The sequence below is a fragment of the Leptidea sinapis genome, chromosome 30 (genome assembly GCF_905404315.1).
Source record: "Leptidea sinapis chromosome 30, ilLepSina1.1, whole genome shotgun sequence".
Taxonomy (NCBI): domain Eukaryota; kingdom Metazoa; phylum Arthropoda; class Insecta; order Lepidoptera; family Pieridae; genus Leptidea; species Leptidea sinapis.
Genome location: NC_066294.1, coordinates 12,045,597 through 12,189,775, shown reverse-complemented (window position 1 = coordinate 12,189,775; position 144,179 = coordinate 12,045,597).

Sequence of the window (144,179 nt, the reverse complement as noted above, 5' to 3'; positions counted from 1 at the left end):
GAGAACCTCGGACACGATATCCATATTGCTGAAAACATAATTGTTTGCGACAGCCCTCTTGGATTTCAAAAATGATCACAGAATTGTTCTCTGCACCCTCGAGAACCTCGGACACGATATCAATATTGCTAAAATCATAATTTTGTGCGGCGGCCATCTTGGATTTGAAAAATGATCACCAAATCGTTCTCTGCACCCTCAAAAACCTCGAGTACGATATCTATATTGCTGAAATCATAATTTTGTGCGGCGTCCATCTTGGATTAAAAAAATGATCACAGAATTGTTCTCTGCACCCTCGAGAACCTCCGACATGATATCCATATTGCTAAAATCATAATCTTGCAGGTCGGCCATCTAGGACTTAAAATGATCCCAAAATTATTTTCTGCACCCTCGTGAACCTCAGACACGATATCCATATTGCTGACAATATTATTGTTTGCGGCAGCCCTCTTGAATTTCAAAAATGATCACAGAATCGTTCTCTGCTCCCTCGAGAACCTAAGATACGATAGCCATAATCTAGTTATCATACTTTTGAGCGGCGGCCATCTTGGATTTGAAAAATGATCACAGAATCGTTCTCTGCACCCTCGAGAACCACTGATACGATACCCATAATGTCGTTATCATAATTTTGAGCAGCGGCCATCTCAGATTTAAAAATGATCCCAAAATTGTTTTCTGCACCCTCGAGAACCTCGGATATGATACCCATATTTTTGTGATCATAATCTTGCGAGGCGGCCATCTCGGACTTAAAAATGATCCCAAAATTATTTTCTGCACCCTCGTGAACCTCAGACACGATATCCATATTGCTGACAACATTATTGTTTGCGGCAGCCCTCTTGGATTTCAAAAATGATCACAGAATCGTTCTCTGCACCCTCGAGAACCTCGGATACGATAGCCATAATCTAGTTATCATACTTTGGAGCGGCGGCCATCTTGGATTTGAAATATGATCACAGAATCGTTCTGTGCACTCTCGAGAACCTCAGATACGATACCTGTATTTTTATGATCATAATCTTGCACGGCGGCCATCTAGTATTTGAAAAATAATCACAAAATCGTTCTCATCACCCTCGAGAACCTCGGATAAGATACCCATAATGTAGTTATCATACTTTTGAGCGGCGGCCATCTAAGCTTTGAAAAATGATCACAAAATCCTTCTCTGCACCCTCGAGAACTACTGATACGATACCCATAATGTCGTTATCATAATTTTGAGCGGCGGCCATCTCATATATAAAAATGATCCCAAAATTGTTTTCTGCACCCTCGAGAACCTCGGACACGATATCCATATTGCTGAAAACATAATTGTTTGCGGCAGCCCTCTTGGATTAAAAAAATGATCACAGAATTGTTCTCTGCACCCTCGAGAACCTCGGACATGATATCCATATTGCTGAAAACATAATTGTTTGCGACAGCGCTCTTGGATTTCAAAAATGATCACAGAATTGTTCTCTGCACCCTCGAGAACCTCGGACACGATATCCATATTGCTAAAATCATAATTTTGTGCGGCGGCCATCTTGTATTTGAAAAATGATTACCAAATCGTTCTCTGCACCCTCAAAAACCTCGAGTACGATATCTATATTGCTGAAATCATAATTTTGTGCGGCGTCCATCTTGGATTAGAAAAATGATCACAAAATCGTTCTCAGCACCCTGGAGAACTTCGGATACGATACCCATAATGTACTTATCATACTTTTGAGCGGCGGCCATATCGGATTTAAAAATGATCCCAAAATTGTTTTCCGCACCTTCGAGAACCTCAGCCACGATATCCATATTGCTGAATATTTAATTGTTTGCGGCAGCGCTCATGGATTTCAAAAATGATCACAGAATTGTTCTCTGCACCCTCGAGAACCTCGGACACGATATCCATATAGCTAATATCATAATTTTGTGCGGCGATCATCTTGGATTAGAAAAATGATCACAAAATCGTTCTCAGCACCCTCGCGAACCTCGGATACGATACCCATAATGTAGTTATCATAATGTTGAGCGGCGGCCATCTTGGATTTCAAAAATGATCACAAAATCGTTCTCTGCACCCTCGAGAACCACTGATACGATACCCATAATGTCGTTATCATAATTTTGAGCGGCGGCCATCTCAGATTTAAAAATGATCCCAAAATTGTTTTCTGCACCCTCGAGAACCTCGGACGCGATATCCATATTGCTGATAACATAATTGTTTGCGGAAGCTCTCTTGGATTTGAAAAATGATCACCAAATCGTTCTCTGCACCCTCGAGAACCTCGGGTACGATATCCATATTGCTGAAATCATAATTTTGTGCGGCGGCCAGCTTGGATTTCAAAAATGATCACAAAATCGTTCTCTGCACCCTCGAGAACCTCGGGTACGATATCCATATTGCTGAAATCATAATTTTGTGCGGCGGCCAGCTTGGATTTCAAAAATGATCACAAAATCGTTCTCTGCACCCTCGAGAACCTCGGATACGATACCCATAATGTAGTTATCATTCTTTTGAGCGGCGGCCTTCTTGGATTTGAAAACTTATCACAAAATCGCTCTGTGCACCCTCGAGAACCTAGGATACGATACCGATAATCTAGTTATCATAATTTTGAGCGGCGGCCACCTTGGATTTCAAAAATCATCAAAAAATCGTTCTGTGCACTCTCGAGAACCTCAGATACGATACCTGTATTTTTATGTTCATAATGTTGCACGGCGGCCATCTTGTATTTGAAAAATGATCACAAAATCGTTCTCATCACCCTCGAGAACCTCGGATAAGATACCCATAATGTAGTTATCATACTTTTGAGCGGCGGACATCTAAGATTTGAAAAATGATCACAAAATCGTTCTCTGCACCCTCGAGAACTACTGATACGATACCCATAATGTCGTTATCATAATTTTGAGCGGCGGCCATCTCATATATAAAAATGATCCCAAAATTGTTTTCTGCACCCTCGAGAACCTCGGACACGATATCCATATTGCTGAAAACATAATTGTTTGCGACAGCCCTCTTGGATTTCAAAAATGATCACAGAATTGTTCTCTGCACCCTCGAGAACCTCGGACACGATATCAATATTGCTAAAATCATAATTTTGTGCGGCGGCCATCTTGGATTTGAAAAATGATCACCAAATCGTTCTCTGCACCCTCAAAAACCTCGAGTACGATATCTATATTGCTGAAATCATAATTTTGTGCGGCGTCCATCTTGGATTAAAAAAATGATCACAGAATTGTTCTCTGCACCCTCGAGAACCTCGGACATGATATCCATATTGCTAAAATCATAATCTTGCACGTCGGCCATCTAGGACTTAAAATGATCCCAAAATTATTTTCTGCACCCTCGTGAACCTCAGACACGATATCCATATTGCTGACAATATTATTGTTTGCGGCAGCCCTCTTGAATTTCAAAAATGATCACAGAATCGTTCTCTGCTCCCTCGAGAACCTAAGATACGATAGCCATAATCTAGTTATCATACTTTTGAGCGGCGGCCATCTTGGATTTGAAAAATGATCACAGAATCGTTCTCTGCACCCTCGAGAACCACTGATACGATACCCATAATGTCGTTATCATAATTTTGAGCAGCGGCCATCTCAGATTTAAAAATGATCCCAAAATTGTTTTCTGCACCCTCGAGAACCTCGGATATGATACCCATATTTTTGTGATCATAATCTTGCGAGGCGGCCATCTCGGACTTAAAAATGATCCCAAAATTATTTTCTGCACCCTCGTGAACCTCAGACACGATATCCATATTGCTGACAACATTATTGTTTGCGGCAGCCCTCTTGGATTTCAAAAATGATCACAGAATCGTTCTCTGCACCCTCGAGAACCTCGGATACGATAGCCATAATCTAGTTATCATACTTTGGAGCGGCGGCCATCTTGGATTTGAAATATGATCACAGAATCGTTCTGTGCACTCTCGAGAACCTCAGATACGATACCTGTATTTTTATGATCATAATCTTGCACGGCGGCCATCTAGTATTTGAAAAATGATCACAAAATCGTTCTCATCACCCTCGAGAACCTCGGATAAGATACCCATAATGTAGTTATCATACTTTTGAGCGGCGGCCATCTAAGCTTTGAAAAATGATCACAAAATCGTTCTCTGCACCCTCGAGAACTACTGATACGATACCCATAATGTCGTTATCATAATTTTGAGCGGCGGCCATCTCATATATAAAAATGATCCCAAAATTGTTTTCTGCACCCTCGAGAACCTCGGACACGATATCCATATTGCTGAAAACATAATTGTTTGCGGCAGCCCTCTTGGATTAAAAAAATGATCACAGAATTGTTCTCTGCACCCTCGAGAACCTCGGACACGATATCCATATTGCTGAAAACATAATTGTTTGCGACAGCGCTCTTGGATTTCAAAAATGATCACAGAATTGTTCTCTGCACCCTCGAGAACCTCGGACACGATATCCATATTGCTAAAATCATAATTTTGTGCGGCGGCCATCTTGTATTTGAAAAATGATTACCAAATCGTTCTCTGCACCCTCAAAAACCTCGAGTACGATATCTATATTGCTGAAATCATAATTTTGTGCGGCGTCCATCTTGGATTAGAAAAATGATCACAAAATCGTTCTCAGCACCCTGGAGAACTTCGGATACGATACCCATAATGTACTTATCATACTTTTGAGCGGCGGCCATATCGGATTTAAAAATGATCCCAAAATTGTTTTCCGCACCTTCGAGAACCTCAGACACGATATCCATATTGCTGAATATATAATTGTTTGCGGCAGCCCTCATGGATTTCAAAAATGATCACAGAATTGTTCTCTGCACCCTCGAGAACCTCGGACACGATATCCATATTGCTAATATCATAATTTTGTGCGGCGATCATCTTGGATTAGAAAAATGATCACAAAATCGTTCTCAGCACCCTCGCGAACCTCGGATACGGTACCCATAATGTAGTTATCATAATGTTGAGCGGCGGCCATCTTGGATTTCAAAAATGATCACAAAATCGTTCTCTGCACCCTCGAGAACCACTGATACGATACCCATAATGTCGTTATCATAATTTTGAGCGGCGGCCATCTCAGATTTAAAAATGATCCCAAAATTGTTTTCTGCACCCTCGAGAACCTCGGACGCGATATCCATATTGCTGATAACATAATTGTTTGCGGAAGCTCTCTTGGATTTGAAAAATGATCACCAAATCGTTCTCTGCACCCTCGAGAACCTCGGGTACGATATCCATATTGCTGAAATCATAATTTTGTGCGGCGGCCAGCTTGGATTTCAAAAATGATCACAAAATCGTTCTCTGCACCCTCGAGAACCTCGGGTACGATATCCATATTGCTGAAATCATAATTTTGTGCGGCGGCCAGCTTGGATTTCAAAAATGATCACAAAATCGTTCTCTGCACCCTCGAGAACCTCGGATACGATACCCATAATGTAGTTATCATTCTTTTGAGCGGCGGCCTTCTTGGATTTGAAAACTTATCACAAAATCGCTCTGTGCACCCTCGAGAACCTAGGATACGATACCGATAATCTAGTTATCATAATTTTGAGCGGCGGCCACCTTGGATTTCAAAAATCATCAAAAAATCGTTCTGTGCACTCTCGAGAACCTCAGATACGATACCTGTATTTTTATGATCATAATCTTGCACGGCGGCCATCTTGTATTTGAAAAATGATCACAAAATCGTTCTCTGCACCCTCGAGAACCTCGGACATGATATCCATATTGCTAAAATCATAATTTTGTGCGGCGGCCATCTTGGATTTAAAAAATGATCACAAAATCGTTCTGTGCACTCTCGAGAACATTGGATACGATACCCATATTTTTGTGATCATAATCTTACACGGCGGCCATCTTGGATTTGAAAAATGATCACAAAATCGTTCTCAGCACCCTCGAGAAACTAGGATACGATATCCATAATGTTATTATCATACTTTAGAGCGGTGGCCATCTTGGATTTGAAAACTGATCACAAAATCGTTCTCTGCACCTTCGAGAACCTCGGATACGATACCCATAATCTAGTTATCATTATTTTGAGCGGCGGCCATCAACATAATTTTGTGCGGCGATCATCTTGGATTAGAAAAATGATCACAAAATCGTACTCAGCACCCTCGAGAACCTCGGATACGATACCCATAATGTAGTTATCCTAATTTTGAGCGGCGGCCATCTTGGATTTCAAAAATGATCACAAAATCGTTCTCTGCACCCTCGAGAACTTTAGATACGATACCAATAATTTACTTATCATAATTTTGAGCGGCGGCCATCTTGGATTTCAAAAATATTCACAAAATCGTTCTGTGCACTCTCGAGAACCTCAGATATGATACCCATATTTTTATGATCATAATCTTGCACTGCGGCCATCTTGTATTTGAAAAATGATCACAAAATCGTTCTCAGCACCCTCGAGAACCTCGGATAAGATACCCATAATGTAGTTATCATACTTTTGAGCGGCGGCCATCTTGGATTTGAAAAATGATCACAAAATCGTTCTCTGCACCCTGGAGAATCACTGATACGATACCCATAATGTCGTTATCATAATTTTGAGCGGCGGCCATCTCAGATTTAAAAATGATCCCAAAATTGTTTTCTGCACCCTCGAGAACCTCGGACGCGATATCCATATTGCTGATAACATAATTGTTTGCGGCAGCTCTCTTGGATTTGAAAAATGATCACCAAATCGTTCTCTGCACCCTCGAGAACCTCGGGTACGATATCCATATTGCTGAAATCATAATTTTGTGCGGCGGCCTTCGATTTGAAAAATTGTCATAAAATCGTTCTCAACACCCTCGAGAACCTCGGATACGATACCCATAATGTAGTTATCATACTTTAAAGTGGCGGCTATCTTCGATTTGAAAAATGATCACAAAATCGTTCTCTGCACCCTCGAGAACCTCGGACACGATATCCATATTGCTAAAATCATAATTTTGTGCGGCGGCCATCTTGGATTTGAAAATGATCACAAAATCGTTCTCTGCACCCTCGAGAACTTCGGGTACGATATCCATATTGCTGAAATCATAATTTTGTGCGGCGGCCATCTTGGATTTCAAAAATGATCACAAAATCGTTCTCTGCACCCTCGAGAACCTCGGATACGATACCCATAATGTAGTTATCATTCTTTTGAGCGGCGGCCTTCTTGGATTTGAAAACTTATAACAAAATCGCTCTCTGCACCCTCGAGAACCTAGGATACGATACCGATAATCAAGTTATCATAATTTTGAGCGGCGGCCACCTTGGATTTCAAATATGATAAAAAAATCGTTCTGTGCACTCTCGAGAACCTCGGATATGATACCCATATTTTTGTGATCATAATCTTGCGAGGCGGCCATCTCGGGCTTAAAAATGATCCCAAAATTATTTTCTGCACCCTCGTGAACCTCAGACACGATATCCATATTGCTGACAACATTATTGTTTGCGGCAGCTCTCTTGGATTTCAAAAATGATCACAGAATCGTTCTCTGCACCCTCGAGAACCTAAGATACGATAGCCATAATCTAGTTATCATACTTTTGAGCGGCGTCCATCTTGGATTTGAAAAATGATCACAGAATCGTTCTCTGCACCCTCGAGAACCACTGATACGATACCCATAATGTCGTTATCATAATTTTGAGCGGCGGCCATCTCAGATTTAAAAATGATCCCAAAATTGTTTTCTGCACCCTCGAGAACCTCGGACATGATATCCATATTGCTGAAAACATAATTGATTGCGACAGCGCTCTTGGATTTCAAAAATGATCACAGAATTGTTCTCTGCACCCTCGAGAACCTCGGACACGATATCCATATTGCTAAAATCATAATTTTGTGCGGCGGCCATCTTGGATTTCAAAAATGATCACTAAATCGTTCTGTGCACTCTCGAGAACCTCGGATACGATACCCATATTTTTGTGATCATAATCTTGCACGGCGGCCATCTTGGATTTGAAAAATGATCACAGAATTGTTCTCTGCACCCTCGAGAACCTCGGACACGATATCCATATTGCTAAAATCATAATTTTGTGCGGCGGCCATCTTGGATTTGAAAAATGATTACCAAATCGTTCTCTGCACCCTCAAAAACCTCGAGTACGATATCTATATTGCTGAAATCATAATTTTGTGCGGCGTCCATCTTGGATTAGAAAAATGATCACAAAATCGTTCTCAGCACCCTGGAGAACTTCGGATACGATACCCATAATGTACTTATCATACTTTTGAGCGGCGGCGATATCGGATTTAAAAATGATCCCAAAATTGTTTTCCGCACCTTCGAGAACCTCAGACACGATATCCATATTGCTGAATATATAATTGTTTGCGGCAGCCCTCATGGATTTCAAAAATGATCACAGAATTGTTCTCTGCACCCTCGAGAACCTCGGACACGTTATCCATATTGCTAATATCATAATTTTGTGCGGCGATCATCTTGGATTAGAAAAATGATCACAAAATCGTTCTCAGCACCCTCGCGAACCTCGGATACGATACCCATAATGTCGTTATCATAATTTTGAGCGGCGGCCATCTCAGATTTAAAAATGATCCCAAAATTGTTTTCTGCACCCTCGAGAACCTCGGACGCGATATCCATATTGCTGATAACATAATTGTTTGCGGCAGCTCTCTTGGATTTGAAAAATGATCACCAAATCGTTCTCTGCACCCTCGAGAACCTCGGGTACGATATCCATATTGCTGAAATCATAATTTTGTGCGGCGGCCTTCGATTTGAAAAATTGTCATAAAATCGTTCTCAACACCCTCGAGAACCTCGGATACGATACCCATAATGTAGTTATCATACTTTAAAGTGGCGGCTATCTTCGATTTGAAAAATGATCACAAAATCGTTCTCTGCACCCTCGAGAACCTCGGACACGATATCCATATTGCTAAAATCATAATTTTGTGCGGCGGCCATCTTGGATTTGAAAATGATCACAAAATCGTTCTCTGCACCCTCGAGAACCTCGGGTACGATATCCATATTGCTGAAATCATAATTTTGTGCGGCGGCCATCTTGGATTTCAAAAATGATCACAAAATCGTTCTCTGCACCCTCGAGAACCTCGGATACGATACCCATAATGTAGTTATCATTCTTTTGAGCGGCGGCCTTCTTGGATTTGAAAACTTATAACAAAATCGCTCTCTGCACCCTCGAGAACCTAGGATACGATACCGATAATCAAGTTATCATAATTTTGAGCGGCGGCCACCTTGGATTTCAAATATGATAAAAAAATCGTTCTGTGCACTCTCGAGAACCTCGGATATGATACCCATATTTTTGTGATCATAATCTTGCGAGGCGGCCATCTCGGGCTTAAAAATGATCCCAAAATTATTTTCTGCACCCTCGTGAACCTCAGACACGATATCCATATTGCTGACAACATTATTGTTTGCGGCAGCTCTCTTGGATTTCAAAAATGATCACAGAATCGTTCTCTGCACCCTCGAGAACCTAAGATACGATAGCCATAATCTAGTTATCATACTTTTGAGCGGCGTCCATCTTGGATTTGAAAAATGATCACAGAATCGTTCTCTGCACCCTCGAGAACCACTGATACGATACCCATAATGTCGTTATCATAATTTTGAGCGGCGGCCATCTCAGATTTAAAAATGATCCCAAAATTGTTTTCTGCACCCTCGAGAACCTCGGACATGATATCCATATTGCTGAAAACATAATTGATTGCGACAGCGCTCTTGGATTTCAAAAATGATCACAGAATTGTTCTCTGCACCCTCGAGAACCTCGGACACGATATCCATATTGCTAAAATCATAATTTTGTGCGGCGGCCATCTTGGATTTCAAAAATGATCACTAAATCGTTCTGTGCACTCTCGAGAACATTGGATACGATACCCATATTTTTGTGATCATAATCTTACACGGCGGCCATCTTGGATTTGAAAAATGATCACAGAATTGTTCTCTGCACCCTCGAGAACCTCGGACACGATATCCATATTGCTAAAATCATTATTTTGTGCGGCGGCCATCTTGTATTTGAAAAATGATTACCAAATCGTTCTCTGCACCCTCAAAAACCTCGAGTACGATATCTATATTGCTGAAATCATAATTTTGTGCGGCGTCCATCTTGGATTAGAAAAATGATCACAAAATCGTTCTCAGCACCCTGGAGAACTTCGGATACGATACCCATAATGTACTTATCATACTTTTGAGCGGCGGCGATATCGGATTTAAAAATGATCCCAAAATTGTTTTCCGCACCTTCGAGAACCTCAGACACGATATCCATATTGCTGAATATATAATTGTTTGCGGCAGCCCTCATGGATTTCAAAAATGATCACAGAATTGTTCTCTGCACCCTCGAGAACCTCGGACACGTTATCCATATTGCTAATATCATAATTTTGTGCGGCGATCATCTTGGATTAGAAAAATGATCACAAAATCGTTCTCAGCACCCTCGCGAACCTCGGATACGATACCCATAATGTAGTTATCATAATGTTGAGCGGCGGCCATCTTGGATTTCAAAAATGATCACAAAATCGTTCTCTGCACCCTCGAGAACCACTGATACGATACCCATAATGTCGTTATCATAATTTTGAGCGGCGGCCATCTCAGATTTAAAAATGATCCCAAAATTGTTTTCTGCACCCTCGAGAACCTCGGACGCGATATCCATATTGCTGATAACATAATTGTTTGCGGAAGCTCTCTTGGATTTGAAAAATGATCACCAAATCGTTCTCTGCACCCTCGAGAACCTCGGGTACGATATCCATATTGCTGAAATCATAATTTTGTGCGGCGGCCAGCTTGGATTTCAAAAATGATCACAAAATCGTTCTCTGCACCCTCGAGAACCTCGGGTACGATATCCATATTGCTGAAATCATAATTTTGTGCGGCGGCCAGCTTGGATTTCAAAAATGATCACAAAATCGTTCTCTGCACCCTCGAGAACCTCGGATACGATACCCATAATGTAGTTATCATTCTTTTGAGCGGCGGCCTTCTTGGATTTGAAAACTTATCACAAAATCGCTCTGTGCACCCTCGAGAACCTAGGATACGATACCGATAATCTAGTTATCATAATTTTGAGCGGCGGCCACCTTGGATTTAAAAAATCATCAAAAAATCGTTCTGTGCACTCTCGAGAACCTCAGATACGATACCTGTATTTTTATGATCATAATCTTGCACGGCGGCCATCTTGTATTTGAAAAATTATCACAAAATCGTTCTCATCACCCTCGAGAACCTCGGATAAGATACCCATAATGTAGTTATCATACTTTTGAGCGGCGGACATCTAAGATTTGAAAAATGATCACAAAATCGTTCTCTGCACCCTCGAGAACTACTGATACGATACCCATAATGTCGTTATCATAATTTTGAGCGGCGGCCATCTCATATATAAAAATGATCCCAAAATTGTTTTCTGCACCCTCGAGAACCTCGGACACGATATCCATATTGCTGAAAACATAATTGTTTGCGGCAGCCCTCTTGGATTAAAATAATGATCACAGAATTGCTCTGCAACCTCGAGAACCTCGGACACGATATCCATATTGCTAAAATCATAATTTTGTGCGGCGGCCATCTTGGATTTGAAAATGATCACAGAATCGTTCTCTGCACCCTCGAGAACCTCGGATACGATAGCCATAATCTAGTTATCATACTTTTGAGCGTCGGCCATCTTGGATTTGAAAAATGATCACAAAATCGTTCTCTGCACCCTGGAGAACCACTGATACGATACCCATAATGTCGTTATCATAATTTTGAGCGGCGGCCATCTCAGATTTAAAAATGATCCCAAAATTGTTTTCTGCACCCTCGAGAACCTCGGACGCGATATCCATATTGCTGATAACATAATTGTTTGCGGCAGCTCTCTTGGATTTGAAAAATGATCACCAAATCGTTCTCTGCACCCTCGAGAACCTCGGGTACGATATCCATATTGCTGAAATCATAATTTTGTGCGGCGGCCTTCGATTTTAAAAATTGTCATAAAATCGTTCTCAACACCCTCGAGAACCTCGGATACGATACCCATAATGTCGTTATCATAATTTTGAGCGGCGGCCATCTCATATATAAAAATGATCCCAAAATTGTTTTCTGCACCCTCGAGAACCTCGGACACGATATCCATATTGCTGAAAACATAATTGTTTGCGGCAGCCCTCTTGGATTAAAAAAATGATCACAGAATTGTTCTCTGCACCCTCGAGAACCTCGGACACGATATCCATATTGCTAAAATCATAATTTTGTGCGGCGGCCATCTTGGATTTAAAAAATGATCACAAAATCGTTCTGTGCACTCTCGAGAACATTGGATACGATACCCATATTTTTGTGATCATAATCTTACACGGCGGCCATCTTGGATTTGAAAAATGATCACAAAATCGTTCTCTGCACCTTCGAGAACCTCGGATACGATACCCATAATCTAGTTATCATTATTTTGAGCGGCGGCCATCAACATAATTTTGTGCGGCGATCATCTTGGATTAGAAAAATGATCACAAAATCGTACTCAGCACCCTCGAGAACCTCGGATACGATACCCATAATGTAGTTATCCTAATTTTGAGCGGCGGCCATCTTGGATTTCAAAAATGATCACAAAATCGTTCTCTGCACCCTCGAGAACTTTAGATACGATACCCATAATTTACTTATCATAATTTTGAGCGGCGGCCATCTTGGATTTCAAAAATATTCACAAAATCGTTCTGTGCACTCTCGAGAACCTCAGATATGATACCCATATTTTTATGATCATAATCTTGCACTGCGGCCATCTTGTATTTGAAAAATGATCACAAAATCGTTCTCAGCACCCTCGAGAACCTCGGATAAGATACCCATAATGTAGTTATCATACTTTTGAGCGGCGGCCATCTTGGATTTGATAAATGATCACAAAATCGTTCTCTGCACCCTGGAGAATCACTGATACGATACCCATAATGTCGTTATCATAATTTTGAGCGGCGGCCATCTCAGATTTAAAAATGATCCCAAAATTGTTTTCTGCACCCTCGAGAACCTCGGACGCGATATCCATATTGCTGATAACATAATTGTTTGCGGCAGCTCTCTTGGATTTGAAAAATGATCACCAAATCGTTCTCTGCACCCTCGAGAACCTCGGGTACGATATCCATATTGCTGAAATCATAATTTTGTGCGGCGGCCTTCGATTTGAAAAATTGTCATAAAATCGTTCTCAACACCCTCGAGAACCTCGGATACGATACCCATAATGTAGTTATCATACTTTAAAGTGGCGGCTATCTTCGATTTGAAAAATGATCACAAAATCGTTCTCTGCACCCTCGAGAACCTCGGACACGATATCCATATTGCTAAAATCATAATTTTGTGCGGCGGCCATCTTGGATTTGAAAATGATCACAAAATCGTTCTCTGCACCCTCGAGAACCTCGGGTACGATATCCATATTGCTGAAATCATAATTTTGTGCGGCGGCCATCTTGGATTTCAAAAATGATCACAAAATCGTTCTCTGCACCCTCGAGATCCTCGGACACGATACCCATAATGTAGTTATCATTCTTTTCAGCGGCGGCCTTTTTGGATTTGAAAACTTATAACAAAATCGCTCTCTGCACCCTCGAGAACCTAGGATACGATACCGATAATCAAGTTATCATAATTTTGAGCGGCGGCCACCTTGGATTTCAAATATGATAAAAAAATCGTTCTGTGCACTCTCGAGAACCTCGGATATGATACCCATATTTTTGTGATCATAATCTTGCGAGGCGGCCATCTCGGGCTTAAAAATGATCCCAAAATTATTTTCTGCACCCTCGTGAACCTCAGACACGATATCCATATTGCTGACAACATTATTGTTTGCGGCAGCTCTCTTGGATTTCAAAAATGATCACAGAATCGTTCTCTGCACCCTCGAGAACCTAAGATACGATAGCCATAATCTAGTTATCATACTTTTGAGCGGCGTCCATCTTGGATTTGAAAAATGATCACAGAATCGTTCTCTGCACCCTCGAGAACCACTGATACGATACCCATAATGTCGTTATCATAATTTTGAGCGGCGGCCATCTCAGATTTAAAAATGATCCCAAAATTGTTTTCTGCACCCTCGAGAACCTCGGACATGATATCCATATTGCTGAAAACATAATTGATTGCGACAGCGCTCTTGGATTTCAAAAATGATCACAGAATTGTTCTCTGCACCCTCGAGAACCTCGGACACGATATCCATATTGCTAAAATCATAATTTTGTGCGGCGGCCATCTTGGATTTCAAAAATGATCACTAAATCGTTCTGTGCACTCTCGAGAACATTGGATACGATACCCATATTTTTGTGATCATAATCTTACACGGCGGCCATCTTGGATTTGAAAAATGATCACAAAATCGTTCTCAGCACCCTCGAGAAACTAGGATACGATATCCATAATGTTATTATCATACTTTAGAGCGGTGGCCATCTTGGATTTGAAAACTGATCACAAAATCGTTCTCTGCACCTTCGAGAACCTCGGATACGATTCCCATAATCTAGTTATCATTATTTTGAGCGGCGGCCATCAACATAATTTTGTGCGGCGATCATCTTGGATTAGAAAAATGATCACAAAATCGTACTCAGTACCCTCGAGAACCTCGGATACGATACCCATAATGTAGTTTTCCTAATTTTGAGCGGCGGCCATCTTGGATTTCAAAAATGATCACAAAATCGTTCTCTGCACCCTCGAGAACTTTAGATACGATACCCATAATTTACGTATCATAATTTTGAGCGGCGGCCATCTTGGATTTCAAAAATATTCACAAAATCGTTCTGTGCACTCTCGAGAACCTCAGATATGATACCCATATTTTTATGATCATAATCTTGCACTGTGGCCATCTTGTATTTGAAAAATGATCACAAAATCGTTCTCAGCACCCTCGAGAACCTCGGATAAGATACCCATAATGTAGTTATCATACTTTTGAGCGGCGGCCATCTTGGATTTGAAAAATGATCACAAAATCGTTCTCTGCACCCTGGAGAATCACTGATACGATACCCATAATGTCGTTATCATAATTTTGAGCGGCGGCCATCTCAGATTTAAAAATGATCCCAAAATTGTTTTCTGCACCCTCGAGAACCTCGGACGCGATATCCATATTGCTGATGACATAATTGTTTGCGGCAGCTCTCTTGGATTTGAAAAATGATCACCAAATCGTTCTCTGCACCCTCGAGAACCTCGGGTACGATATCCATATTGCTGAAATCATAATTTTGTGCGGCGGCCTTCGATTTGAAAAATTGTCATAAAATCGTTCTCAACACCCTCGAGAACCTCGGATACGATACCCATAATGTAGTTATCATACTTTAAAGTGGCGGCTATCTTCGATTTGAAAAATGATCACAAAATCGTTCTCTGCACCCTCGAGAACCTCGGAAACGATATCCATATTGCTAAAATCATAATTTTGTGCGGCGGCCATCTTGGATTTGAAAATGATCACAAAATCGTTCTCTGCACCCTCGAGAACCTCGGGTACGATATCCATATTGCTGAAATCATAATTTTGTGCGGCGGCCATCTTGGATTTCAAAAATGATCACAAAATCGTTCTCTGCACCCTCGAGAACCTCGGATACGATACCCATAATGTAGTTATCATTCTTTTGAGCGGCGGCCTTCTTGGATTTGAAAACTTATCACAAAATCGCTCTCTGCACCCTCGAGAACCTAGGATACGATACCGATAATCAAGTTATCATAATTTTGAGCGGCGGCCACCTTGGATTTCAAATATGATAAAAAAATCGTTCTGTGCACTCTCGAGAACCTCGGATATGATACCCATATTTTTGTGATCATAATCTTGCGAGGCGGCCATCTCGGACTTAAAAATGATCCCAAAATTATTTTCTGCACCCTCGTGAACCTCAGACACGATATCCATATTGCTGACAACATTATTGTTTGCGGCAGCCCTCTTGGATTTCAAAAATGATCACAGAATCGTTCTCTGCACCCTCGAGAACCTAAGATACGATAGCCATAATCTAGTTATCATACTTTTGAGCGGCGGCCATCTTGGATTTGAAAAATGATCACAGAATCGTTCTCTGCACCCTCGAGAACCACTGATATGATACCCATAATGTCGTTATCATAATTTTGAGCGGCGGCCATCTCAGATTAAAAAATGATCCCAAAATTGTTTTTTGCACCCTCGAGAACCTCGGACATGATATCCATATTGCTGAAAACATAATTGATTGCGACAGCGCTCTTGGATTTCAAAAATGATCACAGAATTGTTCTCTGCATCCTCGAGAACCTCGGACACGATATCCATATTGCTAAAATCATAATTTTGTGCGGCGGCCATCTTGGATTTAAAAAATGATCACAAAATCGTTCTGTGCACTCTCGAGAATATTGGATACGATACCCATATTTTTGTGATCATAATCTTACACGGCGGCCATCTTGGATTTGAAAAATGATCACAAAATCGTTCTCAGCACCCTCGAGAAACTAGGATACGATATCCATAATGTTATTATCATACTTTAGAGCGGTGGCCATCTTGGATTTGAAAACTTACCACAAAATCGTTCTCTGCACCTTCGAGAACCTCGGATACGATACCCATAATCTAGTTATCATTATTTTGAGCGGCGGCCATCAACATAATTTTGTGCGGCGATCATCTTGGATTAGAAAAATGATCACAAAATCGTTCTCAGCACCCTCGAGAACCTCGGATACGATACCCATAATGTAGTTATCCTAATTTTGAGCGGCGGCCATCTTGGATTTCAAAAATGATCACAAAATCGTTCTCTGCACCCTCGAGAACTTTAGATACGATACCCATAATTTACTTATCATAATTTTGAGCGGCGGCCATCTTGGATTTCAAAAATATTCACAAAATCGTTCTGTGCACTCTCGAGAACCTCAGATATGATACCCATATTTTTATGATCATAATCTTGCACGGCGGCCATCTTGTATTTGAAAAATGATCACAAAATCGTTCTCAGCACCCTCGAGAACCTCGGATAAGATACCCATAATGTAGTTATCATACTTTTGAGCGGCGGCCATCTTGGATTTGAAAAATGATCACAAAATCGTTCTCTGCACCCTGGAGAATCACTGATACGATACCCATAATGTCGTTATCATAATTTTGAGCGGCGGCCATCTCAGATTTAAAAATGATCCCAAAATTGTTTTCTGCACCCTCGAGAACCTCGGACGCGATATCCATATTGCTGATAACATAATTGTTTGCGGAAGCTCTCTTGGATTTGAAAAATGATCACCAAATCGTTCTCTGCACCCTCGAGAACCTCGGGTACGATATCCATATTGCTGAAATCATAATTTTGTGCGGCGGCCAGCTTGGATTTCAAAAATGATCACAAAATCGTTCTCTGCACCCTCGAGAACCTCGGGTACGATATCCATATTGCTGAAATCATAATTTTGTGCGGCGGCCAGCTTGGATTTCAAAAATGATCACAAAATCGTTCTCTGCACCCTCGAGAACCTCGGATACGATACCCATAATGTAGTTATCATTCTTTTGAGCGGCGGCCTTCTTGGATTTGAAAACTTATCACAAAATCGCTCTGTGCACCCTCGAGAATCTAGGATACGATACCGATAATCTAGTTATCATAATTTTGAGCGGCGGCCACCTTGGATTTCAAAAATCATCAAAAAATCGTTCTGTGCACTCTCGAGAACCTCGGATACGATACCCATATTTTTGTGATCATAATCTTGCACGGCGGCCATCTCGGACTTAAAAATGATCCCAAAATTATTTTCTGCACCCTCGTGAACCTCAGACACGATATCCATATTGCTGACAACATTATTGTTTGCGGCAGCACTCTTGGATTTCAAAAATGATCACAGAATCGTTCTCTGCTCCCTCGAGAACCTAAGATACGATAGCCATTATCTAGTTATCATACTTTTGAGCGGCGGCCATCTTGGATTTGAAAAATGATCACAGAATCGTTCTCTGCACCCTCGAGAACCACTGATACGATACCCATAATGTTGTTATCATAATTTTGAGCAGCGGCCATCTCAGATTTAAAAATGATCCCAAAATTGTTTTCTGCACCCTCGAGAACCTCGGACACGATATCCATATTGCTGAAAACATAATTGTTTGCGACAGCCCTCTTGGATTTCAAAAATGATCACAGAATTGTTCTCTGCACCCTCGAGAACCTCGGACACGATATCAATATTGCTAAAATCATAATTTTGTGCGGCGGCCATCTTGTATTTGAAAAATGATCACCAAATCGTTCTCTGCACCCTCAAAAACCTCGAGTACGATATCTATATTGCTGAAATCATAATTTTGTGCGGCGTCCATCTTGGATTAAAAAAATGATCACAGAATTGTTCTCTGCACCCTCGAGAACCTCGGACATGATATCCATATTGCTAAAATCATAATCTTGCACGTCGGCCATCTAGGACTTAAAATGATCCCAAAATTATTTTCTGCACCCTCGTGAACCTCAGACACGATATCCATATTGCTGACAATATTATTGTTTGCGGCAGCCCTCTTGAATTTCAAAAATGATCACAGAATCGTTCTCTGCTCCCTCGAGAACCTAAGATACGATAGCCATAATCTAGTTATCATACTTTTGAGCGGCGGCCATCTTGGATTTGAAAAATGATCACAGAATCGTTCTCTGCACCCTCGAGAACCACTGATACGATACCCATAATGTCGTTATCATAATTTTGAGCAGCGGCCATCTCAGATTTAAAAATGATCCCAAAATTGTTTTCTGCACCCTCGAGAACCTCGGATATGATACCCATATTTTTGTGATCATAATCTTGCGAGGCGGCCATCTCGGACTTAAAAATGATCCCAAAATTATTTTCTGCACCCTCGTGAACCTCAGACACGATATCCATATTGCTGACAACATTATTGTTTGCGGCAGCCCTCTTGGATTTCAAAAATGATCACAGAATCGTTCTCTGCACCCTCGAGAACCTCGGATACGATAGCCATAATCTAGTTATCATACTTTGGAGCGGCGGCCATCTTGGATTTGAAATATGATCACAGAATCGTTCTGTGCACTCTCGAGAACCTCAGATACGATACCTGTATTTTTATGATCATAATCTTGCACGGCGGCCATCTAGTATTTGAAAAATGATCACAAAATCGTTCTCATCACCCTCGAGAACCTCGGATAAGATACCCATAATGTAGTTATCATACTTTTGAGCGGCGGCCATCTAAGCTTTGAAAAATGATCACAAAATCGTTCTCTGCACCCTCGAGAACTACTGATACGATACCCATAATGTCGTGATCATAATTTTGAGCGGCGGCCATCTCATATATAAAAATGATCCCAAAATTGTTTTCTGCACCCTCGAGAACCTCGGACACGATATCCATATTGCTGAAAACATAATTGTTTGCGGCAGCCCTCTTGGATTAAAAAAATGATCACAGAATTGTTCTCTGCACCCTCGAGAACCTCGGACATGATATCCATATTGCTGAAAACATAATTGTTTGCGACAGCGCTCTTGGATTTCAAAAATGATCACAGAATTGTTCTCTGCACCCTCGAGAACCTCGGACACGATATCCATATTGCTAAAATCATAATTTTGTGCGGCGGCCATCTTGTATTTGAAAAATGATTACCAAATCGTTCTCTGCACCCTCAAAAACCTCGAGTACGATATCTATATTGCTGAAATCATAATTTTGTGCGGCGATCATCTTGGATTAGAAAAATGATCACAAAATCGTTCTCAGCACCCTCGCGAACCTCGGATACGATACCCGTAATGTAGTTATCATAATGTTGAGCGGCGGCCATCTTGGATTTCAAAAATGATCACAAAATCGTTCTCTGCACCCTCGAGAACCACTGATACGATACCCATAATGTCGTTATCATAATTTTGAGCGGCGGCCATCTCAGATTTAAAAATGATCCCAAAATTGTTTTCTGCACCCTCGAGAACCTCGGACGCGATATCCATATTGCTGATAACATAATTGTTTGCGGAAGCTCTCTTGGATTTGAAAAATGATCACCAAATCGTTCTCTGCACCCTCGAGAACCTCGGGTACGATATCCATATTGCTGAAATCATAATTTTGTGCGGCGGCCAGCTTGGATTTCAAAAATGATCACAAAATCGTTCTCTGCACCCTCGAGAACCTCGGGTACGATATCCATATTGCTGAAATCATAATTTTGTGCGGCGGCCAGCTTGGATTTCAAAAATGATCACAAAATCGTTCTCTGCACCCTCGAGAACCTCGGATACGATACCCATAATGTAGTTATCATTCTTTTGAGCGGCGGCCTTCTTGGATTTGAAAACTTATCACAAAATCGCTCTGTGCACCCTCGAGAACCTAGGATACGATACCGATAATCTAGTTATCATAATTTTGAGCGGCGGCCACCTTGGATTTCAAAAATCATCAAAAAATCGTTCTGTGCACTCTCGAGAACCTCAGATACGATACCTGTATTTTTATGATCATAATCTTGCACGGCGGCCATCTTGTATTTGAAAAATGATCACAAAATCGTTCTCATCACCCTCGAGAACCTCGGATAAGATACCCATAATGTAGTTATCATACTTTTGAGCGGCGGACATCTAAGATTTGAAAAATGATCACAAAATCGTTCTCTGCACCCTCGAGAACTACTGATACGATACCCATAATGTCGTTATCATAATTTTGAGCGGCGGCCATCTCATATATAAAAATGATCCCAAAATTGTTTTCTGCACCCTCGAGAACCTCGGACACGATATCCATATTGCTGAAAACATAATTGTTTGCGGCAGCCCTCTTGGATTAAAATAATGATCACAGAATTGCTCTGCAACCTCGAGAACCTCGGACATGATATCCATATTGCTAAAATCATAATTTTGTGCGGCGGCCATCTTGGATTTGAAAATGATCACAGAATCGTTCTCTGCACCCTCGAGAACCTCGGATACGATAGCCATAATCTAGTTATCATACTTTTGAGCGTCGGCCATCTTGGATTTGAAAAATGATCACAAAATCGTTCTCTGCACCCTGGAGAACCACTGATACGATACCCATAATGTCGTTATCATAATTTTGAGCGGCGGCCATCTCAGATTTAAAAATGATCCCAAAATTGTTTTCTGCACCCTCGAGAACCTCGGACACGATATCCATATTGCTGATAACATAATTGTTTGCGGCAGCTCTCTTGGATTTGAAAAATGATCACCAAATCGTTCTCTGCACCCTCGAGAACCTCGGGTACGATATCCATATTGCTGAAATCATAATTTTGTGCGGCGGCCTTCGATTTTAAAAATTGTCATAAAATCGTTCTCAACACCCTCGAGAACCTCGGATACGATACCCATAATGTCGTTATCATAATTTTGAGCGGCGGCCATCTCATATATAAAAATGATCCCAAAATTGTTTTCTGCACCCTCGAGAACCTCGGACACGATATCCATATTGCTGAAAACATAATTGTTTGCGGCAGCCCTCTTGGATTAAAAAAATGATCACAGAATTGTTCTCTGCACCCTCGAGAACCTCGGACATGATATCCATATTGCTAAAATCATAATTTTGTGCGGCGGCCATCTTGGATTTCAAAAATGATCACAAAATCGTTCTGTGCACTCTCGAGAACATTGGATACGATACCCATATTTTTGTGATCATAATCTTACACGGCGGCCATCTTGGATTTGAAAAATGATCACAAAATCGTTCTCAGCACCCTCGAGAAACTAGGATACGATATCCATAATGTTATTATCATACTTTAGAGCGGTGGCCATCTTGGATTTGAAAACTGATCACAAAATCGTTCTCTGCACCTTCGAGAACCTCGGATACGATACCCATAATCTAGTTATCATTATTTTGAGCGGCGGCCATCAACATAATTTTGTGCGGCGATCATCTTGGATTAGAAAAATGATCACAAAATCGTACTCAGCACCCTCGAGAACCTCGGATACGATACCCATAATGTAGTTATCCTAATTTTGAGCGGCGGCCATCTTGGATTTCAAAAATGATCACAAAATCGTTCTCTGCACCCTCGAGAACTTTAGATACGATACCCATAATTTACTTATCATAATTTTGAGCGGCGGCCATCTTGGATTTCAAAAATATTCACAAAATCGTTCTGTGCACTCTCGAGAACCTCAGATATGATACCCATATTTTTATGATCATAATCTTGCACTGCGGCCATCTTGTATTTGAAAAATGATCACAAAATCGTTCTCAGCACCCTCGAGAACCTCGGATAAGATACCCATAATGTAGTTATCATACTTTTGAGCGGCGGCCATCTTGGATTTGAAAAATGATCACAAAATCGTTCTCTGCACCCTGGAGAATCACTGATACGATACCCATAATGTCGTTATCATAATTTTGAGCGGCGGCCATCTCAGATTTAAAAATGATCCCAAAATTGTTTTCTGCACCCTCGAGAACCTCGGACGCGATATCCATATTGCTGATAACATAATTGTTTGCGGCAGCTCTCTTGGATTTGAAAAATGATCACCAAATCGTTCTCTGCACCCTCGAGAACCTCGGGTACGATATCCATATTGCTGAAATCATAATTTTGTGCGGCGGCCTTCGATTTGAAAAATTGTCATAAAATCGTTCTCAACACCCTCGAGAACCTCGGATACGATACCCATAATGTAGTTATCATACTTTAAAGTGGCGGCTATCTTCGATTTGAAAAATGATCACAAAATCGTTCTCTGCACCCTCGAGAACCTCGGACACGATATCCATATTGCTAAAATCATAATTTTGTGCGGCGGCCATCTTGGATTTGAAAATGATCACAAAATCGTTCTCTGCACCCTCGAGAACCTCGGGTACGATATCCATATTGCTGAAATCATAATTTTGTGCGGCGGCCATCTTGGATTTCAAAAATGATCACGAAATCGTTCTCTGCACCCTCGAGAACCTCGGATACGATACCCATAATGTAGTTATCATTCTTTTGAGCGGCGGCCATCTTGGATTTGAAAACTTATAACAAAATCGCTCTCTGCACCCTCGAGAACCTAGGATACGATACCGATAATCAAGTTATCATAATTTTGAGCGGCGGCCACCTTGGATTTCAAATATGATAAAAAAATCGTTCTGTGCACTCTCGAGAACCTCGGATATGATACCCATATTTTTGTGATCATAATCTTGCGAGGCGGCCATCTCGGGCTTAAAAATGATCCCAAAATTATTTTCTGCACCCTCGTGAACCTCAGACACGATATCCATATTGCTGACAACATTATTGTTTGCGGCAGCCCTCTTGGATTTCAAAAATGATCACAGAATCGTTCTCTGCACCCTCGAGAACCTAAGATACGATAGCCATAATCTAGTTATCATACTTTTGAGCGGCGGCCATCTTGGATTTGAAAAATGATCACAGAATCGTTCTCTGCACCCTCGAGAACCACTGATACGATACCCATAATGTCGTTATCATAATTTTGAGCGGCGGCCATCTCAGATTTAAAAATGATCCCAAAATTGTTTTCTGCACCCTCGAGAACCTCGGACATGATATCCATATTGCTGAAAACATAATTGATTGCGACAGCGCTCTTGGATTTCAAAAATGATCACAGAATTGTTCTCTGCACCCTCGAGAACCTCGGACACGATATCCATATTGCTAAAATCATAATTTTGTGCGGCGGCCATCTTGGATTTCAAAAATGATCACAAAATCGTTCTGTGCACTCTCGAGAACATTGGATACGATACCCATATTTTTGTGATCATAATCTTACACGGCGGCCATCTTGGATTTGAAAAATGATCACAAAATCGTTCTCAGCACCCTCGAGAAACTAGGATACGATATCCATAATGTTATTATCATACTTTAGAGCGGTGGCCATCTTGGATTTGAAAACTGATCACAAAATCGTTCTCTGCACCTTCGAGAACCTCGGATACGATACCCATAATCTAGTTATCATTATTTTGAGCGGCGGCCATCAACATAATTTTGTGCGGCGATCATCTTGGATTAGAAAAATGATCACAAAATCGTACTCAGCACCCTCGAGAACCTCGGATACGATACCCATAATGTAGTTATCCTAATTTTGAGCGGCGGCCATCTTGGATTTCAAAAATGATCACAAAATCGTTCTCTGCACCCTCGAGAACTTTAGATACGATACCCATAATTTACTTATCATAATTTTGAGCGGCGGCCATCTTGGATTTCAAAAATATTCACAAAATCGTTCTGTGCACTCTCGAGAACCTCAGATATGATACCCATATTTTTATGATCATAATCTTGCACTGCGGCCATCTTGTATTTGAAAAATGATCACAAAATCGTTCTCAGCACCCTCGAGAACCTCGGATAAGATACCCATAATGTAGTTATCATACTTTTGAGCGGCGGCCATCTTGGATTTGAAAAATGATCACAAAATCGTTCTCTGCACCCTGGAGAATCACTGATACGATACCCATAATGTCGTTATCATAATTTTGAGCGGCGGCCATCTCAGATTTAAAAATGATCCCAAAATTGTTTTCTGCACCCTCGAGAACCTCGGACGCGATATCCATATTGCTGATAACATAATTGTTTGCGGCAGCTCTCTTGGATTTGAAAAATGATCACCAAATCGTTCTCTGCACCCTCGAGAACCTCGGGTACGATATCCATATTGCTGAAATCATAATTTTGTGCGGCGGCCTTCGATTTGAAAAATTGTCATAAAATCGTTCTCAACACCCTCGAGAACCTCGGATACGATACCCATAATGTAGTTATCATACTTTAAAGTGGCGGCTATCTTCGATTTGAAAAATGATCACAAAATCGTTCTCTGCACCCTCGAGAACCTCGGACACGATATCCATATTGCTAAAATCATAATTTTGTGCGGCGGCCATCTTGGATTTGAAAATGATCACAAAATCGTTCTCTGCACCCTCGAGAACCTCGGGTACGATATCCATATTGCTGAAATCATAATTTTGTGCGGCGGCCATCTTGGATTTCAAAAATGATCACAAAATCGTTCTCTGCACCCTCGAGAACCTCGGATACGATACCCATAATGTAGTTATCATTCTTTTCAGCGGCGGCCTTTTTGGATTTGAAAACTTATAACAAAATCGCTCTCTGCACCCTCGAGAACCTAGGATACGATACCGATAATCAAGTTATCATAATTTTGAGCGGCGGCCACCTTGGATTTCAAATATGATAAAAAAATCGTTCTGTGCACTCTCGAGAACCTCGGATATGATACCCATATTTTTGTGATCATAATCTTGCGAGGCGGCCATCTCGGGCTTAAAAATGATCCCAAAATTATTTTCTGCACCCTCGTGAACCTCAGACACGATATCCATATTGCTGACAACATTATTGTTTGCGGCAGCTCTCTTGGATTTCAAAAATGATCACAGAATCGTTCTCTGCACCCTCGAGAACCTAAGATACGATAGCCATAATCTAGTTATCATACTTTTGAGCGGCGTCCATCTTGGATTTGAAAAATGATCACAGAATCGTTCTCTGCACCCTCGAGAACCACTGATACGATACCCATAATGTCGTTATCATAATTTTGAGCGGCGGCCATCTCAGATTTAAAAATGATCCCAAAATTGTTTTCTGCACCCTCGAGAACCTCGGACATGATATCCATATTGCTGAAAACATAATTGATTGCGACAGCGCTCTTGGATTTCAAAAATGATCACAGAATTGTTCTCTGCACCCTCGAGAACCTCGGACACGATATCCATATTGCTAAAATCATAATTTTGTGCGGCGGCCATCTTGGATTTCAAAAATGATCACTAAATCGTTCTGTGCACTCTCGAGAACATTGGATACGATACCCATATTTTTGTGATCATAATCTTACACGGCGGCCATCTTGGATTTGAAAAATGATCACAAAATCGTTCTCAGCACCCTCGAGAAACTAGGATACGATATCCATAATGTTATTATCATACTTTAGAGCGGTGGCCATCTTGGATTTGAAAACTGATCACAAAATCGTTCTCTGCACCTTCGAGAACCTCGGATACGATACCCATAATCTAGTTATCATTATTTTGAGCGGCGGCCATCAACATAATTTTGTGCGGCGATCATCTTGGATTAGAAAAATGATCACAAAATCGTACTCAGTACCCTCGAGAACCTCGGATACGATACCCATAATGTAGTTATCCTAATTTTGAGCGGCGGCCATCTTGGATTTCAAAAATGATCACAAAATCGTTCTCTGCACCCTCGAGAACTTTAGATACGATACCCATAATTTACTTATCATAATTTTGAGCGGCGGCCATCTTGGATTTCAAAAATATTCACAAAATCGTTCTGTGCACTCTCGAGAACCTCAGATATGATACCCATATTTTTATGATCATAATCTTGCACTGCGGCCATCTTGTATTTGAAAAATGATCACAAAATCGTTCTCAGCACCCTCGAGAACCTCGGATAAGATACCCATAATGTAGTTATCATACTTTTGAGCGGCGGCCATCTTGGATTTGAAAAATGATCACAAAATCGTTCTCTGCACCCTGGAGAATCACTGATACGATACCCATAATGTCGTTATCATAATTTTGAGCGGCGGCCATCTCAGATTTAAAAATGATCCCAAAATTGTTTTCTGCACCCTCGAGAACCTCGGACGCGATATCCATATTGCTGATAACATAATTGTTTGCGGCAGCTCTCTTGGATTTGAAAAATGATCACCAAATCGTTCTCTGCACCCTCGAGAACCTCGGGTACGATATCCATATTGCTGAAATCATAATTTTGTGCGGCGGCCTTCGATTTGAAAAATTGTCATAAAATCGTTCTCAACACCCTCGAGAACCTCGGATACGATACCCATAATGTAGTTATCATACTTTAAAGTGGCGGCTATCTTCGATTTGAAAAATGATCACAAAATCGTTCTCTGCACCCTCGAGAACCTCGGAAACGATATCCATATTGCTAAAATCATAATTTTGTGCGGCGGCCATCTTGGATTTGAAAATGATCACAAAATCGTTCTCTGCACCCTCGAGAACCTCGGGTACGATATCCATATTGCTGAAATCATAATTTTGTGCGGCGGCCATCTTGGATTTGAAAAATGATCACAAAATCGTTCTCTGCACCCTCGAGAACCTCGGATACGATACCCATTATGTAGTTATCATTCTTTTGAGCGGCGGCCTTCTTGGATTTGAAAACTTATCACAAAATCGCTCTCTGCACCCTCGAGAACCTAGGATACGATACCGATAATCAAGTTATCATAATTTTGAGCGGCGGCCACCTTGGATTTCAAATATGATAAAAAAATCGTTCTGTGCACTCTCGAGAACCTCGGATATGATACCCATATTTTTGTGATCATAATCTTGCGAGGCGGCCATCTCGGACTTAAAAATGATCCCAAAATTATTTTCTGCACCCTCGTGAACCTCAGACACGATATCCATATTGCTGACAACATTATTGTTTGCGGCAGCCCTCTTGGATTTCAAAAATGATCACAGAATCGTTCTCTGCACCCTCGAGAACCTAAGATACGATAGCCATAATCTAGTTATCATACTTTTGAGCGGCGGCCATCTTGGATTTGAAAAATGATCACAGAATCGTTCTCTGCACGCTCGAGAACCACTGATATGATACCCATAATGTCGTTATCATAATTTTGAGCGGCGGCCATCTCAGATTAAAAAATGATCCCAAAATTGTTTTTTGCACCCTCGAGAACCTCGGACATGATATCCATATTGCTGAAAACATAATTGATTGCGACAGCGCTCTTGGATTTCAAAAATGATCACAGAATTGTTCTCTGCATCCTCGAGAACCTCGGACACGATATCCATATTGCTAAAATCATAATTTTGTGCGGCGGCCATCTTGGATTTAAAAAATGATCACAAAATCGTTCTGTGCACTCTCGAGAATATTGGATACGATACCCATATTTTTGTGATCATTATCTTACACGGCGGCCATCTTGGATTTGAAAAATGATCACAAAATCGTTCTCAGCACCCTCGAGAAACTAGGATACGATATCCATAATGTTATTATCATACTTTAGAGCGGTGGCCATCTTGGATTTGAAAACTGACCACAAAATCGTTCTCTGCACCTTCGAGAACCTCGGATACGATACCCATAATCTAGTTATCATTATTTTGAGCGGCGGCCATCAACATAATTTTGTGCGGCGATCATCTTGGATTAGAAAAATGATCACAAAATCGTTCTCAGCACCCTCGAGAACCTCGGATACGATACCCATAATGTAGTTATCCTAATTTTGAGCGGCGGCCATCTTGGATTTCAAAAATGATCACAAAATCGTTCTCTGCACCCTCGAGAACTTTAGATACGATACCCATAATTTACTTATCATAATTTTGAGCGGCGGCCATCTTGGATTTCAAAAATATTCACAAAATCGTTCTGTGCACTCTCGAGAACCTCAGATATGATACCCATATTTTTATGATCATAATCTTGCACTGCGGCCATCTTGTATTTGAAAAATGATCACAAAATCGTTCTCAGCACCCTCGAGAACCTCGGATAAGATACCCATAATGTAGTTATCATACTTTTGAGCGGCGGCCATCTTGGATTTGAAAAATGATCACAAAATCGTTCTCTGCACCCTGGAGAATCACTGATACGATACCCATAATGTCGTTATCATAATTTTGAGCGGCGGCCATCTCAGATTTAAAAATGATCCCAAAATTGTTTTCTGCACCCTCGAGAACCTCGGACGCGATATCCATATTGCTGATAACATAATTGTTTGCGGAAGCTCTCTTGGATTTGAAAAATGATCACCAAATCGTTCTCTGCACCCTCGAGAACCTCGGGTACGATATCCATATTGCTGAAATCATAATTTTGTGCGGCGGCCATCTTGGATTTCAAAAATGATCACAAAATCGTTCTCTGCACCCTCGAGAACCTCGGGTACGATATCCATATTGCTGAAATCATAATTTTGTGCGACGGCCAGCTTGGATTTCAAAAATGATCACAAAATCGTTCTCTGCACCCTCGAGAACCTCGGATACGATACCCATAATGTAGTTATCATTCTTTTGAGCGGCGGCCTTCTTGGATTTGAAAACTTATCACAAAATCGCTCTGTGCACCCTCGAGAACCTAGGATACGATACCGATAATCTAGTTATCATAATTTTGAGCGGCGGCCACCTTGGATTTCAAAAATCATCAAAAAATCGTTCTGTGCACTCTCGAGAACCTCGGATACGATACCCATATTTTTGTGATCATAATCTTGCACGGCGGCCATCTCGGACTTAAAAATGATCCCAAAATTATTTTCTGCACCCTCGTGAACCTCAGACACGATATCCATATTGCTGACAACATTATTGTTTGCGGCAGCCCTCTTGGATTTCAAAAATGATCACAGAATCGTTCTCTGCTCCCTCGAGAACCTAAGATACGATAGCCATAATCTAGTTATCATACTTTTGAGCGGCGGCCATCTTGGATTTGAAAAATGATCACAGAATCGTTCTCTGCACCCTCGAGAACCACTGATACGATACCCATAATGTCGTTATCATAATTTTGAGCAGCGGCCATCTCAGATTTAAAAATGATCCCAAAATTGTTTTCTGCACCCTCGAGAACCTCGGATATGATACCCATATTTTTGTGATCATAATCTTGCGAGGCGGCCATCTCGGACTTAAAAATGATCCCAAAATTATTTTCTGCACCCTCGTGAACCTCAGACACGATATCCATATTGCTGACAACATTATTGTTTGCGGCAGCCCTCTTGGATTTCAAAAATGATCACAGAATCGTTCTCTGCACCCTCGAGAACCTCAGATACGATAGCCATAATCTAGTTATCATACTTTTGAGCGGCGGCCATCTTGGATTTGAAAAATGATCACAGAATCGTTCTGTGCACTCTCGAGAACCTCAGATACGATATCCATATTGCTGACAACATTATTGTTTGCGGCAGCCCTCTTGGATTTCAAAAATGATCACAGAATCGTTCTCTGCACCCTCGAGAACCTAAGATACGATAGCCATAATCTAGTTATCATACTTTTGAGCGGCGGCCATCTTGGATTTGAAAAATGATCACAGAATCGTTCTCTGCACGCTCGAGAACCACTGATATGATACCCATAATGTCGTTATCATAATTTTGAGCGGCGGCCATCTCATATATAAAAATGATCCCAAAATTGTTCTCTGCACCCTGGAGAATCACTGATACGATACCCATAATGTCGTTATCATAATTTTGAGCGGCGGCCATCTCAGATTTAAAAATGATCCCAAAATTGTTTTCTGCACCCTCGAGAACCTCGGACGCGATATCCATATTGCTGATAACATAATTGTTTGCGGAAGCTCTCTTGGATTTGAAAAATGATCACCAAATCGTTCTCTGCACCCTCGAGAACCTCGGGTACGATATCCATATTGCTGAAATCATAATTTTGTGCGGCGGCCAGCTTGGATTTCAAAAATGATCACAAAATCGTTCTCTGCACCCTCGAGAACCTCGGGTACGATATCCATATTGCTGAAAACATAATTTTGTGCGGCGGCCAGCTTGGATTTCAAAAATGATCACAAAATCGTTCTCTGCACCCTCGAGAACCTCGGACACGATACCCATAATGTAGTTATCATTCTTTTGAGCGGCGGCCTTCTTGGATTTGAAAACTTATCACAAAATCGCTCTGTGCACCCTCGAGAACCTAGGATACGATACCGATAATCTAGTTATCATAATTTTGAGCGGCGGCCACCTTGGATTTCAAAAATCATCAAAAAATCGTTCTGTGCACTCTCGAGAACCTCGGATACGATACCCATATTTTTGTGATCATAATCTTGCACGGCGGCCATCTCGGACTTAAAAATGATCCCAAAATTATTTTCTGCACCCTCGTGAACCTCAGACACGATATCCATATTGCTGACAACATTATTGTTTGCGGCAGCCCTCTTGGATTTCAAAAATGATCACAGAATCGTTCTCTGCTCCCTCGAGAACCTAAGATACGATAGCCATAATCTAGTTATCATACTTTTGAGCGGCGGCCATCTTGGATTTGAAAAATGATCACAGAATCTTTCTCTGCACCCTCGAGAACCACTGATACGATACCCATAATGTCGTTATCATAATTTTGAGCAGCGGCCATCTCAGATTTAAAAATGATCCCAAAATTGTTTTCTGCACCCTCGAGAACCTCGGATATGATACCCATATTTTTGTGATCATAATCTTGCGAGGCGGCCATCTCGGACTTAAAAATGATCCCAAAATTATTTTCTGCACCCTCGTGAACCTCAGACACGATATCCATATTGCTGACAACATTATTGTTTGCGGCAGCCCTCTTGGATTTCAAAAATGATCACAGAATCGTTCTCTGCACCCTCGAGAACCTCGGATACGATAGCCATAATCTAGTTATCATACTTTGGAGCGGCGGCCATCTTGGATTTGAAATATGATCACAGAATCGTTCTGTGCACTCTCGAGAACCTCAGATACGATACCTGTATTTTTATGATCATAATCTTGCACGGCGGCCATCTAGTATTTGAAAAATGATCACAAAATCGTTCTCATCACCCTCGAGAACCTCGGATAAGATACCCATAATGTAGTTATCATACTTTTGAGCGGCGGCCATCTAAGCTTTGAAAAATGATCACAAAATCGTTCTCTGCACCCTCGAGAACTACTGATACGATACCCATAATGTCGTTATCATAATTTTGAGCGGCGGCCATCTCATATATAAAAATGATCCCAAAATTGTTTTCTGCACCCTCGAGAACCTCGGACACGATATCCATATTGCTGAAAACATAATTGTTTGCGGCAGCCCTCTTGGATTAAAAAAATGATCACAGAATTGTTCTCTGCACCCTCGAGAACCTCGGACATGATATCCATATTGCTGAAAACATAATTGTTTGCGACAGCGCTCTTGGATTTCAAAAATGATCACAGAATTGTTCTCTGCACCCTCGAGAACCTCGGACACGATATCCATATTGCTAAAATCATAATTTTGTGCGGCGGCCATCTTGTATTTGAAAAATGATTACCAAATCGTTCTCTGCACCCTCAAAAACCTCGAGTACGATATCTATATTGCTGAAATCATAATTTTGTGCGGCGATCATCTTGGATTAGAAAAATGATCACAAAATCGTTCTCAGCACCCTCGCGAACCTCGGATACGATACCCGTAATGTAGTTATCATAATGTTGAGCGGCGGCCATCTTGGATTTCAAAAATGATCACAAAATCGTTCTCTGCACCCTCGAGAACCACTGATACGATACCCATAATGTCGTTATCATAATTTTGAGCGGCGGCCATCTCAGATTTAAAAATGATCCCAAAATTGTTTTCTGCACCCTCGAGAACTTCGGACGCGATATCCATATTGCTGATAACATAATTGTTTGCGGAAGCTCTCTTGGATTTGAAAAATGATCACCAAATCGTTCTCTGCACCCTCGAGAACCTCGGGTACGATATCCATATTGCTGAAATCATAATTTTGTGCGGCGGCCAGCTTGGATTTCAAAAATGATCACAAAATCGTTCTCTGCACCCTCGAGAACCTCGGGTACGATATCCATATTGCTGAAATCATAATTTTGTGCGGCGGCCAGCTTGGATTTCAAAAATGATCACAAAATCGTTCTCTGCACCCTCGAGAACCTCGGATACGATACCCATAATGTAGTTATCATTCTTTTGAGCGGCGGCCTTCTTGGATTTGAAAACTTATCACAAAATCGCTCTGTGCACCCTCGAGAACCTAGGATACGATACCGATAATCTAGTTATCATAATTTTGAGCGGCGGCCACCTTGGATTTCAAAAATCATCAAAAAATCGTTCTGTGCACTCTCGAGAACCTCAGATACGATACCTGTATTTTTATGATCATAATCTTGCACGGCGGCCATCTTGTATTTGAAAAATGATCACAAAATCGTTCTCATCACCCTCGAGAACCTCGGATAAGATACCCATAATGTAGTTATCATACTTTTGAGCGGCGGACATCTAAGATTTGAAAAATGATCACAAAATCGTTCTCTGCACCCTCGAGAACTACTGATACGATACCCATAATGTCGTTATCATAATTTTGAGCGGCGGCCATCTTGGATTTCAAAAATATTCACAAAATCGTTCTGTGTACTCTCGAGAACCTCAGATATGATACCCATATTTTTATGATCATAATCTTGCACTGCGGCCATCTTGTATTTGAAAAATGATCACAAAATCGTTCTCAGCACCCTCGAGAACCTCGGATAAGATACCCATAATGTAGTTATCATACTTTTGAGCGGCGGCCATCTTGGATTTGAAAAATGATCACAAAATCGTTCTCTGCACCCTGGAGAATCACTGATACGATACCCATAATGTCGTTATCATAATTTTGAGCGGCGGCCATCTCAGATTTAAAAATGATCCCAAAATTGTTTTCTGCACCCTCGAGAACCTCGGACGCGATATCCATATTGCTGATAACATAATTGTTTGCGGCAGCTCTCTTGGATTTGAAAAATGATCACCAAATCGTTCTCTGCACCCTCGAGAACCTCGGGTACGATATCCATATTGCTGAAATCATAATTTTGTGCGGCGGCCTTCGATTTGAAAAATTGTCATAAAATCGTTCTCAACACCCTCGAGAACCTCGGATACGATACCCATAATGTAGTTATCATACTTTAAAGTGGCGGCTATCTTCGATTTGAAAAATGATCACAAAATCGTTCTCTGCACCCTCGAGAACCTCGGACACGATATCCATATTGCTAAAATCATAATTTTGTGCGGCGGCCATCTTGGATTTGAAAATGATCACAAAATCGTTCTCTGCTCCCTCGAGAACCTCGGGTACGATATCCATATTGCTGAAATCATAATTTTGTGCGGCGGCCATCTTGGATTTCAAAAATGATCACAAAATCGTTCTCTGCACCCTCGAGAACCTCGGATACGATACCCATAATGTAGTTATCATTCTTTTGAGCGGCGGCCTTTTTGGATTTGAAAACTTATAACAAAATCGCTCTCTGCACCCTCGAGAACCTAGGATACGATACCGATAATCAAGTTATCATAATTTTGAGCGGCGGCCACCTTGGATTTCAAATATGATAAAAAAATCGTTCTGTGCACTCTCGAGAACCTCGGATATGATACCCATATTTTTGTGATCATAATCTTGCGAGGCGGCCATCTCGGGCTTAAAAATGATCCCAAAATTATTTTCTGCACCCTCGTGAACCTCAGACACGATATCCATATTGCTGACAACATTATTGTTTGCGGCAGCTCTCTTGGATTTCAAAAATGATCACAGAATCGTTCTCTGCACCCTCGAGAACCTAAGATACGATAGCCATAATCTAGTTATCATACTTTTGAGCGGCGGCCATCTTGGATTTGAAAAATGATCACAGAATCGTTCTCTGCACCCTCGAGAACCACTGATACGATACCCATAATGTCGTTATCATAATTTTGAGCGGCGGCCATCTCAGATTTAAAAATGATCCCAAAATTGTTTTCTGCACCCTCGAGAACCTCGGACATGATATCCATATTGCTGAAAACATAATTGATTGCGACAGCGCTCTTGGATTTCAAAAATGATCACAGAATTGTTCTCTGCATCCTCGAGAACCTCGGACACGATATCCATATTGCAAAAATCATAATTTTGTGCGGCGGCCATCTTGGATTTAAAAAATGATCACAAAATCGTTCTGTGCACCCTCGAGAACCTCGGACATGATATCCATATTGCTGAAAACATAATTGATTGCGACAGCGCTCTTGGATTTCAAAAATGATCACAGAATTGTTCTCTGCATCCTCGAGAACCTCGGACACGATATCTATATTGCAAAAATCATAATTTTGTGCGGCGGCCATCTTGGATTTAAAAAATGATCACAAAATCGTTCTGTGCACTCTCGAGAATATTGGATACGATACCCATATTTTTGTGATCATTATCTTACACGGCGGCCATCTTGGATTTGAAAAATGATCACAAAATCGTTCTCAGCACCCTCGAGAAACTAGGATACGATATCCATAATGTTATTATAATACTTTAGAGCGGTGGCCATCTTGGATTTGAAAACTGACCACAAAATCGTTCTCTGCACCTTCGAGAACCTCGGATACGATACCCATAATCTAGTTATCATTATTTTGAGCGGCGGCCATCAACATAATTTTGTGCGGCGATCATCTTGGATTAGAAAAATGATCACAAAATCGTTCTCAGCACCCTCGAGAACCTCGGATACGATACCCCATAATGTAGTTATCCTAATTTTGAGCGGCGGCCATCTTGGATTTCAAAAATGTTCACAAAATCGTTCTCTGCACCCTCGAGAACTTTAGATACGATACCCATAATTTACTTATCATAATTTTGAGCGGCGGCCATCTTGGATTTCAAAAATATTCACAAAATCGTTCTGTGCACTCTCGAGAACCTCAGATATGATACCCATATTTTTATGATCATAATCTTGCACTGCGGCCATCTTGTATTTGAAAAATGATCACAAAATCGTTCTCAGCACCCTCGAGAACCTCGGATAAGATACCCATAATGTAGTTATCATACTTTTGAGCGGCGGCCATCTTGGATTTGAAAAATGATCACAAAATCGTTCTCTGCACCCTGGAGAATCACTGATACGATACCCATAATGTCGTTATCATAATTTTGAGCGGCGGCCATCTCAGATTTAAAAATGATCCCAAAATTGTTTTCTGCACCCTCGAGAACCTCGGACGCGATATCCATATTGCTGATAACATAATTGTTTGCGGAAGCTCTCTTGGATTTGAAAAATGATCACCAAATCGTTCTCTGCACCCTCGAGAACCTCGGGTACGATATCCATATTGCTGAAATCATAATTTTGTGCGGCGGCCAGCTTGGATTTCAAAAATGATCACAAAATCGTTCTCTGTACCCTCGAGAACCTCGGGTACGATATCCATATTGCTGAAATCATAATTTTGTGCGGCGGCCATCTTGGATTTCAAAAATGATCACAAAATCGTTCTCTGCACCCTCGAGAACCTCGGATACGATACCCATAATGTAGTTATCATTCTTTTGAGCGGCGGCCTTCTTGGATTTGAAAACTTATCACAAAATCGCTCTGTGCACCCTCGAGAACCTAGGATACGATACCGATAATCTAGTTATCATAATTTTGAGCGGCGGCCACCTTGGATTTCAAAAATCATCAAAAAATCGTTCTGTGCACTCTCGAGAACCTCGGATACGATACCCATATTTTTGTGATCATAATCTTGCACGGCGGCCATCTCGGACTTAAAAATGATCCCAAAATTATTTTCTGCACCCTCGTGAACCTCAGACACGATATCCATATTGCTGACAACATTATTGTTTGCGGCAGCCCTCTTGGATTTCAAAAATGATCACAGAATCGTTCTCTGCTCCCTCGAGAACCTAAGATACGATAGCCATTATCTAGTTATCATACTTTTGAGCGGCGGCCATCTTGGATTTGAAAAATGATCACAGAATCGTTCTCTGCACCCTCGAGAACCACTGATACGATACCCATAATGTTGTTATCATAATTTTGAGCAGCGGCCATCTCAGATTTAAAAATGATCCCAAAATTGTTTTCTGCACCCTCGAGAACCTCGGACACGATATCCATATTGCTGAAAACATAATTGTTTGCGACAGCCCTCTTGGATTTCAAAAATGATCACAGAATTGTTCTCTGCACCCTCGAGAACCTCGGACACGATATCAATATTGCTAAAATCATAATTTTGTGCGGCGGCCATCTTGGATTTGAAAAATGATCACCAAATCGTTCTCTGCACCCTCAAAAACCTCGAGTACGATATCTATATTGCTGAAATCATAATTTTGTGCGGCGTCCATCTTGGATTAAAAAAATGATCACAGAATTGTTCTCTGCACCCTCGAGAACCTCCGACATGATATCCATATTGCTAAAATCATAATCTTGCAGGTCGGCCATCTAGGACTTAAAATGATCCCAAAATTATTTTCTGCACCCTCGTGAACCTCAGACACGATATCCATATTGCTGACAACATTATTGTTTGCGGCAGCTCTCTTGGATTTCAAAAATGATCACAGAATCGTTCTCTGCACCCTCGAGAACCTAAGATACGATAGCCATAATCTAGTTATCATACTTTTGAGCGGCGTCCATCTTGGATTTGAAAAATGATCACAGAATCGTTCTCTGCACCCTCGAGAACCACTGATACGATACCCATAATGTCGTTATCATAATTTTGAGCGGCGGCCATCTCAGATTTAAAAATGATCCCAAAATTGTTTTCTGCACCCTCGAGAACCTCGGACATGATATCCATATTGCTGAAAACATAATTGATTGCGACAGCGCTCTTGGATTTCAAAAATGATCACAGAATTGTTCTCTGCACCCTCGAGAACCTCGGACACGATATCCATATTGCTAAAATCATAATTTTGTGCGGCGGCCATCTTGGATTTCAAAAATGATCACTAAATCGTTCTGTGCACTCTCGAGAACATTGGATACGATACCCATATTTTTGTGATCATAATCTTGCACGGCGGCCATCTTGGATTTGAAAAATGATCACAGAATTGTTCTCTGCACCCTCGAGAACCTCGGACACGATATCCATATTGCTAAAATCATAATTTTGTGCGGCGGCCATCTTGTATTTGAAAAATGATCACCAAATCGTTCTCTGCACCCTCAAAAACCTCGAGTACGATATCTATATTGCTGAAATCATAATTTTGTGCGGCGTCCATCTTGGATTAGAAAAATGATCACAAAATCGTTCTCAGCACCCTGGAGAACTTCGGATACGATACCCATAATGTACTTATCATACTTTTGAGCGGCGGCGATATCGGATTTAAAAATGATCCCAAAATTGTTTTCCGCACCTTCGAGAACCTCAGACACGATATCCATATTGCTGAATATATAATTGTTTGCGGCAGCCCTCATGGATTTCAAAAATGATCACAGAATTGTTCTCTGCACCCTCGAGAACCTCGGACACGTTATCCATATTGCTAATATCATAATTTTGTGCGGCGATCATCTTGGATTAGAAAAATGATCACAAAATCGTTCTCAGCACCCTCGCGAACCTCGGATACGATACCCATAATGTCGTTATCATAATTTTGAGCGGCGGCCATCTCAGATTTAAAAATGATCCCAAAATTGTTTTCTGCACCCTCGAGAACCTCGGACGCGATATCCATATTGCTGATAACATAATTGTTTGCGGCAGCTCTCTTGGATTTGAAAAATGATCACCAAATCGTTCTCTGCACCCTCGAGAACCTCGGGTACGATATCCATATTGCTGAAATCATAATTTTGTGCGGCGGCCTTCGATTTGAAAAATTGTCATAAAATCGTTCTCAACACCCTCGAGAACCTCGGATACGATACCCATAATGTAGTTATCATACTTTAAAGTGGCGGCTATCTTCGATTTGAAAAATGATCACAAAATCGTTCTCTGCACCCTCGAGAACCTCGGACACGATATCCATATTGCTAAAATCATAATTTTGTGCGGCGGCCATCTTGGATTTGAAAATGATCACAAAATCGTTCTCTGCACCCTCGAGAACCTCGGGTACGATATCCATATTGCTGAAATCATAATTTTGTGCGGCGGCCATCTTGGATTTCAAAAATGATCACAAAATCGTTCTCTGCACCCTCGAGAACCTCGGATACGATACCCATAATGTAGTTATCATACTTTTGAGCGGCGGCCATCTTGGATTTGAAAACTTATAACAAAATCGCTCTCTGCACCCTCGAGAACCTAGGATACGATACCGATAATCAAGTTATCATAATTTTGAGCGGCGGCCACCTTGGATTTCAAATATGATAAAAAAATCGTTCTGTGCACTCTCGAGAACCTCGGATATGATACCCATATTTTTGTGATCATAATCTTGCGAGGCGGCCATCTCGGGCTTAAAAATGATCCCAAAATTATTTTCTGCACCCTCGTGAACCTCAGACACGATATCCATATTGCTGACAACATTATTGTTTGCGGCAGCTCTCTTGGATTTCAAAAATGATCACAGAATCGTTCTCTGCACCCTCGAGAACCTAAGATACGATAGCCATAATCTAGTTATCATACTTTTGAGCGGCGTCCATCTTGGATTTGAAAAATGATCACAGAATCGTTCTCTGCACCCTCGAGAACCACTGATACGATACCCATAATGTCGTTATCATAATTTTGAGCGGCGGCCATCTCAGATTTAAAAATGATCCCAAAATTGTTTTCTGCACCCTCGAGAACCTCGGACATGATATCCATATTGCTGAAAACATAATTGATTGCGACAGCGCTCTTGGATTTCAAAAATGATCACAGAATTGTTCTCTGCACCCTCGAGAACCTCGGACACGATATCCATATTGCTAAAATCATAATTTTGTGCGGCGGCCATCTTGGATTTCAAAAATGATCACTAAATCGTTCTGTGCACTCTCGAGAACATTGGATACGATACCCATATTTTTGTGATCATAATCTTGCACGGCGGCCATCTTGGATTTGAAAAATGATCACAGAATTGTTCTCTGCACCCTCGAGAACCTCGGACACGATATCCATATTGCTAAAATCATAATTTTGTGCGGCGGCCATCTTGGATTTGAAAAATGATTACCAAATCGTTCTCTGCACCCTCAAAAACCTCGAGTACGATATCTATATTGCTGAAATCATAATTTTGTGCGGCGTCCATCTTGGATTAGAAAAATGATCACAAAATCGTTCTCAGCACCCTGGAGAACTTCGGATACGATACCCATAATGTACTTATCATACTTTTGAGCGGCGGCGATATCGGATTTAAAAATGATCCCAAAATTGTTTTCCGCACCTTCGAGAACCTCAGACACGATATCCATATTGCTGAATATATAATTGTTTGCGGCAGCCCTCATGGATTTCAAAAATGATCACAGAATTGTTCTCTGCACCCTCGAGAACCTCGGACACGTTATCCATATTGCTAATATCATAATTTTGTGCGGCGATCATCTTGGATTAGAAAAATGATCACAAAATCGTTCTCAGCACCCTCGCGAACCTCGGATACGATACCCATAATGTAGTTATCATAATGTTGAGCGGCGGCCATCTTGGATTTCAAAAATGATCACAAAATCGTTCTCTGCACCCTCGAGAACCACTGATACGATACCCATAATGTCGTTATCATAATTTTGAGCGGCGGCCATCTCAGATTTAAAAATGATCCCAAAATTGTTTTCTGCACCCTCGAGAACCTCGGACGCGATATCCATATTGCTGATAACATAATTGTTTGCGGAAGCTCTCTTGGATTTGAAAAATGATCACCAAATCGTTCTCTGCACCCTCGAGAACCTCGGGTACGATATCCATATTGCTGAAATCATAATTTTGTGCGGCGGCCAGCTTGGATTTCAAAAATGATCACAAAATCGTTCTCTGCACCCTCGAGAACCTCGGGTACGATATCCATATTGCTGAAATCATAATTTTGTGCGGCGGCCATCTTGGATTTCAAAAATGATCACAAAATCGTTCTCTGCACCCTCGAGAACCTCGGATACGATACCCATAATGTAGTTATCATTCTTTTGAGCGGCGGCCTTCTTGGATTTGAAAACTTATCACAAAATCGCTCTGTGCACCCTCGAGAACCTAGGATACGATACCGATAATCTAGTTATCATAATTTTGAGCGGCGGCCACCTTGGATTTAAAAAATCATCAAAAAATCGTTCTGTGCACTCTCGAGAACCTCAGATACGATACCTGTATTTTTATGATCATAATCTTGCACGGCGGCCATCTTGTATTTGAAAAATTATCACAAAATCGTTCTCATCACCCTCGAGAACCTCGGATAAGATACCCATAATGTAGTTATCATACTTTTGAGCGGCGGACATCTAAGATTTGAAAAATGATCACAAAATCGTTCTCTGCACCCTCGAGAACTACTGATACGATACCCATAATGTCGTTATCATAATTTTGAGCGGCGGCCATCTCATATATAAAAATGATCCCAAAATTGTTTTCTGCACCCTCGAGAACCTCGGACACGATATCCATATTGCTGAAAACATAATTGTTTGCGGCAGCCCTCTTGGATTAAAATAATGATCACAGAATTGCTCTGCAACCTCGAGAACCTCGGACATGATATCCATATTGCTAAAATCATAATTTTGTGCGGCGGCCATCTTGGATTTGAAAATGATCACAGAATCGTTCTCTGCACCCTCGAGAACCTCGGATACGATAGCCATAATCTAGTTATCATACTTTTGAGCGTCGGCCATCTTGGATTTGAAAAATGATCACAAAATCGTTCTCTGCACCCTGGAGAACCACTGATACGATACCCATAATGTCGTTATCATAATTTTGAGCGGCGGCCATCTCAGATTTAAAAATGATCCCAAAATTGTTTTCTGCACCCTCGAGAACCTCGGACGCGATATCCATATTGCTGATAACATAATTGTTTGCGGCAGCTCTCTTGGATTTGAAAAATGATCACCAAATCGTTCTCTGCACCCTCGAGAACCTCGGGTACGATATCCATATTGCTGAAATCATAATTTTGTGCGGCGGCCTTCGATTTTAAAAATTGTCATAAAATCGTTCTCAACACCCTCGAGAACCTCGGATACGATACCCATAATGTCGTTATCATAATTTTGAGCGGCGGCCATCTCATATATAAAAATGATCCCAAAATTGTTTTCTGCACCCTCGAGAACCTCGGACACGATATCCATATTGCTGAAAACATAATTGTTTGCGGCAGCCCTCTTGGATTAAAAAAATGATCACAGAATTGTTCTCTGCACCCTCGAGAACCTCGGACATGATATCCATATTGCTAAAATCATAATTTTGTGCGGCGGCCATCTTGGATTTAAAAAATGATCACAAAATCGTTCTGTGCACTCTCGAGAACATTGGATACGATACCCATATTTTTGTGATCATAATCTTACACGGCGGCCATCTTGGATTTGAAAAATGATCACAAAATCGTTCTCTGCACCTTCGAGAACCTCGGATACGATACCCATAATCTAGTTATCATTATTTTGAGCGGCGGCCATCAACATAATTTTGTGCGGCGATCATCTTGGATTAGAAAAATGATCACAAAATCGTACTCAGCACCCTCGAGAACCTCGGATACGATACCCATAATGTAGTTATCCTAATTTTGAGCGGCGGCCATCTTGGATTTCAAAAATGATCACAAAATCGTTCTCTGCACCCTCGAGAACTTTAGATACGATACCCATAATTTACTTATCATAATTTTGAGCGGCGGCCATCTTGGATTTCAAAAATATTCACAAAATCGTTCTGTGCACTCTCGAGAACCTCAGATATGATACCCATATTTTTATGATCATAATCTTGCACTGCGGCCATCTTGTATTTGAAAAATGATCACAAAATCGTTCTCAGCACCCTCGAGAACCTCGGATAAGATACCCATAATGTAGTTATCATACTTTTGAGCGGCGGCCATCTTGGATTTGATAAATGATCACAAAATCGTTCTCTGCACCCTGGAGAATCACTGATACGATACCCATAATGTCGTTATCATAATTTTGAGCGGCGGCCATCTCAGATTTAAAAATGATCCCAAAATTGTTTTCTGCACCCTCGAGAACCTCGGACGCGATATCCATATTGCTGATAACATAATTGTTTGCGGCAGCTCTCTTGGATTTGAAAAATGATCACCAAATCGTTCTCTGCACCCTCGAGAACCTCGGGTACGATATCCATATTGCTGAAATCATAATTTTGTGCGGCGGCCTTCGATTTGAAAAATTGTCATAAAATCGTTCTCAACACCCTCGAGAACCTCGGATACGATACCCATAATGTAGTTATCATACTTTAAAGTGGCGGCTATCTTCGATTTGAAAAATGATCACAAAATCGTTCTCTGCACCCTCGAGAACCTCGGACACGATATCCATATTGCTAAAATCATAATTTTGTGCGGCGGCCATCTTGGATTTGAAAATGATCACAAAATCGTTCTCTGCACCCTCGAGAACCTCGGGTACGATATCCATATTGCTGAAATCATAATTTTGTGCGGCGGCCATCTTGGATTTCAAAAATGATCACAAAATCGTTCTCTGCACCCTCGAGAACCTCGGATACGATACCCATAATGTAGTTATCATTCTTTTCAGCGGCGGCCTTTTTGGATTTGAAAACTTATAACAAAATCGCTCTCTGCACCCTCGAGAACCTAGGATACGATACCGATAATCAAGTTATCATAATTTTGAGCGGCGGCCACCTTGGATTTCAAATATGATAAAAAAATCGTTCTGTGCACTCTCGAGAACCTCGGATATGATACCCATATTTTTGTGATCATAATCTTGCGAGGCGGCCATCTCGGGCTTAAAAATGATCCCAAAATTATTTTCTGCACCCTCGTGAACCTCAGACACGATATCCATATTGCTGACAACATTATTGTTTGCGGCAGCTCTCTTGGATTTCAAAAATGATCACAGAATCGTTCTCTGCACCCTCGAGAACCTAAGATACGATAGCCATAATCTAGTTATCATACTTTTGAGCGGCGTCCATCTTGGATTTGAAAAATGATCACAGAATCGTTCTCTGCACCCTCGAGAACCACTGATACGATACCCATAATGTCGTTATCATAATTTTGAGCGGCGGCCATCTCAGATTTAAAAATGATCCCAAAATTGTTTTCTGCACCCTCGAGAACCTCGGACATGATATCCATATTGCTGAAAACATAATTGATTGCGACAGCGCTCTTGGATTTCAAAAATGATCACAGAATTGTTCTCTGCACCCTCGAGAACCTCGGACACGATATCCATATTGCTAAAATCATAATTTTGTGCGGCGGCCATCTTGGATTTCAAAAATGATCACTAAATCGTTCTGTGCACTCTCGAGAACATTGGATACGATACCCATATTTTTGTGATCATAATCTTACACGGCGGCCATCTTGGATTTGAAAAATGATCACAAAATCGTTCTCAGCACCCTCGAGAAACTAGGATACGATATCCATAATGTTATTATCATACTTTAGAGCGGTGGCCATCTTGGATTTGAAAACTGATCACAAAATCGTTCTCTGCACCTTCGAGAACCTCGGATACGATTCCCATAATCTAGTTATCATTATTTTGAGCGGCGGCCATCAACATAATTTTGTGCGGCGATCATCTTGGATTAGAAAAATGATCACAAAATCGTACTCAGTACCCTCGAGAACCTCGGATACGATACCCATAATGTAGTTTTCCTAATTTTGAGCGGCGGCCATCTTGGATTTCAAAAATGATCACAAAATCGTTCTCTGCACCCTCGAGAACTTTAGATACGATACCCATAATTTACGTATCATAATTTTGAGCGGCGGCCATCTTGGATTTCAAAAATATTCACAAAATCGTTCTGTGCACTCTCGAGAACCTCAGATATGATACCCATATTTTTATGATCATAATCTTGCACTGTGGCCATCTTGTATTTGAAAAATGATCACAAAATCGTTCTCAGCACCCTCGAGAACCTCGGATAAGATACCCATAATGTAGTTATCATACTTTTGAGCGGCGGCCATCTTGGATTTGAAAAATGATCACAAAATCGTTCTCTGCACCCTGGAGAATCACTGATACGATACCCATAATGTCGTTATCATAATTTTGAGCGGCGGCCATCTCAGATTTAAAAATGATCCCAAAATTGTTTTCTGCACCCTCGAGAACCTCGGACGCGATATCCATATTGCTGATGACATAATTGTTTGCGGCAGCTCTCTTGGATTTGAAAAATGATCACCAAATCGTTCTCTGCACCCTCGAGAACCTCGGGTACGATATCCATATTGCTGAAATCATAATTTTGTGCGGCGGCCTTCGATTTGAAAAATTGTCATAAAATCGTTCTCAACACCCTCGAGAACCTCGGATACGATACCCATAATGTAGTTATCATACTTTTGAGTGGCGGCTATCTTCGATTTGAAAAATGATCACAAAATCGTTCTCTGCACCCTCGAGAACCTCGGAAACGATATCCATATTGCTAAAATCATAATTTTGTGCGGCGGCCATCTTGGATTTGAAAATGATCACAAAATCGTTCTCTGCACCCTCGAGAACCTCGGGTACGATATCCATATTGCTGAAATCATAATTTTGTGCGGCGGCCATCTTGGATTTCAAAAATGATCACAAAATCGTTCTCTGCACCCTCGAGAACCTCGGATACGATACCCATAATGTAGTTATCATTCTTTTGAGCGGCGGCCTTCTTGGATTTGAAAACTTATCACAAAATCGCTCTCTGCACCCTCGAGAACCTAGGATACGATACCGATAATCAAGTTATCATAATTTTGAGCGGCGGCCACCTTGGATTTCAAATATGATAAAAAAATCGTTCTGTGCACTCTCGAGAACCTCGGATATGATACCCATATTTTTGTGATCATAATCTTGCGAGGCGGCCATCTCGGACTTAAAAATGATCCCAAAATTATTTTCTGCACCCTCGTGAACCTCAGACACGATATCCATATTGCTGACAACATTATTGTTTGCGGCAGCCCTCTTGGATTTCAAAAATGATCACAGAATCGTTCTCTGCACCCTCGAGAACCTAAGATACGATAGCCATAATCTAGTTATCATACTTTTGAGCGGCGGCCATCTTGGATTTGAAAAATGATCACAGAATCGTTCTCTGCACCCTCGAGAACCACTGATACGATACCCATAATGTAGTTATCATAATTTTGAGCGGCGGCCATCTCAGATTAAAAAATGATCCCAAAATTGTTTTTTGCACCCTCGAGAACCTCGGACATGATATCCATATTGCTGAAAACATAATTGATTGCGACAGCGCTCTTGGATTTCAAAAATGATCACAGAATTGTTCTCTGCATCCTCGAGAACCTCGGACACGATATCCATATTGCTAAAATCATAATTTTGTGCGGCGGCCATCTTGGATTTAAAAAATGATCACAAAATCGTTCTGTGCACTCTCGAGAATATTGGATACGATACCCATATTTTTGTGATCATAATCTTACACGGCGGCCATCTTGGATTTGAAAAATGATCACAAAATCGTTCTCAGCACCCTCGAGAAACTAGGATACGATATCCATAATGTTATTATCATACTTTAGAGCGGTGGCCATCTTGGATTTGAAAACTTACCACAAAATCGTTCTCTGCACCTTCGAGAACCTCGGATACGATACCCATAATCTAGTTATCATTATTTTGAGCGGCGGCCATCAACATAATTTTGTGCGGCGATCATCTTGGATTAGAAAAATGATCACAAAATCGTTCTCAGCACCCTCGAGAACCTCGGATACGATACCCATAATGTAGTTATCATACTTTTGAGCGGCGGCCATCTTGGATTTGAAAAATGATCACAAAATCGTTCTCTGCACCCTCGAGAACTTTAGATACGATACCCATAATTTACTTATCATAATTTTGAGCGGCGGCCATCTTGGATTTCAAAAATATTCACAAAATCGTTCTGTGCACTCTCGAGAACCTCAGATATGATACCCATATTTTTATGATCATAATCTTGCACTGCGGCCATCTTGTATTTGAAAAATGATCACAAAATCGTTCTCAGCACCCTCGAGAACCTCGGATAAGATACCCATAATGTAGTTATCATACTTTTGAGCGGCGGCCATCTTGGATTTGAAAAATGATCACAAAATCGTTCTCTGCACCCTGGAGAATCACTGATACGATACCCATAATGTCGTTATCATAATTTTGAGCGGCGGCCATCTCAGATTTAAAAATGATCCCAAAATTGTTTTCTGCACCCTCGAGAACCTCGGACGCGATATCCATATTGCTGATAACATAATTGTTTGCGGAAGCTCTCTTGGATTTGAAAAATGATCACCAAATCGTTCTCTGCACCCTCGAGAACCTCGGGTACGATACCCATATTGCTGAAATCATAATTTTGTGCGGCGGCCAGCTTGGATTTCAAAAATGATCACAAAATCGTTCTCTGCACCCTCGAGAACCTCGGGTACGATATCCATATTGCTGAAATCATAATTTTGTGCGGCGGCCAGCTTGGATTTCAAAAATGATCACAAAATCGTTCTCTGCACCCTCGAGAACCTCGGATACGATACCCATAATGTAGTTATCATTCTTTTGAGCGGCGGCCTTCTTGGATTTGAAAACTTATCACAAAATCGCTCTGTGCACCCTCGAGAATCTAGGATACGATACCGATAATCTAGTTATCATAATTTTGAGCGGCGGCCACCTTGGATTTCAAAAATCATCAAAAAATCGTTCTGTGCACTCTCGAGAACCTCGGATACGATACCCATATTTTTGTGATCATAATCTTGCACGGCGGCCATCTCGGACTTAAAAATGATCCCAAAATTATTTTCTGCACCCTCGTGAACCTCAGACACGATATCCATATTGCTGACAACATTATTGTTTGCGGCAGCACTCTTGGATTTCAAAAATGATCACAGAATCGTTCTCTGCTCCCTCGAGAACCTAAGATACGATAGCCATTATCTAGTTATCATACTTTTGAGCGGCGGCCATCTTGGATTTGAAAAATGATCACAGAATCGTTCTCTGCACCCTCGAGAACCACTGATACGATACCCATAATGTTGTTATCATAATTTTGAGCAGCGGCCATCTCAGATTTAAAAATGATCCCAAAATTGTTTTCTGCACCCTCGAGAACCTCGGACACGATATCCATATTGCTGAAAACATAATTGTTTGCGGCAGCCCTCTTGGATTTCAAAAATGATCACAGAATTGTTCTCTGCACCCTCGAGAACCTCGGACACGATATCAATATTGCTAAAATCATAATTTTGTGCGGCGGCCATCTTGTATTTGAAAAATGATCACCAAATCGTTCTCTGCACCCTCAAAAACCTCGAGTACGATATCTATATTGCTGAAATCATAATTTTGTGCGGCGTCCATCTTGGATTAAAAAAATGATCACAGAATTGTTCTCTGCACCCTCGAGAACCTCGGACATGATATCCATATTGCTAAAATCATAATCTTGCACGTCGGCCATCTAGGACTTAAAATGATCCCAAAATTATTTTCTGCACCCTCGTGAACCTCAGACACGATATCCATATTGCTGACAATATTATTGTTTGCGGCAGCCCTCTTGAATTTCAAAAATGATCACAGAATCGTTCTCTGCTCCCTCGAGAACCTAAGATACGATAGCCATAATCTAGTTATCATACTTTTGAGCGGCGGCCATCTTGGATTTGAAAAATGATCACAGAATCGTTCTCTGCACCCTCGAGAACCACTGATACGATACCCATAATGTCGTTATCATAATTTTGAGCAGCGGCCATCTCAGATTTAAAAATGATCCCAAAATTGTTTTCTGCACCCTCGAGAACCTCGGATATGATACCCATATTTTTGTGATCATAATCTTGCGAGGCGGCCATCTCGGACTTAAAAATGATCCCAAAATTATTTTCTGCACCCTCGTGAACCTCAGACACGATATCCATATTGCTGACAACATTATTGTTTGCGGCAGCCCTCTTGGATTTCAAAAATGATCACAGAATCGTTCTCTGCACCCTCGAGAACCTCGGATACGATAGCCATAATCTAGTTATCATACTTTGGAGCGGCGGCCATCTTGGATTTGAAATATGATCACAGAATCGTTCTGTGCACTCTCGAGAACCTCAGATACGATACCTGTATTTTTATGATCATAATCTTGCACGGCGGCCATCTAGTATTTGAAAAATGATCACAAAATCGTTCTCATCACCCTCGAGAACCTCGGATAAGATACCCATAATGTAGTTATCATACTTTTGAGCGGCGGCCATCTAAGCTTTGAAAAATGATCACAAAATCGTTCTCTGCACCCTCGAGAACTACTGATACGATACCCATAATGTCGTTATCATAATTTTGAGCGGCGGCCATATCATATATAAAAATGATCCCAAAATTGTTTTCTGCACCCTCGAGAACCTCGGACACGATATCCATATTGCTGAAAACATAATTGTTTGCGGCAGCCCTCTTGGATTAAAAAAATGATCACAGAATTGTTCTCTGCACCCTCGAGAACCTCGGACATGATATCCATATTGCTGAAAACATAATTGTTTGCGACAGCGCTCTTGGATTTCAAAAATGATCACAGAATTGTTCTCTGCACCCTCGAGAACCTCGGACACGATATCCATATTGCTAAAATCATAATTTTGTGCGGCGGCCATCTTGTATTTGAAAAATGATTACCAAATCGTTCTCTGCACCCTCAAAAACCTCGAGTACGATATCTATATTGCTGAAATCATAATTTTGTGCGGCGATCATCTTGGATTAGAAAAATGATCACAAAATCGTTCTCAGCACCCTCGCGAACCTCGGATACGATACCCGTAATGTAGTTATCATAATGTTGAGCGGCGGCCATCTTGGATTTCAAAAATGATCACAAAATCGTTCTCTGCACCCTCGAGAACCACTGATACGATACCCATAATGTCGTTATCATAATTTTGAGCGGCGGCCATCTCAGATTTAAAAATGATCCCAAAATTGTTTTCTGCACCCTCGAGAACCTCGGACGCGATATCCATATTGCTGATAACATAATTGTTTGCGGAAGCTCTCTTGGATTTGAAAAATGATCACCAAATCGTTCTCTGCACCCTCGAGAACCTCGGGTACGATATCCATATTGCTGAAATCATAATTTTGTGCGGCGGCCAGCTTGGATTTCAATAATGATCACAAAATCGTTCTCTGCACCCTCGAGAACCTCGGGTACGATATCCATATTGCTGAAATCATAATTTTGTGCGGCGGCCAGCTTGGATTTCAAAAATGATCACAAAATCGTTCTCTGCACCCTCGAGAACCTCGGATACGATACCCATAATGTAGTTATCATTCTTTTGAGCGGCGGCCTTCTTGGATTTGAAAACTTATCACAAAATCGCTCTGTGCACCCTCGAGAACCTAGGATACGATACCGATAATCTAGTTATCATAATTTTGAGCGGCGGCCACCTTGGATTTCAAAAATCATCAAAAAATCGTTCTGTGCACTCTCGAGAACCTCAGATACGATACCTGTATTTTTATGATCATAATCTTGCGCGGCGGCCATCTTGGATTTCAAAAATGATCACAAAATCGTTCTCATCACCCTCGAGAACCTCGGATAAGATACCCATAATGTAGTTATCATACTTTTGAGCGGCGGACATCTAAGATTTGAAAAATGATCACAAAATCGTTCTCTGCACCCTCGAGAACTACTGATACGATACCCATAATGTCGTTATCATAATTTTGAGCGGCGGCCATCTCATATATAAAAATGATCCCAAAATTGTTTTCTGCACCCTCGAGAACCTCGGACACGATATCCATATTGCTGAAAACATAATTGTTTGCGGCAGCCCTCTTGGATTAAAATAATGATCACAGAATTGCTCTGCAACCTCGAGAACCTCGGACATGATATCCATATTGCTAAAATCATAATTTTGTGCGGCGGCCATCTTGGATTTGAAAATGATCACAGAATCGTTCTCTGCACCCTCGAGAACCTCGGATACGATAGCCATAATCTAGTTATCATACTTTTGAGCGTCGGCCATCTTGGATTTGAAAAATGATCACAAAATCGTTCTCTGCACCCTGGAGAACCACTGATACGATACCCATAATGTCGTTATCATAATTTTGAGCGGCGGCCATCTCAGATTTAAAAATGATCCCAAAATTGTTTTCTGCACCCTCGAGAACCTCGGACACGATATCCATATTGCTGATAACATAATTGTTTGCGGCAGCTCTCTTGGATTTGAAAAATGATCACCAAATCGTTCTCTGCACCCTCGAGAACCTCGGGTACGATATCCATATTGCTGAAATCATAATTTTGTGCGGCGGCCTTCGATTTTAAAAATTGTCATAAAATCGTTCTCAACACCCTCGAGAACCTCGGATACGATACCCATAATGTCGTTATCATAATTTTGAGCGGCGGCCATCTCATATATAAAAATGATCCCAAAATTGTTTTCTGCACCCTCGAGAACCTCGGACACGATATCCATATTGCTGAAAACATAATTGTTTGCGGCAGCCCTCTTGGATTAAAAAAATGATCACAGAATTGTTCTCTGCACCCTCGAGAACCTCGGACATGATATCCATATTGCTAAAATCATAATTTTGTGCGGCGGCCATCTTGGATTTCAAAAATGATCACAAAATCGTTCTGTGCACTCTCGAGAACATTGGATACGATACCCATATTTTTGTGATCATAATCTTACACGGCGGCCATCTTGGATTTGAAAAATGATCACAAAATCGTTCTCAGCACCCTCGAGAAACTAGGATACGATATCCATAATGTTATTATCATACTTTAGAGCGGTGGCCATCTTGGATTTGAAAACTGATCACAAAATCGTTCTCTGCACCTTCGAGAACCTCGGATACGATACCCATAATCTAGTTATCATTATTTTGAGCGGCGGCCATCAACATAATTTTGTGCGGCGATCATCTTGGATTAGAAAAATGATCACAAAATCGTACTCAGCACCCTCGAGAACCTCGGATACGATACCCATAATGTAGTTATCCTAATTTTGAGCGGCGGCCATCTTGGATTTCAAAAATGATCACAAAATCGTTCTCTGCACCCTCGAGAACTTTAGATACGATACCCATAATTTACTTATCATAATTTTGAGCGGCGGCCATCTTGGATTTCAAAAATATTCACAAAATCGTTCTGTGCACTCTCGAGAACCTCAGATATGATACCCATATTTTTATGATCATAATCTTGCACTGCGGCCATCTTGTATTTGAAAAATGATCACAAAATCGTTCTCAGCACCCTCGAGAACCTCGGATAAGATACCCATAATGTAGTTATCATACTTTTGAGCGGCGGCCATCTTGGATTTGAAAAATGATCACAAAATCGTTCTCTGCACCCTGGAGAATCACTGATACGATACCCATAATGTCGTTAACATAATTTTGAGCGGCGGCCATCTCAGATTTAAAAATGATCCCAAAATTGTTTTCTGCACCCTCGAGAACCTCGGACGCGATATCCATATTGCTGATAACATAATTGTTTGCGGCAGCTCTCTTGGATTTGAAAAATGATCACCAAATCGTTCTCTGCACCCTCGAGAACCTCGGGTACGATATCCATATTGCTGAAATCATAATTTTGTGCGGCGGCCTTCGATTTGAAAAATTGTCATAAAATCGTTCTCAACACCCTCGAGAACCTCGGATACGATACCCATAATGTAGTTATCATACTTTAAAGTGGCGGCTATCTTCGATTTGAAAAAAGATCACAAAATCGTTCTCTGCACCCTCGAGAACCTCGGACACGATATCCATATTGCTAAAATCATAATTTTGTGCGGCGGCCATCTTGGACTTGTAAAATGATCACAAAATCGTTCTCTGCACCCTCGAGAACCTCAGGTACGATATCCATATTGCTGAAATCATAATTTTGTGCGGCGGCCATCTTGGATTTCAAAAATGATCACAAAATCGTTCTCTGCACCCTCGAGAACCTCGGATACGATACCCATAATGTAGTTATCATTCTTTTGAGCGGCGGCCTTCTTGGATTTGAAAACTTATAACAAAATCGCTCTCTGCACCCTTGAGAACCTAGGATACGATACCGATAATCAAGTTATCATATTTTTGAGCGGCGGCCACCTTGGATTTCAAATATGATAAAAAAATCGTTCTGTGCACTCTCGAGAACCTCGGATATGATACCCATATTTTTGTGATCATAATCTTGCGAGGCGGCCATCTCGGGCTTAAAAATGATCCCAAAATTATTTTCTGCACCCTCGTGAACCTCAGACACGATATCCATATTGCTGACAACATTATTGTTTGCGGCAGCTCTCTTGGATTTCAAAAATGATCACAGAATCGTTCTCTGCACCCTCGAGAACCTAAGATACGATAGCCATAATCTAGTTATCATACTTTTGAGCGGCGGCCATCTTGGATTTGAAAAATGATCACAGAATCGTTCTCTGCACCCTCGAGAACCACTGATACGATACCCATAATGTCGTTATCATAATTTTGAGCGGCGGCCATCTCAGATTTAAAAATGATCCCAAAATTGTTTTCTGCACCCTCGAGAACCTCGGACATGATATCCATATTGCTGAAAACATAATTGATTGCGACAGCGCTCTTGGATTTCAAAAATGATCACAGAATTGTTCTCTGCACCCTCGAGAACCTCGGACACGATATCCATATTGCTAAAATCATAATTTTGTGCGGCGGCCATCTTGGATTTCAAAAATGATCACAAAATCGTTCTGTGCACTCTCGAGAACATTGGATACGATACCCATATTTTTGTGATCATAATCTTACACGGCGGCCATCTTGGATTTGAAAAATGATCACAAAATCGTTCTCAGCACCCTCGAGAAACTAGGATACGATATCCATAATGTTATTATCATACTTTAGAGCGGTGGCCATCTTGGATTTGAAAACTGATCACAAAATCGTTCTCTGCACCTTCGAGAACCTCGGATACGATACCCATAATCTAGTTATCATTATTTTGAGCGGCGGCCATCAACATAATTTTGTGCGGCGATCATCTTGGATTAGAAAAATGATCACAAAATCGTACTCAGCACCCTCGAGAACCTCGGATACGATACCCATAATGTAGTTATCCTAATTTTGAGCGGCGGCCATCTTGGATTTCAAAAATGATCACAAAATCGTTCTCTGCACCCTCGAGAACTTTAGATACGATACCCATAATTTACTTATCATAATTTTGAGCGGCGGCCATCTTGGATTTCAAAAATATTCACAAAATCGTTCTGTGCACTCTCGAGAACCTCAGATACGATACCCATAATGTAGTTATCATTCTTTTGAGCGGCGGCCTTCTTGGATTTGAAAACTTATAACAATATCGCTCTCTGCACCCTCGAGAACCTAGGATACGATACCGATAATCAAGTTATCATAATTTTGAGCGGCGGCCACCTTGGATTTCAAATATGATAAAAAAATCGTTCTGTGCACTCTCGAGAACCTCGGATATGATACCCATATTTTTGTGATCATAATCTTGCGAGGCGGCCATCTCGGACTTAAAAATGATCCCAAAATTATTTTCTGCACCCTCGTGAACCTCAGACACGATATCCATATTGCTGACAACATTATTGTTTGCGGCAGCCCTCTTGGATTTCAAAAATGATCACAGAATCGTTCTCTGCACCCTCGAGAACCTAAGATACGATAGCCATAATCTAGTTATCATACTTTTGAGCGGCGGCCATCTTGGATTTGAAAAATGATCACAGAATCGTTCTCTGCACCCTCGAGAACCACTGATATGATACCCATAATGTCGTTATCATAATTTTGAGCGGCGGCCATCTCAGATTAAAAAATGATCCCAAAATTGTTTTTTGCACCCTCGAGAACCTCGGACATGATATCCATATTGCTGATAACATAATTGATTGCGACAGCGCTCTTGGATTTCAAAAATGATCACAGAATTGTTCTCTGCATCCTCGAGAACCTCGGACACGATATCCATATTGCTAAAATCATAATTTTGTGCGGCGGCCATCTTGGATTTAAAAAATGATCACAAAATCGTTCTGTGCACTCTCGAGAATATTGGATACGATACCCATATTTTTGTGATCATAATCTTACACGGCGGCCATCTTGGAATTGAAAAATGATCACAAAATCGTTCTCAGCACCCTCGAGAAACTAGGATACGATATCCATAATGTTATTATCATACTTTAGAGCGGTGGCCATCTTGGATTTGAAAACTGACCACAAAATCGTTCTCTGCACCTTCGAGAACCTCGGATACGATACCCATAATCTAGTTATCATTATTTTGAGCGGCGGCCATCAACATAATTTTGTGCGGCGATCATCTTGGATTAGAAAAATGATCACAAAATCGTACTCAGCACCCTCGAGAACCTCGGATACGATACCCATAATGTAGTTATCCTAATTTTGAGCGGCGGCCATCTTGGATTTCAAAAATGATCACAAAATCGTTCTCTGCACCCTCGAGAACTTTAGATACGATACCCATAATTTACTTATCATAATTTTGAGCGGCGGCCATCTTGGATTTCAAAAATATTCACAAAATCGTTCTGTGCACTCTCGAGAACCTCAGATACGATACCCATAATGTAGTTATCATTCTTTTGAGCGGCGGCCTTCTTGGATTTGAAAACTTATAACAAAATCGCTCTCTGCACCCTCGAGAACCTAGGATACGATACCGATAATCAAGTTATCATAATTTTGAGCGGCGGCCACCTTGGATTTCAAATATGATAAAAAAATCGTTCTGTGCACTCTCGAGAACCTCGGATATGATACCCATATTTTTGTGATCATAATCTTGCGAGGCGGCCATCTCGGACTTAAAAATGATCCCAAAATTATTTTCTGCACCCTCGTGAACCTCAGACACGATATCCATATTGCTGACAACATTATTGTTTGCGGCAGCCCTCTTGGATTTCAAAAATGATCACAGATTCGTTCTCTGCACCCTCGAGAACCTAAGATACGATAGCCATAATCTAGTTATCATACTTTTGAGCGGCGGCCATCTTGGATTTGAAAAATGATCACAGAATCGTTCTCTGCACCCTCGAGAACCACTGATATGATACCCATAATGTCGTTATCATAATTTTGAGCGGCGGCCATCTCAGATTAAAAAATGATCCCAAAATTGTTTTTTGCACCCTCGAGAACCTCGGACATGATATCCATATTGCTGAAAACATAATTGATTGCGACAGCGCTCTTGGATTTCAAAAATGATCACAGAATTGTTCTCTGCATCCTCGAGAACCTCGGACACGATATCCATATTGCTAAAATCATAATTTTGTGCGGCGGCCATCTTGGATTTAAAAAATGATCACAAAATAGTTCTGTGCACTCTCGAGAATATTGGATACGATACCCATATTTTTGTGATCATAATCTTACACGGCGGCCATCTTGGATTTGAAAAATGATCACAAAATCGTTCTCAGCACCCTCGAGAAACTAGGATACGATATCCATAATGTTATTATCATACTTTAGAGCGGTGGCCATCTTGGATTTGAAAACTGACCACAAAATCGTTCTCTGCACCTTCGAGAACCTCGGATACGATACCCATAATCTAGTTATCATTATTTTGAGCGGCGGCCATCAACATAATTTTGTGCGGCGATAATCTTGGATTAGAAAAATGATCACAAAATCGTTCTCAGCACCCTCGAGAACCTCGGATACGATACCCATAATGTAGTTATCCTAATTTTGAGCGGCGGCCATCTTGGATTTCAAAAATGATCACAAAATCGTTCTCAGCACCCTCGAGAACCTCGGATAAGATACCCATAATGTAGTTATCATACTTTTGAGCGGCGGCCATCTTGGATTTGAAAAATGATCACAAAATCGTTCTCTGCACCCTGGAGAATCACTGATACGATACCCATAATGTCGTTATCATAATTTTGAGCGGCGGCCATCTCAGATTTAAAAATGATCCCAAAATTGTTTTCTGCACCCTCGAGAACCTCGGACGCGATATCCATATTGCTGATAACATAATTGTTTGCGGCAGCTCTCTTGGATTTGAAAAATGATCACCAAATCGTTCTCTGCACCCTCGAGAACCTCGGGTACGATATCCATATTGCTGAAATCATAATTTTGTGCGGCGGCCTTCGATTTGAAAATTGTCATAAAATCGTTCTCAACACCCTCGAGAACCTCGGATACGATACCCATAATGTAGTTATCATACTTTAAAGTGGCGGCTATCTTCGATTTGAAAAATGATCACAAAATCGTTCTCTGCACCCTCGAGAACCTCGGAAACGATATCCATATTGCTAAAATCATAATTTTGTGCGGCGGCCATCTTGGATATGAAAATGATCACAAAATCGTTCTCTGCACCCTCGAGAACCTCGGGTACGATATCCATATTGCTGAAATCATAATTTTGTGCGGCGGCCATCTTGGATTTCAAAAATGATCACAAAATCGTTCTCTGCACCCTCGAGAACCTCGGATACGATACCCATAATGTAGTTATCCTAATTTTGAGCGGCGGCCATCTTGGATTTCAAAAATGATCACAAAATCGTTCTCTGCACCCTCGAGAACTTTAGATACGATACCCATAATTTACTTATCATAATCTTGCACTGCGGCCATCTTGTATTTGAAAAATGATCACAAAATCGTTCTCAGCACCCTCGAGAACCTCGGATAAGATACCCATAATGAAGTTATCATACTTTTGAGCGGCGGCCATCTTGGATTTGAAAAATGATCACAAAATCGTTCTCTGCACCCTGGAGAATCACTGATACGATACCCATAATGTCATTATCATAATTTTGAGCGGCGGCCATCTCAGATTTAAAAATAATCCCAAAATTGTTTTCTGCACCCTCGAGAACCTCGGACGCGATATCCATATTGCTGATAACATAATTGTTTGCGGAAGCTCTCTTGGATTTGAAAAATGATCACCAAATCGTTCTCTGCACCCTCGAGAACCTCGGGTACGATATCCATATTGCTGAAATCATAATTTTGTGCGGCGGCCAGCTTGGATTTCAAAAATGATCACAAAATCGTTCTCTGCACCCTCGAGAACCTCGGGTACGATATCCATATTGCTGAAATCATAATTTTGTGCGGCGGCCAGCTTGGATTTCAAAAATGATCACAAAATCGTTCTCTGCACCCTCGATAACCTCGGATACGATACCCATAATGTAGTTATCATTCTTTTGAGCGGCGGCCTTCTTGGATTTGAAAACTTATCACAAAATCGCTCTGTGCACCCTCGAGAACCTAGGATACGATACCGATAATCTAGTTATCATAATTTTGAGCGGCGGCCACCTTGGATTTCAAAAATCATCAAAAAATCGTTCTGTGCACTCTCGAGAACCTCGGATACGATACCCATATTTTTGTGATCATAATCTTGCACGGCGGCCATCTCGGACTTAAAAATGATCCCAAAATTATTTTCTGCACCCTCGTGAACCTCAGACACGATATCCATATTGCTGACAACATTATTGTTTGCGGCAGCCCTCTTGGATTTCAAAAATGATCACAGAATCGTTCTCTGCTCCCTCGAGAACCTAAGATACGATAGCCATTATCTAGTTATCATACTTTTGAGCGGCGGCCATCTTGGATTTGAAAAATGATCACAGAATCGTTCTCTGCACCCTCGAGAACCACTGATACGATACCCATAATGTTGTTATCATAATTTTGAGCAGCGGCCATCTCAGATTTAAAAATGATCCCAAAATTGTTTTCTGCACCCTCGAGAACCTCGGACACGATATCCATATTGCTGAAAACATAATTGTTTGCGACAGCCCTCTTGGATTTCAAAAATGATCACAGAATTGTTCTCTGCACCCTCGAGAACCTCGGACACGATATCAATATTGCTAAAATCATAATTTTGTGCGGCGGCCATCTTGGATTTGAAAAATGATCACCAAATCGTTCTCTGCACCCTCAAAAACCTCGAGTACGATATCTATATTGCTGAAATCATAATTTTGTGCAGCGTCTATCTTGGATTAAAAAAATGATCACAGAATTGTTCTCTGCACCCTCGAGAACCTCGGACATGATATCCATATTGCTAAAATCATAATTTTGCACGGCGGCCATCTAGGACTTAAAATGATCCCAAAATTATTTTCTGCACCCTCGTGAACCTCAGACACGATATCCATATTGCTGACAATATTATTGTTTGCGGCAGCCCTCTTGAATTTCAAAAATGATCACAGAATCGTTCTCTGCTCCCTCGAGAACCTAAGATACGATAGCCATAATCTAGTTATCATACTTTTGAGCGGCGGCCATCTTGGATTTGAAAAATGATCACAGAATCGTTCTCTGCACCCTCGAGAACCACTGATACGATACCCATAATGTCGTTATCATAATTTTGAGCAGCGGCCATCTCAGATTTAAAAATGATCCCAAAATTGTTTTCTGCACCCTCGAGAACCTCGGATATGATACCCATATTTTTGTGATCATAATCTTGCGAGGCGGCCATCTCGGACTTAAAAATGATCCCAAAATTATTTTCTGCACCCTCGTGAACCTCAGACACGATATCCATATTGCTGACAACATTATTGTTTGCGGCAGCCCTCTTGGATTTCAAAAATGATCACAGAATCGTTCTCTGCACCCTCGAGAACCTCGGATACGATAGCCATAATCTAGTCATCATACTTTGGAGCGGCGGCCATCTTGGATTTGAAATATGATCACAGAATCGTTCTGTGCACTCTCGAGAACCTCAGATACGATACCTGTATTTTTATGATCATAATCTTGCACGGCGGCCATCTAGTATTTGAAAAATGATCACAAAATCGTTCTCATCACCCTCGAGAACCTCGGATAAGATACCCATAATGTAGTTATCATACTTTTGAGCGGCGGCCATCTAAGCTTTGAAAAATGATCACAAAATCGTTCTCTGCACCCTCGAGAACTACTGATACGATACCCATAATGTCGTTATCATAATTTTGAGCGGCGGCCATCTCATATATAAAAATGATCCCAAAATTGTTTTCTGCACCCTCGAGAACCTCGGACACGATATCCGTATTGCTAAAAACATAATTGTTTGCGGCAGCCCTCTTGGATTAAAAAAATGATCACAGAATTGTTCTCTGCACCCTCGAGAACCTCGGACATGATATCCATATTGCTGAAAACATAATTGTTTGCGACAGCGCTCTTGGATTTCAAAAATGATCAAAGAATTGTTCTCTGCACCCTCGAGAACCTCGGACACGATATCCATATTGCTAAAATCATAATTTTGTGCGGCGGCCATCTTGTATTTGAAAAATGATTACCAAATCGTTCTCTGCACCCTCAAAAACCTCGAGTACGATATCTATATTGCTGAAATCATAATTTTGTGCGGCGTCCATCTTGGATTAGAAAAATGATCACAAAATCGTTCTCAGCACCCTGGAGAACTTCGGATACGATACCCATAATGTACTTATCATACTTTTGAGCGGCGGCCATCTCGGATTTAAAAATGATCCCAAAATTGTTTTCCGCACCTTCGAGAACCTCAGACACGATATCCATATTGCTGAATATATAATTGTTTGCGGCAGCCCTCATGGATTTCAAAAATGATCACAGAATTGTTCTCTGCACCCTCGAGAACCTCGGACACGATATCCATATTGCTAATATCATAATTTTGTGTGGCGATCATCTTGGATTAGAAAAATGATCACAAAATCGTTCTCAGCACCCTCGCGAACCTCGGATACGATACCCATAATGTAGTTATCATAATGTTGAGCGGCGGCCATCTTGGATTTCAAAAATGATCACAAAATCGTTCTCTGCACCCTCGAGAACCACTGATACGATACCCATAATGTCGTTATCATAATTTTGAGCGGCGGCCATCTCAGATTTAAAAATGATCCCAAAATTGTTTTCTGCACCCTCGAGAACCTCGGACGCGATATCCATATTGCTGATAACATAATTGTTTGCGGAAGCTCTCTTGGATTTGAAAAATGATCACCAAATCGTTCTCTGCACCCTCGAGAACCTCGGGTACGATATCCATATTGCTGAAATCATAATTTTGTGCGGCGGCCAGCTTGGATTTCAAAAATGATCACAAAATCGTTCTCTGCACCCTCGAGAACCTCGGGTACGATATCCATATTGCTGAAATCATAATTTTGTGCGGCGGCCAGCTTGGATTTCAAAAATGATCACAGAATCGTTCTCTGCACCCTCGAGAACCTCGGATAGGATAGCCATAATCTAGTTATCATACTTTTGAGCGTCGGCCATCTTGGATTTGAAAAATGATCACAAAATCGTTCTCTGCACCCTGGAGAACCACTGATACGATACCCATAATGTCGTTATCATAATTTTGAGCGGCGGCCATCTCAGATTTAAAAATGATCCCAAAATTGTTTTCTGCACCCTCGAGAACCTCGGACGCGATATCCATATTGCTGATAACATAATTGTTTGCGGCAGCTCTCTTGGATTTGAAAAATGATCACCAAATCGTTCTCTGCACCCTCGAGAACCTCGGGTACGATATCCATATTGCTGAAATCATAATTTTGTGCGGCGGCCTTCGATTTGAAAAATTGTCATAAAATCGTTCTCAACACCCTCGAGAACCTCGGATACGATACCCATAATGTCGTTATCATAATTTTGAGCGGCGGCCATCTCATATATAAAAATGATCCCAAGATTGTTTTCTGCACCCTCAAGAACCTCGGACACGATATCCATATTGCTGAAAACATAATTGTTTGCGGCAGCCCTCTTGGATTAAAAAAATGATCACAGAATTGTTCTCTGCACCCTCGAGAACCTCGGACATGATATCCATATTGCTAAAATCATAATTTTGTGCGGCGGCCATCTTGGATTTCAAAAATGATCACAAAATCGTTCTGTGCACTCTCGAGAACATTGGATACGATACCCATATTTTTGTGATCATAATCTTACACGGCGGCCATCTTGGATTTGAAAAATGATCACAAAATCGTTCTCAGCACCCTCGTGAAACTAGGATACGATATCCATAATGTTATTATCATACTTTAGAGCGGTGGCCATCTTGGATTTGAAAACTGATCACAAAATCGTTCTCTGCACCTTCGAGAACCTCGGATACGATACCCATAATCTAGTTATCATTATTTTGAGCGGCGGCCATCAACATAATTTTGTGCGGCGATCATCTTGGATTAGAAAAATGATCACAAAATCGTACTCAGTACCCTCGAGAACCTCGGATACGATACCCATAATGTAGTTATCCTAATTTTGAGCGGCGGCCATCTTGGATTTCAAAAATGATCACAAAATCGTTCTCTGCACCCTCGAGAACTTTAGATACGATACCCATAATTTACTTATCATAATTTTGAGCGGCGGCCATCTTGGATTTCAAAAATATTCACAAAATCGTTCTGTGCACTCTCGAGAACCTCAGATATGATACCCATATTTTTATGATCATAATCTTGCACTGCGGCCATCTTGTATTTGAAAAATGATCACAAAATCGTTCTCAGCACCCTCGAGAACCTCGGATAAGATACCCATAATGTAGTTATCATACTTTTGAGCGTCGGCCATCTTGGATTTGAAAAATGATCACAAAATCGTTCTCTGCACCCTGGAGAACCACTGATACGATACCCATAATGTCGTTATCATAATTTTGAGCGGCGGCCATCTCAGATTTAAAAATGATCCCAAAATTGTTTTCTGCACCCTCGAGAACCTCGGACGCGATATCCATATTGCTGATAACATAATTGTTTGCGGCAGCTCTCTTGGATTTGAAAAATGATCACCAAATCGTTCTCTGCACCCTCGAGAACCTCGGGTACGATATCCATATTGCTGAAATCATAATTTTGTGCGGCGGCCTTCGATTTGAAAAATTGTCATAAAATCGTTCTCAACACCCTCGAGAACCTCGGATACGATACCCATAATGTCGTTATCATAATTTTGAGCGGCGGCCATCTCATATATAAAAATGATCCCAAAATTGTTTTCTGCACCCTCGAGAACCTCGGACACGATATCCATATTGCTGAAAACATAATTGTTTGCGGCAGCCCTCTTGGATTAAAAAAATGATCACAGAATTGTTCTCTGCACCCTCGAGAACCTCGGACATGATATCCATATTGCTAAAATCATAATTTTGTGCGGCGGCCATCTTGGATTTCAAAAATGATCACAAAATCGTTCTGTGCACTCTCGAGAACATTGGATACGATACCCATATTTTTGTGATCATAATCTTACACGGCGGCCATCTTGGATTTGAAAAATGATCACAAAATCGTTCTCAGCACCCTCGAGAAACTAGGATACGATATCCATAATGTTATTACCATACTTTAGAGCGGTGGCCATCTTGGATTTGAAAACTGATCACAAAATCGTTCTCTGCACCTTCGAGAACCTCGGATACGATACCCATAATCTAGTTATCATTATTTTGAGCGGCGGCCATCAACATAATTTTGTGCGGCGATCATCTTGGATTAGAAAAATGATCACAAAATCGTACTCAGCACCCTCGAGAACCTCGGATACGATACCCATAATGTAGTTATCCTAATTTTGAGCGGCGGCCATCTTGGATTTCAAAAATGATCACAAAATCGTTCTCTGCACCCTCGAGAACTTTAGATACGATACCCATAATTAACTTATCATAATTTTGAGCGGCGGCCATCTTGGATTTCAAAAATATTCACAAAATCGTTCTGTGCACTCTCGAGAACCTTAGATATGATACCCATATTTTTATGATCATAATCTTGCACTGCGGCCATCTTGTATTTGAAAAATGATCACAAAATCGTTCTCAGCACCCTCGAGAACCTCGGATAAGATACCCATAATGTAGTTATCATACTTTTGAGCGGCGGCCATCTTGGATTTGAAAAATGATCACAAAATCGTTCTCTGCACCCTGGAGAATCACTGATACGATACCCATAATGTCGTTATCATAATTTTGAGCGGCGGCCATCTCAGATTTAAAAATGATCCCAAAATTGTTTTCTGCACCCTCGAGAACCTCGGACGCGATATCCATATTGCTGATAACATAATTGTTTGCGGCAGCTCTCTTGGATTTGAAAAATGATCACCAAATCGTTCTCTGCACCCTCGAGAACCTCGGGTACGATATCCATATTGCTGAAATCATAATTTTGTGCGGCGGCCTTCGATTTGAAAAATTGTCATAAAATCGTTCTCAACACCCTCGAGAACCTCGGATACGATACCCATAATGTAGTTATCATACTTTAAAGTGGCGGCTATCTTCGATTTGAAAAATGATCACAAAATCGTTCTCTGCACCCTCGAGAACCTCGGACACGATATCCATATTGCTAAAATCATAATTTTGTGCGGCGGCCATCTTGGATTTGAAAATGATCACAAAATCGTTCTCTGCACCCTCGAGAACCTCGGGTACGATATCCATATTGCTGAAATCATAATTTTGTGCGGCGGCCATCTTGGATTTCAAAAATGATCACAAAATCGTTCTCTGCACCCTCGAGAACCTCGGATACGATACCCATAATGTAGTTATCATTCTTTTGAGCGGCGGCCTTTTTGGATTTGAAAACTTATAACAAAATCGCTCTCTGCACCCTCGAGAACCTAGGATACGATACCGATAATCAAGTTATCATAATTTTGAGCGGCGGCCACCTTGGATTTCAAATATGATAAAAAAATCGTTCTGTGCACTCTCGAGAACCTCGGATATGATACCCATATTTTTGTGATCATAATCTTGCGAGGCGGCCATCTCGGGCTTAAAAATGATCCCAAAATTATTTTCTGCACCCTCGTGAACCTCAGACACGATATCCATATTGCTGACAACATTATTGTTTGCGGCAGCTCTCTTGGATTTCAAAAATGATCACAGAATCGTTCTCTGCACCCTCGAGAACCTAAGATACGATAGCCATAATCTAGTTATCATACTTTTGAGCGGCGGCCATCTTGGATTTGAAAAATGATCACAGAATCGTTCTCTGCACCCTCGAGAACCACTGATACGATACCCATAATGTCGTTATCATAATTTTGAGCGGCGGCCATCTCAGATTTAAAAATGATCCCAAAATTGTTTTCTGCACCCTCGAGAACCTCGGACATGATATCCATATTGCTGAAAACATAATTGATTGCGACAGCGCTCTTGGATTTCAAAAATGATCACAGAATTGTTCTCTGCACCCTCGAGTACCTCGGACACGATATCCATATTGCTAAAATCATAATTTTGTGCGGCGGCCATCTTGGATTTCAAAAATGATCACAAAATCGTTCTGTGCACTCTCGAGAACATTGGATACGATACCCATATTTTTGTGATCATAATCTTACACGGCGGCCATCTTGGATTTGAAAAATGATCACAAAATCGTTCTCAGCACCCTCGAGAAACTAGGATACGATACCCATAATGTTATTATCATACTTTAGAGCGGTGGCCATCTTGGATTTGAAAACTGATCACAAAATCGTTCTCTGCACCTTCGAGAACCTCGGATACGATACCCATAATCTAGTTATCATTATTTTGAGCGGCGGCCATCAACATAATTTTGTGCGGCGATCATCTTGGATTAGAAAAATGATCACAAAATCGTACTCAGCACCCTCGAGAACCTCGGATACGATACCCATAATGTAGTTATCCTAATTTTGAGCGGCGGCCATCTTGGATTTCAAAAATGATCACAAAATCGTTCTCTGCACCCTCGAGAACTTTAGATACGATACCCATAATTAACTTATCATAATTTTGAGCGGCGACCATCTTGGATTTCAAAAATATTCACAAAATCGTTCTGTGCACTCTCGAGAACCTCAGATATGATACCCATATTTTTATGATCATAATCTTGCACTGCGGCCATCTTGTATTTGAAAAATGATCACAAAATCGTTCTCAGCACCCTCGAGAACCTCGGATAAGATACCCATAATGTAGTTATCATACTTTTGAGCGGCGGCCATCTTGGATTTGAAAAATGATCACAAAATCGTTCTCTGCACCCTGGAGAATCACTGATACGATACCCATAATGTCGTTATCATAATTTTGAGCGGCGGCCATCTCAGATTTAAAAATGATCCCAAAATTGTTTTCTGCACCCTCGAGAACCTCGGACGCGATATCCATATTGCTGATAACATAATTGTTTGCGGCAGCTCTCTTGGATTTGAAAAATGATCACCAAATCGTTCTCTGCACCCTCGAGAACCTCGGGTACGATATCCATATTGCTGAAATCATAATTTTGTGCGGCGGCCTTCGATTTGAAAAATTGTCATAAAATCGTTCTCAACACCCTCGAGAACCTCGGATACGATACCCATAATGTAGTTATCATACTTTAAAGTGGCGGCTATCTTCGATTTGAAAAATGATCACAAAATCGTTCTCTGCACCCTTGAGAACCTCGGACACGATATCCATATTGCTAAAATCATAATTTTGTGCGGCGGCCATCTTAAATTTGAAAATGATCACAAAATCGTTCTCTGCACCCTCGAGAACCTCGGGTACGATATCCATATTGCTGAAATCATAATTTTGTGCGGCGGCCATCTTGGATTTCAAAAATGATCACAAAATCGTTCTCTTCACCCTCGAGAACCTCGGATACGATACCCATAATGTAGTTATCATTCTTTTGAGCGGCGGCCTTTTTGGATTTGAAAACTTATTACAAAATCGCTCTCTGCACCCTCGAGAACCTAGGATACGATACCGATAATCAAGTTATCATAATTTTGAGCGGCGGCCACCTTGGATTTCAAATATGATAAAAAAATCGTTCTGTGCACTCTCGAGAACCTCGGATATGATACCCATATTTTTGTGATCATAATCTTGCGAGGCGGCCATCTCGGGCTTAAAAATGATCCCAAAATTATTTTCTGCACCCTCGTGAACCTCAGACACGATATCCATATTGCTGACAACATTATTGTTTGCGGCAGCTCTCTTGGATTTCAAAAATGATCACAGAATCGTTCTCTGCACCCTCGAGAACCTAAGATACGATAGCCATAATCTAGTTATCATACTTTTGAGCGGCGGCCATCTTGGATTTGAAAAATGATCACAGAATCGTTCTCTGCACCCTCGAGAACCACTGATACGATACCCATAATGTCGTTATCATAATTTTGAGCGGCGGCCATCTCAGATTTAAAAATGATCCCAAAATTGTTTTCTGCACCCTCGAGAACCTCGGACATGATATCCATATTGCTGAAAACATAATTGATTGCGACAGCGCTCTTGGATTTCAAAAATGATCACAGAATTGTTCTCTGCACCCTCGAGAACCTCGGACACGATATCCATATTGCTAAAATCATAATTTTGTGCGGCGGCCATCTTGGATTTCAAAAATGATCACAAAATCGTTCTGTGCACTCTCGAGAACATTGGATACGATACCCATATTTTTGTGATCATAATCTTACACGGCGGCCATCTTGGATTTGAAAAATGATCACAAAATCGTTCTCAGCACCCTCGAGAAACTAGGATACGATATCCATAATGTTATTATCATACTTTAGAGCGGTGGCCATCTTGGATTTGAAAACTGATCACAAAATCGTTCTCTGCACCTTCGAGAACCTCGGATACGATACCCATAATCTAGTTATCATTATTTTGAGCGGCGGCCATCAACATAATTTTGTGCGGCGATCATCTTGGATTAGAAAAATGATCACAAAATCGTACTCAGCACCCTCGAGAACCTCGGATACGATACCCATAATGTAGTTATCCTAATTTTGAGCGGCGGCCATCTTGGATTTCAAAAATGATCACAAAATCGTTCTCTGCACCCTCGAGAACTTTAGATACGATACCCATAATTTACTTATCATAATTTTGAGCGGCGGCCATCTTGGATTTCAAAAATATTCACAAAATCGTTCTGTGCACTCTCGAGAACCTCAGATATGATACCCATATTTTTATGATCATAATCTTGCACTGCGGCCATCTTGTATTTGAAAAATGATCACAAAATCGTTCTCAGCACCTTCGAGAACCTCGGATGAGATACCCATAATGTAGTTATCATACTTTTGAGCGGCGGCCATCTTGGATTTGAAAAATGATCACAAAATCGTTCTCTGCACCCTGGAGAATCACTGATACGATACCCATAATGTCGTTATCATAATTTTGAGCGGCGGCCATCTCAGATTTAAAAATGATCCCAAAATTGTTTTCTGCACCCTCGAGAACCTCGGACGCGATATCCATATTGCTGATAACATAATTGTTTGCGGCAGCTCTCTTGGATTTGAAAAATGATCACCAAATCGTTCTCTGCACCCTCGAGAACCTCGGGTACGATATCCATATTGCTGAAATCATAATTTTGTGCGGCGGCCTTCGATTTGAAAAATTGTCATAAAATCGTTCTCAACACCCTCGAGAACCTCGGATACGATACCCATAATGTAGTTATTATACTTTAAAGTGGCGGCTATCTTCGATTTGAAAAATGATCACAAAATCGTTCTCTGCACCCTCGAGAACCTCGGAAACGATATCAATATTGCTAAAATCATAATTTTGTGCGGCGGCCATCTTGGATTTGAAAAATGATCACCAAATCGTTCTCTGCACCCTCAAAAACCTCGAGTACGATATCTATATTGCTGAAATCATAATTTTGTGCAGCGTCTATCTTGGATTAAAAAAATGATCACAGAATTGTTCTCTGCACCCTCGAGAACCTCGGACATGATATCCATATTGCTAAAATCATAATCTTGCACGGCGGCCATCTAGGACTTAAAAATGATCCCAAAATTATTTTCTGCACCCTCGTGAACCTCAGACACGATATCCATATTGCTGACAATATTTTTGTTTGCGGCAGCCCTCTTGAATTTCAAAAATGATCACAGAATCGTTCTCTGCTCCCTCGAGAACCTAAGATACGATAGCCATAATCTAGTTATCATACTTTTGAGCGGCGGCCATCTTGGATTTGAAAAATGATCACAGAATCGTTCTCTGCACCCTCGAGAACCACTGATACGATACCCATAATGTCGTTATCATAATTTTGAGCAGCGGCCATCTCAGATTTAAAAATGATCCCAAAATTGTTTTCTGCACCCTCGAGAACCTCGGATATGATACCCATATTTTTGTGATCATAATCTTGCGAGGCGGCCATCTCGGACTTAAAAATGATCCCAAAATTATTTTCTGCACCCTCGTGAACCTCAGACACGATATCCATATTGCTGACAACATTATTGTTTGCGGCAGCCCTCTTGGATTTCAAAAATGATCACAGAATCGTTCTCTGCACCCTCGAGAGCCTCGGATACGATAGCCATAATCTAGTTATCATACTTTGGAGCGGTGGCCATCTTGGATTTGAAATATGATCACAGAATCGTTCTGTGCACTCTCGAGAACCTCAGATACGATACTTGTATTTTTATGATCATAATCTTGCACGGCGGCCATCTTGTATTTGAAAAATGATCACAAAATCGTTCTCATCACCCTCGAGAACCTCGGATAAGATACCCATAATGTAGTTATCCTAATTTTGAGCGGCGGCCATCTTGGATTTCAAAAATGATCACAAAATCGTTCTCTGCACCCTCGAGAACTACTGATACGATACCCATAATGTCGTTATCATAATTTTGAGCGGCGGCCATCAACATAATTTTGTGCGGCGATCATCTTGGATTAGAAAAATGATCACAAAATCGTACTCAGCACCCTCGAGAACCTCGGATACGATACCCATAATGTAGTTATCCTAATTTTGAGCGGCGGCCATCTTGGATTTAAAAATGATCACAAAATCGTTCTCTGCACCCTCGAGAACTTTAGATACGATACCCATAATTTACTTATCATAATTTTGAGCGGCGGCCATCTTGGATTTCAAAAATATTCACAAAATCGTTCTGTGCACTCTCGAGAACCTCAGATATGATACCCATATTTTTATGATCATAATCTTGCACTGCGGCCATCTTGTATTTGAAAAATGATCACAAAATCGTTCTCAGCACCCTCGAGAACCTCGGATATGATACCCATAATGTAGTTATCATACTTTTGAGCGGCGGCCATCTTGGATTTGAAAAATGATCACAAAATCGTTCTCTGCACCCTGGAGAACCACTGATACGATACCCATAATGTCGTTATCATAATTTTGAGCGGCGGCCATCTCATATATAAAAATGATCCCAAAATTGTTTTCTGCACCCTCGAGAACCTCGGACACGATATCCATATTGCTGAAAACATAATTGTTTGCGGCAGCCCTCTTGGATTAAAAAAATGATCACAGAATTGTTCTCTGCACCCTCGAGAACCTCGGACATGATATCCATATTGCTAAAATCATAATTTTGTGCGGCGGCCATCTTGGATTTCAAAAATGATCACAAAATCGTTCTGTGCACTCTCGAGAACATTGGATACGAAACCCATATTTTTGTGATCATAATCTTACACGGCGGCCATCTTGGATTTGAAAAATGATCACAAAATCGTTCTCAGCACCCTCGAGAAACTAGGATACGATATCCATAATGTTATTATCATACTTTAGAGCGGTGGCCATCTTGGATTTGAAAACTGATCACAAAATCGTTCTCTGCACCTTCGAGAACCTCGGATACGATACCCATAATCTAGTTATCATTATTTTGAGCGGCGGCCATCAACATAATTTTGTGCGGCGATCATCTTGGATTAGAAAAATGATCACAAAATCGTACTCAGCACCCTCGAGAACCTCGGATACGATACCCATAATGTAGTTATCATAATTTTGAGCGGCGGCCATCTTGGATTTCAAAAATGATCACAAAATCGTTCTCTGCACCCTCGAGAACTTTAGATACGATACCCATAATTTACTTATCATAATTTTGAGCGGCGGCCATCTTGGATTTCAAAAATATTCACAAAATCGTTCTGTGCACTCTCGAGAACCTCAGATATGATACCCATATTTTTATGATCATAATCTTGCACTGCGGCCATCTTGTATTTGAAAAATGATCACAAAATCGTTCTCAGCACCTTCGAGAACCTCGGATAAGATACCCATAATGTAGTTATCATACTTTTGAGCGGCGGCCATCTTGGATTTGAAAAATGATCACAAAATCGTTCTCTGCACCCTGAAGAATCACTGATACGATACCCATAATGTCGTTATCATAATTTTGAGCGGCGGCCATCTCAGATTTAAAAATGATCCCAAAATTGTTTTCTGCACCCTCGAGAACCTCGGACGCGATATCCATATTGCTGATAACATAATTGTTTGCGGCAGCTCTCTTGGATTTGAAAAATGATCACCAAATCGTTCTCTGCACCCTCGAGAACCTCGGGTACGATATCCATATTGCTGAAATCATAATTTTGTGCGGCGGCCTTCGATTTGAAAAATTGTCATAAAATCGTTCTCAACACCCTCGAGAACCTCGGATACGATACCCATAATGTAGTTATCATACTTTAAAGTGGCGGCTATCTTCGATTTGAAAAATGATCACAAAATCGTTCTCTGCACCCTCGAGAACCTCGGAAACGATATCAATATTGCTAAAATCATAATTTTGTGCGGCGGCCATCTTGGATTTGAAAAATGATCACCAAATCGTTCTCTGCACCCTCAAAAACCTCGAGTACGATATCTATATTGCTGAAATCATAATTTTGTGCAGCGTCTATCTTGGATTAAAAAAATGATCACAGAATTGTTCTCTGCACCCTCGAGAACCTCGGACATGATATCCATATTGCTAAAATCATAATCTTGCACGGCGGCCATCTAGGACTTAAAAATGATCCCAAAATTATTTTCTGCACCCTCGTGAACCTCAGACACGATATCCATATTGCTGACAATATTATTGTTTGCGGCAGCCCTCTTGAATTTCAAAAATGATCACAGAATCGTTCTCTGCTCCCTCGAGAACCTAAGATACGATAGCCATAATCTAGTTATCATACTTTTGAGCGGCGGCCATCTTGGATTTGAAAAATGATCACAAAATCGTTCTCTGCACCCTCGAGAACCACTGATACGATACCCATAATGTCGTTATCATAATTTTGAGCAGCGGCCATCTCAGATTTAAAAATGATCCCAAAATTGTTTTCTGCACCCTCGAGAACCTCGGATATGATACCCATATTTTTGTGATCATAATCTTGCGAGGCGGCCATCTCGGACTTAAAAATGATCCCAAAATTATTTTCTGCACCCTCGTGAACCTCAGACACGATATCCATATTGCTGACAACATTATTGTTTGCGGCAGCCCTCTTGGATTTCAAAAATGATCACAGAATCGTTCTCTGCACCCTCGAGAGCCTCGGATACGATAGCCATAATCTAGTTATCATACTTTGGAGCGGCGGCCATCTTGGATTTGAAATATGATCACAGAATCGTTCTGTGCACTCTCGAGAACCTCAGATACGATACCTGTATTTTTATGATCATAATCTTGCACGGCGGCCATCTTGTATTTGAAAAATGATCACAAAATCGTTCTCATCACCCTCGAGAACCTCGGATAAGATACCCATAATGTAGTTATCCTAATTTTGAGCGGCGGCCATCTTGGATTTCAAAAATGATCACAAAATCGTTCTCTGCACCCTCGAGAACTACTGATACGATACCCATAATGTCGTTATCATAATTTTGAGCGGCGGCCATCAACATAATTTTGTGCGGCGATCATCTTGGATTAGAAAAATGATCACAAAATCGTACTCAGCACCCTCGAGAACCTCGGATACGATACCCATAATGTAGTTATCCTAATTTTGAGCGGCGGCCATCTTGGATTTCAAAAATGATCACAAAATCGTTCTCTGCACCCTCGAGAACTTTAGATACGATACCCATAATTTACTTATCATAATTTTGAGCGGCGGCCATCTTGGATTTCAAAAATATTCACAAAATCGTTCTGTGCACTCTCGAGAACCTCAGATATGATACCCATATTTTTATGATCATAATCTTGCACTGCGGCCATCTTGTATTTGAAAAATGATCACAAAATCGTTCTCAGCACCCTCGAGAACCTCGGATAAGATACCCATAATGTAGTTATCATACTTTTGAGCGGCGGCCATCTTGGATTTGAAAAATGATCACAAAATCGTTCTCTGCACCCTGGAGAACCACTGATACGATACCCATAATGTCGTTATCATAATTTTGAGCGGCGGCCATCTCATATATAAAAATGATCCCAAAATTGTTTTCTGCACCCTCGAGAACCTCGGACACGATATCCATATTGCTGAAAACATAATTGTTTGCGGCAGCCCTCTTGGATTAAAAAAATGATCACAGAATTGTTCTCTGCACCCTCGAGAACCTCGGACATGATATCCATATTGCTAAAATCATAATTTTGTGCGGCGGCCATCTTGGATTTCAAAAATGATCACAAAATCGTTCTGTGCACTCTCGAGAACATTGGATACGAAACCCATATTTTTGTGATCATAATCTTACACGGCGGCCATCTTGGATTTGAAAAATGATCACAAAATCGTTCTCAGCACCCTCGAGAAACTAGGATACGATATCCATAATGTTATTATCATACTTTAGAGCGGTGGCCATCTTGGATTTGAAAACTGATCACAAAATCGTTCTCTGCACCTTCGAGAACCTCGGATACGATACCCATAATCTAGTTATCATTATTTTGAGCGGCGGCCATCAACATAATTTTGTGCGGCGATCATCTTGGATTAGAAAAATGATCACAAAATCGTACTCAGCACCCTCGAGAACCTCGGATACGATACCCATAATGTAGTTATCCTAATTTTGAGCGGCGGCCATCTTGGATTTCAAAAATGATCACAAAATCGTTCTCTGCACCCTCGAGAACTTTAGATACGATACCCATAATTTACTTATCATAATTTTGAGCGGCGGCCATCTTGGATTTCAAAAATATTCACAAAATCGTTCTGTGCACTCTCGAGAACCTCAGATATGATACCCATATTTTTATGATCATAATCTTGCACTGCGGCCATCTTGTATTTGAAAAATGATCACAAAATCGTTCTCAGCACCCTCGAGAACCTCGGATAAGATACCCATAATGTAGTTATCATACTTTTGAGCGTCGGCCATCTTGGATTTGAAAAATGATCACAAAATCGTTCTCTGCACCCTGGAGAACCACTGATACGATACCCATAATGTCGTTATCATAATTTTGAGCGGCGGCCATCTCAGATTTAAAAATGATCCCAAAATTGTTTTCTGCACCCTCGAGAACCTCGGACGCGATATCCAGATTGCTGATAACATAATTGTTTGCGGCAGCTCTCTTGGATTTGAAAAATGATCACCAAATCGTTCTCTGCACCCTCGAGAACCTCGGGTACGATATCCATATTGCTGAAATCATAATTTTGTGCGGCGGCCTTCGATTTGAAAAATTGTCATAAAATCGTTCTCAACACCCTCGAGAACCTCGGATACGATACCCATAATGTCGTTATCATAATTTTGAGCGGCGGCCATCTCATATATAAAAATGATCCCAAAATTGTTTTCTGCACCCTCGAGAACCTCGGACACGATATCCATATTGCTGAAAACATAATTGTTTGCGGCAGCCCTCTTGGATTAAAAAAATGATCACAGAATTGTTCTCTGCACCCTCGAGAACCTCGGACATGATATCCATATTGCTAAAATCATAATTTTGTGCGGCGGCCATCTTGGATTTCAAAAATGATCACAAAATCGTTCTGTGCACTCTCGAGAACATTGGATACGATACCCATATTTTTGTGATCATAATCTTACACGGCGGCCATCTTGGATTTGAAAAATGATCACAAAATCGTTCTCAGCACCCTCGAGAAACTAGGATACGATATCCATAATGTTATTACCATACTTTAGAGCGGTGGCCATCTTGGATTTGAACTGATCACAAAATCGTTCTCTGCACCTTCGAGAACCTCGGATACGATACCCATAATCTAGTTATCATTATTTTGAGCGGCGGCCATCAACATAATTTTGTGCGGCGATCATCTTGGATTAGAAAAATGATCACAAAATCGTACTCAGCACCCTCGAGAACCTCGGATACGATACCCATAATGTAGTTATCCTAATTTTGAGCGGCGGCCATCTTGGATTTCAAAAATGATCACAAAATCGTTCTCTGCACCCTCGAGAACTTTAGATACGATACCCATAATTTACTTATCATAATTTTGAGCGGCGGCCATCTTGGATTTCAAAAATATTCACAAAATCGTTCTGTGCACTCTCGAGAACCTCAGATATGATACCCATATTTTTATGATCATAATCTTGCACTGCGGCCATCTTGTATTTGAAAAATGATCACAAAATCGTTCTCAGCACCCTCGAGAACCTCGGATAAGATACCCATAATGTAGTTATCATACTTTTGAGCGGCGGCCATCTTGGATTTGAAAAATGATCACAAAATCGTTCTCTGCACCCTGGAGAACCACTGATACGATACCCATAATGTCGTTATCATAATTTTGAGCGGCGGCCATCTCAGATTTAAAAATGATCCCAAAATTGTTTTCTGCACCCTCGAGAACCTCGGACGCGATATCCATATTGCTGATAACATAATTGTTTGCGGCAGCTCTCTTGGATTTGAAAAATGATCACCAAATCGTTCTCTGCACCCTCGAGAACCTCGGGTACGATATCCATATTGCTGAAATCATAATTTTGTGCGGCGGCCTTCGATTTGAAAAATTGTCATAAAATCGTTCTCAACACCCTCGAGAACCTCGGATACGATACCCATAATGTCGTTATCATAATTTTGAGCGGCGGCCATCTCATATATAAAAATGATCCCAAAATTGTTTTCTGCACCCTCGAGAACCTCGGACACGATATCCATATTGCTGAAAACATAATTGTTTGCGGCAGCCCTCTTGGATTAAAAAAATGATCACAGAATTGTTCTCTGCACCCTCGAGAACCTCGGACATGATATCCATATTGCTAAAATCATAATTTTGTGCGGCGGCCATCTTGGATTTCAAAAATGATCACAAAATCGTTCTGTGCACTCTCGAGAACATTGGATACGATACCCATATTTTTGTGATCATAATCTTACACGGCGGCCATCTTGGATTTGAAAAATGATCACAAAATCGTTCTCAGCACCCTCGAGAAACTAGGATACGATATCCATAATGTTATTATCATACTTTAGAGCGGTGGCCATCTTGGATTTGAAAACTGATCACAAAATCGTTCTCTGCACCTTCGAGAACCTCGGATACGATACCCATAATCTAGTTATCATTATTTTGAGCGGCGGCCATCAACATAATTTTGTGCGGCGATCATCTTGGATTAGAAAAATGATCACAAAATCGTACTCAGCACCCTCGAGAACCTCGGATACGATACCCATAATGTAGTTATCCTAATTTTGAGCGGCGGCCATCTTGGATTTCAAAAATGATCACAAAATCGTTCTCTGCACCCTCGAGAACTTTAGATACGATACCCATAATTAACTTATCATAATTTTGAGCGGCGGCCATCTTGGATTTCAAAAATATTCACAAAATCGTTCTGTGCACTCTCGAGAACCTCAGATATGATACCCATATTTTTATGATCATAATCTTGCACTGCGGCCATCTTGTATTTGAAAAATGATCACAAAATCGTTCTCAGCACCCTCGAGAACCTCGGATAAGATACCCATAATGTAGTTATCATACTTTTGAGCGGCGGCCATCTTGGATTTGAAAAATGATCACAAAATCGTTCTCTGCACCCTGGAGAATCACTGATACGATACCCATAATGTCGTTATCATAATTTTGAGCGGCGGCCATCTCAGATTTAAAAATGATCCCAAAATTGTTTTCTGCACCCTCGAGAACCTCGGACGCGATATCCATATTGCTGATAACATAATTGTTTGCGGCAGCTCTCTTGGATTTGAAAAATGATCACCAAATCGTTCTCTGCACCCTCGAGAACCTCGGGTACGATATCCATATTGCTGAAATCATAATTTTGTGCGGCGGCCTTCGATTTGAAAAATTGTCATAAAATCGTTCTCAACACCCTCGAGAACCTCGGATACGATACCCATAATGTAGTTATCATACTTTAAAGTGGCGGCTATCTTCGATTTGAAAAATGATCACAAAATCGTTCTCTGCACCCTCGAGAACCTCGGACACGATATCCATATTGCTAAAATCATAATTTTGTGCGGCGGCCATCTTGGATTTGAAAATGATCACAAAATCGTTCTCTGCACCCTCGAGAACCTCGGGTACGATATCCATATTGCTGAAATCATAATTTTGTGCGGCGGCCATCTTGGATTTCAAAAATGATCACAAAATCGTTCTCTGCACCCTCGAGAACCTCGGATACGATACCCATAATGTAGTTATCATTCTTTTGAGCGGCGGCCTTTTTGGATTTGAAAACTTATAACAAAATCGCTCTCTGCACCCTCGAGAACCTAGGATACGATACCGATAATCAAGTTATCATAATTTTGAGCGGCGGCCACCTTGGATTTCAAATATGATAAAAAAATCGTTCTGTGCACTCTCGAGAACCTCGGATATGATACCCATATTTTTGTGATCATAATCTTGCGAGGCGGCCATCTCGGGCTTAAAAATGATCCCAAAATTATTTTCTGCACCCTCGTGAACCTCAGACACGATATCCATATTGCTGACAACATTATTGTTTGCGGCAGCTCTCTTGGATTTCAAAAATGATCACAGAATCGTTCTCTGCACCCTCGAGAACCTAAGATACGATAGCCATAATCTAGTTATCATACTTTTGAGCGGCGGCCATCTTGGATTTGAAAAATGATCACAGAATCGTTCTCTGCACCCTCGAGAACCACTGATACGATACCCATAATGTCGTTATCATAATTTTGAGCGGCGGCCATCTCAGATTTAAAAATGATCCCAAAATTGTTTTCTGCACCCTCGAGAACCTCGGACATGATATCCATATTGCTGAAAACATAATTGATTGCGACAGCGCTCTTGGATTTCAAAAATGATCACAGAATTGTTCTCTGCACCCTCGAGTACCTCGGACACGATATCCATATTGCTAAAATCATAATTTTGTGCGGCGGCCATCTTGGATTTCAAAAATGATCACAAAATCGTTCTGTGCACTCTCGAGAACATTGGATACGATACCCATATTTTTGTGATCATAATCTTACACGGCGGCCATCTTGGATTTGAAAAATGATCACAAAATCGTTCTCAGCACCCTCGAGAAACTAGGATACGATATCCATAATGTTATTATCATACTTTAGAGCGGTGGCCATCTTGGATTTGAAAACTGATCACAAAATCGTTCTCTGCACCTTCGAGAACCTCGGATACGATACCCATAATCTAGTTATCATTATTTTGAGCGGCGGCCATCAACATAATTTTGTGCGGCGATCATCTTGGATTAGAAAAATGATCACAAAATCGTACTCAGCACCCTCGAGAACCTCGGATACGATACCCATAATGTAGTTATCCTAATTTTGAGCGGCGGCCATCTTGGATTTCAAAAATGATCACAAAATCGTTCTCTGCACCCTCGAGAACTTTAGATACGATACCCATAATTTACTTATCATAATTTTGAGCGGCGGCCATCTTGGATTTCAAAAATATTCACAAAATCGTTCTGTGCACTCTCGAGAACCTCAGATATGATACCCATATTTTTATGATCATAATCTTGCACTGCGGCCATCTTGTATTTGAAAAATGATCACAAAATCGTTCTCAGCACCCTCGAGAACCTCGGATAAGATACCCATAATGTAGTTATCATACTTTTGAGCGGCGGCCATCTTGGATTTGAAAAATGATCACAAAATCGTTCTCTGCACCCTGGAGAATCACTGATACGATACCCATAATGTCGTTATCATAATTTTGAGCGGCGGCCATCTCAGATTTAAAAATGATCCCAAAATTGTTTTCTGCACCCTCGAGAACCTCGGACGCGATATCCATATTGCTGATAACATAATTGTTTGCGGCAGCTCTCTTGGATTTGAAAAATGATCACCAAATCGTTCTCTGCACCCTCGAGAACCTCGGGTACGATATCCATATTGCTGAAATCATAATTTTGTGCGGCGGCCTTCGATTTGAAAAATTGTCATAAAATCGTTCTCAACACCCTCGAGAACCTCGGATACGATACCCATAATGTAGTTATCATACTTTAAAGTGGCGGCTATCTTCGATTTGAAAAATGATCACAAAATCGTTCTCTGCACCCTCGAGAACCTCGGACACGATATCCATATTGCTAAAATCATAATTTTGTGCGGCGGCCATCTTGGATTTGAAAATGATCACAAAATCGTTCTCTGCACCCTCGAGAACCTCGGGTACGATATCCATATTGCTGAAATCATAATTTTGTGCGGCGGCCATCTTGGATTTCAAAAATGATCACAAAATCGTTCTCTGCACCCTCGAGAACCTCGGATACGATACCCATAATGTAGTTATCATTCTTTTGAGCGGCGGCCTTTTTGGATTTGAAAACTTATAACAAAATCGCTCTCTGCACCCTCGAGAACCTAGGATACGATACCGATAATCAAGTTATCATAATTTTGAGCGGCGGCCACCTTGGATTTCAAATATGATAAAAAAATCGTTCTGTGCACTCTCGAGAACCTCGGATATGATACCCATATTTTTGTGATCATAATCTTGCGAGGCGGCCATCTCGGGCTTAAAAATGATCCCAAAATTATTTTCTGCACCCTCGTGAACCTCAGACACGATATCCATATTGCTGACAACATTATTGTTTGCGGCAGCTCTCTTGGATTTCAAAAATGATCACAGAATCGTTCTCTGCACCCTCGAGAACCTAAGATACGATAGCCATAATCTAGTTATCATACTTTTGAGCGGCGGCCATCTTGGATTTGAAAAATGATCACAGAATCGTTCTCTGCACCCTCGAGAACCACTGATACGATACCCATAATGTCGTTATCATAATTTTGAGCGGCGGCCATCTCAGATTTAAAAATGTTCCCAAAATTGTTTTCTGCACCCTCGAGAACCTCGGACATGATATCCATATTGCTGAAAACATAATTGATTGCGACAGCGCTCTTGGATTTCAAAAATTATCACAGAATTGTTCTCTGCACCCTCGAGAACCTCGGACACGATATCCATATTGCTAAAATCATAATTTTGTGCGGCGGCCATCTTGGATTTCAAAAATGATCACAAAATCGTTCCGTGCACTCTCGAGAACATTGGATACGATACCCATATTTTTGTGATCATAATCTTACACGGCGGCCATCTTGGATTTGAAAAATGATCACAAAATCGTTCTCAGCACCCTCGAGAAACTAGGATACGATATCCATAATGTTATTATCATACTTTAGAGCGGTGGCCATCTTGGATTTGAAAACTGATCACAAAATCGTTCTCTGCACCTTCGAGAACCTCGGATACGATACCCATAATCTAGTTATCATTATTTTGAGCGGCGGCCATCAACATAATTTTGTGCGGCGATCATCTTGGATTAGAAAAATGATCACAAAATCGTACTCAGCACCCTCGAGAACCTCGGATACGATACCCATAATGCAGTTATCCTAATTTTGAGCGGCGGCCATCTTGGATTTCAAAAATGATCACAAAATCGTTCTCTGCACCCTCGAGAACTTTAGATACGATACCCATAATTTACTTATCATAATTTTGAGCGGCAGCCATCTTGGATTTCAAAAATATTCACAAAATCGTTCTGTGCACTCTCGAGAACCTCAGATATGATACCCATATTTTTATGATCATAATCTTGCACTGCGGCCATCTTGTATTTGAAAAATGATCACAAAATCGTTCTCAGCACCTTCGAGAACCTCGGATAAGATACCCATAATGTAGTTATCATACTTTTGAGCGGCGGCCATCTTGGATTTGAAAAATGATCACAAAATCGTTCTCTGCACCCTGGAGAATCACTGATACGATACCCATAATGTCGTTATCATAATTTTGAGCGGCGGCCATCTCAGATTTAAAAATGATCCCAAAATTGTTTTCCGCACCCTCGAGAACCTCGGACGCGATATCCATATTGCTGATAACATAATTGTTTGCGGCAGCTCTCTTGGATTTGAAAAATGATCACCAAATCGTTCTCTGCACCCTCGAGAACCTCGGGTACGATATCCATATTGCTGAAATCATAATTTTGTGCGGCGGCCTTCGATTTGAAAAATTGTCATAAAATCGTTCTCAACACCCTCGAGAACCTCGGATACGATACCCATAATGTAGTTATCATACTTTAAAGTGGCGGCTATCTTCGATTTGAAAAATGATCACAAAATCGTTCTCTGCACCCTCGAGAACCTCGGAAACGATATCAATATTGCTAAAATCATAATTTTGTGCGGCGGCCATCTTGGATTTGAAAAATGATCACCAAATCGTTCTCTGCACCCTCAAAAACCTCGAGTACGATATCTATATTGCTGAAATCATAATTTTGTGCAGCGTCCATCTTGGATTAAAAAAATGATCACAGAATTGTTCTCTGCACCCTCGAGAACCTCGGACATGATATCCATATTGCTAAAATCATAATCTTGCACGGCGGCCATCTAGGACTTAAAAATGATCCCAAAATTATTTTCTGCACCCTCGTGAACCTCAGACACGATATCCATATTGCTGACAATATTATTGTTTGCGGCAGCCCTCTTGAATTTCAAAAATGATCACAGAATCGTTCTCTGCTCCCTCGAGAACCTAAGATACGATAGCCATAATCTAGTTATCATACTTTTGAGCGGCGGCCATCTTGGATTTGAAAAATGATCACAGAATCGTTCTCTGCACCCTCGAGAACCACTGATACGATACCCATAATGTCGTTATCATAATTTTGAGCAGCGGCCATCTCAGATTTAAAAATGATCCCAAAATTGTTTTCTGCACCCTCGAGAACCTCGGATATGATACCCATATTTTTGTGATCATAATCTTGCGAGGCGGCCATCTCGGACTTAAAAATGATCCCAAAATTATTTTCTGCACCCTCGTGAACCTCAGACACGATATCCATATTGCTGACAACATTATTGTTTGCGGCAGCCCTCTTGGATTTCAAAAATGATCACAGAATCGTTCTCTGCACCCTCGAGAGCCTCGGATACGATAGCCATAATCTAGTTATCATACTTTGGAGCGGCGGCCATCTTGGATTTGAAATATGATCACAGAATCGTTCTGTGCACTCTCGAGAACCTCAGATACGATACCTGTATTTTTATGATCATAATCTTGCACGGCGGCCATCTTGTATTTGAAAAATGATCACAAAATCGTTCTCATCACCCTCGAGAACCTCGGATAAGATACCCATAATGTAGTTATCCTAATTTTGAGCGGCAGCCATCTTGGATTTCAAAAATGATCACAAAATCGTTCTCTGCACCCTCGAGAACTACTGATACGATACCCATAATGTCGTTATCATAATTTTGAGCGGCGGCCATCTCATATATAAAAATGATCCCAAAATTGTTTTCTGCACCCTCGAGAACCTCGGACACGATATCCATATTGCTGAAAACATAATTGTTTGCGGCAGCCCTCTTGGATTAAAATAATGATCACAGAATTGCTCTGCACCCTCGAGAACCTCGGACATGATATCCATATTGCTAAAATCATAATTTTGTGCGGCGGCCATCTTGGATTTGAAAATGATCACAGAATCGTTCTCTGCACCCTCGAGAACCTCGGATACGATAGCCATAATCTAGTTATCATACTTTTGAGCGTCGGCCATCTTGGATTTGAAAAATGATCACAAAATCGTTCTCTGCACCCTGGAGAACCACTGATACGATACCCATAATGTCGTTATCATAATTTTGAGCGGCGGCCATCTCAGATTTAAAAATGATCCCAAAATTGTTTTCTGCACCCTCGAGAACCTCGGACGCGATATCCATATTGCTGATAACATAATTGTTTGCGGCAGCTCTCTTGGATTTGAAAAATGATCACCAAATCGTTCTCTGCACCCTCGAGAACCTCGGGTACGATATCCATATTGCTGAAATCATAATTTTGTGCGGCGGCCTTCGATTTGAAAAATTGTCATAAAATCGTTCTCAACACCCTCGAGAACCTCGGATACGATACCCATAATGTCGTTATCATAATTTTGAGCGGCGGCCATCTCATATATAAAAATGATCCCAAAATTGTTTTCTGCACCCTCGAGAACCTCGGACACGATATCCATATTGCTGAAAACATAATTGTTTGCGGCAGCCCTCTTGGATTAAAAAAATGATCACAGAATTGTTCTCTGCACCCTCGAGAACCTCGGACATGATATCCATATTGCTAAAATCATAATTTTGTGCGGCGGCCATCTTGGATTTCAAAAATGATCACAAAATCGTTCTGTGCACTCTCGAGAACATTGGATACGATACCCATATTTTTGTGATCATAATCTTACACGGCGGCCATCTTGGATTTGAAAAATGATCACAAAATCGTTCTCAGCACCCTCGAGAAACTAGGATACGATACCCATAATGTCGTTATCATAATTTTGAGCGGCGGCCATCACAGATTTAAAAATGATCACAAAATCGTTCTCTGCACCCTCGAGAACTTTAGATACGATACCCATAATTTACTTATCATAATTTTGAGCGGCGGCCATCTTGGATTTCAAAAATATTCACAAAATCGTTCTGTGCACTCTCGAGAACCTCAGATATGATACCCATATTTTTATGATCATAATCTTGCACTGCGGCCATCTTGTATTTGTAAAATGATCACAAAATCGTTCTCAGCACCCTCGAGAACCTCGGATAAGATACCCATAATGTAGTTATCATACTTTTGAGCGGCGGCCATCTTGGATTTGAAAAATGATCACAAAATCGTTCTCTGCACCCTGGAGAATCACTGATACGATACCCATAATGTCGTTATCATAATTTTGAGCGGCGGCCATCTCAGATTTAAAAATGATCCCAAAATTGTTTTCTGCACCCTCGAGAACCTCGGACGCGATATCCATATTGCTGATAACATAATTGTTTGCGGCAGCTCTCTTGGATTTGAAAAATGATCACCAAATCGTTCTCTGCACCCTCGAGAACCTCGGGTACGATATCCATATTGCTGAAATCATAATTTTGTGCGGCGGCCTTCGATTTGAAAAATTGTCATAAAATCGTTCTCAACACCCTCGAGAACCTCGGATACGATACCCATAATTTAGTTATCATACTTTAAAGTGGCGGCTATCTTCGATTTGAAAAATGATCACAAAATCGTTCTCTGCACCCTCGAGAACCTCGGACACGATATCCATATTGCTAAAATCATAATTTTGTGCGGCGGCCATCTTGGAATTGAAAATGATCACAAAATCGTTCTCTGCACCCTCGAGAACCTCGGGAACGATATCCATATTGCTGAAATCATAATTTTGTGCGGCGGCCATCTTGGATTTCAAAAATGATCACAAAATCGTTCTCTGCACCCTCGAGAACCTCGGATACGATACCCATAATGTAGTTATCATTCTTTTGAGCGGCGGCCTTCTTGGATTTGAAAACTTATAACAAAATCGCTCTCTGCACCCTCGAGAACCTAGGATACGATACCGATAATCAAGTTATCATAATTTTGAGCGGCGGCCACCTTGGATTTCAAATATGATAAAAAAATCGTTCTGTGCACTCTCGAGAACCTCGGATATGATACCCATATTTTTGTGATCATAATCTTGCGAGGCGGCCATCTCGGGCTTAAAAATGATCCCAAAATTATTTTCTGCACCCTCGTGAACCTCAGACACGATATCCATATTGCTGACAACATTATTGTTTGCGGCAGCTCTCTTGGATTTCAAAAATGATCACAGAATCGTTCTCTGCACCCTCGAGAACCTAAGATACGATAGCCATAATCTAGTTATCATACTTTTGAGCGGCGGCCATCTTGGATTTGAAAAATGATCACAGAATCGTTCTCTGCACCCTCGAGAACCACTGATACGATACCCATAATGTCGTTATCATAATTTTGAGCGGCGGCCATCTCAGATTTAAAAATGATCCCAAAATTGTTTTCTGCACCCTCGAGAACCTCGGACATGATATCCATATTGCTGAAAACATAATTGATTGCGACAGCGCTCTTGGATTTCAAAAATGATCACAGAATTGTTCTCTGCACCCTCGAGAACCTCGGACACGATATCCATATTGCTAAAATCATAATTTTGTGCGGCGGCCATCTTGGATTTCAAAAATGATCACAAAATCGTTCTGTGCACTCTCGAGAACATTGGATACGATACCCATATTTTTGTGATCATAATCTTACACGGCGGCCATCTTGGATTTGAAAAATGATCACAAAATCGTTCTCAGCACCCTCGAGAAACTAGGATACGATATCCATAATGTTATTATCATACTTTAGAGCGGTGGCCATCTTGGATTTGAAAACTGATCACAAAATCGTTCTCTGCACCTTCGAGAACCTCGGATACGATACCCATAATCTAGTTATCATTATTTTGAGCGGCGGCCATCAACATAATTTTGTGCGGCGATCATCTTGGATTAGAAAAATGATCACAAAATCGTACTCAGCACCCTCGAGAACCTCGGATACGATACCCATAATGTAGTTATCCTAATTTTGAGCGGCGGCCATCTTGGATTTCAAAAATGATCACAAAATCGTTCTCTGCACCCTCGAGAACCTCGGACGCGATATCCATATTGCTGATAACATAATTGTTTGCGGCAGCTCTCTTGGATTTGAAAAATGATCACAAAATCGTTCTCTGCACCCTCGAGAACCTCGGGTACGATATCCATATTGCTGAAATCATAATTTTGTGCGGCGGCCATCTTGGATTTCAAAAATGATCACAAAATCGTTCTCTGCACCCTCGAGAACCTCGGATACGATACCCATAATGTAGTTATCATTCTTTTGAGCGGCGGCCTTCTTGGATTTGAAAACTTATAACAAAATCGCTCTCTGCACCCTCGAGAACCTAGGATACGATACCGATAATCAAGTTATCATAATTTTGAGCGGCGGCCACCTTGGATTTCAAATATGATAAAAAAATCGTTCTGTGCACTCTCGAGAACCTCGGATATGATACCCATATTTTTGTGATCATAATCTTGCGAGGCGGCCATCTCGGGCTTAAAAATGATCCCAAAATTATTTTCTGCACCCTCGTGAACCTCAGACACGATATCCATATTGCTGACAACATTATTGTTTGCGGCAGCTCTCTTGGATTTCAAAAATGATCACAGAATCGTTCTCTGCACCCTCGAGAACCTAAGATACGATAGCCATAATCTAGTTATAATACTTTTGAGCGGCGTCCATCTTGGATTTGAAAAATGATCACAGAATCGTTCTCTGCACCCTCGAGAACCACTGATACGATACCCATAATGTCGTTATCATAATTTTGAGCGGCGGCCATCTCAGATTTAAAAATGATCCCAAAATTGTTTTCTGCACCCTCGAGAACCTCGGACATGATATCCATATTGCTGAAAACATAATTGATTGCGACAGCGCTCTTGGATTTCAAAAATGATCACAGAATTGTTCTCTGCACCCTCGAGAACCTCGGACACGATATCCATATTGCTAAAATCATAATTTTGTGCGGCGGCCATCTTGGATTTCAAAAATGATCACAAAATCGTTCTGTGCACTCTCGAGAACATTGGATACGATACCCATATTTTTGTGATCATAATCTTACACGGCGGCCATCTTGGATTTGAAAAATGATCACAAAATCGTTCTCAGCACCCTCGAGAAACTAGGATACGATATCCATAATGTTATTATCATACTTTAGAGCGGTGGCCATCTTGGATTTGAAAACTGATCACAAAATCGTTCTCTGCACCTTCGAGAACCTCGGATACGATACCCATAATCTAGTTATCATTATTTTGAGCGGCGGCCATCAACATAATTTTGTGCGGCGATCATCTTGGATTAGAAAAATGATCACAAAATCGTACTCAGTACCCTCGAGAACCTCGGATACGATACCCATAATGTAGTTATCCTAATTTTGAGCGGCGGCCATCTTGGATTTCAAAAATGATCACAAAATCGTTCTCTGCACCCTCGAGAACTTTAGATACGATACCCATAATTTACTTATCATAATTTTGAGCGGCGGCCATCTTGGATTTCAAAAATATTCACAAAATCGTTCTGTGCACTCTCGAGAACCTCAGATATGATACCCATATTTTTATGATCATAATCTTGCACTGCGGCCATCTTGTATTTGAAAAATGATCACAAAATCGTTCTCAGCACACTCGAGAACCTCGGATAAGATACCCATAATGTAGTTATCATACTTTTGAGCGGCGGCCATCTTGGATTTGAAAAATGATCACAAAATCGTTCTCTGCACCCTGGAGAATCACTGATACGATACCCATAATGTCGTTATCATCATTTTGAGCGGCGGCCATCTCAGATTTAAAAATGATCCCAAAATTGTTTTCTGCACCCTCGAGAACCTCGGACGCGATATCCATATTGCTGATAACATAATTGTTTGCGGCAGCTCTCTTGGATTTGAAAAATGATCACCAAATCGTTCTCTGCACCCTCGAGAACCTCGGGTACGATATCCATATTGCTGAAATCATAATTTTGTGCGGCGGCCTTCGATTTGAAAAATTGTCATAAAATCGTTCTCAACACCCTCGAGAACCTCGGATACGATACCCATAATGTAGTTATCATACTTTAAAGTGGCGGCTATCTTGGATTTGAAAAATGATCACAAAATCGTTCTCTGCACCCTCGAGAACCTCGGAAACGATATCCATATTGCTAAAATCATAATTTTGTGCGGCGGCCATCTTGGATTTGAAAATGATTACAAAATCGTTCTCTGCACCCTCGAGAACCTCGGGTACGATATCCATATTGCTGAAATCATAATTTTGTGCGGCGGCCATCTTGGATTTCAAAAATGATCACAAAATCGTTCTCTGCACCCTCGAGAACCTCGGATACGATACCCATAATGTAGTTATCATTCTTTTGAGCGGCGGCCTTCTTGGATTTGAAAACTTATCACAAAATCGCTCTCTGCACCCTCGAGAACCTAGGATACGATACCGATAATCAAGTTATCATAATTTTGAGCGGCGGCCACCTTGGATTTCAAATATGATAAAAAAATCGTTCTGTGCACTCTCGAGAACCTCGGATATGATACCCATATTTTTGTGATCATAATCTTGCGAGGCGGCCATCTCGGACTTAAAAATGATCCCAAAATTATTTTCTGCACCCTCGTGAACCTCAGACACGATATCCATATTGCTGACAACATTATTGTTTGCGGCAGCCCTCTTGGATTTCAAAAATGATCACAGAATCGTTCTCTGCACCCTCGAGAACCTAAGATACGATAGCCATAATCTAGTTATCATACTTTTGAGCGGCGGCCATCTTGGATTTGAAAAATGATCACAGAATCGTTCTCTGCACGCTCGAGAACCACTGATATGATACCCATAATGTCGTTATCATAATTTTGAGCGGCGGCCATCTCAGATTAAAAAATGATCCCAAAATTGTTTTTTGCACCCTCGAGAACCTCGGACATGATATCCATATTGCTGAAAACATAATTGATTGCGACAGCGCTCTTGGATTTCAAAAATGATCACAGAATTGTTCTCTGCATCCTCGAGAACCTCGGACACGATATCCATATTGCTAAAATCATAATTTTGTGCGGCGGCCATCTTGGATTTAAAAAATGATCACAAAATCGTTCTGTGCACTCTCGAGAATATTGGATACGATACCCATATTTTTGTGATCATAATCTTACACGGCGGCCATCTTGGATTTGAAAAATGATCACAAAATCGTTCTCAGCACCCTCGAGAAACTAGGATACGATATTCATAATGTTATTATCATACTTTAGAGCGGTGGCCATCTTGGATTTGAAAACTGACCACAAAATCGTTCTCTGCACCTTCGAGAACCTCGGATACGATACCCATAATCTAGTTATCATTATTTTGAGCGGCGGCCATCAACATAATTTTGTGCGGCGATCATCTTGGATTAGAAAAATGATCACAAAATCGTTCTCAGCACCCTCGAGAACCTCGGATACGATACCCATAATGTAGTTATCCTAATTTTGAGCGGCGGCCATCTTGGATTTCAAAAATGATCACAAAATCGTTCTCTGCACCCTCGAGAACTTTAGATACGATACCCATAATTTACTTATCATAATTTTGAGCGGCGGCCATCTTGGATTTCAAAAATATTCACAAAATCGTTCTGTGCACTCTCGAGAACCTCAGATATGATACCCATATTTTTATGATCATAATCTTGCACTGCGGCCATCTTGTATTTGAAAAATGATCACAAAATCGTTCTCAGCACCCTCGAGAACCTCGGATAAGATACCCATAATGTAGTTATCATACTTTTGAGCGGCGGCCATCTTGGATTTGAAAAATGATCACAAAATCGTTCTCTGCACCCTGGAGAATCACTGATACGATACCCATAATGTCGTTATCATAATTTTGAGCGGCGGCCATCTCAGATTTAAAAATGATCCCAAAATTGTTTTCTGCACCCTCGAGAACCTCGGACGCGATATCCATATTGCTGATAACATAATTGTTTGCGGAAGCTCTCTTGGATTTGAAAAATGATCACCAAATCGTTCTCTGCACCCTCGAGAACCTCGGGTACGATATCCATATTGCTGAAATCATAATTTTGTGCGGCGGCCAGCTTGGATTTCAAAAATGATCACAAAATCAATCTCTGCACCCTCGAGAACCTCGGGTACGATATCCATATTGCTGAAATCATAATTTTGTGCGGCGGCCAGCTTGGATTTCAAAAATGATCACAAAATCGTTCTCTGCACCCTCGAGAACCTCGGATACGATACCCATAATGTAGTTATCATTCTTTTGAGCGGCGGCCTTCTTGGATTTTAAAACTTATCACAAAATCGCTCTGTGCACCCTCGAGAACCTAGGATACGATACCGATAATCTAGTTATCATAATTTTGAGCGGCGGCCACCTTGGATTTCAAAAATCATCAAAAAATCGTTCTGTGCACTCTCGAGAACCTCGGATACGATACCCATATTTTTGTGATCATAATCTTGCACGGCGGCCATCTCGGACTTAAAAATGATCCCAAAATTATTTTCTGCACCCTCGTGAACCTCAGACACGATATCCATATTGCTGACAACATTATTGTTTGCGGCAGCCCTCTTGGATTTCAAAAATGATCACAGAATCGTTCTCTGCTCCCTCGAGAACCTAAGATACGATAGCCATTATCTAGTTATCATACTTTTGAGCGGCGACCATCTTGGATTTGAAAAATGATCACAGAATCGTTCTCTGCACCCTCGAGAACCACTGATACGATACCCATAATGTTGTTATCATAATTTTGAGCAGCGGCCATCTCAGATTTAAAAATGATCCCAAAATTGTTTTCTGCACCCTCGAGAACCTCGGACACGATATCCATATTGCTGAAAACATAATTGTTTGCGACAGCCCTCTTGGATTTCAAAAATGATCACAGAATTGTTCTCTGCACCCTCGAGAACCTCGGACACGATATCAATATTGCTAAAATCATAATTTTGTGCGGCGGCCATCTTGGATTTGAAAAATGATCACCAAATCGTTCTCTGCACCCTCAAAAACCTCGAGTACGATATCTATATTGCTGAAATCATAATTTTGTGCGGCGTCCATCTTGGATTAAAAAAATGATCACAGAATTGTTCTCTGCACCCTCGAGAACCTCGGACATGATATCCATATTGCTAAAATCATAATCTTGCACGTCGGCCATCTAGGACTTAAAATGATCCCAAAATTATTTTCTGCACCCTCGTGAACCTCAGACACGATATCCATATTGCTGACAATATTATTGTTTGCGGCAGCCCTCTTGAATTTCAAAAATGATCACAGAATCGTTCTCTGCTCCCTCGAGAACCTAAGATACGATAGCCATAATTTAGTTATCATACTTTTGAGCGGCGGCCATCTTGGATTTGAAAAATGATCACAGAATCGTTCTCTGCACCCTCGAGAACCACTGATACGATACCCATAATGTCGTTATCATAATTTTGAGCAGCGGCCATATCAGATTTAAAAATGATCCCAAAATTGTTTTCTGCACCCTCGAGAACCTCGGATATGATACCCATATTTTTGTGATCATAATCTTGCGAGGCGGCCATCTCGGACTTAAAAATGATCCCAAAATTATTTTCTGCACCCTCGTGAACCTCAGACACGATATCCATATTGCTGACAACATTATTGTTTGCGGCAGCCCTCTTGGATTTCAAAAATGATCACAGAATCGTTCTCTGCACCCTCGAGAACCTCGGATACGATAGCCATAATCTAGTTATCATACTTTGGAGCGGCGGCCATCTTGGATTTGAAATATGATCACAGAATCGTTCTGTGCACTCTCGAGAACCTCAGATACGATACCTGTATTTTTATGATCATAATCTTGCACGGCGGCCATCTAGTATTTGAAAAATGATCACAAAATCGTTCTCATCACCCTCGAGAACCTCGGATAAGATACCCATAATGTAGTTATCATACTTTTGAGCGGCGGCGATCTAAGCTTTGAAAAATGATCACAAAATCGTTCTCTGCACCCTCGAGAACTACTGATACGATACCCATAATGTCGTTATCATAATTTTGAGCGGCGGCCATCTCATATATAAAAATGATCCCAAAATTGTTTTCTGCACCCTCGAGAACCTCGGACACGATATCCATATTGCTGAAAACATAATTGTTTGCGGCAGCCCTCTTGGATTAAAAAAATGATCACAGAATTGTTCTCTGCACCCTCGAGAACCTCGGACATGATATCCATATTGCTGAAAACATAATTGTTTGCGACAGCGCTCTTGGATTTCAAAAATTATCACAGAATTGTTCTCTGCACCCTCGAGAACCTCGGACACGATATCCATATTGCTAAAATCATAATTTTGTGCGGCGGCCATCTTGTATTTAAAAAATGATTACCAAATCGTTCTCTGCACCCTCAAAAACCTCGAGTACGATATCTATATTGCTGAAATCATAATTTTGTGCGGCGTCCATCTTGGATTAGAAAAATGATCACAAAATCGTTCTCAGCACCCTGGAGAACTTCGGATACGATACCCATAATGTACTTATCATACTTTTGAGCGGCGGCCATCTCGGATTTAAAAATGATCCCAAAATTGTTTTCCGCACCTTCGAGAACCTCAGACACGATATCCATATTGCTGAATATATAATTGTTTGCGGCAGCCCTCATGGATTTCAAAAATGATCACAGAATTGTTCTCTGCACCCTCGAGAACCTCGGACACGATATCCATATTGCTAATATCATAATTTTGTGCGGCGATCATCTTGGATTAGAAAAATGATCACAAAATCGTTCTCAGCACCCTCGCGAACCTCGGATACGATACCCATAATGTAGTTATCATAATGTTGAGCGGCGGCCATCTTGGATTTCAAAAATGATCACAAAATCGTTCTCTGCACCCTCGAGAACCACTGATACGATACCCATAATGTCGTTATCATAATTTTGAGCGGCGGCCATCTCAGATTTAAAAATGATCCCAAAATTGTTTTCTGCACCCTCGAGAACCTCGGACGCGATATCCATATTGCTGATAACATAATTGTTTGCGGAAGCTCTCTTGGATTTGAAAAATGATCACCAAATCGTTCTCTGCACCCTCGAGAACCTCGGGTACGATATCCATATTGCTGAAATCATAATTTTGTGCGGCGGCCAGCTTGGATTTCAAAAATGATCACAAAATCGTTCTCTGCACCCTCGAGAACCTCGGATAAGATACCCATAATGTAGTTATCATACTTTTGAGCGGCGGCCATCTTGGATTTGAAAAATGATCACAAAATCGTTCTCTGCACCCTGGAGAATCACTGATACGATACCCATAATGTCGTTATCATAATTTTGAGCGGCGGCCATCTCAGATTTAAAAATGATCCCAAAATTGTTTTCTGCACCCTCGAGAACCTCGGACGCGATATCCATATTGCTGATAACATAATTGTTTGCGGAAGCTCTCTTGGATTTGAAAAATGATCACCAAATCGTTCTCTGCACCCTCGAGAACCTCGGGTACGATATCCATATTGCTGAAATCATAATTTTGTGCGGCGGCCAGCTTGGATTTCAAAAATGATCACAAAATCGTTCTCTGCACCCTCGAGAACCTCGGGTACGATATCCATATTGCTGAAATCATAATTTTGTGCGGCGGCCAGCTTGGATTTCAAAAATGATCACAAAATCGTTCTCTGCACCCTCGAGAACCTCGGATACGATACCCATAATGTAGTTATCATTCTTTTGAGCGGCGGCCTTCTTGGATTTGAAAACTTATCACAAAATCGCTCTCTGCACCCTCGAGAACCTAGGATACGATACCGATAATCAAGTTATCATAATTTTGAGCGGCGGCCACCTTGGATTTCAAATATGATAAAAAAATCGTTCTGTGCACTCTCGAGAACCTCGGATATGATACCCATATTTTTGTGATCATAATCTTGCGAGGCGGCCATCTCGGACTTAAAAATGATCCCAAAATTATTTTCTGCACCCTCGTGAACCTCAGACACGATATCCATATTGCTGACAACATTATTGTTTGCGGCAGCCCTCTTGGATTTCAAAAATGATCACAGAATCGTTCTCTGCACCCTCGAGAACCTAAGATACGATAGCCATAATCTAGTTATCATACTTTTGAGCGGCGGCCATCTTGGATTTGAAAAATGATCACAGAATCGTTCTCTGCACGCTCGAGAACCACTGATATGATACCCATAATGTCGTTATCATAATTTTGAGCGGCGGCCATCTCAGATTAAAAAATGATCCCAAAATTGTTTTTTGCACCCTCGAGAACCTCGGACATGATATCCATATTGCTGAAAACATAATTGATTGCGACAGCGCTCTTGGATTTCAAAAATGATCACAGAATTGTTCTCTGCATCCTCGAGAACCTCGGACACGATATCCATATTGCTAAAATCATAATTTTGTGCGGCGGCCATCTTGGATTTAAAAAATGATCACAAAATCGTTCTGTGCACTCTCGAGAATATTGGATACGATACCCATATTTTTGTGATCATAATCTTACACGGCGGCCATCTTGGATTTGAAAAATGATCACAAAATCGTTCTCAGCACCCTCGAGAAACTAGGATACGATATTCATAATGTTATTATCATACTTTAGAGCGGTGGCCATCTTGGATTTGAAAACTGACCACAAAATCGTTCTCTGCACCTTCGAGAACCTCGGATACGATACCCATAATCTAGTTATCATTATTTTGAGCGGCGGCCATCAACATAATTTTGTGCGGCGATCATCTTGGATTAGAAAAATGATCACAAAATCGTTCTCAGCACCCTCGAGAACCTCGGATACGATACCCATAATGTAGTTATCCTAATTTTGAGCGGCGGCCATCTTGGATTTCAAAAATGATCACAAAATCGTTCTCTGCACCCTCGAGAACTTTAGATACGATACCCATAATTTACTTATCATAATTTTGAGCGGCGGCCATCTTGGATTTCAAAAATATTCACAAAATCGTTCTGTGCACTCTCGAGAACCTCAGATATGATACCCATATTTTTATGATCATAATCTTGCACTGCGGCCATCTTGTATTTGAAAAATGATCACAAAATCGTTCTCAGCACCCTCGAGAACCTCGGATAAGATACCCATAATGTAGTTATCATACTTTTGAGCGGCGGCCATCTTGGATTTGAAAAATGATCACAAAATCGTTCTCTGCACCCTGGAGAATCACTGATACGATACCCATAATGTCGTTATCATAATTTTGAGCGGCGGCCATCTCAGATTTAAAAATGATCCCAAAATTGTTTTCTGCACCCTCGAGAACCTCGGACGCGATATCCATATTGCTGATAACATAATTGTTTGCGGAAGCTCTCTTGGATTTGAAAAATGATCACCAAATCGTTCTCTGCACCCTCGAGAACCTCGGGTACGATATCCATATTGCTGAAATCATAATTTTGTGCGGCGGCCAGCTTGGATTTCAAAAATGATCACAAAATCGTTCTCTGCACCCTCGAGAACCTCGGGTACGATATCCATATTGCTGAAATCATAATTTTGTGCGGCGGCCAGCTTGGATTTCAAAAATGATCACAAAATCGTTCTCTGCACCCTCGAGAACCTCGGATACGATACCCATAATGTAGTTATCATTCTTTTGAGCGGCGGCCTTCTTGGATTTTAAAACTTATCACAAAATCGCTCTGTGCACCCTCGAGAACCTAGGATACGATACCGATAATCTAGTTATCATAATTTTGAGCGGCGGCCACCTTGGATTTCAAAAATCATCAAAAAATCGTTCTGTGCACTCTCGAGAACCTCGGATACGATACCCATATTTTTGTGATCATAATCTTGCACGGCGGCCATCTCGGACTTAAAAATGATCCCAAAATTATTTTCTGCACCCTCGTGAACCTCAGACACGATATCCATATTGCTGACAACATTATTGTTTGCGGCAGCCCTCTTGGATTTCAAAAATGATCACAGAATCGTTCTCTGCTCCCTCGAGAACCTAAGATACGATAGCCATTATCTAGTTATCATACTTTTGAGCGGCGACCATCTTGGATTTGAAAAATGATCACAGAATCGTTCTCTGCACCCTCGAGAACCACTGATACGATACCCATAATGTTGTTATCATAATTTTGAGCAGCGGCCATCTCAGATTTAAAAATGATCCCAAAATTGTTTTCTGCACCCTCGAGAACCTCGGACACGATATCCATATTGCTGAAAACATAATTGTTTGCGACAGCCCTCTTGGATTTCAAAAATGATCACAGAATTGTTCTCTGCACCCTCGAGAACCTCGGACACGATATCAATATTGCTAAAATCATAATTTTGTGCGGCGGCCATCTTGGATTTGAAAAATGATCACCAAATCGTTCTCTGCACCCTCAAAAACCTCGAGTACGATATCTATATTGCTGAAATCATAATTTTGTGCGGCGTCCATCTTGGATTAAAAAAATGATCACAGAATTGTTCTCTGCACCCTCGAGAACCTCGGACATGATATCCATATTGCTAAAATCATAATCTTGCACGTCGGCCATCTAGGACTTAAAATGATCCCAAAATTATTTTCTGCACCCTCGTGAACCTCAGACACGATATCCATATTGCTGACAATATTATTGTTTGCGGCAGCCCTCTTGAATTTCAAAAATGATCACAGAATCGTTCTCTGCTCCCTCGAGAACCTAAGATACGATAGCCATAATTTAGTTATCATACTTTTGAGCGGCGGCCATCTTGGATTTGAAAAATGATCACAGAATCGTTCTCTGCACCCTCGAGAACCACTGATACGATACCCATAATGTCGTTATCATAATTTTGAGCAGCGGCCATCTCAGATTTAAAAATGATCCCAAAATTGTTTTCTGCACCCTCGAGAACCTCGGATATGATACCCATATTTTTGTGATCATAATCTTGCGAGGCGGCCATCTCGGACTTAAAAATGATCCCAAAATTATTTTCTGCACCCTCGTGAACCTCAGACACGATATCCATATTGCTGACAACATTATTGTTTGCGGCAGCCCTCTTGGATTTCAAAAATGATCACAGAATCGTTCTCTGCACCCTCGAGAACCTCGGATACGATAGCCATAATCTAGTTATCATACTTTGGAGCGGCGGCCATCTTGGATTTGAAATATGATCACAGAATCGTTCTGTGCACTCTCGAGAACCTCAGATACGATACCTGTATTTTTATGATCATAATCTTGCACGGCGGCCATCTAGTATTTGAAAAATGATCACAAAATCGTTCTCATCACCCTCGAGAACCTCGGATAAGATACCCATAATGTAGTTATCATACTTTTGAGCGGCGGCGATCTAAGCTTTGAAAAATGATCACAAAATCGTTCTCTGCACCCTCGAGAACTACTGATACGATACCCATAATGTCGTTATCATAATTTTGAGCGGCGGCCATCTCATATATAAAAATGATCCCAAAATTGTTTTCTGCACCCTCGAGAACCTCGGACACGATATCCATATTGCTGAAAACATAATTGTTTGCGGCAGCCCTCTTGGATTAAAAAAATGATCACAGAATTGTTCTCTGCACCCTCGAGAACCTCGGACATGATATCCATATTGCTGAAAACATAATTGTTTGCGACAGCGCTCTTGGATTTCAAAAATTATCACAGAATTGTTCTCTGCACCCTCGAGAACCTCGGACACGATATCCATATTGCTAAAATCATAATTTTGTGCGGCGGCCATCTTGTATTTAAAAAATGATTACCAAATCGTTCTCTGCACCCTCAAAAACCTCGAGTACGATATCTATATTGCTGAAATCATAATTTTGTGCGGCGTCCATCTTGGATTAGAAAAATGATCACAAAATCGTTCTCAGCACCCTGGAGAACTTCGGATACGATACCCATAATGTACTTATCATACTTTTGAGCGGCGGCCATCTCGGATTTAAAAATGATCCCAAAATTGTTTTCCGCACCTTCGAGAACCTCAGACACGATATCCATATTGCTGAATATATAATTGTTTGCGGCAGCCCTCATGGATTTCAAAAATGATCACAGAATTGTTCTCTGCACCCTCGAGAACCTCGGACACGATATCCATATTGCTAATATCATAATTTTGTGCGGCGATCATCTTGGATTAGAAAAATGATCACAAAATCGTTCTCAGCACCCTCGCGAACCTCGGATACGATACCCATAATGTAGTTATCATAATGTTGAGCGGCGGCCATCTTGGATTTCAAAAATGATCACAAAATCGTTCTCTGCACCCTCGAGAACCACTGATACGATACCCATAATGTCGTTATCATAATTTTGAGCGGCGGCCATCTCAGATTTAAAAATGATCCCAAAATTGTTTTCTGCACCCTCGAGAACCTCGGACGCGATATCCATATTGCTGATAACATAATTGTTTGCGGAAGCTCTCTTGGATTTGAAAAATGATCACCAAATCGTTCTCTGCACCCTCGAGAACCTCGGGTACGATATCCATATTGCTGAAATCATAATTTTGTGCGGCGGCCAGCTTGGATTTCAAAAATGATCACAAAATCGTTCTCTGCACCCTCGAGAACCTCGGGTACGATATCCATATTGCTGAAATCATAATTTTGTGCGGCGGCCAGCTTGGATTTCAAAAATGATCACAAAATCATTCTCTGCACCCTCGAGAACCTCGGATACGATACCCATAATGTAGTTATCATTCTTTTGAGCGGCGGCCTTCTTGGATTTGAAAACTTATCACAAAATCGCTCTGTGCACCCTCGAGAACCTAGGATACGATACCGATAATCTAGTTATCATAATTTTGAGCGGCGGCCACCTTGGATTTCAAAAATCATCAAAAAATCGTTCTGTGCACTCTCGAGAACCTCAGATACGATACCTGTATTTTTATGATCATAATCTTGCACGGCGGCCATCTTGTATTTGAAAAATGATCACAAAATCGTTCTCATCACCCTCGAGAACCTCGGATAAGATACCCATAATGTAGTTATCATACTTTTGAGCGGCGGACATCTAAGATTTGAAAAATGATCACAAAATCGTTCTCTGCACCCTCGAGAACTACTGATACGATACCCATAATGTCGTTATCATAATTTTGAGCGGCGGCCATCTCATATATAAAAATGATCCCAAAATTGTTTTCTGCACCCTCGAGAACCTCGGACACGATATCCATATTGCTGAAAACATAATTGTTTGCGGCAGCCCTCTTGGATTAAAATAATGATCACAGAATTGCTCTGCACCCTCGAGAACCTCGGACATGATATCCATATTGCTAAAATCATAATTTTGTGCGGCGGCCATCTTGGATTTGAAAATGATCACAGAATCGTTCTCTGCACCCTCGAGAACCTCGGATACGATAGCCATAATCTAGTTATCATACTTTTGAGCGTCGGCCATCTTGGATTTGAAAAATGATCACAAAATCGTTCTCTGCACCCTGGAGAACCACTGATACGATACCCATAATGTCGTTATCATAATTTTGAGCGGCGGCCATCTCAGATTTAAAAATGATCCCAAAATTGTTTTCTGCACCCTCGAGAACCTCGGACGCGATATCCATATTGCTGATAACATAATTGTTTGCGGCAGCTCTCTTGGATTTGAAAAATGATCACCAAATCGTTCTCTGCACCCTCGAGAACCTCGGGTACGATATCCATATTGCTGAAATCATAATTTTGTGCGGCGGCCTTCGATTTGAAAAATTGTCATAAAATCGTTCTCAACACCCTCGAGAACCTCGGATACGATACCCATAATGTCGTTATCATAAATTTGAGCGGCGGCCATCTCATATATAAAAATGATCCCAAAATTGTTTTCTGCACCCTCGAGAACCTCGGACACGATATCCATATTGCTGAAAACATAATTGTTTGCGGCAGCCCTATTGGATTAAAAAAATGATCACAGAATTGTTCTCTGCACCCTCGAGAACCTCGGACATGATATCCATATTGCTAAAATCATAATTTTGTGCGGCGGCCATCTTGGATTTCAAAAATGATCACAAAATCGTTCTGTGCACTCTCGAGAACATTGTATACGATACCCATATTTTTGTGATCATAATCTTACACGGCGGCCATCTTGGATTTGAAAAATGATCACAAAATCGTTCTCAGCACCCTCGAGAAACTAGGATACGATATCCATAATGTTATTATCATACTTTAGAGCGGTGGCCATCTTGGATTTGAAAACTGATTACAAAATCGTTCTCTGCACCTTCGAGAACCTCGGATACGATACCCATAATCTAGTTATCATTATTTTGAGCGGCGGCCATCAACATAATTTTGTGCGGCGATCATCTTGGATTAGAAAAATGATCACAAAATCGTACTCAGCACCCTCGAGAACCTCGGATACGATACCCATAATGTAGTTATCCTAATTTTGAGCATCGGCCATCTTGGATTTCAAAAATGATACCAAAATCGTTCTCTGCACCCTCGAGAACTTTAGATACGATACCCATAATTTACTTATCATAATTTTGAGCGGCGGCCATCTTGGATTTCAAAAATATTCACAAAATCGTTCTGTGCACTCTCGAGAACCTCAGATATGATACCCATATTTTTATGATCATAATCTTGCACTGCGGCCATCTTGTATTTGAAAAATGATCACAAAATCGTTCTCAGCACCCTCGAGAACCTCGGATAAGATACCCATAATGTAGTTATCATACTTTTGAGCGGCGGCCATTTTGGATTTGAAAAATGATCACAAAATCGTTCTCTGCACCCTGGAGAATCACTGATACGATACCCATAATGTCGTTATCATAATTTTGAGCGGCGGCCATCTCAGATTTAAAAATGATCCCAAAATTGTTTTCTGCACCCTCGAGAACCTCGGACGCGATATCCATATTGCTGATAACATAATTGTTTGCGGCAGCTCTCTTGGATTTGAAAAATGATCACCAAATCGTTCTCTGCACCCTCGAGAACCTCGGGTACGATATCCATATTGCTGAAATCATAATTTTGTGCGGCGGCCTTCGATTTGAAAAATTGTCATAAAATCGTTCTCAACACCCTCGAGAACCTCGGATACGATACCCATAATGTAGTTATCATACTTTAAAGTGGCGGCTATCTTCGATTTGAAAAATGATCACAAAATCGTTCTCTGCACCCTCGAGAACCTCGGACACGATATCCATATTGCTAAAATCATAATTTTGTGCGGCGGCCATCTTGGATTTGAAAATGATCACAAAATCGTTATCTGCACCCTCGAGAACCTCGGGTACGATATCCATATTGCTGAAATCATAATTTTGTGCGGCGGCCATCTTGGATTTCAAAAATGATCACAAAATCGTTCTCTGCACCCTCGAGAACCTCGGATACGATACCCATAATGTAGTTATCATTCTTTTGAGCGGCGGCCTTCTTGGATTTGAAAACTTATAACAAAATCGCTCTCTGCACCCTCGAGAACCTAGGATACGATACCGATAATCAAGTTATCATAATTTTGAGCGGCGGCCACCTTGGATTTCAAATATGATAAAAAAATCGTTCTGTGCACTCTCGAGAACCTCGGATATGATACCCATATTTTTGTGATCATAATCTTGCGAGGCGGCCATCTCGGGCTTAAAAATGATCCCAAAATTATTTTCTGCACCCTCGTGAACCTCAGACACGATATCCATATTGCTGACAACATTATTGTTTGCGGCAGCACTCTTGGATTTCAAAAATGATCACAGAATCGTTCTCTGCACCCTCGAGAACCTAAGATACGATAGCCATAATCTAGTTATCATACTTTTGAGCGGCGGCCATCTTGGATTTGAAAAATGATCACAGAATCGTTCTCTGCACCCTCGAGAACCACTGATACGATACCCATAATGTCGTTATCATAATTTTGAGCGGCGGCCATCTCAGATTTAAAAATGATCCCAAAATTGTTTTCTGCACCCTCGAGAACCTCGGACATGATATCCATATTGCTGAAAACATAATTGATTGCGACAGCGCTCTTGGATTTCAAAAATGATCACAGAATTGTTCTCTGCACCCTCGAGAACCTCGGACACGATATCCATATTGCTAAAATCATAATTTTGTGCGGCGGCCATCTTGGATTTCAAAAATGATCACAAAATCGTTCTGTGCACTCTCGAGAACATTGGATACGATACCCATATTTTTGTGATCATAATCTTACACGGCGGCCATCTTGGATTTGAAAAATGATCACAAAATCGTTCTCAGCACCCTCGAGAAACTAGGATACGATATCCATAATGTTATTATCATACTTTAGAGCGGTGGCCATCTTGGATTTGAAAACTGATCACAAAATCGTTCTCTGCACCTTCGAGAACCTCGGATACGATACCCATAATCTAGTTATCATTATTTTGAGCGGCGGCCATCAACATAATTTTGTGCGGCGATCATCTTGGATTAGAAAAATGATCACAAAATCGTACTCAGCACCCTCGAGAACCTCGGATACGATACCCATAATGTAGTTATCCTAATTTTGAGCGGCGGCCATCTTGGATTTCAAAAATGATCACAAAATCGTTCTCTGCACCCTCGAGAACTTTAGATACGATACCCATAATTTACTTATCATAATTTTGAGCGGCGGCCATCTTGGATTTCAAAAATATTCACAAAATCGTTCTGTGCACTCTCGAGAACCTCAGATACGATACCCATAATGTAGTTATCATTCTTTTGAGCGGCGGCCTTCTTGGATTTGAAAACTTATAACAAAATCGCTCTCTGCACCCTCGAGAACCTAGGATACGATACCGATAATCAAGTTATCATAATTTTGAGCGGCGGCCACCTTGGATTTCAAATATGATAAAAAAATCGTTCTGTGCACTCTCGAGAACCTCGGATATGATACCCATATTTTTGTGATCATAATCTTGCGAGGCGGCCATCTCGGGCTTAAAAATGATCCCAAAATTATTTTCTGCACCCTCGTGAACCTCAGACACGATATCCATATTGCTGACAACATTATTGTTTGCGGCAGCACTCTTGGATTTCAAAAATGATCACAGAATCGTTCTCTGCACCCTCGAGAACCTAAGATACGATAGCCATAATCTAGTTATCATACTTTTGAGCGGCGGCCATCTTGGATTTGAAAAATGATCACAGAATCGTTCTCTGCACCCTCGAGAACCACTGATACGATACCCATAATGTCGTTATCATAATTTTGAGCGGCGGCCATCTCAGATTTAAAAATGATCCCAAAATTGTTTTCTGCACCCTCGAGAACCTCGGACATGATATCCATATTGCTGAAAACATAATTGATTGCGACAGCGCTCTTGGATTTCAAAAATGATCACAGAATTGTTCTCTGCACCCTCGAGAACCTCGGACACGATATCCATATTGCTAAAATCATAATTTTGTGCGGCGGCCATCTTGGATTTCAAAAATGATCACAAAATCGTTCTGTGCACTCTCGAGAACATTGGATACGATACCCATATTTTTGTGATCATAATCTTACACGGCGGCCATCTTGGATTTGAAAAATGATCACAAAATCGTTCTCAGCACCCTCGAGAAACTAGGATACGATATCCATAATGTTATTATCATACTTTAGAGCGGTGGCCATCTTGGATTTGAAAACTGATCACAAAATCGTTCTCTGCACCTTCGAGAACCTCGGATACGATACCCATAATCTAGTTATCATTATTTTGAGCGGCGGCCATCAACATAATTTTGTGCGGCGATCATCTTGGATTAGAAAAATGATCACAAAATCGTACTCAGCACCCTCGAGAACCTCGGATACGATACCCATAATGTAGTTATCCTAATTTTGAGCGGCGGCCATCTTGGATTTCAAAAATGATCACAAAATCGTTCTCTGCACCCTCGAGAACTTTAGATACGATACCCATAATTTACTTATCATAATTTTGAGCGGCGGCCATCTTGGATTTCAAAAATATTCACAAAATCGTTCTGTGCACTCTCGAGAACCTCAGATACGATACCCATAATGTAGTTATCATTCTTTTGAGCGGCGGCCTTCTTGGATTTGAAAACTTATAACAAAATCGCTCTCTGCACCCTCGAGAACCTAGGATACGATACCGATAATCAAGTTATCATAATTTTGAGCGGCGGCCACCTTGGATTTCAAATATGATAAAAAAATCGTTCTGTGCACTCTCGAGAACCTCGGATATGATACCCATATTTTTGTGATCATAATCTTGCGAGGCGGCCATCTCGGACTTAAAAATGATCCCAAAATTATTTTCTGCACCCTCGTGAACCTCAGACACGATATCCATATTGCTGACAACATTATTGTTTGCGGCAGCCCTCTTGGATTTCAAAAATGATCACAGAATCGTTCTCTGCACCCTCGAGAACCTAAGATACGATAGCCATAATCTAGTTATCATACTTTTGAGCGGCGGCCATCTTGGATTTGAAAAATGATCACAGAATCGTTCTCTGCACCCTCGAGAACCACTGATATGATACCCATAATGTCGTTATCATAATTTTGAGCGGCGGCCATCTCAGATTAAAAAATGATCCCAAAATTGTTTTTTGCACCCTCGAGAACCTCGGACATGATATCCATATTGCTGAAAACATAATTGATTGCGACAGCGCTCTTGGATTTCAAAAATGATCACAGAATTGTTCTCTGCATCCTCGAGAACCTCGGACACGATATCCATATTGCTAAAATCATAATTTTGTGCGGCGGCCATCTTGGATTTAAAAAATGATCACAAAATCGTTCTGTGCACTCTCGAGAATATTGGATACGATACCCATATTTTTGTGATCATAATCTTACACGGCGGCCATCTTGGATTTGAAAAATGATCACAAAATCGTTCTCAGCACCCTCGAGAAACTAGGATACGATATCCATAATGTTATTATCATACTTTAGAGCGGTGGCCATCTTGGATTTGAAAACTGACCACAAAATCGTTCTCTGCACCTTCGAGAACCTCGGATACGATACCCATAATCTAGTTATCATTATTTTGAGCGGCGGCCATCAACATAATTTTGTGCGGCGATCATCTTGGATTAGAAAAATGATCACAAAATCGTTCTCAGCACCCTCGAGAACCTCGGATACGATACCCATAATGTAGTTATCATAATTTTGAGCGGCGGCCATCTTGGATTTCAAAAATGATCACAAAATCGTTCTCAGCACCCTCGAGAACCTCGGATAAGATACCCATAATGTAGTTATCATACTTTTGAGCGGCGGCCATCTTGGATTTGAAAAATGATCACAAAATCGTTCTCTGCACCCTGGAGAATCACTGATACGATACCCATAATGTCGTTATCATAATTTTGAGCGGCGGCCATCTCAGATTTAAAAATGATCCCAAAATTGTTTTCTGCACCCTCGAGAACCTCGGACGCGATATCCATATTGCTGATAACATAATTGTTTGCGGCAGCACTCTTGGATTTGAAAAATGATCACCAAATCGTTCTCTGCACCCTCGAGAACCTCGGGTACGATATCCATATTGCTGAAATCATAATTTTGTGCGGCGGCCTTCGATTTGAAAAATTGTCATAAAATCGTTCTCAACACCCTCGAGAACCTCGGATACGATACCCATAATGTAGTTATCATACTTTAAAGTGGCGGCTATCTTCGATTTGAAAAATGATCACAAAATCGTTCTCTGCACCCTCGAGAACCTCGGACACGATATCCATATTGCTAAAATCATAATTTTGTGCGGCGGCCATCTTGGATTTGAAAATGATCACAAAATCGTTCTCTGCACCCTCGAGAACCTCGGGTACGATATCCATATTGCTGAAATCATAATTTTGTGCGGCGGCCATCTTGGATTTCAAAAATGATCACAAAATCGTTCTCTGCACCCTCGAGAACCTCGGATACGATACCCATAATGTAGTTATCATTCTTTTGAGCGGCGGCCTTCTTGGATTTGAAAACTTATAACAAAATCGCTCTCTGCACCCTCGAGAACCTAGGATACGATACCGATAATCAAGTTATCATAATTTTGAGCGGCGGCCACCTTGGATTTCAAATATGATAAAAAAATCGTTCTGTGCACTCTCGAGAACCTCGGATATGATACCCATATTTTTGTGATCATAATCTTGCGAGGCGGCCATCTCGGGCTTAAAAATGATCCCAAAATTATTTTCTGCACCCTCGTGAACCTCAGACACGATATCCATATTGCTGACAACATTATTGTTTGCGGCAGCTCTCTTGGATTTCAAAAATGATCACAGAATCGTTCTCTGCACCCTCGAGAACCTAAGATACGATAGCCATAATCTAGTTATCATACTTTTGAGCAGCGGCCATCTTGGATTTGAAAAATGATCACAGAATCGTTCTCTGCACCCTCGAGAACCACTGATACGATACCCATAATGTCGTTATCATAATTTTGAGCGGCGGCCATCTCAGATTTAAAAATGATCCCAAAATTGTTTTCTGCATCCTCGAGAACCTCGGACATGATATCCATATTGCTGAAAACATAATTGATTGCGACAGCGCTCTTGGATTTCAAAAATGATCACAGAATTGTTCTCTGCACCCTCGAGAAACTAGGATACGATATCCATAATGTTATTATCATACTTTAGAGCGGTGGCCATCTTGGATTTGAAAACTGATCACAAAATCGTTCTCTGCACCTTCGAGAACCTCGGATACGATACCCATAATCTAGTTATCATTATTTTGAGCGGCGGCCATCAACATAATTTTGTGCGGCGATCATCTTGGATTAGAAAAATGATCACAAAATCGTACTCAGCACCCTCGAGAACCACTGATACGATACCCATAATGTCGTTATCATAATTTTGAGCGGCGGCCATCTCAGATTTAAAAATGATCCCAAAATTGTTTTCTGCACCCTCGAGAACCTCGGACATGATATCCATATTGCTGAAAACATAATTGATTGCGACAGCGCTCTTGGATTTCAAAAATGATCACAGAATTGTTCTCTGCACCCTCGAGAACCTCGGACACGATATCCATATTGCTAAAATCATAATTTTGTGCGGCGGCCATCTTGGATTTCAAAAATGATCACAAAATCGTTCTGTGCACTCTCGAGAACATTGGATACGATACCCATATTTTTGTGATCATAATCTTACACGGCGGCCATCTTGGATTTGAAAAATGATCACAAAATCGTTCTCAGCACCCTCGAGAAACTAGGATACGATATCCATAATGTTATTATCATACTTTAGAGCGGTGGCCATCTTGGATTTGAAAACTGATCACAAAATCGTTCTCTGCACCTTCGAGAACCTCGGATACGATACCCATAATCTAGTTATCATTATTTTGAGCGGCGGCCATCAACATAATTTTGTGCGGCGATCATCTTGGATTAGAAAAATGATCACAAAATCGTACTCAGCACCCTCGAGAACCTCGGATACGATACCCATAATGTAGTTATCCTAATTTTGAGCGGCGGCCATCTTGGATTTCAAAAATGATCACAAAATCGTTCTCTGCACCCTCGAGAACTTTAGATACGATACCCATAATTTACTTATCATAATTTTGAGCGGCGGCCACCTTGGATTTCAAAAATGTTCACAAAATCGTTCTGTACACTCTCGAGAACCTCAGATACGATACCCATAATGTAGTTATCATACTTTTGAGCGACGGCCATCTTGGATTTGAAAACTTATAACAAAATCGCTCTCTGCACCCTCGAGAACCTAGGATACGATACCGATAATCAAGTTATCATAATTTTGAGCGGCGGCCACCTTGGATTTCAAATATGATAAAAAAATCGTTCTGTGCACTCTCGAGAACCTCGGATATGATACCCATATTTTTGTGATCATAATCTTGCGAGGCGGCCATCTCGGACTTAAAAATGATCCCAAAATTATTTTCTGCACCCTCGTGAACCTCGGATACGATACCCATATTGCTGACAACATTATTGTTTGCGGCAGCCCTCTTGGATTTCAAAAATGATCACAGAATCGTTCTCTGCACCCTCGAGAACCTAAGATACGATAGCCATAATCTAGTTATCATACTTTTGAGCGGCGGCCATCTTGGATTTGAAAAATGATCACAGAATCGTTCTCTGCACCCTCGAGAACCACTGATATGATACCCATAATGTCGTTATCATAATTTTGAGCGGCGGCCATCTCAGATTAAAAAATGATCCCAAAATTGTTTTTTGCACCCTCGAGAACCTCGGACATGATATCCATATTGCTGAAAACATAATTGATTGCGACAGCGCTCTTGGATTTCAAAAATGATCACAGAATTGTTCTCTGCATCCTCGAGAACCTCGGACACGATATCCATATTGCTAAAATCATAATTTTGTGCGGCGGCCATCTTGGATTTAAAAAATGATCACAAAATCGTTCTGTGCACTCTCGAGAATATTGGATACGATACCCATATTTTTGTGATCATAATCTTACACGGCGGCCATCTTGGATTTGAAAAATGATCACAAAATCGTTCTCAGCACCCTCGAGAAACTAGGATACGATATCCATAATGTTATTATCATACTTTAGAGCGGTGGCCATCTTGGATTTGAAAACTGACCACAAAATCGTTCTCTGCACCTTCGAGAACCTCGGATACGATACCCATAATCTAGTTATCATTATTTTGAGCGGCGGCCATCAACATAATTTTGTGCGGCGATCATCTTGGATTAGAAAAATGATCACAAAATCGTTCTCAGCACCCTCGAGAACCTCGGATACGATACCCATAATGTAGTTATCCTAATTTTGAGCGGCGGCCATCTTGGATTTCAAAAATGATCACAAAATCGTTCTCAGCACCCTCGAGAACCTCGGATAAGATACCCATAATGTAGTTATCATACTTTTGAGCGGCGGCCATCTTGGATTTGAAAAATGATCACAAAATCGTTCTCTGCACCCTGGAGAATCACTGATACGATACCCATAATGTCGTTATCATAATTTTGAGCGGCGGCCATCTCAGATTTAAAAATGATCCCAAAATTGTTTTCTGCACCCTCGAGAACCTCGGACACGATATCCATATTGCTGATAACATAATTGTTTGCGGCAGCACTCTTGGATTTGAAAAATGATCACCAAATCGTTCTCTGCACCCTCGAGAACCTCGGGTACGATATCCATATTGCTGAAATCATAATTTTGTGCGGCGGCCTTCGATTTGAAAAATTGTCATAAAATCGTTCTCAACACCCTCGAGAACCTCGGATACGATACCCATAATGTAGTTATCATACTTTAAAGTGGCGGCTATCTTCGATTTGAAAAATGATCACAAAATCGTTCTCTGCACCCTCGAGAACCTCGGACACGATATCCATATTGCTAAAATCATAATTTTGTGCGGCGGCCATCTTGGATTTGAAAATGATCACAAAATCGTTCTCTGCACCCTCGAGAACCTCGGGTACGATATCCATATTGCTGAAATCATAATTTTGTGCGGCGGCCATCTTGGATTTCAAAAATGATCACAAAATCGTTCTCTGCACCCTCGAGAACCTCGGATACGATACCCATAATGTAGTTATCATTCTTTTGAGCGGCGGCCTTCTTGGATTTGAAAACTTATAACAAAATCGCTCTCTGCACCCTCGAGAACCTAGGATACGATACCGATAATCAAGTTATCATAATTTTGAGCGGCGGCCACCTTGGATTTCAAATATGATAAAAAAATCGTTCTGTGCACTCTCGAGAACCTCGGATATGATACCCATATTTTTGTGATCATAATCTTGCGAGGCGGCCATCTCGGGCTTAAAAATGATCCCAAAATTATTTTCTGCACCCTCGTGAACCTCAGACACGATATCCATATTGCTGACAACATTATTGTTTGCGGCAGCTCTCTTGGATTTCAAAAATGATCACAGAATCGTTCTCTGCACCCTCGAGAACCTAAGATACGATAGCCATAATCTAGTTATCATACTTTTGAGCAGCGGCCATCTTGGATTTGAAAAATGATCACAGAATCGTTCTCTGCACCCTCGAGAACCACTGATACGATACCCATAATGTCGTTATCATAATTTTGAGCGGCGGCCATCTCAGATTTAAAAATGATCCCAAAATTGTTTTCTGCATCCTCGAGAACCTCGGACATGATATCCATATTGCTGAAAACATAATTGATTGCGACAGCGCTCTTGGATTTCAAAAATGATCACAGAATTGTTCTCTGCACCCTCGAGAACCTCGGACACGATATCCATAATGCTAAAATCATAATTTTGTGCGGAGGCCATCTTGGATTTCAAAAATGATCACAAAATCGTTCTGTGCACTCTCGAGAACATTGGATACGATACCCATATTTTTGTGATCATAATCTTACACGGCGGCCATCTTGGATTTGAAAAATGATCACAAAATCGTTCTCAGCACCCTCGAGAAACTAGGATACGATATCCATAATGTTATTATCATACTTTAGAGCGGTGGCCATCTTGGATTTGAAAACTGATCACAAAATCGTTCTCTGCACCTTCGAGAACCTCGGATACGATACCCATAATCTAGTTATCATTATTTTGAGCGGCGGCCATCAACATAATTTTGTGCGGCGATCATCTTGGATTAGAAAAATGATCACAAAATCGTACTCAGCACCCTCGAGAACCTCGGATACGATACCCATAATGTAGTTATCCTAATTTTGAGCGGCGGCCATCTTGGATTTCAAAAATGATCACAAAATCGTTCTCTGCACCCTCGAGAACTTTAGATACGATACCCATAATTTACTTATCATAATTTTGAGCGGCGGCCATCTTGGATTTCAAAAATATTCACAAAATCGTTCTGTGCACTCTCGAGAACCTCAGATATGATACCCATATTTTTATGATCATAATCTTGCACTGCGGCCATCTTGTATTTGAAAAATGATCACAAAATCGTTCTCAGCACCCTCGAGAACCTCGGATAAGATACCCATAATGTAGTTATCATACTTTTGAGCGGCGGCCATCTTGGATTTGAAAAATGATCACAAAATCGTTCTCTGCACCCTGGAGAATCACTGATACGATACCCATAATGTCGTTATCATAATTTTGAGCGGCGGCCATCTCAGATTTAAAAATGATCCCAAAATTGTTTTCTGCACCCTCGAGAACCTCGGACGCGATATCCATATTGCTGATAACATAATTGTTTGCGGCAGCTCTCTTGGATTTGAAAAATGATCACCAAATCGTTCTCTGCACCCTCGAGAACCTCGGGTACGATATCCATATTGCTGAAATCATAATTTTGTGCGGCGGCCTTCGATTTGAAAAATTGTCATAAAATCGTTCTCAACACCCTCGAGAACCTCGGATACGATACCCATAATGTAGTTATCATACTTTAAAGTGGCGGCTATCTTCGATTTGAAAAATGATCACAAAATCGTTCTCTGCACCCTCGAGAACCTCGGACACGATATCCATATTGCTAAAATCATAATTTTGTGCGGCGGCCATCTTGGATTTGAAAATGATCACAAAATCGTTCTCTGCACCCTCGAGAATCTCGGGTACGATATCCATATTGCTGAAATCATAATTTTGTGCGGCGGCCATCTTGGATTTCAAAAATGATCACAAAATCGTTCTCTGCTCCTCGAGAACCTCGGATACGATACCCATAATGTAGTTATCATTCTTTTGAGCGGCGGCCTTCTTGGATTTGAAAACTTATCACAAAATCGCTCTCTGCACCCTCGAGAACCTAGGATACGATACCGATAATCAAGTTATCATAATTTTGAGCGGCGGCCACCTTGGATTTCAAATATGATAAAAAAATCGTTCTGTGCACTCTCGAGAACCTCGGATATGATACCCATATTTTTGTGATCATAATCTTGCGAGGCGGCCATCTCGGACTTAAAAATGATCCCAAAATTATTTTCTGCACCCTCGTGAACCTCAGACACGATATCCATATTGCTGACAACATTATTGTTTGCGGCAGCCCTCTTGGATTTCAAAAATGATCACAGAATCGTTCTCTGCACCCTCGAGAACCTAAGATACGATAGCCATAATCTAGTTATCATACTTTTGAGCGGCGGCCATCTTGGATTTGAAAAATGATCACAGAATCGTTCTCTGCACCCTCGAGAACCACTGATACGATACCCATATTTTTGTGATCATAATCTTGCACGGCGGCCATCTCGGACTTAAAAATGATCCCAAAATTATTTTCTGCACCCTCGTGAACCTCAGACACGATATCCATATTGCTGACAACATTATTGTTTGCGGCAGCCCTCTTGGATTTCAAAAATGATCACAGAATCGTTCTCTGCTCCCTCGAGAACCTAAGATACGATAGCCATTATCTAGTCATCATACTTTTGAGCGGCGGCCATCTTGGATTTGAAAAATGATCACAGAATCGTTCTCTGCACCCTCGAGAACCACTGATACGATACCCATAATGTTGTTATCATAATTTTGAGCAGCGGCCATCTCAGATTTAAAAATGATCCCAAAATTGTTTTCTGCACCCTCGAGAACCTCGGACATGAAATCCATATTGCTGAAAACATAATTGTTTGCGACAGCCCTCTTGGATTTCAAAAATGATCACAGAATTGTTCTCTGCACCCTCGAGAACCTCGGACACGATATCAATATTGCTAAAATCATAATTTTGTGCGGCGGCCATCTTGGATTTGAAAAATGATCACCAAATCGTTCTCTGCACCCTCAAAAACCTCGAGTACGATATCTATATTGCTGAAATCATAATTTTGTGCGGCGTCCATCTTGGATTAAAAAAATGATCACAGAATTGTTCTCTGCACCCTCGAGAACCTCAGACATGATATCCATATTGCTAAAATCATAATCTTGCACGTCGGCCATCTAGGACTTAAAATGATCCCAAAATTATTTTCTGCACCCTCGTGAACCTCAGACACGATATCCATATTGCTGACAATATTATTGTTTGCGGCAGCCCTCTTGAATTTCAAAAATGATCACAGAATCGTTCTCTGCTCCCTCGAGAACCTAAGATACGATAGCCATAATCTAGTTATCATACTTTTGAGCGGCGGCCATCTTGGATTTGAAAAATGATCACAGAATCGTTCTCTGCACCCTCGAGAACCACTGATACGATACCCATAATGTCGTTATCATAATTTTGAGCAGCGGCCATCTCAGATTTAAAAATGATCCCAAAATTGTTTTCTGCACCCTCGAGAACCTCGGATATGATACCCATATTTTTGTGATCATAATCTTGCGAGGCGGCCATCTCGGACTTAAAAATGATCCCAAAATTATTTTCTGCACCCTCGTGAACCTCAGACACGATATCCATATTGCTGACAACATTATTGTTTGCGGCAGCCCTCTTGGATTTCAAAAATGATCACAGAATCGTTCTCTGCACCCTCGAGAACCTCGGATACGATAGCCATAATCTAGTTATCATACTTTGGAGCGGCGGCCATCTTGGATTTGAAATATGATCACAGAATCGTTCTGTGCACTCTCGAGAACCTCACATACGATACCTGTATTTTTATGATCATAATCTTGCACGGCGGCCATCTAGTATTTGAAAAATGCTCACAAAATCGTTCTCATCACCCTCGAGAACCTCGGATAAGATACCCATAATGTAGTTATCATACTTTTGAGCGGCGGCCATCTAAGCTTTGAAAAATGATCACAAAATCGTTCTCTGCACCCTCGAGAACTACTGATACGATACCCATAATGTCGTTATCATAATTTTGAGCGGCGGCCATCTCATATATAAAAATGATCCCAAAATTGTTTTCTGCACCCTCGAGAACCTCGGACACGATATCCATATTGCTGAAAACATAATTGTTTGCGGCAGCCCTCTTGGATTAAAAAAATGATCACAGAATTGTTCTCTGCACCCTCGAGAACCTCGGACATGATATCCATATTGCTGAAAACATAATTGTTTGCGACAGCGCTCTTGGATTTCAAAAATGATCACAGAATTGTTATCTGCACCCTCGAGAACCTCGGACACGATATCCATATTGCTAAAATCATAATTTTGTGTGGCGGCCATCTTGTATTTGAAAAATGATTACCAAATCGTTCTCTGCACCCTCAAAAACCTCGAGTACGATATCTATATTGCTGAAATCATAATTTTGTGCGGCGTCCATCTTGGATTAGAAAAATGATCACAAAATCGTTCTCAGCACCCTGGAGAACTTCGGATACGATACCCATAATGTACTTATCATACTTTTGAGCGGCGGCCATCTCGGATTTAAAAATGATCCTAAAATTGTTTTCCGCACCTTCGAGAACCTCAGACACGATATCCATATTGCTGAATATATAATTGTTTGCGGCAGCCCTAATGGATTTCAAAAATGATCACAGAATTGTTCTCTGCACCCTCGAGAACCTCGGACACGATATCCATATTGCTAATATCATAATTTTGTGCGGCGATCATCTTGGATTAGAAAAATGATCACAAAATCGTTCTCAGCACCCTCGCGAACCTCGGATACGATACCCATAATGTAGTTATCATAATGTTGAGCGGCGGCCATCTTGGATTTCAAAAATGATCACAAAATTGTTCTCTGCACCCTCGAGAACCTCGGACACGATATCCATATTGCTAAAATCATAATTTTGTGCGGCGGCCATCTTGGATTTGAAAATGATCACAAAATCGTTCTCTGCACCCTCGAGAACCTCGGGTACGATATCCATATTGCTGAAATCATAATTTTGTGCGGCGGCCATCTTGGATTTGAAAAATGATCATAAAATCGTTCTCAACACCCTCGAGAACCTCGGATACGATACCCATAATGTAGTTATCATACTTTTAAGCGGCGGCTATCTTCGATTTGAAAAATGATCACAAAATCGTTCTCTGCACCCTCGAGAACCTCGGATACGATACCCATAATGTAGTTATCATTCTTTTGAGCGGCGGCCTTCTTGGATTTGAAAACTTATCACAAAATCGCTCTCTGCACCCTCGAGAACCTAGGATACGATACCGATAATCTAGTTATCATAATTTTGAGCGGCGGCCACCTTGGATTTCAAAAATGATCAAAAAATCGTTCTGTGCACTCTCGAGAACCTCGGATACGATACTCATATTTTTGTGATCATAATCTTGCACGGCGGCCATCTAGGACTTAAAAATGATCCCAAAATTATTTTCTGCACCCTCGTGAACCTCAGACACGATATCCATATTGCTGACAACATTATTGTTTGCGGCAGCCCTCTTGAATTTCAAAAATGATCACAGAATCGTTCTCTGCTCCCTCGAGAACCTAAGATACGATAGCCATAATCTAGTTATCATACTTTTGAGTGGCGGCCATCTTGTATTTGAAAAATGATCACAGAATCGTTCTCTGCACCCTCGAGAACCACTGATACGATACCCATAATGTCGTTATCATAATTTTGAGCAGCGGCCATCTCAGATTTAAAAATGATCCCAAAATTGTTTTCTGCACCCTCGAGAACCTCGGACACGATATCCATATTGCTGAAAACATAATTGTTTGCGGCGTCCATCTTGGATTAGAAAAATGATCACAAAATCGTTCTCAGCACCCTCGAGAACTTCGGATACGATACCCATAATGTAGTTATCATACTTTTGAGCGGCGGCCATCTCGGATTTAAAAATGATCCCAAAATTGTTTTCTCCACCCTCGAGAACCTCGGACATGATATCCATATTGCTGAAAACATAATTGTTTGCGACAGCGCTCTTGGATTTCAAAAATGATCACAGAATTGTTCTCTGCACCCTCGAGAACCTCGGACACGATATCCATATTGCTAAAATCATAATTTTGTGCGGCGGCCATCTTGTATTTGAAAAATGATTACCAAATCGTTCTCTGCACCCTCAAAAACCTCGAGTACGATACCTATATTGCTGAAATCATAATTTTGTGCGGCGTCCATCTTGGATTAGAAAAATGATCACAAAATCGTTCTCAGCACCCTGGAGAACTTCGGATACGATACCCATAATGTAGTTATCATACTTTTGAGCGGCGGCCATCTCGGATTTAAAAATGATCCCAAAATTGTTTTCTCCACCCTCGAGAACCTCGGACATGATATCCATATTGCTGAAAACATAATTGTTTGCGACAGCGCTCTTGGATTTCAAAAATGATCACAAAATCGTTCTCTGCACCCTCGAAAACCTCGGACACGATATCCATATTGCTAAAATCATAATTTTGTGCGGCGGCCATCTTGGATTTGAAAATGATCACAAAATCGTTCTCTGCACCCTCGAGAACCTCGGGTACGATATCCATATTGCTGAAATCATAATTTTGTGCGGCGTCCATCTTGGATTAAAAAAATGATCACAGAATTGTTCTCTGCACCCTCGAGAACCTCAGACATGATATCCATATTGCTAAAATCATAATCTTGCACGTCGGCCATCTAGGACTTAAAATGATCCCAAAATTATTTTCTGCACCCTCGTGAACCTCAGACACGATATCCATATTGCTGACAATATTATTGTTTGCGGCAGCCCTCTTGAATTTCAAAAATGATCACAGAATCGTTCTCTGCTCCCTCGAGAACCTAAGATACGATAGCCATAATCTAGTTATCATACTTTTGAGCGGCGGCCATCTTGGATTTGAAAAATGATCACAGAATCGTTCTCTGCACCCTCGAGAACCACTGATACGATACCCATAATGTCGTTATCATAATTTTGAGCAGCGGCCATCTCAGATTTAAAAATGATCCCAAAATTGTTTTCTGCACCCTCGAGAACCTCGGATATGATACCCATATTTTTGTGATCATAATCTTGCGAGGCGGCCATCTCGGACTTAAAAATGATCCCAAAATTATTTTCTGCACCCTCGTGAACCTCAGACACGATATCCATATTGCTGACAACATTATTGTTTGCGGCAGCCCTCTTGGATTTCAAAAATGATCACAGAATCGTTCTCTGCACCCTCGAGAACCTCGGATACGATAGCCATAATCTAGTTATCATACTTTGGAGCGGCGGCCATCTTGGATTTGAAATATGATCACAGAATCGTTCTGTGCACTCTCGAGAACCTCAGATACGATACCTGTATTTTTATGATCATAATCTTGCACGGCGGCCATCTAGTATTTGAAAAATGCTCACAAAATCGTTCTCATCACCCTCGAGAACCTCGGATAAGATACCCATAATGTAGTTATCATACTTTTGAGCGGCGGCCATCTAAGCTTTGAAAAATGATCACAAAATCGTTCTCTGCACCCTCGAGAACTACTGATACGATACCCATAATGTCGTTATCATAATTTTGAGCGGCGGCCATCTCATATATAAAAATGATCCCAAAATTGTTTTCTGCACCCTCGAGAACCTCGGACACGATATCCATATTGCTGAAAACATAATTGTTTGCGGCAGCCCTCTTGGATTAAAAAAATGATCACAGAATTGTTCTCTGCACCCTCGAGAACCTCGGACATGATATCCATATTGCTGAAAACATAATTGTTTGCGACAGCGCTCTTGGATTTCAAAAATGATCACAGAATTGTTATCTGCACCCTCGAGAACCTCGGACACGATATCCATATTGCTAAAATCATAATTTTGTGTGGCGGCCATCTTGTATTTGAAAAATGATTACCAAATCGTTCTCTGCACCCTCAAAAACCTCGAGTACGATATCTATATTGCTGAAATCATAATTTTGTGCGGCGTCCATCTTGGATTAGAAAAATGATCACAAAATCGTTCTCAGCACCCTGGAGAACTTCGGATACGATACCCATAATGTACTTATCATACTTTTGAGCGGCGGCCATCTCGGATTTAAAAATGATCCCAAAATTGTTTTCCGCACCTTCGAGAACCTCAGACACGATATCCATATTGCTGAATATATAATTGTTTGCGGCAGCCCTAATGGATTTCAAAAATGATCACAGAATTGTTCTCTGCACCCTCGAGAACCTCGGACACGATATCCATATTGCTAATATCATAATTTTGTGCGGCGATCATCTTGGATTAGAAAAATGATCACAAAATCGTTCTCAGCACCCTCGCGAACCTCGGATACGATACCCATAATGTAGTTATCATAATTTTGAGCGGCGGCCATCTTGGATTTCAAAAATGATCACAAAATTGTTCTCTGCACCCTCGAGAACCTCGGACACGATATCCATATTGCTAAAATCATAATTTTGTGCGGCGGCCATCTTGGATTTGAAAATGATCACAAAATCGTTCTCTGCACCCTCGAGAACCTCGGGTACGATATCCATATTGCTGAAATCATAATTTTGTGCGGCGGCCATCTTGGATTTGAAAAATGATCATAAAATCGTTCTCAACACCCTCGAGAACCTCGGATACGATACCCATAATGTAGTTATCATACTTTTAAGCGGCGGCTATCTTCGATTTGAAAAATGATCACAAAATCGTTCTCTGCACCCTCGAGAACCTCGGATACGATACCCATAATGTAGTTATCATTCTTTTGAGCGGCGGCCTTCTTGGATTTGAAAACTTATCACAAAATCGCTCTCTGCACCCTCGAGAACCTAGGATACGATACCGATAATCTAGTTATCATAATTTTGAGCGGCGGCCACCTTGGATTTCAAAAATGATCAAAAAATCGTTCTGTGCACTCTCGAGAACCTCGGATACGATACTCATATTTTTGTGATCATAATCTTGCACGGCGGCCATCTAGGACTTAAAAATGATCCCAAAATTATTTTCTGCACCCTCGTGAACCTCAGACACGATATCCATATTGCTGACAACATTATTGTTTGCGGCAGCCCTCTTGAATTTCAAAAATGATCACAGAATCGTTCTCTGCTCCCTCGAGAACCTAAGATACGATAGCCATAATCTAGTTATCATACTTTTGAGTGGCGGCCATCTTGTATTTGAAAAATGATCACAGAATCGTTCTCTGCACCCTCGAGAACCACTGATACGATACCCATAATGTCGTTATCATAATTTTGAGCAGCGGCCATCTCAGATTTAAAAATGATCCCAAAATTGTTTTCTGCACCCTCGAGAACCTCGGACACGATATCCATATTGCTGAAAACATAATTGTTTGCGGCGTCCATCTTGGATTAGAAAAATGATCACAAAATCGTTCTCAGCACCCTCGAGAACTTCGGATACGATACCCATAATGTAGTTATCATACTTTTGAGCGGCGGCCATCTCGGATTTAAAAATGATCCCAAAATTGTTTTCTCCACCCTCGAGAACCTCGGACATGATATCCATATTGCTGAAAACATAATTGTTTGCGACAGCGCTCTTGGATTTCAAAAATGATCACAGAATTGTTCTCTGCACCCTCGAGAACCTCGGACACGATATCCATATTGCTAAAATCATAATTTTGTGCGGCGGCCATCTTGTATTTGAAAAATGATTACCAAATCGTTCTCTGCACCCTCAAAAACCTCGAGTACGATATCTATATTGCTGAAATCATAATTTTGTGCGGCGTCCATCTTGGATTAGAAAAATGATCACAAAATCGTTCTCAGCACCCTGGAGAACTTCGGATACGATACCCATAATGTAGTTATCATACTTTTGAGCGGCGGCCATCTCGGATTTAAAAATGATCCCAAAATTGTTTTCTCCACCCTCGAGAACCTCGGACATGATATCCATATTGCTGAAAACATAATTGTTTGCGACAGCGCTCTTGGATTTCAAAAATGATCACAAAATCGTTCTCTGCACCCTCGAAAACCTCGGACACGATATCCATATTGCTAAAATCATAATTTTGTGCGGCGGCCATCTTGGATTTGAAAATGATCACAAAATCGTTCTCTGCACCCTCGAGAACCTCGGGTACGATATCCATATTGCTGAAATCATAATTTTGTGCGGCGGCCTTCGATTTGAAAAATGATCATAAAATCGTTCTCAACACCCTCGAGAACCTCGGATACGATACCCATAATGTAGTTATCATACTTTTAAGCGGCGGCTATCTTCGATTTGAAAAAAGATCACAAAATCGTTCTCTGCACCCTCGAGAACCTCGGATACGATACCCATAATGTAGTTATCATTCTTTTGAGCGGCGGCCTTCTTGGATTTGAAAACTTATCACAAAATCGCTCTCTGCACCCTCGAGAACCTAGGATATGATACCGATAATCTAGTTATCATAATTTTGAGCGGCGGCCACCTTGGATTTCAAAAATGATCAAAAAATCGTTCTGTGCACTCTCGAGAACCTCGGATACGATACTCATATTTTTGTGATCATAATCTTGCACGGCGGCCATCTAGGACTTAAAAATGATCCCAAAATTATTTTCTGCACCCTCGTGAACCTCAGACACGATATCCATATTGCTGACAACATTATTGTTTGCGGCAGCCCTCTTGAATTTCAAAAATGATCACAGAATCGTTCTCTGCTCCCTCGAGAACCTAAGATACGATAGCCATAATCTAGTTATCATACTTTTGAGTGGCGGCCATCTTGGATTTGAAAAATGATCACAGAATCGTTCTCTGCACCCTCGAGAACCACTGATACGATACCCATAATGTCGTTATCATAATTTTGAGCAGCGGCCATCTCAGATTTAAAAATGATCCCAAAATTGTTTTCTGCACCCTCGAGAACCTCGGACACGATATCCATATTGCTGAAAACATAATTGTTTGCGGCGTCCATCTTGGATTAGAAAAATGATCACAAAATCGTTCTCAGCACCCTCGAGAACTTCGGATACGATACCCATAATGTAGTTATCATACTTTTGAGCGGCGGCCATCTCGGATTTAAAAATGATCCCAAAATTGTTTTCTGCACCCTCGAGAACCTCAGACACGATATCCATATTGCTGAATATATAATTGTTTGCGGCAGCTCTCTTAGATTTGAAAAATGATCACCAAATCGTTCTCTGCACCCTCGAGAACCTCGGGTACGATATACATATTGCTGAAATCATAATTTTGTGCGGCGGCCTTCGATTTGAAAAATTGTCATAAAATCGTTCTCAACACCCTCGAGAACCTCGGATACGATACCCATAATGTAGTTATCATACTTTTGAGCGGCGGCCATCTTGGATTTGAAAAATGATCACAAAATCGTTCTCTGCACCCTGGAGAATCACTGATACGATACCCATAATGTCGTTATCATAATTTTGAGCGGCGGCCATCTCAGATTTAAAAATGATCCCAAAATTGTTTTCTGCACCCTCGAGAACCTCGGACGCGATATCCATATTGCTGATAACATAATTGATTGCGACAGCGCTCTTGGATTTCAAAAATGATCTCAGAATTGTTCTCTGCACCCTCGAGAACCTCGAACACGATATCCATATTGCTAAAATCATAATTTTGTGCAGGGGCCATCTTGGATTTCAAAAATGATCACAAAATCGTTCTGTGCACTCTCGAAAACCTCGGATACGATACCCATATTTTTGTGATCATAATCTTACACGGCGGCCATCTTGGATTTGAAAAATGATCACAAAATCGTTCTCAGCACCCTCGAGAAACTAGGATACGATATCCATAATGTTATTATCATACTTTAGAGCGGTGGCCATCTTGGATTTGAAAACTGATCACAAAATCGTTCTCTGCACCTTCGAGAACCTCGGATACGATACCCATAATCTAGTTATCATTATTTTGAGCGGCGGCCATCAACATAATTTTGTGCGGCGATCATCTTGGATTAGAAAAATGATCACAAAATCGTACTCAGCACCCTCGAGAACCTCGGATACGATACCCATAATGTAGTTATCCTAATTTTGAGCGGCGGCCATCTTGGATTTCAAAAAAGATCACAAAATCGTTCTCTGCACCCTCGAGAACTTTAGATACGATACCCATAATTTACTTATCATAATTTTGAGCGGCGGCCATCTTGGATTTCAAAAATATTCACAAAATCGTTCTGTGCACTCTCGAGAACCTCAGATATGATACCCATATTTTTATGATCATAATCTTGCACTGCGGCCATCTTGTATTTGAAAAATGATCACAAAATCGTTCTCAGCACCCTCGAGAACCTCGGATAAGATACCCATAATGTAGTTATCATACTTTTGAGCGGCGGCCATCTTGGATTTGAAAAATGATCACAAAATCGTTCTCTGCACCCTGGAGAATCACTGATACGATACCCACAATGTCGTTATCATAATTTTGAGCGGCGGCCATCTCAGATTTAAAAATGATCCCAAAATTGTTTTCTGCACCCTCGAGAACCTCGGACGCGATATCCATATTGCTGATAACATAATTGTTTGCGGCAGCTCTCTTGGATTTGAAAAATGATCACCAAATCGTTCTCTGCACCCTCGAGAACCTCGGGTACGATATCCATATTGCTGAAATCGTTATTTTGTGCGGCGGCCTTCGATTTGAAAAATTGTCATAAAATCGTTCTCAACACCCTCGAGAACCTCGGATACGATACCCATAATGTAGTTATCATACTTTAAAGTGGCGGCTATCTTCGATTTGAAAAATGATCACAAAATCGTTCTCTGCACCCTCGAGAACCTCGGACACGATATCCATATTGCTAAAATCATAATTTTGTGCGGCGGCCATCTTGGATTTGAAAATGATCACAAAATCGTTCTCTGCACCCTCGAGAACCTCGGGTACGATATCCATATTGCTGAAATCATAATTTTGTGCGGCGGCCATCTTGGATTTCAAAAATGATCACAAAATCGTTCTCTGCTCCTCGAGAACCTCGGATACGATACCCATAATGTAGTTATCATTCTTTTGAGCGGCGGCCTTCTTGGATTTGAAAACTTATCACAAAATCGCTCTCTGCACCCTCGAGAACCTAGGATACGATACCGATAATCAAGTTATCATAATTTTGAGCGGCGGCCACCTTGGATTTCAAATATGATAAAAAAATCGTTCTGTGCACTCTCGAGAACCTCGGATATGATACCCATATTTTTGTGATCATAATCTTGCGAGGCGGCCATCTCGGACTTAAAAATGATCCCAAAATTATTTTCTGCACCCTCGTGAACCTCAGACACGATATCCATATTGCTGACAACATTATTGTTTGCGGCAGCCCTCTTGGATTTCAAAAATGATCACAGAATCGTTCTCTGCACCCTCGAGAACCTAAGATACGATAGCCATAATCTAGTTATCATACTTTTGAGCGGCGGCCATCTTGGATTTGAAAAATGATCACAGAATCGTTCTCTGCACCCTCGAGAACCACTGATACGATACCCATATTTTTGTGATCATAATCTTGCACGGCGGCCATCTCGGACTTAAAAATGATCCCAAAATTATTTTCTGCACCCTCGTGAACCTCAGACACGATATCCATATTGCTGACAACATTATTGTTTGCGGCAGCCCTCTTGGATTTCAAAAATGATCACAGAATCGTTTTCTGCTCCCTCGAGAACCTAAGATACGATAGCCATAATCTAGTTATCATACTTTTGAGCGGCGGCCATCTTGGATTTGAAAAATGATCACAGAATCGTTCTCTGCACCCTCGAGAACCACTGATACGATACCCATAATGTTGTTATCATAATTTTGAGCAGCGGCCATCTCAGACTTAAAAATGATCCCAAAATTGTTTTCTGCACCCTCGAGAACCTCGGACATGAAATCCATATTGCTGAAAACATAATTGTTTGCGACAGCCCTCTTGGATTTCAAAAATGATCACAGAATTGTTCTCTGCACCCTCGAGAACCTCGGACACGATATCAATATTGCTAAAATCATAATTTTGTGCGGCGGCCATCTTGGATTTGAAAAATGATCACCAAATCGTTCTCTGCACCCTCAAAAACCTCGAGTACGATATCTATATTGCTGAATTCATAATTTTGTGCGGCGTCCATCTCGGATTAAAAAAATGATCACAGAATTGTTCTCTGCACCCTCGAGAACCTCGGACATGATATCCATATTGCTAAAATCATAATCTTGCACGGCGGCCATCTAGGACTTAAAAATGATCCCAAAATTATTTTCTGCACCCTCGTGAACCTCAGACACGATATCCATATTGCTGACAATATTATTGTTTGCGGCAGCCCTCTTGAATTTCAAAAATGATCACAGAATCGTTCTCTGCTCCCTCGAGAACCTAAGATACGATAGCCATAATCTAGTTATCATACTTTTGAGCGGCGGCCATCTTGGATTTGAAAAATGATCACAGAATCGTTCTCTGCACCCTCGAGAACCACTGATACGATACCCATAATGTCGTTATCATAATTTTGAGCAGCGGCCATCTCAGATTTAAAAATGATCCCAAAATTGTTTTCTGCACCCTCGAGAACCTCGGATATGATACCCATATTTTTGTGATCATAATCTTGCGAGGCGGCCATCTCGGACTTAAAAATTATCCCAAAATTATTTTCTGCACCCTCGTGAACCTCAGACACGATATCCATATTGCTGACAACATTATTGTTTGCGGCAGCCCTCTTGGATTTCAAAAATGATCACAGAATCGTTCTCTGCACCCTCGAGAACCTCGGATACGATAGCCATAATCTAGTTATCATACTTTGGAGCGGCGGCCATCTTGGATTTGAAATATGATCACAGAATCGTTCTGTGCACTCTCGAGAACCTCAGATACGATACCTGTATTTTTATGATCATAATCTTGCACGGCGGCCATCTTGTATTTGAAAAATGATCACAAAATCGTTCTCATCACCCTCGAGAACCTCGGATAAGATACCCATAATGTAGTTATCATACTTTTGAGCGGCGGACATCTAAGATTTGAAAAATGATCACAAAATCGTTCTCTGCACCCTCGAGAACTACTGATACGATACCCATAATGTCGTTATCATAATTTTGAGCGGCGGCCATCTCATATATAAAAATGATCCCAAAATTGTTTTCTGCACCCTCGAGAACCTCGGACACGATATCCATATTGCTGAAAACATAATTGTTTGCGGCAGCCCTCTTGGATTAAAAAAATGATCACAGAATTGTTCTCTGCACCCTCGAGAACCTCGGACATGATATCCATATTGCTAAAATCATAATTTTGTGCGGCGGCCATCTTGGATTTGAAAATGATCACAGAATCGTTCTCTGCACCCTCGAGAACCTCGGATACGATAGCCATAATCTAGTTATCATACTTTTGAGCGTCGGCCATCTTGGATTTGAAAAATGATCACAAAATCGTTCTCTGCACCCTGGAGAACCACTGATACGATACCCATAATGTCGTTATCATAATTTTGAGCGGCGGCCATCTCAGATTTAAAAATGATACCAAAATTGTTTTCTGCACCCTCGAGAACCTCGGACGCGATATCCATATTGCTGATAACATAATTGTTTGCGGCAGCTCTCTTGGATTTGAAAAATGATCACCAAATCGTTCTCTGCACCCTCGAGAACCTCGGGTACGATATCCATATTGCTGAAATCATAATTTTGTGCGGCGGCCTTCGATTTGAAAAATTGTCATAAAATCGTTCTCAACACCCTCGAGAACCTCGGATACGATACCCATAATGTCGTTATCATAATTTTGAGCGGCGGCCATCTCATATATAAAAATGATCCCAAAATTGTTTTCTGCACCCTCGAGAACCTCGGACACGATATCCATATTGCTGAAAACATAATTGTTTGCGGCAGCCCTCTTGGATTAAAAAAATGATCACAGAATTGTTCTCTGCACCCTCGAGAACCTCGGACATGATATCCATATTGCTAAAATCATAATTTTGTGCGGCGGCCATCTTGGATTTCAAAAATGATCACAAAATCGTTCTGTGCACTCTCGAGAACATTGGATACGATACCCATATTTTTGTGATCATAATCTTACACGGCGGCCATCTTGGATTTGAAAAATGATCACAAAATCGTTCTCAGCACCCTCGAGAACCTAAGATACGATAGCCATAATCTAGTTATCATACTTTTGAGTGGCGGCCATCTTGGATTTGAAAAATGATCACAGAATCGTTCTCTGCACCCTCGAGAACCACTAATACGATACCCATAATGTCGTTATCATAATTTTGAGCAGCGGCCATCTCAGATTTAAAAATGACCCCAAAATTGTTTTCTGCACCCTCGTGAACCTCAGACACGATATCCATATTGCTGACAACATTATTGTTTGCGGCAGCCCTCTTGAATTTCAAAAATGATCACAGAATCGTTCTCTGCACCCTCGAGAACCTAAGATACGATAGCCATAATCTAGTTATCATACTTTTGAGTGGCGGCCATCTTGGATTTGAAAAATGATCACAGAATCGTTCTCTGCACCCTCGAGAACCACTGATACGATACCCATAATGTCGTTATCATAATTTTGAGCAGCGGCCATCTCAGATTTAAAAATGATCCCAAAATTGTTTTCTGCACCCTCGAGAACCTCGGACACGATATCCATATTGCTGAAAACATAATTGTTTGCGGCGTCCATCTTGGATTAGAAAAATGATCACAAAATCGTTCTCAGCACCCTCGAGAACTTCGGATACGATACCCATAATGTAGTTATCATACTTTTGAGCGGCGGCCATCTCGGATTTAAAAATGATCCCAAAATTGTTTTCTCCACCCTCGAGAACCTCGGACATGATATCCATATTGCTAAAATCATAATTTTGTGCGGCGGCCATCTTGGATTTCAAAAATGATCACAAAATCGTTCTGTGCACTCTCGAGAACATTGGATACGATACCCATATTTTTGTGATCATAATCTTACACGGCGGCCATCTTGGATTTGAAAAATGATCACAAAATCGTTCTCAACACCCTCGAGAACCTCGGATACGATACCCATAATGTAGTTATCATACTTTTAAGCGGCGGCTATCTTCGATTTGAAAAATGATCACAAAATCGTTCTCTGCACCCTCGAGAACCTCGGATACGATACCCATAATGTAGTTATCATTCTTTTGAGCGGCGGCCTTCTTGGATTTGAAAACTTATCACAAAATCGCTCTCTGCACCCTCGAGAACCTAGGATACGATACCGATAATCTAGTTATCATAATTTTGAGCGGCGGCCACCTTGGATTTCAAAAATGATCAAAAAATCGTTCTGTGCACTCTCGAGAACCTCGGATACGATACTCATATTTTTGTGATCATAATCTTGCACGGCGGCCATCTAGGACTTAAAAATGATCCCAAAATTATTTTCTGCACCCTCGTGAACCTCAGACACGATATCCATATTGCTGACAACATTATTGTTTGCGGCAGCCCTCTTGAATTTCAAAAATGATCACAGAATCGTTCTCTGCTCCCTCGAGAACCTAAGATACGATAGCCATAATCTAGTTATCATACTTTTGAGTGGCGGCCATCTTGGATTTGAAAAATGATCACAGAATCGTTCTCTGCACCCTCGAGAACCACTGATACGATACCCATAATGTCGTTATCATAATTTTGAGCAGCGGCCATCTCAGATTTAAAAATGATCCCAAAATTGTTTTCTGCACCCTCGAGAACCTCGGACACGATATCCATATTGCTGAAAACATAATTGTTTGCGGCGTCCATCTTGGATTAGAAAAATGATCACAAAATCGTTCTCAGCACCCTCGAGAACTTCGGATACGATACCCATAATGTAGTTATCATACTTTTGAGCGGCGGCCATCTCGGATTTAAAAATGATCCCAAAATTGTTTTCTCCACCCTCGAGAACCTCGGACATGATATCCATATTGCTGAAAACATAATTGTTTGCGACAGCGCTCTTGGATTTCAAAAATGATCACAGAATTGTTCTCTGCACCCTCGAGAACCTCGGACACGATATCCATATTGCTAAAATCATAATTTTGTGCGGCGGCCATCTTGTATTTGAAAAATGATTACCAAATCGTTCTCTGCACCCTCAAAAACCTCGAGTACGATATCTATATTGCTGAAATCATAATTTTGTGCGGCGTCCATCTTGGATTAGAAAAATGATCACAAAATCGTTCTCAGCACCCTGGAGAACTTCGGATACGATACCCATAATGTACTTATCATACTTTTGAGCGGCGGCCATCTCGGATTTAAAAATGATCCCAAAATTGTTTTCCGCACCTTCGAGAACCTCAGACACGATATCCATATTGCTGAATATATAATTGTTTGCGGCAGCCCTCATGGATTTCAAAAATGATCACAGAATTGTTCTCTGCACCCTCGAGAACCTCGGACACGATATCCATATTGCTAAAATCATAATTTTGTGCGGCGGCCATCTTGGATTTCAAAAATGATCACAAAATCGTTCTCTGCACCCTCGAAAACCTCGGACACGATATCCATATTGCTAAAATCATAATTTTGTGCGGCGGCCATCTTGGATTTGAAAATGATCACAAAATCGTTCTCTGCACCCTCGAGAACCTCGGGTACGATATCCATATTGCTGAAATCATAATTTTGTGCGGCGGCCTTCGATTTGAAAAATGATCATAAAATCGTTCTCAACACCCTCGAGAACCTCGGATACGATACCCATAATGTAGTTATCATACTTTTAAGCGGCGGCTATCTTCGATTTGAAAAATGATCACAAAATCGTTCTCTGCACCCTCGAGAACCTCGGATACGATACCCATAATGTAGTTATCATTCTTTTGAGCGGCGGCCTTCTTGGATTTGAAAACTTATCACAAAATCGCTCTCTGCATCCTCGAGAACCTAGGATATGATACCGATAATCTAGTTATCATAATTTTGAGCGGCGGCCACCTTGGATTTCAAAAATGATCCCAAAATTATTTTCTGCACCCTCGTGAACCTCAGACACGATATCCATATTGCTGACAACATTATTGTTTGCGGCAGCCCTCTTGAATTTCAAAAATGATCACAGAATCGTTCTCTGCTCCCTGGAGAACCTAAGATACGATAGCCATAATCTAGTTATCATACTTTTGAGTGGCGGCCATCTTGGATTTGAAAAATGATCACAGAATCGTTCTCTGCACCCTCGAGAACCACTGATACGATACCCATAATGTCGTTATCATAATTTTGAGCAGCGGCCATCTCAGATTTAAAAATGATCCCAAAAATGTTTTCTGCACCCTCGAGAACCTCGGACACGATATCCATATTGCTGAAAACATAATTGTTTGCGGCGTCAATCTTGGATTAGAAAAATGATCACAAAATCGTTCTCAGCACCCTCGAGAACTTCGGATACGATACCCATAATGTAGTTATCATACTTTTGAGCGGCGGCCATCTCGGATTTAAAAATGATCCCAAAATTGTTTTCTGCACCCTCGAGAACCTCAGACACGATATCCATATTGCTGAATATATAATTGTTTGCGGCAGCTCTCTTGGATTTGAAAAATGATCACCAAATCGTTCTCTGCACCCTCGAGAACCTCGGGTACGATATCCATATTGCTGAAATCATAATTTTGTGCGGCGGCCTTCGATTTGAAAAATTGTCATAAAATCGTTCTCAACACCCTCGAGAACCTCGGATACGATACCCATAATGTAGTTATCATACTTTTGAGCGGCGGCCATCTTGGATTTGAAAAATGATCACAAATTCGTTCTCTGCACCCTGGAGAATCACTGATACGATACCCATAATGTCGTTATCATAATTTTGAGCGGCGGCCATCTCAGATTTAAAAATGATCCCAAAATTGTTTTCTGCACCCTCGAGAACCTCGGACGCGATATCCATATTGCTGATAACATAATTGATTGCGACAGCGCTCTTGGATTTCAAAAATGATCTCAGAATTGTTCTCTGCACCCTCGAGAACCTCGGACACGATATCCATATTGCTAAAATCATAATTTTGTGCGGCGGCCATCTTGGATTTCAAAAATGATCACAAAATCGTTCTCTGCACTCTCGAGAACATTGGATACGATACCCATATTTTTGTGATCATAATCTTACACGGCGGCCATCTTGGATTTGAAAAATGATCACAAAATCGTTCTCAGCACCCTCGAGAAACTAGGATACGATATCCATAATGTTATTATCATACTTTAGAGCGGTGGCCATCTTGGATTTGAAAACTGATCACAAAATCGTTCTCTGCACCTTCGAGAACCTCGGATACGATACCCATAATCTAGTTATCATTATTTTGAGCGGCGGCCATCAACATAATTTTGTGCGGCGATCATCTTGGATTAGAAAAATGATCACAAAATCGTACTCAGCACCCTCGAGAACCTCGGATACGATACCCATAATGTAGTTATCCTAATTTTGAGCGACGGCCATCTTGGATTTCAAAAATGATCACAAAATCGTTCTCTGCACCCTCGAGAACTTTAGATACGATACCCATAATTTACTTATCATAATTTTGAGCGGCGGCCATCTTGGATTTCAAAAATATTCACAAAATCGTTCTGTGCACTCTCGAGAACCTCAGATATGATACCCATATTTTTATGATCATAATCTTGCACTGCGGCCATCTTGTATTTGAAAAATGATCACAAAATCGTTCTCAGCACCCTCGAGAACCTCGGATAAGATACCCATAATGTAGTTATCATACTTTTGAGCGGCGGCCATCTTGGATTTGAAAAATGATCACAAAATCGTTCTCTGCACCCTGGAGAATCACTGATACGATACCCACAATGTCGTTATCATAATTTTGAGCGGCGGCCATCTCAGATTTAAAAATGATCCCAAAATTGTTTTCTGCACCCTCGAGAACCTCGGACGCGATATCCATATTGCTGATAACATAATTGTTTGCGGCAGCTCTCTTGGATTTGAAAAATGATCACCAAATCGTTCTCTGCACCCTCGAGAACCTCGGGTACGATATCCATATTGCTGAAATCGTAATTTTGTGCGGCGGCCTTCGATTTGAAAAATTGTCATAAAATCGTTCTCAACACCCTCGAGAACCTCGGATACGATACCCATAATGTAGTTATCATACTTTAAAGTGGCGGCTATCTTCGATTTGAAAAATGATCACAAAATCGTTCTCTGCACCCTCGAGAACCTCGGACACGATATCCATATTGCTAAAATCATAATTTTGTGCGGCGGCCATCTTGGATTTGAAAATGATCACAAAATCGTTCTCTGCACCCTCGAGAACATCGGGTACGATATCCATATTGCTGAAATCATAATTTTGTGCGGCGGCCATCTTGGATTTCAAAAATGATCACAAAATCGTTCTCTGCACCCTCGAGAACCTCGGATACGATACCCATAATGTAGTTATCATTCTTTTGAGCGGCGGCCTTCTTGGATTTGAAAACTTATCACAAAATCGCTCTCTGCACCCTCGAGAACCTAGGATACGATACCGATAATCAAGTTATCATAATTTTGAGCGGCGGCCACCTTGGATTTCAAATATGATAAAAAAATCGTTCTGTGCACTCTCGAGAACCTCAGATATGATACCCATATTTTTATGATCATAATCTTGCACTGCGGCCATCTTGTATTTGAAAAATGATCACAAAATCGTTCTCAGCACCCTCGAGAACCTCGGATAAGATACCCATAATGTAGTTATCATACTTTTGAGCGGCGGCCATCTTGGATTTGAAAAATGATCACAAAATCGTTCTCTGCACCCTGGAGAATCACTGATACGATACCCACAATGTCGTTATCATAATTTTGAGCGGCGGCCATCTCAGATTTAAAAATGATCCCAAAATTGTTTTCTGCACCCTCGAGAACCTCGGACGCGATATCCATATTGCTGATAACATAATTGTTTGCGGCAGCTCTCTTGGATTTGAAAAATGATCACCAAATCGTTCTCTGCACCCTCGAGAACCTCGGGTACGATATCCATATTTCTGAAATCGTAATTTTGTGCGGCGGCCTTCGATTTGAAAAATTGTCATAAAATCGTTCTCAACACCCTCGAGAACCTCGGATACGATACCCATAATGTAGTTATCATAATTTTGAGCGGCGGCCATCTTGGATTTCAAAAATATTCACAAAATCGTTCTGTGCACTCTCGAGAACCTCAGATATGATACCCATATTTTTATGATCATAATCTTGCACTGCGGCCATCTTGTATTTGAAAAATGATCACAAAATCGTTCTCAGCACCCTCGAGAACCTCGGATAAGATACCCATAATGTAGTTATCATACTTTTGAGCGGCGGCCATCTTGGATTTGAAAAATGATCACAAAATCGTTCTCTGCACCCTGGAGAATCACTGATACGATACCCACAATGTCGTTATCATAATTTTGAGCGGCGGCCATCTCAGATTTAAAAATGATCCCAAAATTGTTTTCTGCACCCTCGAGAACCTCGGACGCGATATCCATATTGCTGATAACATAATTGTTTGCGGCAGCTCTCTTGGATTTGAAAAATGATCACCAAATCGTTCTCTGCACCCTCGAGAACCTCGGGTACGATATCCATATTGCTGAAATCGTAATTTTGTGCGGCGGCCTTCGATTTGAAAAATTGTCATAAAATCGTTCTCAACACCCTCGAGAACCTCGGATACGATACCCATAATGTAGTTATCATACTTTAAAGTGGCGGCTATCTTCGATTTGAAAAATGATCACAAAATCGTTCTCTGCACCCTCGAGAACCTCGGACACGATATCCATATTGCTAAAATCATAATTTTGTGCGGCGGCCATCTTGGATTTGAAAATGATCACAAAATCGTTCTCTGCACCCTCGAGAACATCGGGTACGATATCCATATTGCTGAAATCATAATTTTGTGCGGCGGCCATCTTGGATTTCAAAAATGATCACAAAATCGTTCTCTGCACCCTCGAGAACCTCGGATACGATACCCATAATGTAGTTATCATTCTTTTGAGCGGCGGCCTTCTTGGATTTGAAAACTTATCACAAAATCGCTCTCTGCACCCTCGAGAACCTAGGATACGATACCGATAATCAAGTTATCATAATTTTGAGCGGCGGCCACCTTGGATTTCAAATATGATAAAAAAATCGTTCTGTGCACTCTCGAGAACCTCGGATATGATACCCATATTTTTGTGATCATAATCTTGCGAGGCGGCCATCTCGGACTTAAAAATGATCCCAAAATTATTTTCTGCACCCTCGTGAACCTCAGACACGATATCCATATTGCTGACAACATTATTGTTTGCGGCAGCCCTCTTGGATTTCAAAAATGATCACAGAATCGTTCTCTGCACCCTCGAGAACCTAAGATACGATAGCCATAATCTAGTTATCATACTTTTGAGCGGCGGCCATCTTGGATTTGAAAAATGATCACAGAATCGTTCTCTGCACCCTCGAGAACCACTGATACGATACCCATAATGTCGTTATCATAATTTTGAGCGGCGGCCATCTCAGATTTAAAAATGATCCCAAAATTGTTTTTTGCACCCTCGAGAACCTCGGACATGATATCCATATTGCTGAAAACATAATTGATTGCGACAGCGCTCTTGGATTTCAAAAATGATCACAGAATTGTTCTCTGCATCCTCGAGAACCTCGGACACGATATCCATATTGCTAAAATCATAATTTTGTGCGGCGGCCATCTTGGATTTAAAAAATGATCACAAAATCGTTCTGTGCACTCTCGAGAACATTGGATACGATACCCATATTTTTGTGATCATAATCTTACACGGCGGCCATCTTGGATTTGAAAAATGATCACAAAATCGTTCTCAGCACCCTCGAGAAACTAGGATACGATATCCATAATGTTATTATCATACTTTAGAGCGGTGGCCATCTTGGATTTGAAAACTGATCACAAAATCGTTCTCTGCACCTTCGAGAACCTCGGATACGATACCCATAATCTAGTTATCATTATTTTGAGCGGCGGCCATCAACATAATTTTGTGCGGCGATCATCTTGGATTAGAAAAATGATCACAAAATCGTTCTCAGCACCCTCGAGAACCTCGGATACGATACCCATAATGTAGTTATCCTAATTTTGAGCGGCGGCCATCTTGGATTTCAAAAATGATCACAAAATCGTTCTCTGCACCCTCGAGAACTTTGGATACGATACCCATAATTTACTTATCATAATTTTTAGCGGCGGCCATCGTGGATTTCAAAAATATTCACAAAATCGTTCTGTGCACTCTCGAGAACCTCAGATATGATACCCATATTTTTATGATCATAATCTTGCACTGCGGCCATCTTGTATTTGAAAAATGATCACAAAATCGTTCTCAGCACCCTCGAGAACCTCGGATAAGATACCCATAATGTAGTTATCATACTTTTGAGCGGCGGCCATCTTGGATTTGAAAAATGATCACAAAATCGTTCTCTGCACCCTGGAGAATCACTGATACGATACCCACAATGTCGTTATCATAATTTTGAGCGGCGGCCATCTCAGATTTAAAAATGATCCCAAAATTGTTTTCTGCACCCTCGAGAACCTCGGACGCGATATCCATATTGCTGATAACATAATTGTTTGCGGCAGCTCTCTTGGATTTGAAAAATGATCACCAAATCGTTCTCTGCACCCTCGAGAACCTCGGGTACGATATCCATATTGCTGAAATCATAATTTTGTGCGGCGGCCATCTTGGATTTGAAAATGATCACAAAATCGTTCTCTGCACCCTCGAGAACCTCGGGTACGTTATCCATATTGCTGAAATCATAATTTTGTGCGGCGGCCATCTTGGATTTCAAAAATGATCACAAAATCGTTCTCTGCACCCTCGAGAACCTCGGATACGATACCCATAATGTAGTTATCATTCTTTTGAGCGGCGGCCTTCTTGGATTTGAAAACTTATCACAAAATCGTTCTCTGCACCCTCGAGAACCTCGGGTACGTTATCCATATTGCTGAAATCATAATTTTGTGCGGCGGCCATCTTGGATTTCAAAAATGATCACAAAATCGTTCTCTGCACCCTCGAGAACCTCGGATACGATACCCATAATGTAGTTATCATTCTTTTGAGAGGCGGCCTTCTTGGATTTGAAAACTTATCTCAAAATCGCTCTCTGCACCCTCGAGAACCTAGGATACGATACCGATAATCTAGTTATCATAATTTTGAGCGGCAGCCACCTTGGATTTCAAAAATCATCAAAAAATCGTTCTGTGCACTCTCGAGAACCTCGGATACGATACCCATATTTTTGTGATCATAATCTTGCACGGCGGCCATCTCGGACTTAAAAATGATCCCAAAATTATTTTCTGCACCCTCGTGAACCTCAGACACGATATCCATATTGCTGACAACATTATTGTTTGCGGCAGCCCTCTTGGATTTCAAAAATGATCACAGAATCGTTTTCTGCTCCCTCGAGAACCTAAGATACGATAGCCATAATCTAGTTATCATACTTTTGAGCGGCGGCCATCTTGGATTTGAAAAATGATCACAGAATCGTTCTCTGCACCCTCGAGAACCACTGATACGATACCCATAATGTTGTTATCATAATTTTGAGCAGCGGCCATCTCAGACTTAAAAATGATCCCAAAATTGTTTTCTGCACCCTCGAGAACCTCGGACACGATATCAATATTGCTAAAATCATAATTTTGTGCGGCGGCCATCTTGGATTTGAAAAATGATCACCAAATCGTTCTCTGCACCCTCAAAAACCTCGAGTACGATATCTATATTGCTGAATTCATAATTTTGTGCGGCGTCCATCTCGGATTAAAAAAATGATCACAGAATTGTTCTCTGCACCCTCGAGAACCTCGGACATGATATCCATATTGCTAAAATCATAATCTTGCACGGCGGCCATCTAGGACTTAAAAATGATCCCAAAATTATTTTCTGCACCCTCGTGAACCTCAGACACGATATCCATATTGCTGACAACATTATTGTTTGCGGCAGCCCTCTTGGATTTCAAAAATGATCACAGAATCGTTTTCTGCTCCCTCGAGAACCTAAGATACGATAGCCATAATCTAGTTATCATACTTTTGAGCGGCGGCCATCTTGGATTTGAAAAATGATCACAGAATCGTTCTCTGCACCCTCGAGAACCACTGATACGATACCCATAATGTCGTTATCATAATTTTGAGCAGCGGCCATCTCAGATTTGAAAATGATCCCAAAATTGTTTTCTGCACCCTCGAGAACCTCGGATATGATACCCATATTTTTGTGATCATAATCTTGCGAGGCGGCCATCTCGGACTTAAAAATGATCCCAAAATTATTTTCTGCACCCTCGTGAACCTCAGACACGATATCCATATTGCTGACAACATTATTGTTTGCGGCAGCCCTCTTGGATTTCAAAAATGATCACAGAATCGTTCTCTGCACCCTCGAGAACCTCGGATACGATAGCCATAATCTAGTTATCATACTTTGGAGCGGCGGCCATCTTGGATTTGAAATATGATCACAGAATCGTTCTGTGCACTCTCGAGAACCTCAGATACGATACCTGTATTTTTATGATCATAATCTTGCACGGCGGCCATCTTGTATTTGAAAAATGATCACAAAATCGTTCTCATCACCCTCGAGAACCTCGGATAAGATACCCATAATGTAGTTATCATACTTTTGAGCGGCGGACATCTAAGATTTGAAAAATGATCACAAAATCGTTCTCTGCACCCTCGAGAACTACTGATACGATACCCATAATGTCGTTATCATAATTTTGAGCGGCGGCCATCTCATATATAAAAATGATCCCAAAATTGTTTTCTGCACCCTCGAGAACCTCGGACACGATATCCATATTGCTGAAAACATAATTGTTTGCGGCAGCCCTCTTGGATTAAAAAAATGATCACAGAATTGTTCTCTGCACCCTCGAGAACCTCGGACATGATATCCATATTGCTGAAAACATAATTGATTGCGACAGCGCTCTTGGATTTCAAAAATGATCTCAGAATTGTTCTCTGCACCCTCGAGAACCTCGGGTACGATATCCATATTGCTGAAATCATAATTTTGTGCGGCGGCCTTCGATTTGAAAAATTGTCATAAAATCGTTCTCAACACCCTCGAGAACCTCGGATACGATACCCATAATGTCGTTATCATAATTTTGAGCGGCGGCCATCTCAGATTTAAAAATGATACCAAAATTGTTTTCTGCACCCTCGAGAACCTCGGACGCGATATCCATATTGCTGATAACATAATTGTTTGCGGCAGCTCTCTTGGATTTGAAAAATGATCACCAAATCGTTCTCTGCACCCTCGAGAACCTCGGGTACGATATCCATATTGCTGAAATCATAATTTTGTGCGGCGGCCTTCGATTTGAAAAATTGTCATAAAATCGTTCTCAACACCCTCGAGAACCTCGGATACGATACCCATAATGTCGTTATCATAATTTTGAGCGGCGGCCATCTCATATATAAAAATGATCCCAAAATTGTTTTCTGCACCCTCGAGAACCTCGGACACGATATCCATATTGCTGAAAACATAATTGTTTGCGGCAGCCCTCTTGGATTAAAAAAATGATCACAGAATTGTTCTCTGCACCCTCGAGAACCTCGGACACGATATCCATATTGCTAAAATCATAATTTTGTGCGGCGGCCATCTTGGATTTCAAAAATGATCACAAAATCGTTCTGTGCACTCTCGAGAACATTGGATACGATACCCATATTTTTGTGATCATAATCTTACACGGCGGCCATCTTGGATTTGAAAAATGATCACAAAATCGTTCTCAGCACCCTCGAGAAACTAGGATACGATATCCATAATGTTATTATCATACTTTAGAGCGGTGGCCATCTTGGATTTGAAAACTGATCACAAAATCGTTCTCTGCACCTTCGAGAACCTCGGATACGATACCCATAATCTAGTTATCATTATTTTGAGCGGCGGCCATCAACATAATTTTGTGCGGCGATCATCTTAAATTAGAAAAATGATCACAAAATCGTACTCAGCACCCTCGAGAACCTCGGATACAATACCCATAATGTAGTTATCCTAATTTTGAGCGGCGGCCATCTTGGATTTCAGAAATGATCACAAAATCGTTCTCTGCACCCTCAAGAACTTTAGATACGATACCCATAATTTACTTATCATAATTTTGAGCGGCGGCCATCTTGGATTTCAAAAATATTCACAAAATCGTTCTGTGCACTCTCGAGAACCTCAGATATGATACCCATATTTTTATGATCATAATCTTGCACTGCGGCCATCTTGTATTTGAAAAATGATCACAAAATCGTTCTCAGCACCCTCGAGAACCTCGGATAAGATACCCATAATGTAGTTATCATACTTTTGAGCGGCGGCCATCTTGGATTTGAAAAATGATCACAAAATCGTTCTCTGCACCCTGGAGAATCACTGATACGATACCCATAATGTCGTTATCATAATTTTGAGCGGCGGCCATCTCAGATTTAAAAATGATCCCAAAATTGTTTTCTGCACCCTCGAGAACCTCGGACGCGATATCCATATTGCTGATAACATAATTGTTTGCGGAAGCTCTCTTGGATTTGAAAAATGATCACCAAATCGTTCTCTGCACCCTCGAGAACCTCGGGTACGATATCCATATTGCTGAAATCATAATTTTGTGCGGCGGCCAGCTTGGATTTCAAAAATGATCACAAAATCGTTCTCTGCACCCTCGAGAACCTCGGGTACGATATCCATATTGCTGAAATCATAATTTTGTGCGGCGGCCAGCTTGGATTTCAAAAATGATCACAAAATCGTTCTCTGCACCCTCGAGAACCTCGGATACGATACCCATAATGTAGTTATCATTCTTTTGAGCGGCGGCCTTCTTGGATTTGAAAACTTATCACAAAATCGATCTGTGCACCCTTGAGAACCTAGGATACGATACCGATAATCTAGTTATCATAATTTTGAGCGGCGGCCACCTTGGATTTCAAAAATCATCAAAAAATCGTTCTGTGCACTCTCGAGAACCTCGGATACGATACCCATATTTTTGTGATCATAATCTTGCACGGCGGCCATCTCGGACTTAAAAATGATCCCAAAATTATTTTCTGCACCCTCGTGAACCTCAGACACGATATCCATATTGCTGACAACATTATTGTTTGCGGCAGCCCTCTTGGATTTCAAAAATGATCACAGAATCGTTCTCTGCTCCCTCGAGAACCTAAGATACGATAGCCATAATCTAGTTATCATACTTTTGAGCGGCGGCCATCTTGGATTTGAAAAATGATCACAGAATCGTTCTCTGCACCCTCGAGAACCACTGATACGATACCCATAATGTTGTTATCATAATTTTGAGCAGCGGCCATCTCAGATTTAAAAATGATCCCAAAATTGTTTTCTGCACCCTCGAGAACCTCGGACATGAAATCCATATTGCTGAAAACATAATTGTTTGCGACAGCCCTCTTGGATTTCAAAAATGATCACAGAATTGTTCTCTGCACCCTCGAGAACCTCGGACACGATATCAATATTGCTAAAATCATAATTTTGTGCGGCGGCCATCTTGGATTTGAAAAATGATCACCAAATCGTTCTCTGCACCCTCAAAAACCTCGAGTACGATATCTATATTGCTGGAATCATAATTTTGTGCGGCGTCCATCTTGGATTAAAAAAATGATCACAGAATTGTTCTCTGCACCCTCGAGAACCTCGGACATGATATCCATATTGCTAAAATCATAATCTTGCACGGCGGCCATCTAGGACTTAAAAATAATCCCAAAATTATTTTCTGCACCCTCGTGAACCTCAGACACGATATCCATATTGCTGACAATATTATTGTTTGCGGCAGCCCTCTTGAATTTCAAAAATGATCACAGAATCGTTCTCTGCTCCCTCGAGAACCTAAGATACGATAGCCATAATCTAGTTATCATACTTTTGAGCGGCGGCCATCTTGGATTTGAAAAATGATCACAGAATCGTTCTCTGCACCCTCGAGAACCACTGATACGATACCCATAATGTCGTTATCATAATTTTGAGCAGCGGCCATCTCAGATTTAAAAATGATCCCAAAATTGTTTTCTGCACCCTCGAGAACCTCGGATATGATACCCATATTTTTGTGATCATAATCTTGCGAGGCGGCCATCTCGGACTTAAAAATGATCCCAAAATTATTTTCTGCACCCTCGTGAACCTCAGACACGATATCCATATTGCTGACAACATTATTGTTTGCGGCAGCCCTCTTGGATTTCAAAAATGATCACAGAATCGTTCTCTGCACCCTCGAGAACCTCGGATACGATAGCCATAATCTAGTTATCATACTTTGGAGCGGCGGCCATCTTGGATTTGAAATATGATCACAGAATCGTTCTGTGCACTCTCGAGAACATCAGATACGATACCTGTATTTTTATGATCATAATCTTGCACGGCGGCCATCTTGTATTTGAAAAATGATCACAAAATCGTTCTCATCACCCTCGAGAACCTCGGATAAGATACCCATAATGTAGTTATCATACTTTTGAGCGGCGGCCATCTAAGATTTGAAAAATGATCACAAAATCGTTCTCTGCACCCTCGAGAACTACTGATACGATACCCATAATGTCGTTATCATAATTTTGAGCGGCGGCCATCTCATATATAAAAATGATCCCAAAATTGTTTTCTGCACCCTCGAGAACCTCGGACACGATATCCATATTGCTGAAAACATAATTGTTTGCGCCAGCCCTCTTGGATTAAAAAAATGATCACAGAATTGTTCTCTGCACCCTCGAGAACCTCGGACATGATATCCATATTGCTAAAATCATAATTTTGTGCGGCGGCCATCTTGGATTTGAAAATGATCACAGAATCGTTCTCTGCACCCTCGAGAACCTCGGATACGATAGCCATAATCTAGTTATCATACTTTTGAGCGGCGGCCATCTTGGATTTGAAAACTGATCACAGAATCGTTCTCTGCACCCTCGAGAACCACTGATACGATACCCATAATGTCGTTATCATAATTTTGAGCGGCGGCCATCTCAGATTTAAAAATGATCCCAAAATTGTTTTCTCCACCCTCGAGAACCTCGGACATGATATCCATATTGCTGAAAACATAATTGTTTGCGACAGCGCTCTTGGATTTCAAAAATGATCACAGAATTGTTCTCTGCACCCTCGAGAACCTCGGACACGATATCCATATTGCTAAAATCATAATTTTGTGCGGCGGCCATCTTGTATTTGAAAAATGATTACCAAATCGTTCTCTGCACCCTCAAAAACCTCGAGTACGATATCTATATTGCTGAAATCATAATTTTGTGCGGCGTCCATCTTGGATTAGAAAAATGATCACAAAATCGTTCTCAGCACCCTGGAGAACTTCGGATACGATACCCATAATGTACTTATCATACTTTTGAGCGGCGGCCATCTCGGATTTAAAAATGATCCCAAAACTGTTTTCCGCACCTTCGAGAACCTCAGACACGATATCCATATTGCTGAATATATAATTGTTTGCGGCAGCCCTCATAGATTTCAAAAATGATCACAGAATTGTTCTCTGCACCCTCGAGAACCTCGGACACGATATCCATATTGCTTAAATCATAATTTTGTGCGGCGATCATCTTGGATTGGAAAAATGATCACAAAATCGTTCTCAGCACCCTCGCGAACCTCGGATACGATACCCATAATGTAGTTATCATAATGTTGAGCGGCGGCCATCTTGGATTTCAAAAATGATCACAAAATCGTTCTCTGCACCCTCGAGAACCTCGGACACGATATCCATATTGCTGAATATATAATTGTTTGCGGCAGCCCTCATGGATTTCAAAAATGATCACAGAATTGTTCTCTGCACCCTCGAGAACCTCGGACACGATATCCATATTGCTAAAATCATAATTTTGTGCGGCGATCATCTTGGATTGGAAAAATGATCACAAAATCGTTCTCAGCACCCTCGCGAACCTCGGATACGATACCCATAATGTAGTTATCATACTTTTAAGCGGCGGCTATCTTCGATTTGAAAAATGATCACAAAATCGTTCTCTGCACCCTCGAGATCCTCGGATACGATACCCATAATGTAGTTATCATTCTTTTGAGCGGCGGCCTTCTTGGATTTGAAAACTTATCACAAAATCGCTCTCTGCACCCTCGAGAACCTAGGATACGATACCGATAATCTAGTTATCATAATTTTGAGCGGCGGCCACCTTGGATTTCAAAAATGATCAAAAAATCGTTCTGTGCACTCTCGAGAACCTCGGATACGATACTCATATTTTTGTGATCATAATCTTGCACGGCGGCCATCTAGGACTTAAAAATGATCCCAAAATTATTTTCTGCACCCTCGTGAACCTCAGACACGATATCCATATTGCTGACAACATTATTGTTTGCGGCAGCCCTCTTGAATTTCAAAAATGATCACAGAATCGTTCTCTGCTCCCTCGAGAACCTAAGATACGATAGCCATAATCTAGTTATCATACTTTTGAGTGGTGGCCATCTTGGATTTGAAAAATGATCACAGAATCGTTCTCTGCACCCTCGAGAACCACTAATACGATACCCATAATGTCGTTATCATAATTTTGAGCAGCGGCCATCTCAGATTTAAAAATGATCCCAAAATTGTTTTCTGCACCCTCGAGAACCTCGGACACGATATCCATATTGCTGAAAACATAATTGTTTGCGGCGTCCATCTTGGATAAGAAAAATGATCACAAAATCGTTCTCAGCACCCTCGAGAACTTCGGATACGATACCCATAATGTAGTTATCATACTTTTGAGCGGCGGCCATCTCGGATTTAAAAATGATCCCGAAATTATTTCTGCACCCTCGAGAACCTCAGACACGATATCCATATTGCTGAATATATAATTGATTGCGGCAGCCCTTATGAATTTCAAAAATGATCAGAGAATTGTTCTCTGCACCCTCGAGAACCTCGGACACGATATCCATATTGCTTAAATCAAAATTTTGTGCGGCGTCCATCTTGGATTAGAAAAATGATTACAAAATCGTTCTCAGCACCCTCGAGAACTTCGGATACGATACCCATAATGTAGTTATCATACTTTTGAGCGGCGGCCATCTCGGATTTAAAAATGATCCCAAAATTGTTTTCTGCACCCTCGAGAACCTCAGACACGATATCCATATTGCTGAATATATAATTGATTGCGGCAGCCCTCATGGATTTCAAAAATGATCACAGAATTGTTCTCTGCACCCTCGAGAACCTCGGACACGATATCCATATTGCTTAAATCAAAATTTTGTGCGGCGGCCATCTTGGATTTCAAAATTGATCACAACATCGTTCTCTGCACCCTCGAGAACCTCGGATACGATAGCCATAATGTAGTTATTATTCTTTTGAGCGGCGGCCTTCTTGGATTTGAAAACTTATCACAAAATCGCTCTCTGCACCCTCGAGAACCTAGGATACGATACCGATAATCTAGTTATCATAATTTTGAGCGGCGGCCACCTTGGATTTCAAAAATCATCAAAAAATCGTTCTGTGCACTCTCGAGAACCTCGGATACGATACCCATATTTTTGTGATCATAATCTTGCACGGCGGCCATCT